This window comes from Periplaneta americana, chromosome 1 (assembly GCF_040183065.1).
Source record: "Periplaneta americana isolate PAMFEO1 chromosome 1, P.americana_PAMFEO1_priV1, whole genome shotgun sequence".
NCBI lineage: Eukaryota > Metazoa > Arthropoda > Insecta > Blattodea > Blattidae > Periplaneta > Periplaneta americana.
The window spans coordinates 84,314,596-84,458,774 of NC_091117.1; the positions used below are offsets into that span (position 1 = coordinate 84,314,596).

The 144,179-nt window shown below is 35.5% G+C and overlaps 5 protein-coding genes and 1 non-coding gene across 7 annotated transcripts in view; all 6 read left to right on the forward strand.

The window, feature by feature from the left end:
- Positions 1-5,261: 5,261 nt before the first annotated feature.
- On the forward strand, positions 5,262-19,931 carry LOC138697604 (aldo-keto reductase family 1 member B1-like). The gene is made up of 7 exons (XM_069822995.1): positions 5,262-5,420; positions 11,054-11,224; positions 12,640-12,756; positions 15,398-15,592; positions 17,836-18,039; positions 18,562-18,710; positions 19,788-19,931. The coding sequence occupies exons 1-7, from the start codon at positions 5,358-5,360 to the stop codon at positions 19,828-19,830; spliced, it is 942 nt and encodes a 313-aa protein (XP_069679096.1). The 5' UTR covers positions 5,262-5,357; the 3' UTR covers positions 19,831-19,931.
- Positions 19,932-27,163: 7,232 nt separating this feature from the next.
- Positions 27,164-74,157, forward strand: LOC138697637 (aldo-keto reductase family 1 member B1-like). Of its 2 annotated transcripts, none has more exons than XM_069823069.1 (7): positions 27,164-27,202; positions 49,129-49,299; positions 58,488-58,604; positions 62,003-62,197; positions 66,591-66,794; positions 67,445-67,593; positions 69,084-74,157. In XM_069823069.1, the coding sequence occupies exons 1-7, from the start codon at positions 27,179-27,181 to the stop codon at positions 69,124-69,126; spliced, it is 903 nt and encodes a 300-aa protein (XP_069679170.1). In that variant the 5' UTR covers positions 27,164-27,178; the 3' UTR covers positions 69,127-74,157. The 2 variants fall into 2 exon arrangements, with proteins under 2 accessions (XP_069679170.1, XP_069679161.1); XM_069823060.1 differs by lacking the exon at positions 27,164-27,202 and adding an exon at positions 35,635-35,782.
- Positions 74,158-93,800: 19,643 nt separating this feature from the next.
- Positions 93,801-96,424, forward strand: LOC138697587 (zinc finger MYM-type protein 1-like). The gene is made up of 2 exons (XM_069822959.1): positions 93,801-96,029; positions 96,119-96,424. Exon 1 carries the CDS (start codon positions 93,917-93,919, stop codon positions 96,026-96,028), a length of 2,112 nt encoding a protein of 703 aa, XP_069679060.1. The 5' UTR covers positions 93,801-93,916; the 3' UTR covers position 96,029; positions 96,119-96,424.
- A 154-nt stretch (positions 96,425-96,578) lies between these two features.
- On the forward strand, positions 96,579-121,357 carry LOC138697608 (aldo-keto reductase family 1 member B1-like). The gene is made up of 7 exons (XM_069823008.1): positions 96,579-96,735; positions 106,446-106,616; positions 107,479-107,595; positions 111,004-111,198; positions 115,187-115,390; positions 115,812-115,960; positions 121,216-121,357. Exons 1-7 carry the CDS (start codon positions 96,673-96,675, stop codon positions 121,256-121,258), a joined length of 942 nt encoding a protein of 313 aa, XP_069679109.1. The 5' UTR covers positions 96,579-96,672; the 3' UTR covers positions 121,259-121,357.
- Positions 113,495-113,571, forward strand: TRNAC-GCA (transfer RNA cysteine (anticodon GCA)). Its single transcript has one exon. It is a non-coding gene; the product is annotated as a tRNA-Cys (tRNA).
- A 9,510-nt stretch (positions 121,358-130,867) lies between the features above and the next one.
- The window catches only part of LOC138697630 (aldo-keto reductase family 1 member B1-like), an 18,946-nt gene continuing 5,634 nt past the window's right edge, over positions 130,868-144,179 (forward strand). Inside the window, exons 1-4 of the mRNA XM_069823046.1 lie at positions 130,868-131,044; positions 133,768-133,938; positions 134,848-134,964; positions 140,872-141,066. Of these exons, the coding sequence (XP_069679147.1) occupies positions 130,982-131,044; positions 133,768-133,938; positions 134,848-134,964; positions 140,872-141,066 (546 nt within the window). The 5' untranslated portion in view covers positions 130,868-130,981. The remainder of the gene's footprint in view (positions 131,045-133,767; positions 133,939-134,847; positions 134,965-140,871; positions 141,067-144,179) is intronic.

Genomic DNA, 144,179 nt, shown 5'->3' on the forward strand with positions numbered 1-144,179 from the left:
TCGATTTTATGTCCCATATTTTAGTTTCAGGAATCAGGATTGAAGAATAAAAAGAAAAAAAACTAAATAACAGAAAAATTAAATAAAATTTAAGATTTTCACAATAAGGTGTTAGAGGACCTTTCCCTGGACGGAAGTCCACTTTTACAACACTTTACCGACGACCCTCTAATACACTGCGTGTCATAAATGAATTTATTACGTTGGATATTTTGAGAATAGTAAGTAGAGAGGAAATATAGAGGGTTCAAGGAAATTGCCGACAAATAATTTACGTCAAAAGCATCCTCTTTCAGGAAGGTTGTAAATTCTCTTCCTTTTCTAGTACTAGTAGCAATTTAGATTCTTCTAAAATTGGAATCATCGTTAAACTGAGTTTGCTGTGCGTGAATATCGTAAGTTGTTAATGTGCTTGTTTATTTTGTTTGCGCGTGTTAATGTGGTTCTAATATGTTTCCAATTTAAAGATTTCAAAAGTGTACTCTTTGCACAGTGGATTACTGTAAAGGAAAATATTTTGTTAGATCAGATGAGGATGTCGTATTTTGCGACTGTTGGAGTAAAGAGTTAAGCAATGCTGTTCTGTTTCCGAATATTTTATTGTTCTTTGTAAAAAAATTACAAAACTTGTTAAAAATAATTATTAAATTACGATGTCCTTTTTTAAATCGTATCTAGGTAACCGTAAGGTCTATTATAATTTCAGATTAAATGTACTAAAAAATTTCAAGTCGACCAGCATGTCGCATCTGTTTCACATATTGTAAGAATGGAACAAAAAAAAGAATCTGCAAAGAATGTCATAGACCCCCTCACTTATGCCCATGGGAAAGTGGATGTAGCGGCGAAAAACAAATTGGACAGGGTCATAAATGCTAACCCGGACTGCGGATTCTTTTGTTCAGTGAAGAAGGTTATTTGTGGCGAAAACTTGAATGAAGAATTTGACCTGACACTGTCACAAATATGTTCATTCAAGTTTAAACCCGGAACTTCTTGCAATATAGAGAGGTCATTCTCTGCCTACAAAAACATATTGACTGACAAATGCAGGCCTCACAGAAACCAATTTAAAAATGTTGTTAGGTTTTTAACTGTGTAAAAAAAGTGAAGTGAAATAAGACATTTGAAACAAAAATAAAAGTGCATATTTTAATGTATTTTTCGCTTGATCATGCATATTTCATTGTTTGATAGTGCATGAATGCATCCATATTTTGGGATTTTATAGTGCATGAAATTCTCGTCTCTAATAATAATAATAATAATAATAATAATAATAATAATAATAATAATAATAATCACTCACCAAAATTTATACAACTGGAGCACTTGAGCACTTTTGTTGACCAGGTTAATATGCGCGATAGATAAAACCCATTCGCCGATTCTTCTGACTTGAAAATAAATCCATCATTTTTTGTTTTTTTTTTTAGTAAGTTATTTTACTACGCTTTATCAGCAGCTTAGGTTATTTAGCGTCTGAATGAGATGAAGGTGATAATGCCGGTGAAATGAGTCCGGGGTCCAACACCGAAAGTTACCCAGCATTTGCTCATATTGGGTTGAGGGAAAACCCCAGAAAAAACCTCAACCAGGTAACTTGTCCCGATCGGGAATCGAACCCGGGCCACCTGGTTTCACGGCCAGACTTGCTAACCGTTACTCCACAGATGTGGACATCATCTTTTTTGTTGAAGTTGTCTATTTTGCAAACAAAACTCCTCAGATTCATCGTGCCCTGTTAGTGCTAAATCTAGTGCCCCACAAAATCGTATGCAATGTATTATTAAATTTAACACATATCTGTTTTTATCAACTTGCTCATTGTGTTTTGCAATCGCGAGTCTGTAGTGTGAATTTAACTGATTTTCAATGGTCACGTTACCCAGCATAGACAAACTGAAGACGTTATTCATATTAACCTTTGACTTATGGTGTGTTTTTATTTTACCCCATAAGTGTACTAAATCTGTCACACCCACTTTTGACCAGCTAAGTTCACCTCGGAACAGAACACACGGGAAACAGAAGAACGCATTTTTCACATCACATCCACACAACCAGTTGTTTTTTAAATAAATATCTGGGTTGAATTTGCGAGTTTTGTTAACTTTAGCACTTTGCTGCTGTTGATGAATATTTAAGTGCGGTATAGGTCTGCCTAATTCTTTAACACGAAGTTTGTTTTCATATGTTAATGTTGAAAACGGAGATTTCAATAAAGCGCCAACCGAGTTCATTTTTTCACAGTACACAACACGATAACACGACCACTATTACGATGACAACCTCACGACTTAACACGTTCACACTACAATTGGTACTGTTGTAGAAATAATAAAGTGAAAACTTTCTCAAGCAAGTTTTCAAGAAACCGGAAGAGATTTTATTTTCTTATTGTTGCAGTCTTCGCTCTACGAAACTTGTTCCGACAAAGTGGAAGGGCAGACAGAGCGAGAGGTAGTAAGGGATCGGCGTAGAAAATGGGGATGTATACAGTTTTACAAGCATTGCAAAACCTAGCGGCAATTTGTGCCTGGCACATTTTAGATCACGCTTTAGATGCTGAAAAGGACGAGCGAACATGAAGATTGCGCGCGCATCCCATTATATTTCTTATGGGATGTAGTGCCTGGCACAGATCCATCCTCAACAAACACTGGTTACAACGTGTTTCGCTGCAAAGATCATATTGACGGTAGAGATTGTATAAGCGTAACTTGTTTCTCTCAGGTTTTGAGCGGAAAATATGAATTCTCCTTTTGCTTCTGTATTCTGGTAGTGCCATGGCACAACGGCATTACCTCTAAAACCGCCCCTTTAACACATTGAAATCAAAGTTCTGTCCGCAGTCAGGTGGTAAAGCAAGCTTTAGGACTGTGAAACAGCTGTCCATGTCCGTGTCTGAGAGTGTCCGTAAACGAGAGTTAAATTTATCATTATTTCTATATTATTTCAGTTGTGACATAAAAATCTGTCCGTATATGAGGAGTGTCCGTATCTTGGGGGTGTCCGTAAGGTGAGGTTTCACTGTATATTATTATGTATCACTGGTGGATTTTAGGCGACCCGAGAGCCGAAAGTTCGTAAAAGCTACGATGCCCGCCTGATACAATCCGTCATTGACCTTCCTGTTTGCTCATACCGCATCGAAATATTACTTTCTCAGCTTCAGAAGGGGTAGTGAACAGTTAAGGAGTGGGCTGTAGTAATTCAATTGAGTTATTAGCGCCCAGACATGCATCAGAACAACTTCCACAGTCTCTTCAAGACTAATCACGCTATTATTATATACAACTATTGAGATTTTTTTATACAATTTTCTTGTTTTTTTTTCTTCCCAGGCCTCTCTCTTTTCTCTCTCTCTCTCTCCCTCCCTCTCTCTCTCTCACTCACTCTCTCAAGCATCTACTTTTTGGTGCTACCGGTATCTGGATCATCTTAACACTAACTAAGCTCTTTGAGTTCATGAGCTGCAGTTATAATCCAAGTATCGTAAGGTGAACACACTATTTATTAATGTTATGTTAAATCTTAATATAGAATTCAATCCCCCTAACTTTAATTTTCTCTTTGTTGTTAATTAAAATTGTAAAATATATTCTTCTATTAATTACGTAAATACGTCTGTGTAGAAAAATCAGGATAACAGATCTAGGTAACGTAATCATGGGTGAAAAGTGTAAGATTATAGATGTAGGTACAAGAAAAAACACCTATATTGAAAGTTTAGTAAAGAAATTCGGGTGACGGAAACGGGTATCAGGAATGAGGGAACGAATACTACAAGACCATTTAAAACTTTTATAACTCAGAAACTAAATAAAAGTTTTATGATATTGAAACCTGTATGTAAAAGGCGAGAAAATAAAGATCTATAAGATGGTAGCCTAAATTATATTTATTTATAGTTAGAATATTTTAACAATTAGTAGAAGAGTTTATTATTTTTTAGAGAAAAATGTGATTTAGATCTAAGTTCCCATAAGAAAGCCTAGCTCCTATAATATTAAAGATGGATTAGACATCCTATTTAAGAAATGTGTAAAAAAAAAGTTCAAGCTTTTTAAATGCGATTTCAGACAAACTATGATCAATGATTTTGCAAGTTGAAGCATCTAATTATAATAAGAAAGGCCAGTGACAAGTTATACGGCATTACAATAACTACTATAGGACTATTTTAAGTAGTGCATACAATTTATATTCCACGCTCGCATATGGACAGCTGCCACTGTGTACTGCCGCTTCAGGTCTACTCCCGCCAGTGTGGAAAGATAAAATGTATGGACTGTATAACTATCCGCAATAAAGTAACAGTTTTAATAAAATTGCAAATGGTTATGCTATAAATTATAATTAAAATAAATGGTCTGAATGAAAGGCAACATAAAGGGTAATTTATAAAATTATAAATTATTTCATTTCCTAAAAAGTAATTTAATGCAAGGAGTATGGATTTACCTGAAACTCTTCGGAACCAATTTTCAACTATTTTCTTATCTTATTTCTGTCAAGTTTTCAGTTAATGTATTATGTATTACTCAAACTGCATTCTGAACTCAAATGAGGCAATAAGAAGCAAAGGGGTGTAAGTAACATTTCTAAAAAAATTATTTTAGTGCATCCAGAGTAAACTAAAGCATTTAAAGAGATATATCTTTTAACTACAGCACACATTAACATTTTAAAATTAAAACTTCACGTAATTTACAAATTCTTAGTAACTTTTAATCTCATTTTATGGAAAATAACGTAAGTGCACTTACACCCCTTTGCTTCTGAACCCCTCAAATGTAATTTATTTCAATTCTCTTGGTTTAAAAATACTTAAAATAATAAAATCCTTGCAAAATTCTATCCATTTACGCAAACATCTGAAATGAGCATCAGAAAAAAATACAAACATTGTTTCTGTAACCTCAGTTTTATTTCATATTACTGAGAGAACTAGGCAAGTTTTGGAATGTATGTGAGTAGAAAATATTCTTGATTTCTATCAAGGAATCGTATGATGGGTGCGTCGCCGTTACTTTCTTTCGCCATACATAAATGAATTAAAATATGAAGGCAAATAATATATTGCAAGATATTGCACAACGAAGTTACAGATTCGAGTACCTGCAGGCAGTGACGAGGCAAATTTTTGTTGATGCAACAGAATTTGTAAGTGCATACTCCACCATTCTGCCTGCTATGATACTTATGTACGATATAGCACAGATGCGAGTTAAACTGATAATTGTTCCATATAAAAGCTGCGCGCTAAGTGCGTTTAGTCACTTATCGACCGTGTTCTGCCAGTGTTGGTTGTACCTGTGCGTCAGTCCGTGAAGGTCACACTTATTCCAACTATGAAGACAGTGAAACTCAACAACAACCGTGATTTCCCGGTTCTCGGCGTGGGGACGTTATTTGTAAGTGATAGTTATTTGTAATTTAGAATTACATTTTTCAAAAATACATTAACAATTTTGACATACGTAAGTAGCAATTAAGTCAATTCATTAACAATCAACAGTAAAAGGCGTCTAAAGAATCACCATATATGTCTGATTTCATATTCGGATGCATATCTAAACCACGTGAATAATTTATGTTGAGATATGTCTGTATGATCATCAGACATGAGAACGGACAATTTAATTGAAGTAGATAAAAGAGCAAAATATCGCTCAGAAATTATTTTGTTAAAACTTATTAGAAGTACACGAGAAGTTATGGAAAAATTCAGTATTTCAGCCACTTTTACTGAAACGCGCGGACCCGGGTTCAAACCCTGGTTGGGACGAGTTACCTGGTTAAGGTTTTTTCCAGAGTTTCCTCTCAATCCATTAACATCAAGTTCTGAGTAACTTTAAGCGCTGGGCCCTGGAGTCATTTCGTTGGCATTATCACTTTCATCTTATTCAGACGCTAGACAATCAAAGCAGTTGATAAAACGTCATAAACTAAAAAACGTTAAGTTAAACAAATTTGACCTTGCCATTGAATTCACAGGTACTGAAACATGGCGATCCAACAGTATCTCAAATTTGAAAATTTTGTAGATATTAAGTTTTGTGAGAGTGTTAGTTGGGAGGCCGGAGGGAAAAAGACCTTTGGAGAGGCCGAGACGTAGATGGGAGGATAATATTAAAATGGATTTGAGGGAGATGGGATATGATGATAGAGACTGAATTAATCTTGCACAGGATAGGGACCGATGGCGGGCTTTTGTGAGGGGGGCAATGAACCTGCGGGTTCCTTAAAAGCCATTTGTAACTAAGTAAATATTAAGCTTTGTGAAAATATTTCTGATATACTTCGCTTGAAATCCATTGAAAATATAGCATATTACCTCTACTTTCGTCTACTTTTGCAGTAGTTGAGAAAGTAAATTTGTTTCAGTTTTAGTGTATAGCCCATGTCTTAAATTTAGATAATACATTTACAACTAAACTAATATATGGATGCGAAACAAACGTTTGAAAGTGAGATACTTAGGAGAATATCTGGGTCCATTAAAGATCATAATACCTTGAGAACCATATAACAAAGAATCATATCAACAATATAAAGAACCAGAAATATCCACGATTGTTATATTTAGAAGATTACAATGGGCGGGGCAGTTCAACGAATGGAAGATTCCAGCATTCCTAAGATGACCATGAAAGGTAAGATGTTTGGAAAGAGACATGTTGGGAAATCCCAGAAAGAAAGAATCGATGAAGTAAAAGAGAATAATCGCCTTCTACTTCACTATAGGAACTGGGAAGAGATAGCAATGGATAGTAGTGAATGGAGGTCTAGAATTGTGAAGTATTGGGCTGTAGAGCCGATGGTGAGGGTGATGACTTACAACAAAACCAGGAGACTTGTATATTAAACAAAGAATAGTGGTAAATGGAAAACTATAGAATTTGTGAACAAAACTTCTTCCTTCAGAGTCGCAGACTGCTAATACACATAATTTGATAATGGTTAACTGACAAAACGCTTGAAGCTTTTAAGTTGTGTTTTTAGTGTTTGAGTCCAGATTGTGTCAGCTATAGTAAATGTACACTTTATTCTAATTCGACGGTCTAGAGCAGCCTGAGACAGTTTGTAACGTTGCAAAGAAAAGGTATATGAAAACATACGATCGTATTACTTTAATTGTATAGCATAATGAAAAGTATATGTAATGTAAAACAGCTTTTCACGTTAAATTAAATGGAACTTAATAAGATGACAAGTCGAATGCATAAAAATACATCTGTATGCACATATTGTACCTGCATAATATTACATTGTCTAAGAGTAGTTTCCATACTCTTATTGTGTGAATTTATACATGCTTCCTCAAGCACGCCATTGCATACTGCATGAAAAAAAAAAAAAAAAACTTTATTCTTATACCCTTGACAGCTTTGTCTTGTGAATCATTTCCTATTAGTCATTAAGCAGCGGTTTTGTACTTAAGTAGAAGCTCTGTTATGTAACAGTCAATGCCAACAAGATAAGTAGAAGGCAGAACCGAAGCGACTGTGAGCCAATGGTTCCGTGATACTAGACGGAATTGCCCACTTACAGTACTTCGAGAAACAAGTCAACGCTCAAGTATATAATTGAAGAGCGTGACCCCAAAACGCGTGAAGTCCATTTTCTTGAAAGAACTGGGCTAGCGTTTTCAGTGGCGGTTCCTCGGGGGAGGGAAGGGAGGAACGTCCTCCTCACATTTTTCTTCTTTTGAAAGTAAATACCAAATGCAATATATGCCTTGAAATTCGAGGAAGATTCGATAATTTTTAAGTTCACAGGTACCTATAAGAAAACCTCGGTTGATCGAGTTTTAAACCACGCGCACTCATGTGCTGTTAGAAAACTGTGAGAAGGATGCGAGATTGTTTGTGTAGAGGAAAGCCAATCCATTCCTCCTTTACTGCAGTTAACACACATAGACAACAGCGCGCTAGCGGCCAGAGAAAGAAGCGGAGTTTTAAAGCAAGTAAATGAACGGATAGGGAGGAGATCCTCCTCTGAATCAGCGCATGGGCGGGAAATAGAAACCGACTGGTCTTGCAGCAAGCTCGTTACCGCTGCCATCTAACGATGCTGCATTCAACCAGACTAGTCATCTAGGAGGAGAAACAATAAAAACAGTTTTAACGCAAAGCTATGAAAGACACCATATAAACTTTTTTTTTTTAAATTATAAGTCAAAATATATTATTCATTGCACTTTATATAAGATATATTCATGATTTGAAACTTACGAGGATATCTGAAAGTTGAAGTTGGATTTATATAAAACAAAGAGGAAGTAGTTCTAAGTTAGTATCGCATATCTTTTTGGCCTCTGAAATTCATTTCCATTCATTGTCTACTAGACAGGACAACTGCCAAGTTGTCAGTTATATACAAATATATTTGAAATTGAAGGTACTGCAAACTACAATATTTTAACATAAAAAAATTAATCGGCCACCGACAGCTTTGAACAATAATGGTATTATGACTTTACAAGAACTGATATTCTTCAAAAGCATGTGATACTGAACTTGTAAAATGTACATATGGCAACACAGACCACGTGGGTGGGTGCAGTGTTCTCGCTTTCCTAACAGATTGTTTCCCATTCCCATTTCCGTAAAACGGTTCCGATTACGTGTTCGTAGCTGGTATCTTCCAACACGTGTGATGCTGTAGTGTGCATAAAAATGCTGCGAGGTTGTGAATTTCCTTGTAATTGTTAATTTGCGCAATTATTCAACAATGAATGGAAGTGAAAACATATTATATTTTGGACAATTTAGGAAACTCAGTTTACAAAAACAGATTATTGCTATACAAAAGGGAAGGCCGCCAACCCTAACACTACCTGGTCTTACATGTATGCATGTAGGCTAATTTGTAGCATGTTTCATTCAAGAAGGTGTCATTTTGCGCTGTTAACTTCTTTCCTCCTCTTAAGAAATATGCAGGAGCCGCCACTGAGCGTTTTCATTCACCGGTCTATGGAATTAGCGAATTTTCAAGTGACATGCACAACAACACAAATTTTTAGGCAAGAATTGGTGTTGTTTTGGAAGGAAACAAGCTTAAATATAATGATAGAAGTCTCATTACATAATCATATGTATGTATAAATCTTTAAAAAGGACAAAAATGGACTAAGCGTGGTTTAGGATCACACTCTTCAATCACATTTCGCTTCTCTCCGCTCTTTCCTCTTCAGTACTACCAACATTCTCCTATCTTCTCCTTTCAACATCTATTAGATGTCACTAATCTTGTCGTCTTGTTTCTTAATATCGCCTCACCAATACTTTCCTATTTCATATTCTTTCATTTCCTATTCTTTTATTACCCTTCCTTCTCTATTATTCTCTAATCTACCCTTCCGCACCAATATTATCCTCCACTCTCTTTATTTATTTTTCTATATTCTTCCCTTACTTCCTTTCCTTCCATTTACTCCCGTTCCATTTTCTTTCCTTTTCTCACATTCTTTATACTTCCTTGTCTTCCCTCATGAATCCTGTTCTATTTTCTCTTTTTTTTCTTTCATCTCCTTTATTCTACACTCAACTATATTATCTATTGCATTTCTTGTCCTGTTATTTGCTTTCCTTTCCCTGTCCTCTTATCTTCGTTCTCTTACCAATATTCTCATTCTCTGATATCTTTATAGTTTCTTTTCTCTCCTAACCTTTTCTTTCTTATCCTCTAATCATCAATCTGTTCTTACAAACCTTCTCATCATATGTTACTTCTTTTCCTTCCCTATTCTCATTTATTGTTTCTCACAAATCTTCTCATAACCTACTACGTATTTCCAATTTCTCTTCTCATCTATCTTTTGTCAGAAAATTTCTCATTACTGATATTGTTTTTGCCTTTCCACAACTCTCACAAATATTATCATACCCTGTTACTTTCTTTCTATTCCTCATCTACATTTTCTCACAAACTTCCTCACCTCTTGTTACTTCCTTTCATCCCTCTCCTCGATTTATCTTTTCTGACAAATCTTCTCGTCTCCTATTATGTTCTTTCCTCTCCACTTCTCACATACCTCTCACAAATCGTATCTCATGTTACTTTCCTTTTTTCTTTTTTTATTTCCGCCCCTCATCTATGCTTCCTCACAGATCTTCCCATCTTCTGCTTCTTCATTTTCGTTTCCTGAACTATCTTTTCTCTAAAATCTTTCCAACCCCTGTTACTTCCTTTCTTTTTCTCTCATCTATCCTCTCACAAATCCACGTCTTATATCTTGTTATTTTCCTCCCTTTCCTCTCCTATTCTCTTATATAGCTTATGTCATCAATCATATTCTCTTCTCTACACCTCTTTTCCTCTTGTATCCTCTTCAGTCTGCATCTCTTTCCACTTCCTTCTATTTATTTTTCTTCTCTTGCCTTTCTTCTCCTCCTCCCTTTCATCATTCCTTTATTGTGCTTTCCTGATCTCTCTTTTCTTACGAATCGTCTTCAGTGATCAATTTTCTTTCTCTTTATTTCTCAGGTAACTAATAGTGATTTTACATTAATCCGACTCCAATATTTTCATGGAAATACGTTTTTTTAACATTACAGATAAAAAATGCATATTTTTTGCATTTCGTTTGCCTGTTGTTTTGTACAGTAATTTCTTCTAAATTTCCGTACGGATTTCTTATATTTAATACATTTCACCCTGGTAACATAATATACTAGATCATACGGGCTGTCCAACTGTCCAAGGGAAAGTCTATTCTACAGATTATAAGTTCCTTCATAATACACTTTATACTAAGCAATAGTAAAGAATTTATTGTAAGGAATGATTCATCTCTTGCGTTTCTTTGGCTTTCTAGAGTTCGAGAAATCAGTCGTATGAAGATTCTTAAACAGAGCACCAATTTCCATATAAGCCTATACCGTGGTCCCAACCTCCCAAATCTAGAATACAGTAATAATGTTAAATCAGTAATGAGTGTATGCACGTATAAACAGTGGTTTCATGTATCAATATCTTGTAACTGTTAAATTGCTTTCTTGAAAATTCGTTGTTTTGATCTAATTTCTGTTCATTTTTCCAGGCGACAAAAGCAGGTGAAGCAGAACAACTAGTCAAGGATGCAATTGACATCGGTTACCGCCATATTGATACCGCTATGATTTACCAAAACGAGAAAGAAGTGGGAGCTGGCATAAGGGCGAAGATAGCTGAAGGAGTCGTCAAACGAGAAGACATATTCCTCACGAGCAAGGTACAGTACGACATGCCAGTCAGAGGCTGGATTGCAGCAAAGAAGAAACTGCCACTATCACTGGAGTTATGTTCATCCCCTTTCCTTTTTCTTCCTCCTTTCCTCTGGTGTCTTCATTTCTCCTTGCCTTATCCCTCTTCCTTGCTGCCTTTTCTATTCATATCCCTCCTCCTTTCCTCTTGTTCCTTCAGTCCTTCATCCTCTTCTTCCTCATTTCTACTTCCCCTCTTCAAATGTTAATTTCACCTGCTTGTCTTGTTTGGATTCAAATTGAAATTTTTATTTTGTCGGTTCTTCCGACCAATATTCTCTTCATGGAATTACTCCACTTCTTGTTTAATCAAATTGAAACATCTGCGCGGCATGTAAATATCCTCACGAAGCCGCAAATTTCGATTTATCTAGTATCTTGCATTAGTTCATGGCCCATTCTTAATGTGATGTTACAGTATTATAAAGTTCAAAATTAAATGTTGCAACGTTTATCGAAGAGTCTAAACACACCATAAGTTTCCATTAATATCGCTAGAAAGATCAATAATGTAACATTTTTCTAATCATTTTCATAACACATTTTAACACATATATCACTGATGAATTATCAAGGTACTAAAGTAAAAAAAAAAAATAACTTCACTATGTTAATATATAAATTGTGGTGGTATTTTACCAGAGTGACTAATTTCGATGTAATTTTCACCATCCTTTGAATTCTAATGAGTTCCCGCGCTATCATCTGCCTTCATGTTATGATGAGAGGGGGGGGGGTTGATGATTAGTATTATTGTATCGAAATCTCCAATCACAACTACAGCAACATAGAAACTGACATGCAAATACCATAAAAAAAATTCATACTCTAGAACAATAAGAAATTTATAGACACAAAGACAGAACACACATTCCTTTCGATACAACACTACTTGTCATGAAAACACACCACCCAACATAACAGGAGGGCAGAAGATAGCGCGGAAACTCAACAGAATCCAGAAGATGACAGAAATTACATCGAAAATGGTATATTAACACAGCCAAGTTGTTATTTATTCCATTTAAATAACTTAATTTATCAGTGACAATTTATTTCTAATTATTAATTTACACAGCTCTTTCAATAATATCGTGATCATCAGCTTCAAATTTAGACCATGTTGATCTGTTCCGACTCCATTAAAAAACTGACCTTTTAATAGCTAAGGTAATACATGTGAATTATATATCTGAAAATTGTCACTAGCAATTATGTTAGTACCCCCAGGGAATTTGGAAAACTCGGCGTCTATGCTTAATTGAATATTCATGTTCCGTATAATATCAACACGGGCGTGAATTGTATTACAAAATTGCTTAATGGCTTTTATCTCGCATGTACCGTAAATGCTTCTCGGTTGAATTATTTTCTTACATTTCAGCTATGGTGCACTTATCACAAGCCTGAGCACGTGGTGCCTGCGTGCAAGAAGTCCCTGTCAGACCTAGGACTAGACTACCTGGACTTGTATCTCATTCACTGGCCTGTCGCTTTCAAGGTAAACTTCTACTACATACTTTTCTTGAGTATAGATATATAAGCCTGTTGCTCTCGATTTCAGCAGAACAATCGCTAAATCATATCAAACCAGTACTCAACGAGATTAGATATGGTTACATAATACGACTGCAGAATACATACTCCAGATGTGATTTGTAAAAATATTGTAACTGTAATCTACATTATATAACTTGTTCCTGCCATACGAGGATATTCCTACTCTCTTGTTTCCGTACTCCGAGTCTTATTCTACATTGTACCAATGTTCTTAGTGTTGCCAAGTTACAGCTAGATCTAGAGTTTTTGGACAATGATTTCCTATAGATTTTGGGTGTCAGCGAATAGCTAGAAATCTAGTATTTTTGCTGAAAAAATTTCAAATGGTAAAGGGTAAACTGTTTTTCGTATTAATTTCTATGCTCCAGTAATTAATTAGCTATTAAGTTTTATGGCTATCAAAATTGAAAATTAAAATTTGAAAACAACAATGCTCATTTCTCCACTCCTTACTGGCTCTTTCTCTGCCCAGTCAGCGCTGATGTTACTCAATATCTTTCCTGAAATCGGAAGCACCTAGTATAATAAACTCATGGCATTCATAAGTAATGAAATAAGAACGTGGAATAATATTCCTATATTACTAAAATTATGGATTTTGTTAATTCTAATTGCGATATAGAGTGAATACATTTTATCTTTCCATGCTTGCAGAGCTTAGCGAAGCAATACTGCACATAACAGCTGTCCACATGAGACCGTGGAAAGATATATTATCGCAATATATATATATATATATATATATATATATATATATATATATATGCGCAAAGTAACAATTAATATGTCCTTAGTGCTAACCACTGACTATTAATAATTTAAATAAATTGAATATTAATTGCTACTTTGCTCTGTATTTTACAGAATATTTACTTTAACCCCCTTTACCCATTTTTGACTTACACCACTTTTGCTCTGAACGGCTCATATGTAGAAATGCTTGCGTTAACATATAAACATATACATTAATTTAGATAAATGACACATAAATTTAGCATGATAATTACGGAATTTTGATTTAAACGACAATGATTGCAATGCGTTGTAGTACTATAAACATTAAGCCGATTGTAATTTAATGTCAAATCGTTATCTATTGCGTACGAAAAGTTATTTTAAATTGTACTACCGCTGAAAAAAAAATATTAATATTGGCAACATGTTCTCTGTTAGTACCTTTTAATATAAATTAGATACCATGAATTTAAAATCTGGCTATTTTCCGATTCGATTTAGTTACTTATGTAGCCTACAAGGTAACAGCGACTTTTAAAATTGTAATATATTTTGAATGTCACAGGTATGAGTTCTAAGACCGCCTTACAAGAGGTATTCTTCTGTTTTATTATAGTGTCCTATGTTGTCTATTGTAATATAATTTACTACAAGATATTTGAATTAATATAGCCTCAAATAGGATTAGTGATTTCATTTCTTATTGTTTTAATATGTTAACATGCTTTATTCATTCTTAGCATATGAGAAAACATAACTTACAATACAATGGGTTCGAATCCCTTGGATTGATTGTCTATTTTCCCTAACTTTATTTAACACAGATGTAAGATATTCTTAGGTGAATCATAGCTCGTTAATTTTACTCAAAATAATAATGTTCGTGATGGTACTGCGTCGTTAAAATATTAAAAAGTTATACAAGCTGTTAATTGTAATGCTTTATTATTTAACTGTCTTGCAACTAGTCATCCTGAAAATGGTTCAATAATTTAATTTTCTTGGGTGTTTAATGCTTAATAACGTATTCGTACAACTCGCATGCGAAAATGTTTGAAAAGAAAAGTTTCATTTCCAACACAAGAAATACAATTGAAAGATTAGATATTATTCTAACTTTAGCAATAGCCTAATATAAGTAAAAACACCAGCTAAATAGCCTTATGAATTAATGTAAATGCAGAACTTTGTAACATAATAATGCATAATACACTGATAAATTTGCAGAAGAGCATTTTAAAATTTCAAACAATTCCTCAGTTTAAAATTTTCTCCTGTCATCTTTAACATACACACTTAAAAAGTTTACCTTGACTCTCGCATAAATATATGAAAATGTGGGGTTCATGAGTTTATAACCCACCACTTAAGCAGTCAAAATCAAAAAGCTTAAAAGGAAAACATTGAAAGGATAAGTTTACCGTAGAAGGGAATTGTTTTCAAAAACAACAGTATAGTATTTTCATTACTTTATTTTATGTTTTATTATTGTTGATAGCAATTTTATATGCGTTTCTAAGCAACAGATGATGGTCAGAAGTGGGGAAAAAAGCGAAATGTTGTCTCGATAAGTACCAGTGTATACAGAGACATAAACACCACAGGTTTTTTCACAGAGAGATGTTATATGAGTAATTTTATTTTCAGAGTCTTATATATTTATTATTATTATTATTATTATTATTATTATCATTATTATTATTATTATTACTATACTACTACTCCTACTACTACTGCTACTACTACTACTACTACGAGTACTATTAATATCATCATCATCATCTCAACATCATAATTGTTATTTTATTATTATAGACAATAAATAATTTTTACTCAATCGCATATAGGAAGGAGGTGATCTCTGGCCGAAGGACGCTAATGGGAAAGTTATATGTACCGATGTGGACTACGTTGAGACTTGGAAAGCTATGGAACAGTGTTTGAAGCTGGGACTAGCAAAGAGCATCGGAATTTCAAACTTCAACACGCAGCAAATTAAACGTGTTTTGGAAGTCGCAACCATCACACCTGCCGTTAACCAGGTAAAAAATATTGTTTATTTCTCTAATATTAAGATAGAACGAAAATGTACATGACGTTGATTTCCCGTATTGTAATTGAATATTTATCGCAGATGTTAATACAATTAGAACATTTCCCTTACATTGTTTAAAAAGAGCATAAATAGGGTATGGCAAGTATGTATTGAAGAAATGATTTTATTATATATTACAGTCCATATTCAAATGCTTTTAGTAGTCTCTCTTCACTTCGTCGTAATGTCCATGTTTCAGCCCCGTTCAATGTTACACTCCACACAAAACTCTTCACTAGTCTCTTCCTTAGTTATTTTTCCAGAGGTCGGCAGAAAAATCTTCCTTTGCCGTTGCTATCCTCTTTTGACTTCCTGGCAGCAGCTCAAGTTACTGCTTATAGTACACCCCAAGTATCTGAAGCTGTTCACTTGCTCTGCTACCTCATTCAGAATTCGCACGTATGCCTTCTTTGTTTTTCTTTCAATAAACGCGGTCTTCGCCTCGTTTGCATTTACCTCCATTCCATACAGCTCACAGTTGTCATGTAGCTTCAGTAGCATATCCCTTAGTACTGTCCCCTCTTCTGCTAACAACGTCATATCTTCACCAAATCTACTATCACCCCTGCCATGTTCTGAAAATAGTTTTTCACTAAATCCTCCAAGTAGTTGTTGAACAGGCAGGTGATAAAGGACCATCTTTGTCGTACTCCTCTCCCCTCCTACCACATTTCTTCTTCTATCCTGACTTTGACTCGTTGTTTCGTACAGCCTAAAGGTTAATACAAAATTACTGAACTGTTTACATTGTTATTAATGACTGAGGAATTCACAAGGTTTCAAAAACTGGTTTTATGCATAAAATGAACAAGTTTTGTAATTATTCTCTCCATGAACACAGGATGTAAAAGGTATTCACGGAAATACTTTGATGAATTACAATTCACAACAAAGGGATTATTTTTTGTTAAGGTATAGTACATACGCTCAATGACACATCCTTAATGAGTTATATTTCCGAAAAGTCAGAGTTATGTTTTTTTCACAAATTATCATTGCAGGTTTTAACAATTTACAATTAGCTGTTCAAATTGCATGTCGTGCACTTCATTACAATGTTTGGCATCTTCGCGACATTGATCATCCAAACTCTGTAGAGTATGGCACGATTGTACTAGATTTGTTGGAAGATAATACGAACTGAAGCCGCATTACACAGAAAACAGGGATGATACAACAGGTTGGAAATTCACCACACGGACTAATACAACATAGTAGTACAGATGAAAGGGACTTAAGGCGCACCCTTATGCAACATGCAGGATTAAAGGATTTGCCACCTAGCACATTTTCCTTAACAAAAAATGATCCTCTGTGTGTGACCTATCATTCCTGAAAGTTTGTCCGTGAGGCCATGTTACATCCTACACAATTAACACTAATAAAACAATCCCTGTTAGGGGACATTATTTTAAGACTGTAGATATGTGCTGTTGTGAACTATAAATACTTTTGAACAGATCTCACTGGACGAACATTTTCAAAAGAAAAAATAATTCTTCTAATAGAAACAACTTTCTAGGTACAATCCGATTCTATCACTTTATTAAACTTGTTAAAAGAGTTCTTTACAGAAAATATCTGTGAGAACGTTGTAAAATGTGAGGGATTAAGTCGTTGCGCTGCAAACAGAAAGATAGCGATAATAGATTCCCTTTCATCAAATCCTTGTAGACGTTCTATGACCATGGGGTTTACTAAACCTTCAACAGAAATTAATATCAGGGGGATTTCCTTGGGTTAAAAGTGGCAAGCACGTAGGAGTCACATCCCTACTGCCACTAATGCCGATTTTCTACAAAAAGTTCCGCTATCCTGTGAGCCTTCATAACTTAAACTTTAAGGGCCATGTTCATAGACATTCTTAGCGCGGGCTTCCGGTGGATGATCAGCGAACTAACGTTTTTCGCATCCATAAACCAGTGTTAGCGATATGATATGATATGATATGAATCCTGTCCAAGTAATCAGTCGATAGCCGGGACTAGTTTAGCACGCTCGTAGAGCGGGCTAGCGAAATGTCTATGAATAGCACCCTAATTGTTCTAAGCTGTGATGTTAGACTAACTATAATGAAATATGCAACTCTATGAAATAATGAAATCATTACAAATATCTACATTGATATCAATGCAATGAAGTCAAAGCAAGGGAGTATAGATTAATATCCAAATAATATGTCTGTTACAGGTGGAGTGTCATCCTTACTTTAACCAGTCAAAACTGATAGCTTTCTGCAAGGAACGAAAGATAACCATCACAGCGTACAGTCCTCTGGGAAGCCCCAACAGCATTGCTAAAGAAGACGCTCCTGCACCTCTGAAAGATCCTAAACTGCAGGAAATTGCGAAGAAATACAATAAGAGTGTGGCTCAAGTCATCCTGCGATACCTGGTGAGTTGAAGATTAGGGAAATTTCTTATACATAATAATGCGCAAAGAGTCTTCACGCTCGTCAGAAAACAAGATAGACACAATCATACCATATTTTAACATTAATTAATAATTTTTAAAATAAATGTTTCTGCCTATTGTTCTGAATTCATGAAATCATAGATCTCAGTAAAATTAATACAGGGTATAATATGACTTAAGAAAAAAAGTTCTGTTCACAATAAGAAAACAACTTCACTATTATACTGTCAATGGAGACGTGAATAATTTTAAATCTTGAATGCAGTATTAAAGTATTTGACATCACAAAAATCTGAATGTAATTTTTAATGTACAAAATAATAGTGAAATGTATAATTTTTGTTATATACTGGGGATTGAATTTTAATTTTTCTCATGTGGCTTAAAATTATGACATTTTTATTGAGAAAATTATCATCAATTACATATGTTAATTATTTATTAATTGAGTAATGTAATTTCCCATTCAATTCTGATTGTTCTTTACACTTATATTTGTAGATTCAACACGATACAGTACCAATTCCAAAGTCGTCCAACAAGAAGCGTCTTCAAGAAAATTTTGATATTTTCGATTTCGAATTGAGCTCTGCTGATGTTGCTGCAATCGATGCTTTGGACAAGAATTTCAGAGTCTGTGCATTCTCTGAGTAAGTAACAATATTTGAAGATGCTATAACAAAAACAGAACACACATGCAACAATAATATTTAACATTATTTACATTTCTTGAGAAATACCTACTTGATGCAAAATAAACGAATTCACTGATACCTATTTAAATGTTCAGTATAAACTACATATTGTAAAACTACGAGTATATGACACACATTTTATTGTTAAGCATTTGATATGCCATACTAAAATAAGCCCTACTTCTTCTTTATTCAGTCTGGTGTTCGACATCAATGGTCTATGTCTATGACATCACAATTCATCTCCATGCTGCTCGTCCCATATTTCTTTGGCTAGAAGTAACATATTTCAACATTATCTTTGGTATTCTCATGTCGTTCATGGTAGATCATGTTATTTCTAGGATTTCCTATTCTGATATGCATAATCTATTGCAGATTCTACTAAGTTACCTTAAACATAGAAAGTTTAAATAGCAATAGGATGAACTTAAGTAATGTCTTTCATTTCAGGGGATTATTCTTTGAGATATTTCAAACAAAGAAGTTAAATACAATATTGCTTAATTTTAGACATAAAAATTGTTAGCTATGAAACATTTTATAGCGTGTTTTATGATAGCCATTGATTTAATTCTCAATATGCTCAGTCAATTTAAGAGAGCAGTGTATTATGATAATAAATGAAAGAAAGAATTTTAGTTCTGTCCTTCAATTGTGCAGAAAATTGTTCCGAACAAATATAACATTGTAACGTTCCTTTCTATGTGTTCGTGCCGGTAAGCGAACTACTTTCGAATCGATAGGTTTAAAAGAGTCATTGTAGTAGAAACAACAGTTGGAATTTGCATGACATTCAGATATATTCTTGCACTTCAATACAGACAGTACTTTTGCATCAAGTTAGCCCTATATTCTTTCTGTATATCCGCACATCTTTTCAAATTTTCTATATTCATTTCATATTGGAGTTGCATACGAAACAGGAAGGTAATATTGAATATTCCTACTTTGTGTAATAACTATATTAATGCTATTTTAAAGATGATATCAAAGGAATGCATTTTAATATTTTTCCTTCATCTCTTCCAGTGCAATTGGTGATAAGAACTACCCATTCAGCATTGAATATTAACACAAGAGAACGGAAGGATTCATTGTATGACCACAACGCTTCATGTCATAAAATACAGCATGTATATATTTTGTAAATAAAAGTCAACAGAAATTCCTAAATTCATTTGTTTATTTCATTACCTGTAAATGAGGAGAGAGAGGGGGGGGGGGCAAAGAAGAATATATCCAAACTGAAAGGTATCTCCGGGAAATTGGCCCGTCGCTTATCCGACAAGTTCCCACGAGTCTCCCACTAGGAAAGGATGCACGCATTCATCAGTGACTCTGTTAGTTTGGCTGTGATTGAGTGCTGGTCTTTCGTTCTGGCAATTGTGCGGCAATGGATGGATTAAAGCCGCGTTTCCACTTGCAACTGCGCAGGAATAATGAGAGGCAAACAACAGTTGCCAGTTAAAACGTCGTATCCACTTTTGCAACTGCGCAGGAATAACGAGAGGCAAACAACAGTTGCCAGTTTGCGCAAGGCGAGATGCAGGAATAAACTGTGTGCGCCCGATCCTTGGGCAAGTATGCGCGAGTCTCCCGCTCTGGGACCGGGAGACATTGGCAACTATCTGCTTCTTCACCAGCTGATTTCAGGTCTTCCGTAGCAGCTGCTGTTTTTATTCCAAACATTTGTATAGGTTCGGTGCATTCGACTAGTTTGTCGAGTATTTTTTCATAGGTTATCTGTATGTGAGAGTGTGATGAACTGGTCTAATGGGAAAAGCGTAGAGTTTACTGAAGAATATAGGAATTATCCGTTCACTGAAAGCAGACAGGTTTACTACTCCCATGTTTACTGCAAGCTGAAAAGTTAATTGAATGTTGATAAAGATAAGTTTTAAAAAATGTTTCTTAAAATGTTTTCACCCAGAATGCTGCACTGAAGTTAAATCGCTCGGTTGAACTCGGTCGAATGTCGTACCCTCGAGTGAGGTAAGATCGGTCGTGATACGCTCGTAATAAATAGAAGCGCAGTACAAGATCATCTCACCGACATGTCTTATCTTGTATGGAAGGCGACAGATAAAATACACCTATGTTTTGCTCACACGGTAAAAGTAAGGCTTTATTTTCTGCGTTTATGACAAACGTTTAGTGGAACAGTCTAATGGAACGTACCAAAACAGTAACATGAAGTTATAAATAAAATAGTATGAAAAACTTCGATATAAAATTATTATTGATAATTAATAATTATTTAATATTTGATTTACCACATATATAATATGATAGGTCCATATAATTATAGTGTTCCGCCTATATACTGCGACAACATAGAAACGTTTTCCAAAATATTATTGATATAGCAGTAGATTAATAACAATATTAGTATACAGAGATAACGTCACAGAAAATATAACAAAACGAATAATCATGCTGCACAACTGTTACAGACGTAAAAATTGATACACTATTTTTGGAGATTATTATTATTATTATTATTATTATTATTATTATTACTAGAAAACTTGATACGGTTCTTGCATTATCGTGATTGTGTTCTCCGTTTATAATAATTACATTTACATCCAATACGATCTATCAGATGTGAAAAAACAAAATAACTCCGGTGTGGGGGGGGACATTTACCTATTACATTTATATTACATTTTAAAGCAAGTTTTGTAGTTGTACTATGGAGAGGTTAGTTAAGCACTGCAAAGTTTTGAAATTATAAACATCTATGATGTTACTACACAGGTCATCACTGTAACAAGAACGAATGTCTAACGCTCGGCTTACACCGTTCGAGGATTTATCGCTCGCGACAATTTTACATGTGCATGTGCATGTGCGCTACCTATCGGATTATGCTATGAACTACTTGGCGCTCGAGCGAAAACGTCCGATGCAGACCTCTGTTTTCACATCAACCCACCAAAACCCGGTGGTACGCGATCAATAGTTTGAGAATCGCTGTTCTAGACGAATTAAAATTTACAATGGAAGCTAAGATGCAAGTTACTAACCAGACACTGCTGCAGGGTCAGATGTCATCGATAACACACACACTATTTTATCTACTGAAAGTACTGTCACTACTACACTAAATACACACTACTACACTAAATACAGGGTGATTCACGAGGAAAGGTAAAAAAATTAGGATACGATATCTTAGGCCATTTTGAGTGAAAAAGTTCATATGAACATAGGTCCGTTTTCGAACGATGTCGGAGCTAGATGCATTTTTTTTTTTGGTAAAACGTCTCGCCCCAATGTGAATCAGACGTTACCATATGCTGCTGACTTGAGATAAGACGTGAAACAAGGTCGAGGTCGCAATGAATGACGTAATATTGGAATCTGCATTGTGAACGATGTAGATAAGAGGAAGAAACCGGATGGTGGGGCATTAAATGTCCCATCGCCTGCCCTTGTCTGATGTAATGACACAGAACTTGCAGATAACACAAATAGCCTACACTATCATCAATCCACAGCAGTCCTGTCAGCTACCTACAGTACAGTAGTTATACAGGTATAGTTATCGGAAGTGTTAAGTTGTGTTTTTCAAGATGCCTTATAAATTTTCGACTACAGAATACGCCGGTATTGTATATGTTTATGGTTTATGTGATGGAAGTTCCTTGCGTGCCGTCGCTGAATATGAACGACGCTTTCCGAACAGAAGGGTACCATATCGAAGAGTACTTACTGTCTATGGGGTTGGATGAAAGACTTGGTATAGCAAAGGAAGGGGGAAACGAGAGCGATGCTAATCGACCTTATTTTGGATGCGGCATAGAGAACAGTTACGTGCAACTCTCCCGAGCGATGAGCGCGATTCACGCCCGAGGGCAACAGTGCATTGAAGCAGAAGGAGGCACCTTTGAAAATGTGCGAAAACATCGACCCCGACATCTAGGATATTAGGTATGTATGCATACATGAATATAAACTTTAAATTTGTCCGTTATCTGTTTCTAAATGCGAGTTAGTAAAATGGAATCTTAGAAGTTTTTGTGAAATCAAAGAGTCATATTTCCGTAACCGATAGAAAACGGACCTATATTCATATGAACTTTTTGACTCAGAATGACTTCAGAATTCACATCCTAATTTTTTTTTACCTTTCCTCGTGAATCACCCTGTATAATGCAGGCATTGTTCATTTTTTAAATCCAACACTATGAGATACCGGTTTTAAATTATATTTAAAAGCAATTTCACTCCGCTTTTACAGTATGTTGATCCACGGACAAAGTACACTCGTTACCAAATATAATAGTGACAATCTTTTACTGTTTCAATGCCAAGGAAAGTCTATCATTATGCAACGAAATCAATGGCGTCGCGTGACATTTTGACATAGGGATGCGATCTTTTAAATGATTAAAATACAGTTGTTTGCTTTCGTAATATGTGGGAGTTGCGTTCCTGGAAATAGTCGCTTATTGATGGACGTTTGAGTTGAATTTTCAAATGTTCTTTATAATTTCCTTGTAGCATAAATTATAAGGATATTTACCGAGCTGAAGCCTGGCCGTGTTTACATAAAATAGAAAGACGAAAGTGCATAGAACGAGACAGACTACACTGTTGATAATACAGTAAATCAAAATAAGCTTCATAGTTTTCTTTTAGATTTAACATTATTTCTTCAGGGACCGAATTTGCAAAGGTGGTAAATTGTGTGTAATCAAGCACACTCAAAAGTTTCAATTTGGAATATTCAGAAACCTTTTGAATAATATCAATTCTGATAACGTGCAGGATTTCATTAAACAATCGCCTATAATCAATTCTCTTGTCCTCTCCAGGGATTGAATCCAGCCGTGATCTTTCAGATTGAGAATAATTTTCAGCAGCAAAATCATCAATGTGTTCCCAAAATTCCTGAATCTTCATTATCCATTATTGATTCAAATAATAATTCCAACTTTGATGATTTAGAGAAAAAACTCGAAAATCCATCAAGATTAGTTAACTTTACTTTTACGTGTTTCATAAAATTGGCAGACTGAGTTAAGACGAGGTTTAATAAATTTGTGCGCGTAGCGAACACAAGAATCGCAGACTTACAGTAGTTGCGAAATTTTGCATATAAATCATATGTTCTCCCGCCATCACATCCGCTCCAGCATAGGTTTGAGCAATCATTGCAATCAAAATCGTTAATGACTTCGAGAGCATGTTCAAGCAGAGCATTTGCAGACTGTCTATGCTGACGTCTGTTCCTTTTTGAATTCCTTCAATGTCGCCATCTTCTGTTATACAGAGTGTTTAAAAAATACGGGGCATAATTTCAGGTATGTATTTCCCACATGTAGACAATCAAAATAGTTCATTACAATATGTGTCTGGAAATGCTTTATTTCCGAGTTATGGCCTTCACAGCATTGAAATTCACCGGAACGTTTTTCTTTCCGCAGGTCGTTGCCGTCAAAGGAGACATTAAGAGGGCACTCTGACAGTTCATTCCGAGGCGAAGGTTACATTCAGTGTTGTGTACAGTAGGCGTTAGACTGTGCGACATGTATTCACATGTACACTTCATGTACGGTAAGGCGGACGGCAATGCTGCGCTGGCTCGTCGTTTGTACCAGGAGAGGTACCCACAGCGACAATGTCCAGATCGGAAGACATTTGTACGTCTCCATTACCGTCTGTGCGAGTATGGAAAATTTAACTCTCCTGGTTTGGGAAGGGGACGACCAAGATCTACAACTCCAGAGGTACAGGAGGGGATTCTGGAGGCTGTGAACATGACTCCTTCTATCAGCACACGAAGGGTAGCGTTGCAAGTCAATGTTCCTCATACGACTGTCTGGAGACTGTTGAAAGAGTATCAATTGTATCCTTATCATTTGCAACGTGTACAGGCCCTGTCACCAGCAGATTACCCTGCACGAGTTGGGTTCTGTCAGTGGTTCTTGCAGCAGTGTGAACTTTCCTGCCTTAGTATTATTTACAGATGAAGCACAGTTCACACGAGATGGCATAACAAATTTCCACAATCAGCATGTATGGGCGTATGAAAACCCACGTGTAACTGTTCCATCTCATCACCAGGTGCGGTTCTCCCTCAACATGTGGGCCGGTATCATTGGTGATCGATTAGTTGGACCCCCATGTAGGCTACTTGTAAACAGACTTACGGGGCAGGCGTACACAAACTTCCTGGAAAACACCATACCTCATGTTTTAGAAGACACTCCACTGATCAATCGTCAACACATTCACTTCTTGCATGATGGCGCTCCTGCACACTTCAGTCGTACGGCTCGCCGGTACTTGGATCGAAGGTTTCCTGATCGATGGATAGGTAGAGGTGGCTCAATTGCTTGGCCTCCACGCTCATCTGATCTGAACCCTCTCGATTTCTACTTGTGGGGCCATTTAAAATCATTGGTTTATTCGTCTTCGGTGCCTGATTTGGAATCCCTTCGGAATCGAATTGTGGTATGTTCTGAGGACATACGCAATACTCCTGGAGTTTGGGATCGTGTTCGCAGGTCAATGAGACATCGATGTGAGGTCTGTATTCAAGCAGGAGGTGGACATTTTGAACATTTTCTGTAATGACAACGACCTGCGGAAAGAAAAACGTTCCGGTGAATTTCAATGTTGTGAAGGCCAAAACTCGGAAATGAAGCATTTCCGGACACATGTTGTAATGAACTATTTTGATTGTCTACATGTGGGAAATACCAGTGGTGTAGCGTCAATGTAAGCTAAAAAGCTTAGCTTCCCTAGTTAATAATGATTTCATAATAAACCTGCAGTTTATGGAGAAAATTATTTATCAATTTTAATAGAATTTATATTTACGCTTTAAATGTTGTGATGCGGCAGCTCAGGATGATTTGAGATGCAGCAGTAAACAAGAAGCCTGCACACACCAGCTTCCAAGCAGACCGGTTTCTTCTGTTAATCCACCCCGCAGATTTTCCATCCCTTTCTAACTAAACTACCGGTACCCTAGTCGCAAGGCTTCCAAGAAGCTAGCTTTGACATTTAAAATAAGTAGTTTCCGAGTTATCCCTTTTCGTCAGTTTTGTTCAGTTGAAGTGTTAGTGTGCATTGTGGCTGATATAATAAATAATGAGCGAAATAACAGTTCCTGACACTAATTTACTTGAATTTTTTAGGACAATTGTATTATCAAGACTGACTTACGAACAAAAGTGTGATTTAAAAAACAAATGACCGACTCCCTTGCTGTCAATGAAGGATACAACCTAAAGACAGACGCATACTTACGTAATGATACTAATATTGTGATTTCTCTAAGTATGACAGGGAGTGAGCTAATGTTATACGTATACGTGTCTATTTGTTAAGAGATATGTGTAAACCGTGAAATCATATTTTACTACTTACCATTTGAGATCATGCCTTATTGGTGTTACTTACGATGTTCCAACCAATCTTCGACTGCTGACTTGAAATTGACTACTATTTATTTAAGACTGTATTTTTGTGATACGTTTTCTCATATTGCATGAAAGACAACTTGAGTTAGCTTCCCCTGCTCAAAATTTCATGCTACGCCACTGGGAAATATATACCTGAAATTATGCCCCGTATTTTTTAAACACCCTGTATATCGCAGAATATTGGTAATAACAAAATATGTCATGCAGCAAAGTTATAAAACACACAGAAAAATTGAATATAAGCACACGCGCGGCGCCAAATGTAGAACCTACCTAGTAAGATTCCCTACCTAGTATACCTACCTAGTATATCACATCCGTTGCTCACGGTATACGTGACGTTCTTCCGCTCAGAATTTGCCTGTTTTCATATAGTTCTCACTTTCAACTGATGTGACGGATAGTGTCACACTTTTGTCACGCAGGCGCAGGACGGTTATGCGTAATTTACATTGCATCTCTGCAGCAGTGTTGCCAACTGGACGGGAATTCCGTCAAAATTGACGGAATTTCAACGTAGCGGACGGAAAAAAAATGGCTTTGACGGGTGACGGATTTCCTGGCGGAAATTACGATTTACATCGGCGGCTTTTGACTTTTCTAGCTGCTGTCATTTTCAATAATTATTTAATTTTTTTGGGAATCTTACTTTTTCTTTGAATAACCCTGTCCGTACCGTACCATGTTAAGGAATCTTCCGTTTCAAATTCCTCGTAATCAAGTCAGAGGTTGACGGTTACGCCGAATATGAACGTTGCAACTTTCCTGCGACTTGAAGACACGATTACTACCGTGTATTGGAATGTGAGGTGGAAGGTCGGCATAACAAAAGTGAATCCCAGATAAGACCTCGCTCCCAACAGAAGCTGTCTTTATAAGGCCTACAGCAAGTGGACACATAGCTTGGCATTGTTAAAAAAATTAAACAAACATATTCTAATAAAACGAATCGGTGACTCACGTGTCCAGAATCTTGAGATGGAGCTGATTGCATCACAAAGTGTAAGTCATTATTCTGTGTGCGTTCTGTGTAGTGGAATGTAGTGTGCCCCGTAAGTGTACGTTTGTTTCTATATCGCGTTGCCTACATTGTATTTTTTTAAGGTGAAACGATTATTAGTGTCTGTACTGCTTTGTGAATGTGTATTTTTTTTAAGGTGAAACGATTATTAGTGTCTGTACTGCTTTGTGAATGTTTTATTGACAGATTTAACATGTCAGAAAAGAAAGATAAGAGCTATACTAGAAAAGTTAGAAAAGAGTGGTTAAGTGATGAAAGAGTGAAGGATTGGCTGTTGGAGGTGCCTGGAGACCCTAGTATTGCGCGGTGCAAGTATTGTCAGTGCAGTCTGAATGTGCGATTGTCAGATTTACTCGATCATGGAAGAACTAAGAAACATTTAAAAGCATCAGAACCATTTTCAACTTCGCGTCAGTCAAAATTGCAATTTATACCAGTCAAACATACGTACGAATGTGCAGCTGCTGAGGCTGCTCTTTCACTTTTTGTAATTAACCATTGCTCAGTAAGGTCTGTTGATCATCTTTCCGATCTTACCAAGAGATTTTTCAAACGTGCTGACTAAGCTTCTCTTTTACGACTTCACCGCACAAAGTGTAGTGGTTTGATTAGGAATATTCTTTTCCAACATTTTAAATCAGAACTACAGAGCGATATTGATAGTGGCCATTGTAGTCTTCTTATTGACGAATCGACAGATATTTCTGTCATAAAACTACTGGCTGTGTGCGTTGTATATTATTCGAAACAACAACATACAACTGTATCCACTTTTCTTGGAATTGTTGAACTAGAACAGGGAAATGCAGATTGTATTGTGAGTGCAATAAAGTCATTACTTTCAGACTACGGGTTAGACATTAAACATATGAGAGGCGTGGGGACCGACAATGCGTCAGTAATGGTAGGCATTAACAATGGGGTCTGTCAGAAAATGAAGCAGGAAGTCAGTAATCTTGTATTGATTCCATGTGTTTGTCACTCAGTTCAGTTAGCTGTGTCTTCTGCTGCAGAAATGTTTGCCAAGAAATATTGAATTTTTAATATCTGATACTTATTCTTGGTTTTCAAAATCATCTTCTCGACAGATCACATGTAGGTTTTTATTCCAAGCAATAAATGATGGAACCGATCCCCTTAAAATTGTACAGCAGTCAAATACAAGGTGGCTATCGATTGAAGTTGCTGTCAATCGCATACTAAATCAGTGGCTTGAATTACAGACACATTTTGAGACATCTACAGTAGACTTCAGAATAAGTGCTACGCAGCTGAAGTCTTATATGGTATGTACTATGACGTCATCAATAAACTCTATCCTGTGTTTCTTAAACCGTGCCTGGTTATAGGGGAGATCTGCTAACCGTGGAAGTTAGAAAATACAAGTCCACTAATATTTATCTTGGCCATGAAGTAGAAATTTTATTAACTGATTTGAAAAAGGACAATAAAATCAGCCCTGATAATGAAAAAGTGTTTCGCAATAGGTGCGAAAATTTTCTGTTTTGCTTAGCAGACGAACTCCAACGGCGACTGCCGTGGAATGTACAGGCTTTGCAAAAAGTGTCTTTAATTGCACCAGAACAGTGTTTGAGAGTAGTTAAAGAGAGTATAATCCCATTAGCCAAAGAATTAGGGTTAACTGGAAATGTAATAACAAAAATTGATTTTCAATGGTCTAAATTAACCACTGTTCAATGGTAAAATGTTACCAACACAATTGAATTTTGGCATGAGATCGCGTCATATAAGGATGCAAGTTCTCAAAATCCATTTCAAGAACTCTCAGACTTTGCCATGATGATTTTGGTTTTACCGTAGTTGAATGCTGACGTGGAGAGAGCATTTAGTATGCTCAACAATGTGAAAACTTCCCTTAGAAATAGACTTAAAACCAATATGGTGAATTCGATTCTAACTGTGCGTGCTGGACTTAAGCGTGTAAAAAAATGCTGTCATGACTGTACCCTACCAGACGATGTTCTCAACCAAATTGGCACAATGGCAGCGTACCGCAGCGTAGACCAACCAACCCAGCACATCAACTGCAGAACTAGAGGCAGATGATGTGGATGAATTATTACTTTAATCAAGATTGGTAAGTTGTGTTAAAATTTGCTTTTTTATTTATATATAAGTAGGTATATTGTGTCGGTACTTTTTTTTAATTTTGACGGATTCTGACGGATTTCCAGGTGTTTTACTGACGGGAATATAATTTATGTGTTGGCAACACTGCTCTGCAGTCTGCACACTGAGCAGTTGAACGTTGCCTCGCTCTGACACACTCCTACTGATGCGACTTACACAGTCACATTTCTTGGGAGTAAGAATTCGCCGTTAATAAATTGGCACGGGCGCTCGCCTTTGTCACTTCGTGTAATATATTTCCATTGCTGTAACAGTGACATTTAAAATTTGAAAGTAATCTTAAAATAATAATTATTATATGTAACAAGTATGACAAGATACACACAAAATAAAGTACCGACAAATAACAATAAATATATTTTTGTTCAGAAAAATTCAGGGGATGCGACACATCACCCGCATCCATGCACGCTAAGCCCCTGAACGAAGTATATGTAAAAGGCGAATGGCCTGAAGGTTTTACGGAGACAATGTTGCTTCCAATACCGAAGAAAAATAATGCCAAGAAATGTAACGAGTTCAGAACTATCAGCCTCGCACTCGGCGAAGATTCTCTTGCGAATACTGAATCGACGTTTATATTCTGAGAAGAAAGAACAGTTGGAAGAAAAGCAGTTTGACTTCAGGAAAGGAAAAGGTACGAGAGATGCAATTGAACTGCTACGAACAATTTGGCCTAGAGACCTAGAGAAGAATAAAAAAGTGTATGTAGTATTTCTGGACCTAGAAAAGGATTTTGACAGAGTGGATTGGAATAAACTGATGGGGGTCCTAAAGAAAATCGGTGTGGATTGGAAAGAGGAAATACTGTTCAATAGTCATGAAACAACGAGTCAAAGTCAGAATAGGAGAAGAAATGGCAGAAGGAAATGAAATTGGGAGAAGAATATGTCAAGGATGTCCTTTATCACCTATATTGTTCAACATCAACTTGGAGAATTTAGTAAAGAATTATCTTCAGAACATGAGACGGGTGATAGTAGGAGGAAGAGCATAAGATTTGCTGCTGATATGGCGTTATTAGCAGAAGAGGAGATAATACTAAGGGATATGCTACTAGAATTAAATGACAGCTGTGAGCAGTATGGGATGAAATGCAAATAAGACGAAGACCATGGTCATAGGAAGAAAAATAAAGACGGTAAACATGCAAATACTAAATGAGGCTGTATAGCAAGTGGACAACTTCAAATACTTGAGGTATACTATGAGCAGTAACATGAGCTGCTGCCAGGAAGTCAAAAGGAGGATAGCAATGGCAAAGGAAGCTTTTAATGGAAAAATAACCATCTGCGGACCTCTGGAAAAAGAACGAAGGAAGAGACTAGTGAAGTCTTTGTATGGAGTGTGGCATTATACAGGGCAGAAACACGGAAATTACGACGAAATGAAGAGAAGCGAATAGAAGCATTTGAAATGTGGATATGGAGAAAAATGGAACATGTGAAGTGGACAGACAGAATAAGAAATGAAGTTGTGTTGAAAGGGTGGGTGAAGAAAGAATGTTGCTGAATCTGATAAGGAAGAGGAAAAAGGAATATTGGTTGAATCACTGTTTGAGAAGAAACTGCCTACTGAAGGAATCACTAGAAGGAGTGGTGAACGGGAGAAGAGTTCGGGACAGAAGAATATTTCAGATAATAGACGACATTACGATATATGGATCATATGAGGAGATAAAAAAGGAAGGCAGAAAATAGGAAAGATTGGAGAAAGTTGAGTTTGCAGTGAAAGACCTGCACTTGGGCAGAATACTGAATGAATGAATGAACGAATAATATCACATATTTTACAAACTCAAAACCTATTCGTCTTCCATTTTTTCTACACCTGAATTGTCTTCGCCTTCATTTGACAGTGGATCATTTTCGTCGCTGCTTTTCATCCCATTGTCTTCAATTACAATTCTCTCTATTCTTTCTTCCCCATGCCATTTTTCTCACAATACTCTGGTTCAATTTCTTTCACTACGACATATTCTTTCCCATTCCGTTTGGTCGATTCTTTTTTAATCTTTGCCGACATAACACTTCGATTTCTTTTATTTTAAAACTTGTATTTTTATACTACCAACCAATTTACTTAACGTCGTCCCAAATTAATTTAGTGAGACAGAAGTCGGGATGGTAAGATAGGTGTCTTAAGTCTGTATGGTTGTTTTCGACTAATATTTGGTCAAAAGATTTAACTTCGCCTTGGTACTTCTTTCATCAAATTGGATGCTATGTTTCACCAACCAGGCTTGCATATATTTTCGTAAGGATTTTGAGGTAGAGGGTTTATCCAGTTGTGTATTATGATAAGAAGCATAGCCTTCTTACATTATTGGTCGTCGTTCTTCAGCTCTCTATTTTCGAAAAAAAGTTAGTTATGTCTCTTGAAGGAAACGAATAATATGTCTTTCAATAATACTTGGTTGTTTGTTCCCCCTCACCCAATGACTTGGTCATTTTTCTAAGACTTGTGTATTTACCTTAAAAATTAATAGCTTTTCTCATTTTCTTACAGCAGTTTTCTTATTGTTGGTGCACACTTTTCTTCTACATATAAATTGTCTATAGTGCGACGGATTACACATTTATCGAAATCATCGATGTCAGTAATTATTTTTGGGACTTTGTGTTTCTTTCCAGGAGTCCCAAAAGACGTTCCTTCCTCCTCATGCTTTTTCTGTCTCGTAACAATCTGTAAACAGAACTGTGCGACACTCCAGTGGCTGCAGCAACTCTTTCTTGGACTTCAGTAATTTATTGTAAAAAGCTCGGATCAAAATCGGTCTTTTCTTTCACCTCCTCCTTCATGTAATTGTAAACGATACCGGTAACAATAATCTTCCAACTTTGAGTGTGCAGTGTTATTTCTTTCAATTTCGAAACTATAGGAGGCATAATGAAATTGATAATTCAACCAAATTTAGCTGTACTGTCTAGAATCTTCTGCTTCTCAATGACTGATGCAACATACCAAGTCAAAACCATTACTCCCTAAGGCTTAGGGTACAACAATTTGTCACACACAATAATGCGTAAGTCGAACGATTGACTTACACAAGAATCAGTTGGCAATGACATAATATGATACGTTCCCCAACTTGAAAGACTGTAATTCTGCTAGCTGCAGAAATTTGTATTATTCCCAATTCGCAGATGCGCTTTCCTTTTTCTTGTTTCTCTACCAACGTCGCGAAGGTCTCGGAGGGATTTCTTCACTCTCTGATTTCGAGGTAAGTGAAAGTATATTACTTTCGAGATGTTACTTGCATCTTGGTATTTCCACTTTGATTTTGTACACCAATGATACTTACGTCCTTACTTACTTACTTATGGCGTTTAAGGATTTAAAGAGAATAATATTAAAAGTGGATTTGAAGAAGGTGGGATATAATGGGAGGGACTGGATTTATTTTGCTCGGGACTGGGACTGACGGTGAGCTTATGTGACAGCGACAATAACCTACGGGTTCTCTACAAGTCATTTGTATGAGAGTAATCTAAGTTTAAAGACTTCTAAGTCAAGGAAATCAACCTTCAACTTCTCAGGATCCATAAAAACAATTTACCTTATCCAGGAGAAGTCTTTTGATGTGAATTATAAGAAGCTGATTGTGAGAGATAACATTTGATACTATACTTACAGATTCAATGTTCGTCACTTTTGTTATAAATACACATTTCAATACAACAACCCTGCGCACATTAGGGGAAGTGAAAGGAAAGGAGAAACCCCAGTCCATCTCCTTTTAACTTACACCGCATTATAAAAATGCAGAGTCAAGTCCCATTCACAATGAAAATTAAACATAATCGTAACATAAACACGTTTACATGAAAGTTTGCGAACTCCAAACTTTCATGCTTATGCTTACGTGATTTGGAAACAGGACACAATTGTGGAGCGCTGAAGTAGTCTATACGACAGAATATGAGGAACATGGCGTCGTTGTTATGTTCCCATGGTTATCAAATATCTTTGCGTTATGTTTATGTTCACATCGTGAATGATGGTATGACTTCTTGATTTGACCGTAGCGTTTACATTTTTAAGTTAACGCTTAAGTTATGTTTAATTTTCATTGTGAATGAGCCTTAAGGCTCTATGTATCAGTGATGGATTTTAGGCGAACAGTGAGAGCTGAAAGTTCGTAAAGGATATAATGCCCGTCTGATACAATCCGTCACTGACCTGATCGTAATGCACCAAAACATTACAGTCTCAGCGGGGAAAGGTGTAGTGGAGGTGATACAATTGAGTTATTAGCGTCCAGGCCAGCATTACAACTTCCACACTTTCTCTTCAAGACCAATCACGCTAATATTATCTACAACCATCGGGATTTTATATAGGATTTTCTTATTCTTTATTTTTAGGCCTCCCTCTCTATCTCTCTCTCTCTCTCTCTCTCTCTCTCGTTCCCGCTCTCCCCCACTATTAAGGCTGGTTCACAATAAACCTGGAACGGAAACGACAACAAGAAAGAGAACCTCTCCCCTACTATTAGTCTTCCCCCCTGTCATCCTCTCTCTCTCCCAGTCTCTCTCTCTCTCGCTCTCTCTCTCTCTCTCTCTCTCTCAAGCATCTACTTTTTGGTGCTACCGGCATCTGGATCATCTGAACACAAAGTACTATTGAGTTAATGAGCTGCAGCCACAAGATCAATAAAATAACCATCAACACGTTATTTATTAATGTTAAGTTAAAACATAATCTAGAATTCAATTCCCTAACTTTAATTTTCTCCTTGTCGTTAATTAAAATTATAAGATATATTTTTCCATTAATTACGTAAATACATCTATGTCAATGAGACACTAGAGAAATCCGAGTGATAGAACCAGGTTACGTGAAAAGTGTAAGACTATAGACAGTAAATATATTGAAAGTTCACTAAAGAGATTCGGGTGATGGAAAGAGTAACAGGAAGGAACGAAAATTAAAAGAATATTTAAAACTTTTATAACTCAGAAACTAAATAAAGTCTTGTGATATTGAAACCTAACTTATATGTAAAACGACCAGAAAATAAAATCAAAAGATGGTAAATCATATTTATATTTTACAGTTGCAATATTTTAACAATTAATAACGTCAGTAGAGTGCTGGTCTTCTGTGCCCGAAGTTGCGGGTTTAATTTTGGCCTAGGTCGATTGCATTTAATTGTGCTTAAAACCGACATGCTCATATTAGTAGATTTAATGGCATATAAAAGAACAGCTGCGGGACAAAATTCCTGCACACCGGCGACGTTGATATAACCTCTGCAGTTGCGAGTGTCGTAAAATAAAACATAATGTAGAATTTTTTCAACAATTAGTAATGGTGGTTATTACTTCTTAGAGCAATATGTAATCTAGATCTAAGATCGTATAATATTAAAGATCGATTAGACATTCTGTTTAAGAAGGACTATTTAAAGTGGTGCATACATTTTATCTTTCCACGTTGCATGTGGCCACCTGCTATTGTGTACTGCCGCTTCTGATCTTCTTCTGGGTGCGTGGAAAGATATAATATAACCTATGCACTGTATAACTATTCATACTAAAATAACAATTTTCATGAAATTACAAAAGGTTATGCCATTAAATAATTATAATTGAAAATAAATGGTCTGAATAAAAGGCAACATAAAGGGTAATTTATAAACTTATAAATTATTTCATTTCCTAAAGATTAAGGCGTAGGCCTATAGATTTACCTGAAACTCTTCGGAACCAACTTTCAAATTGTTTCATTATCTTCTTTCTCTAAAGTTTTGAGTTAATATATTACGTATTACTTATACTGCATGCTAAACTCATTTCACTTCTCTTGGTTTAACATTACTCAACATAACACTAATAAAATCCTTGAAAAATTCCATCCATTTACGTAACTTCTGAAATGAGCATCACTAAAGAATACATACATTGCTACAGTAACCTACACTTTATTTCAGATTTCTAAGAGTAAGTTTTTTAATTTATGAGAGTAGAAAATATTCTTGATTTTTATCAAGGAATCGTATGATGGATGCCACGCCGCTACGTTTCCTTCGCCATACATAAATGAATTAAAAATATGAAGGCAAATAATATATTGCAAGATATTGCACAACGAAGTTACAGATACAAGTACCTGCAGGCAGTGACAAGGCAAATTTTTGTTGATGCAACAGAATTTGTAAGTGCATTCTTCACCAATCTGTCTATGTTGGTACTTATGTACCATATTGCACAGATGGGAGTTAAACTGACAATTGTTCTATATAAAAGCTCCGCCCTAAGTGCATTTAGTCACTTATCGACCATCTTCTGCCAGTGTTGGTCGTACCTGTGCGTCAGTCCGTGAAGGTCACACTTATTCCAACTATGAAGACAGTGAAACTCAACAACAATCGATTGTTCCCGGTTCTTGGCGTGGGGACGTTATTTGTAAGTGATAGTTATTCGTTATTTAGACTTATATTTTTCAGAGTACCTATACTAATATTTGACTTACATAAGTAGTAATTAAATCAATTCATGAACAATCAACAGTAAAACATATCTTTAAATATAACTTACAATAAATCTTCTCATATGATATTAAAATATGTACTAAAGAATCACCATATACGTCTGACTTCACTTTCTGATGCTTGTCTATTTGTTTGTAAGTTCATCAGACATGAGAACGGACAATTTCATTGAAACAAATAAGAGAGTAAAATATCGCTCAGAAATTGTTTTGTTAAAACTTACTAGAAGAACATGAAAAAGTTATGAAAAATTCAGTATTTCAGCTACTTTTACTGAAAACCGCGGACCCGGGTTCAAATCCTGGTTGGGACAAATTACCTAGTTCACGCTTTTTCCGGAGTATTTTCTCAACCCATTAACAGCAAATTCTGGGTAACTTTCAGCACTGGACCCTGCACTCATTTCGTTGGCATTATCACCTTCATCTTAGTTTGCCGCTAGAAACCATAGAAGTTGATACAACATCGTAAAATAAAAAACTTTAATTAAACAAATTTGACCTTGCCAGTGAATTCAGGGGGTTCTAAAACATGAAGATTCAACAATATATCAAATTTGAATATTTTGAAGATATTAAGTTTTGTGAAAATGTCTCTCATGTACTTCGCTTGAAATCTATTGAAAATATGGCAGTATTGAGAAAGTAAATTTTAGTTTCAGGTTTAGTGTATAGCCCATGTCTTAAATTTAGATAATACATTTACAACCTGTCGATGGCACAGCTCGTCTGTCCTGAACCTTGGGGAAGTTAGGGGTGGTGAGGGATGTGAGGCTAACTTTGGAGCAAGCGTCTGGCTAACGGTACTTTTGGTGTGAATACACTCTGCTTAATCCCCTTTCTACTTTCTTCAAAAAAACATTTCTCTCTCTCCATTTGTACTTGGAAGACGGAGGTGAACGTTTGCTTAATAGAATTGCTGGTGTAAATATATATTGAAAGTTAAGACGTAGCAATATAACTTGCGTGTGTAGTGCTTGCGTAGCTATATATATACAGGCTTACTAATAAACCGTGTATAGTTTTTATACGAGACTTATGCAGAGTTGACACAGAAAACGTTACTAATAAACCGTGAATAAGCTATGGACGTATAAACAGGCTGTAACTATACAATGGGAATTGCTTTGCAGTAGTTATATACACGAAATCCCTTGTTTAAGCGTTGTATATAGGGAAAAAAGGCCGCCCCTTTAACAGCTGTTCGTGTCGACTGTCATTTTATGATGATGTTTACCTTGTAACCACAGAAGAACAAACCAAAGATCATAGAATTATTAGAATAATATTGCTGTAGCTTGTATTCTTTGACCAAAATGTAGTGTGGTAATCGATTAGAGCCAGTTGTGCTATCGATATTTAACACGCCACACTAGAGCGCTCTACCGGATGCAGCAGAGAACCTCTGATATTCTATTACATTTCGTAACGAAGTAATGACGAAACTATGACGTAGCTGTGTAACAGTTATACTGTTATACACGACGTATGTAGTGATTATTAGTAAGGAATTTACACACGACTTATAAACGAGCTACTCATTGTATAAGTATAAGACAGTTAAACGTCTGTATATAGAGTTTTTATTAGTAAGACCGATAGACTAACAGTCTTACTAATAAAAACTCTATATACAGACGTTTAACTGTCTTATACTTATACAATGAGTAGCTCGTTTACATGTCGTGTGTAAATTCCTTACTAATAATCACTACATACGTCGTGTATAACAGTATAACTGTTACACAGCTACGTCATAGTTTCGTCATGACTTCGTTACGAAAGATAATAGAATATCTGAGGTTCCTTATTCCATCCGGTAGAGCGCTCTAGTGTGGCGTGTTAAGTATCGATAGTACAACTGGCTCTAATAGATTACCGTACTATATTTTGGTCAAAGAGTACAAGTTACAGCAGTATTATTCTAATTATTCTGTGCTCTTTGGTTTGTTCTTCTTTGGTTACTAGGCAACCATCATCATAAAATGACAGTCGATACGAACAGCTGTTAGAAGAGCGGCCATTTTTTCTCTATATACAACGCTTAAACAAGGGGTTTCGTGTATAAACTACTGCAAAGCAATTCCCATTGTACAGTTACAGGCTGTTTATACGTCCATCGCTTCTGCATGGTTTATTAGTAAAGTTTTCTGTCTCAACTCTGCATAAGTCTAGTATAAAAACTATACACGGTTTATTAGTAAGACCGTAAGTGTATATAGTAACTCTTATAGAATAATTTCGTGCGTTTGTATATATATATATATATATATATATATATATATATATATATATATAGACTAACGGTCTTACTAATAAAAACTCTATATACAGACGTTTAACTGTCTTATACAATGAGTAGCTCGTTTATAAGTTGTGTGTAAATTCCTTACTAATAATCACTACATACGTCGTGTATAACAGTATAACTGTTACACAGCTACGTCATAGTTTCGTCATTACTTCGTTACGAAAGGTAATAGAATATCAGAGGTTCTCTACTGGATCCGGTAGAGCGCTCTAGTGTGGCGTGTTGAAATATCGATAGTACAACTAGCTCTAATCGATTACCACACTACATTTTGGTCAAAGAGTACAAGCTACAGCAATATTATTCTAATAATTCTATAATCTTTGGTTTATTCTTCTGTGGTTACAAGGTAAACATCATCATAAAATGACAGTCGATACGAACAGCTGTTAAAGGGGCGGCCATTTTTTCACTATATACAACGCTTAAACAAGGGGTTTCGTGTATATAACTACCGCAAAGCAATTCCCATTATATAGTTACAGCCTGTTTATACGTCCATAGCTTATTCACGGTTTATTAGTAACGTTTTCTGTCTCAACTCTGCATAAGTCTCGTATAAAAACTATACACGGTTTATTAGTAAGACTGTAAGTGTATATAACAACTCTTATGGAATAATTCCGTGCGTAGTGTTTGTGTATATATAGACTAAGTATATATAGTAATTCTTACAGAATAATTTCGTGTGTTTGTGTGTGTGTGTGTGTGTGTGTGTGTGTATCAGTGGCGGCTCCTGCATATCATATTTCTTAAGAGGAGGAAAGAAATTAACAGCACTAAATGACACCTTCTTGAATGAAACATGCTGCAAATTAGCCTACATGCATACATGTAAGACCAGGTAGTGTTGGGGTTGGCCTTCCCTTCTGTATAGCAATAATCTGTTCTTGTAAACCGAGTTTCCTAAATTATACAAAATATATTATGATTTCACTTCCATTCATTGTTGAATAATTGCACAAATTAACAATTACAAGGAAATTCACAACCTCGTAGCATTTTTCGAGCACACTACAGCATCACACGTGTTGGAAGAGACTAGCTACTAACTCGTAACCGGAACCGTTTTACGGAAATGGAAATGGGAATGGGAAATAATCTGAGGAAAGCGAGAACACTGCACCCACGCACGTGGTCTGTGTTGCCACATGTACATTTTACAAGTTCAGTATCACATGCTTTTGAAGAATGTCAGTTCTTGTAAAGTCATACTATCATTATTGTTCAAAGCTGCCGGTGGCCGATTAATTTTTTTATGTTAAAAATGATGTAGTTTGGAGTACCTACTTTCAGTTTCAAATATATTTATACAAAACTGACAACTTGGCTGTTGCCCTGTCTAGTAAACAATGAATAGAAGTGAATTTCAGGGGCCAACTACGTAGAACTACTTCCTCTTTGTTTCACATAAACCCGACTTTAACTTTCAAATATCAACGAAAGTTTCAAACCATGAATAGTAGCCTATATAAAGTGCAATGAATAATATTTTTAATTTATAATTAAAAAAAGTTTACATGGTGTCTTTCATAGCGTTGCGTTAAAACTGTTTTTGTTGTCTCTCCTCCTAGATGTGTTATAGACCGGTTGAATACAACATCGTTAGGTGGCAGCCAGTGGCGTGCGGTGGCATTCATCGATACCCCAGCAAATTAAAAAAAAAAAACAAAAAACATAAATTTGTTTGACATAATAGTGAATAAGTGCAATATTAATCATCTTAAATATATTAATATAAATATTTAAAATACTTACATAATGTAGGTATGTTATGGGATAACCGTACGCCAGGAATGAAAGTGCTGTTTTGTTACTTAATGGTGAACTCCATTCTCCTGTCCTGCACAGCAAAGAAACCTACAGTCCTTTCGAAGAATGTGTCCTTTTGCCTGATTTCTTCAAGAAGATCTGCTTCAATTGACAGTAACGCCAGATTTGATAGTCTTTTTTCGCCCGTCCTGTTTCTTGAATATGTTTTAATTCGTTTTAATGCTGAGAAAGACCTCTCGACTGAAGCTGTAGATACTGGTATTGTACATATTAGTGAAATTAACTTTGAAAGCTGTGGAAAACATGTCGAAATGGATTTGTCTGACATTATATGTAATAACTCAAATGAGTTTTTTTCTTTAAAATCATCAGCAGCATAGAACACAGTTAGCTCATTTCGCAACCTGACTTCCTCAAAATGGTTACCACAGGCACTAAGTAAGTTAGAGAATTCAATCTGTGGGAACTGTTTTTGATAAATGTCATATTTTCCATTCTCACTTGATATTACTCCTAAAAAGCCTAAGCTACCATAGTCTTGCAATCGACTTTCTAGATGGCTGTCAACATTGTCAAATATTTCATAATATATTTGTTTGTAATTCACATTTCTTTTGCATGGTTCTCCGACTTCATCTGCTGTTTCTGCAAAAACAGTTTCAAATTCATTTCTCATGGCTGATATGTTTCTGCGAGTTTCATCTACTTTCTTCCTACAGAAGGCAATGTCAAAAGATTTGCTTTGAAGAATGCTATATAGAACACTAGTAAATGCAAATATTTTGTCAAAAGTTCTCAGCAGAAAACAGAAAGTGAAGTCTCTCAAATTTAGAAGGTAACCCTTTACAGGTGCCAAAATATCTTTCTCAATTTCACTTGAATTGTTTAGCATTGCATCAAACACCTTATATAAGTCATTTCTATGGACATAGACTGTATTTACCAATCTCTTTGTATAATTCCATCGAGTTGGTGCAACACTAGGTAGCCTCCTCTGTAGAAATGCATCTAGGAACTTGGTTCTCTTGGGTGACCGGGAGAAGAAGGCAGCAATGCCACTCAGAGTACTAAAAAAAAAAATTTGCATTCTTTTATGTTATTGACTGTGTTTGATAGTACCAAATTTAGACAGTGCGCATAACAATGTACAAATAACGCCTGTGAATGTGTCTGTTTAATACGTGCCTGTACCCCGTTTATACGACCTGCCATTGAGGCCGCTCCATCATAAGACTGTGCGATTAGTTTATCATTGCTGTCAAATTCCGTCAAGTATTGTCTTATTAACTCAGCAATCTCTGGAGCTGTGCGATTTTCACTTACATCTTGAAAGCCAATAAACCTTTCTTTTGTTTGGCCATTATGTACGTATCGGAGTACAATGGAAAATTGTGCAGTATTAGAGACATCTGTTGTTTCGTCAACTAAAACTGCAACATAATTGGCTAATTTTATTTCTAATTTTATTTCTTCTAATAAAGATTTGGCTACTGCTTCTATTAGATCATTCTGTATTCTATTAGACACGCCTTTGAATACTGTAGAGGTTTCTAAGTGTGCTTTCAAGAGGGGATCGTATTCTGCAGTATATTTCAGAAGTTCAACATAGTTACCCCTATTAATGGAAGTACTGGATTCATCATGGCCTCTGAATGCAAGTTCTTGCTTGCTTAGAAAACACACAGCTTGAATAAATCTCTTAAGGAGTTCCCTGTTTTGCTCAACTTTCTTATTATGAAAAGTTATTTCATTTTTAAGCTGGTCACTTAGTTGCATGTCAACCCGAACTCTTCCAAAAGAGGCAATTAAATAGGATGCTTTAATGTGCCCAACAGATTGCTCATGAGAAACTGCTGCTTTTGTGAAGCTCCCTAAGTTAATGTAACCTGATTTTGTCCAGCTGGTATTTCTATCTTGGCCAAATAACAGACAATTCCAACAAAATAGAGAGTTATATTTTCTGCTTCCAGCTAGCCATAAATATTTCTCATAAGAAGAAACTGTAAAATGTCTGGTACAATTTTTAGATTTATGTACCAAATCTGGCAACTCAGGGGTTGGCCTACCTTCCTGTATAATGCTCTTCTTTTCTTGAAAAGGCCTCGTTGAAAACGGTCGCTCATGTAGCTTCTCAATTATGCACTCCAATATACTCATTTTTCATATAAATTACAAATGTTCTTAATAAAATTAATATAACAACTAGAATATTTCAATGACAATGCCACAAAGCGAACTGCATTAACTACCTTTAACTACTTCGCGACATGTGTAAATTCTAAGCGTAAACACAATTCAAATTGTAGTTGGCCACGCTTACCAAGTTAGCAAACTGAATGCAATAAAAGTCAGTTCAGAAATAACTACATTATAAAACATATTAAATAAATTAACTATGTAGGCCTACTGTTAATAAACAAGTTTACATTCCAGCTAAAAGGTAACTTCCAACTTGATACGAGTAAAATATGTTCAATAATATTATCATCAGTATTTTTAAAACCTTCCGGCTACACTATTGGCTATCCTGATCTGATCAATTCACCATTTATACCTCTATGGCTCCACGCCAACGAGCTAGAGAAACTCTAGCTCGTTGCTCCACGCTCTAAGAACAGTGAGCTCTCACTGGCTAAGAATTCTGACGTCACCTAACGCCAGCTTGCAGGATTTCTTACATTATACACGACTAACCCCCTCTCACTCTCTTACCCGCAAATACACCCGAAATATAGAGAGCGCATGCGCTAACTCAGCAAATTCAGTATTGCTGGGTCTGGCGAGCTCTCATCTGACAGCACATCATAGTGGATTCGCGCGTGGGAAATTCAAACTAGATTTATGCAACAATGAATATAGTATAGTAAAACAACGGTGTATAGAAATTACTTACCCCAGCAGTGCTGGGGTTGACTGCACGCCACTGGTGGCAGCGGTAGCGAGCTTGCTGCACGACCAGTCGGTTTCTATTTCCCGCCCATGACTGATTCAGAGGAGGATCTCCTCTCTCGCCGTTCATTTACTTGCTTTAAAACTCTGCTTCTTTCTCTGGACGCTAGTGCGCTGTTGTCTGTGTGTGTTAACTGCAGTAGAGGAGGAATGGAGTGCCTTTCCTCCACACAGACAATCTCGCATCTTTCTCACAGTTTTCTACAGCACATGAGCGCGCGTCGTTTAAAACTAGATCAACCAAGTTTTTCTTATAGCTGTGAACTTAAAAATTATCGAATCTTCTTCGAATTTCAAGGCAAATATTTTATATGGTATTTATTTCAAAAGAAGAAAATTTGAGGAGGACGTTCCTACCTTCCCTCCCCCGAGGAACCGCCACTGACTAAATTTATTAACTTAAACTTAAGTGTTCCTAATCGTGCCGCCTACTAAGAAAAAGAAAGTAATTCATTCTCAAGGACGTGAAATAATAGCGAAAGTGATAGGAACGTGTGATAATAAAGCCAAGAACAAGTGTCTCTAGCATTTAGTTACTCAGGCCACTAAACGCGAGGCATATAACACTGGTGTGTCTCAATTTACGGCAAAACAAAGAAATGGGTTGGTGAGAAATTAATTCCCAATCTTCCGTCAAGGTCAGTCGTGGTCATGGACAATGCCCCCTATCACTCCGTTCAGGTTGATAAGGCTCCAAATAAGTACGCGCCAAACAGAGACATGATAGAGTGGCTGAGAAGAAAAGGAGTTGAAGTCAGTGAAAAACTTCACAAAGTCGACCTTTTCTCCTTAATCGAGAAACACAGGCCTCAAGAAAAGACTTTTAGGGTTGACCGAAGGCTGGTGGAGTTCGGACACCCCGTATTGAGACTTCCTCCTTATAAGTGTGACTTATCTCCGATCGAATTAGCATGGAAAAAGATGAAACTCAACGTGAGAGAAAATAACGTGACAGGAGATTTATCTTTGCAAAGATTAAAGGAACTTACAGAAATGGCTTTATCGTCAATAACTAAAGGGGACTGGGAGGATTATTGTCAACATACATTAAAAGTGGAAAGCCAATACAGATTTCGACATAATACATTACCTGCAGTAGTGCAGTAGTGACAGTGATAGTGATGATAGCAGCAGTAATGATGATGATGGTGATGATGAAAGTGATTCAGAATTAGCTACTCCATTGTAACGCGGCGCAGAATTGGTAAGTCAGTGTTTTTATAATGCATGCTACATTGTATTTCTAACTTTCTCTTCATGCACTCCATCCACTACTATATAGTGCTAAACTGCTACCCCAACTCCGCATTCCTTCTAGGGCAGATGAACTGTGTCACTGACAGTAACATATGGAAGCGAAACATGGGTAATGCCAAGGAGAAGTGAAAATCTGATAAATACGTTTGAAAAAAAGATACTTAGAAGAATATTTGAGTCCATTAAAGATCAATTTTACCTTGAGAATCATATATAACAAAGAATCATATCAACAATACAAAGAACCAGAAATATCCAATATTGTTAAATTTAGAAGATTACAATGGGTGGGACAGTTAAAAAAAATGGAAGAATCCAGCATTCCTAAGATGACCATGAAAGGTAAGATGTTTGGAAAGAGAATGTTGGGAAACCCCAGAAAAGAAGAATCGATGCAGCAGAGGAGGATAGTCATTGCTACTTCACTGTAGGAAATGAAAAGAGATGGCAATGGGTAGTAGTAAATGGAGGTCTAGAATTGTGAAGGCCAAGGCTCGTATTGGGCTGTTGATGATGATGTTGATAATGATGATTTATAACTAAAACAGGTGGCTTGTTATTCGAGAAAGGCATACTGAATAACATTCATGCCAATAAGGTAGAAAAATGAATGGATATTTCTTGAGGAAAAATGCATAGCCATTTTTTATCATTATCCGCTGCATTGTACTTCTAGAATTCTACAGTAATACACTATTTTTGTGTGAATATAGTAACGACTTTCAAGAAAATAACACGTACTTTCTCACAATGTATTTTACGCATTACGATAACATCCTATTTATCATTTTACAAATGGTCATAACGTTTACAGAGTTGATTAAACACACAGTAGTGCTAAATAAAAGAAAAAAACTATACAATTTGTAAATAAACATTTTTGCTTCAGAGTCACAGACTGCTAACACACATCATTTGGTAACACTTAGCTGCCAAGACTCCCCAACCTTTTAAGTTCTGTTATTAATCTTTGAGTGTTTGAGTGCAGATTCTAAGTATCAACTGTTGTAATTGATACACTTTTTGTAATTTGACGGTCTGGAGCAGGCTGAGACAGTTTTTAACTTTGCAAAGAAAAGGTATATGAAAACATACGATCATATTACTTAAATTGTACAGCATAATGAAAAGCATACAGAATGTAAAATAGCTTTTCACAGTAAATTAAATGGAATTCAAGGAGACGACAAGTGAAATGCATAAAAAATACATTCGTATACATATATTGGACCCTCATAATATAACCACAGTCTAGTATATACAGTCACGAAGCTCAATACGTAGTAAATATGCATCCATAGACAGTTGCTAACCACTAGGGTCGCTACTATCGCCTCATTGCAGACAATGCGAAATAGTACGTGCACAGTCTATTGTTCCTAGTACCCTCATAAAATCAAGCTTCGTGACTGTATGTATATACCAGACTGTGATATTACACTGTCTAAGAGTAGGTTAATTTCCGTGAATTTATAAGTGATTCTTGAAGCACGCCATTACATAGCCTACTGAATGGAACAGAAGCTTGTCTTATTAATCATTTCCTATTATTGACCTAGAAACGGTTTTGTAAGCCTACTTCAGTAGAAGTTCCTTTATGTAACAGTCAATGCCAACGAGCAGTGTTGCCAACTGGCTATCACTGAATCCCGTTAGACGGAACTTAAATATAAACTATTTTCGAGCGAAAAAACTAGATTTTCATAAAATACTTCAAAATTAAGTAATTCAAAATTTCATTTATAGATATTGTTAATTATATATCACATGTTTTAATATGGAATAATTGAAACTGATTACTTGATTTAAGTAGAGATTTCCTCAGGATCATCAGGGTCAGTGTCTTGATCCTTAATGTTCAGTAACAATGAAGAAGTATACTTGCAGTGGCGGCAATATCTATTCTCTGCTATTATATGTATGTGATATATTCGGTGAGTGGTCACTTGATCCCTTCCTGTATCCAGCCAGAGTCCCTACTTCAAGTATCATATCTATTGGCAATATGTAACCTTACAACTGCCCAACTTTCTTGATGAAGAAAATGTATTGGATGATGTAATTTGTTTTGGGTTTTCAATGTTTCCATATAATATGGATTTCCGTGAGTCACTGCACTTCAGCAAGAAAAAGAAAGAGTTGGGAGGGAAGAATGATGAGCAGATCCATGATGAAACATGTTTCAACTCGTCTCTGCATTACAATATATTATTACGTAGGCTACTTACCATGAATAGTTTGAGATTAATATTTAGTCTATACAGTATTAAATAAATTTACCTAAAATTTCATTAAATCAACGAAGCTTCCCGCATGCTAAGCGAAGGAAATAAGCTAGATTCCCCGTTAACGGGATGAAATTTTTTGTCCATAAGTTAAACTTAAAAAAGTTAGATTTAGCTTGAAAAAAGCTAAATTGGCAACACTGCCAACGAGATACTGTATTAAATAGAAGGAAGAACCGAAGCGATTGTGAGCCAACGGTTCCCTGTTACGGTTACTTGCTACTTTGAGAAACAAGTCAACGTTTAAGCATGTAACTGAAGAGTGTAAACCCAAACGCGTTCAGTCCATTTTTAAGAAAGAACTGGGCTAGTTTTTTTATCCACTGGTCTACGGACTGAGGGAGTTTTCAAGTGACAAGCACAATAACACAAAATTTTAGGCAAGAATTGACGTTGTTTTGGAAGAAAATAAGCTTAAATATGATAGAAGTCTCAAACACAATCATAAGACTATATGAAGGATTCAGAACCATAGTGGGCCAAGCGCTATTTACTAAAACCGTAGAAAACAAGGGTTAAAATTAAGTTATTACCATAATTCAATGGAAACATATAGCAAGTAATATAAAGTACATACATTCAAACTAAATGATATGTCAATCTTCATTAAACTATGGTATTCACTTAACTTTAACCCTTGCTATCTCAGTTTTTAAAAAATGGCGCTTGGCCCACTACGGCTCTGAACCCTTCATATGATGTATAAATCATTAAAATAGCCAAATGGACTGAGTGAGTTTTGGGATCACAGTATTCAATTATAATTTGCTTCTTCGCTCTTTCTTCTTCAGTACTACCAACTCTCTCCTCTCCTCTCCTCTCCTCTCCTCTCCTCTCAACATTTCAACATCCATTAAATGTCACTAATCTCGTCGTCTTGTATTTAATATCGCCTTACCAATCCTTTCCTATTTCATTTTCTTTCATTTCCTAATCTTTTATTACTCTTTCTTCTCTATTCTTCTCCCTGATCTACTCTTCCGCACCAATCTTATCCTCTACTCTCTTTATTTATTTTGCGATCATCTTGTCTCACTTCCTTTCCTTCCACTTATTCTTGTCTCATTATCCTCAGTTTTCCCATCTCTTTTCTTCTCCTTTCTCTATCCTTCCCCATCAATTCTGTTCTATTTTCTGATTTCTATTGTTTTATTTCCATTCTTCTATACTCAGCTACATTATTTACTAAATCCTCTTACTCCTGTTATTAGCTTTCCTTTTCCTGTTCTCTCATCTTCATCCTCTCACTAATGTTCTCATCCCCCTTATATCTTTATATTTTCTTTTCTCTCCTATCCTATTCTTTCTTATCCTCTAATCGACAATCTGTTCTTACAACCTTATCATCTGTTACTTCTTTTCCTTCCCTATCCTCATTTATTGCTTATCACAAATCTTCTCATACCGTATTGCTTATTTTCCTTTTCGCTCCTCATCTAATATATCTCACAAAATTTCTCAACACTGCTACTTTATTTTTTCTCTTCATACATCTCACAAATATTCTCATAGCTTGTTGATTTCGTTCCTTTTCTCGTCTACCTTTACTGACAAACTTTCTCATCTCCTGTTACTTCCTTTCATCCCTCTCCTCATTTTATTTTTTCTGACAAATCTTCTCACATCCTGTTACGTTCTTTCCTCTCCACTTCTCATGTATCTTCCTCACAAATCTTATCTCCTGTTAATTCCTTTCTTTTTTTCTTTTTCTTTCTTTCTTTCCTCTCCTCATATATCTTTTTCACAAATCTTCACAAACTCTGCTTCTCCCTTCGTTTCCTGAACTATCTTTTCTCTAAACTCTTTTCAACCCCTGTTGCTACCTCTCTTTTCCTCCCATCATCTATCCTTTCTTTTCCTTTCCTCTATCTTCTCACAAATTCTCTTATATCTTGTTATTTTCCTCTCTTTCCTCTCCTACTCACTCATTTATTCTATGTCACCAATCCTATTCTCTTCGCTACACCTCTTCTCCTCTTGTGTCCTCTTCAGTCAATTCCTCATTGCAATACCTTTTATTTTCTTTCCTTTCTTCCCCTCTTCCCTTTTATCATTCCTTTCTTATTCTTTCCTGATCTCTCTGTTTTCGCGAATCATATTCAGTGATCAATTTTCTTTCCAATTATTTAAAGTACAAGTAGTTAATTGTGATTTTACATTAATCCGAACCTAATATTTTCAAGGAAATACGTTTTCTTTAATATTACAGATAGCAAAAAGCATATTTTTTTGCATTTCGTCTGTCTGTTCTCTTGTACCGTAAAGTAATTCCTTCTGTATTACCGTACGGATTTCTTATATTTAATATTTTCACCCTGGTAAAATAATATATTAGACCATATGGGGTGTCCAATTTTCCAAGCGAGAGTTTATTGCACAGACTGCAAGTACCCTCAATATATATTTTAAGAAGAGTGAAGAATGTATTGATTCATTCCTTGCGTGTCTTTGGCTTTGCAGATTTCGAGAAATCAGTCGTAGGAAGTCATAAACAGAGCACCAATTTCCATATAGGCCTATACCGTGGTCCCAACCCCACCAAATCTAGAATACAGTAATAATGTTAAATCAGTAATGAGTGCATGCACGTATAAACAGTGATTTCATTTACCAATTTCTTGTAAATGTTAAAAATTGCTTTCTTGAAAATTCGTTGTTTTTATCTAATATATGTTCATTTTCCCAGGCAACAAAAGCAGGTGAAGCAGAACAACTAGTCAAGGATGCAATTGACATCGGTTACCGCCATATTGATACCGCTATGATTTACCAAAACGAGAAAGAAGTGGGAGCTGGCATTAGGGCGAAGATAGCTGAAGGAGTCGTTAAACGAGAAGACATATTCCTCACAAGCAAGGTACAGTACGACATGCCAGTCAGAGGCTGGACTGCATCAAAGCAGAAACTGCCACCATCACTTTTGGTATCAACATCCCCTTTGCTTTCTTTTCCTCTTTTCACTGATTACTTCATTTCTCTTTGTCTTATCCCTCTTCCTTGCTGCCTTTTCTATTCATATTCCTCCTCCTGCCCTCTTGTTCCTTCAGCCCTTCATCCTCTTCTTCCTCGTTTCTACTTCCCCTCTTCAATTATTAATTTCACCTGCTTGTCTTGTTTGGATTCAAACTGAAATTTTTATTTTGTCGGTTGTTCCGACCAATATTCTCTTCATAGAATGGGATTCGTAGGGTGGAAAGAACCCATGTTCTAGAATGTTAGCGTACGAAAGTAGTCGAACTCTTAAGAAAGTTTTAGCTAAGAAAAGCAAGTGGTGGAATTGTAACTTAACGTCGCCGGAAAACCGTGTGAAAAACCAGTATCTTGTCCTGAACCGAAACCTGGTCCCAGTAGAGGAACGTACTACAAAATTGTTTGAGAAGACCTGCAAGAAATCTAAGAGAGGAAAATTGGAGGTATTATTAGCAAATAAAGCTACAAGCAAACTAACTTACGTTGGTCAGATTAGTTTACGATCGGTTTAACGTTAAAATAGAGTCTTAGAGAACAGTTTTTGTTCCCTTATGTTTTTCTTGTTTTCATAATTCTGTTTAACTTGGTTTTGTTTGAGAAATACAAACTGTCCTCACTTAATAAATTAGTTTTTATTTTTCGTTTTAATTTTTGGACCAGTTGAAACCCAATAATGTCTGATATGAGGTTATTCCACTTTTTGTTTAAACAAACTGAAACATTTTAATAATAATAATAATAATAATAATAATAATAATAATAATAATATTTATTATTATTATTATTATTATTATTATCATTATTATTATTTATTTATTTATACTGGCAGAGTTAAGGGCCATAGGGCCTTCTCTTACACTTTACCAGGTCACAAAGTATACAAGCAGTTAAACATTGGTCCCAAGATTCTGTAGACTACATTTTTAACACTATTCAGAAAATAAAAAAAAAAAATCACTGGAATGAGGCTAGAACCCGCTACCCTCCACATGGCACGGAAATGCCTGAGCCGTCTGATCTACTGAGAGGAGACTGAAGGCTTCACTTCTGCGCGACATGTCCGTATCCTCACGAAGATACAAATTTCGAAGGTATATAGAAATACTATATTCTACTGTATATATAAAGTTACTTAGAACCATGGATACTCCAGCTATTTTCATATTTAGTTCAAGGAAAGATAAAAATATGACATACAAAAAAGGAAGATTGAAATAAAACAAATTTACGTGTCCAAATTGTGATAATATATATATATATACATTTCCCTTCCATCATTTTCAAGTGCTTGCAATATTACAAGATCTCCCGCAAGTTATAGACTAAAACAAAGAGTATTCGAAACATTAGTTAATGGAATAAGTCAACTTAAACTATAAAGAAACATATTTCTTCAACAAAAATATTTCCACGTTAATTTAAAAAAATTCACATCCATATGACATTTTCATGGAATCGTTCTATACATTTAAAAAAAAAAAAAAAAAAAAAAAAAAAAAAAAAAAAAAAAAAAAAAAAAAAACTCCATACTCTCGAACAATAAGAAAATTATAGACACAAAAACACACCTGCAACACATCCTTAACACTCAATTGAATTCCAGAACACACACTCTTTTCGATACAACACTACAAATCATGAAAACACACCATCCATCATAACAGGAGGGCAGAGATAGCGCGGGAACTCACCAGAATTCAGAGGATGATGGAAATTACGTCATAAGTAGTCAACCAGGTAAAAATAACACCATAACTTAAATATTAACACAGCCAAGTTGTTATTTATTTCAATTAAATAATTGAATAATTTTTCAGTGATAATTTATTTACAATTATTAATTTACACAGGTTTTTTTTAATAGCATCATGATCAGCTTCAAGGATTTGGACCATGTTGGTCAGTTCCGACTCCATTCAAAAACTGACCTTTTAATAGCGTTAATACTAATTTGATGACGGCTAAGGAATTAAAACTGAATTATCTGTCTGAAATTTGGCACTAGCCATTGTGTAAAGGTGCGTACACACTTAGCGAACGAACAACGAACGAACGACAAAGATTGCATTCGTTGATTGAAATCGGTACGTGTGTACTCGTACGTCGCAGCAAAGGCAAACCGATCGTTTGGTTTGCCTTCGGAAGTGATCCGTCGCTTGTCGGTACATCAAAGGAAGTTGGTATTCGTTGTGGACGGGATTTGCCACTAGCTTGTAGTTCGTAGCAGAACGCAGCGCTTAGTTCAATTTCACTAACAGGATGTCGAAACTGGAGTGGACGAAAGACGCTGTTATAAATCTTATTAATGCATATAGGGAGCAGGAAACTTCATGGAATCCCAAGTATCCTACTTACCACAATAAAGTAAGAAAACATGATGTTTGGAAACCTATTGGAAAGATGTTCAGCTGCAAGATAGGCGAGTCAAACACGTGCAAAATTTGAAAATTATTTTTGTTTATTTATTTTCAGTGGATACATGATTTTGTTTATTGTAGGGAGCAGAAGTCAAAAAAAAAATTGAAAATTGAATCCCTACTGACATCATTCCGGAGGGAAAGACAGAAGTCCACAAAAAGATCTGGAATGGGGAGTGATGAAGTGTACGAATCAACTTTGTTAGCGTATAAACATATTATGTCGTTCCTTTTGGACAAATTCACGCCCAGAAAAAACAAAGTTCCAACCTTGTGCACACAAAATAAATTATTGGCACTGAAAAGTGTCTTTTCGTAAGCATGATGCGCATACGACAAACACAGACAAATCTCTCTTTTTTAGTATTTTAAGATAATTATTGTCAGTGAGGTATCCGTATACTGAAACTTTCCCCTGGGGCCTATTTCATAAAAGTAATAATTTAATACCATTACTGAAAAGGTAATAACATTAAGTACTGTAATATTATTACTGTTCTGTTTCATAAAAGTAATAGTTAATATTATTTATTACTGTAAACGCTCATATTATTACTAAAATAAATAACAATATTACTAAAGTGTTTCATAAACCAGCAAAGATAATTAAATTTATTAATAATATTAACGTTAGTTCCATGACTATTTTAAGTAATAGTTTAATAATTTGTAAAAAGTAAATGCCAATGTAGGGTTAGATTTTGAAGATAAAACCGTGAAAACATTTGAAATGGATAATTCTGACTCAAATAGTGATGAAGAGGGAGTGTTTGTCCGACGTCCAAGAAATTTTAGACAACGAATATCCTACAACCATATGCAAGAAAGTTACGAATATAATGAAATAGTTGACCTTTCAATTCGAGAACTTTTCGCAAAAAACTCTGTTCCCCATTTTAAAAAGCATCAGAGACAAAATGAATGACTAACAAAGTCCCTCTCCATACTTACAAATACTTACAAACTGTCATAGGCGCCAATGTAGATGGACCAGGCTGAAAATGAAAACTATCTTATCTAATTGTAAAAGAGGAATAATTGGAAAGGGTGAAACCTAAATTAAATTCAATTACAGTATAGAACTGTTAGAAAGTAATTACTGTATATGTTACATTATTTTATCTTATTTGAATGATTGAACTTAACGTTTTTTTCCTCCTTTCTCGTCATTTTTAAAATTACAATTGTTCAGAAATATATGCTTATGGGACATTTACATAACAAAATAAAGTAATATTAATATTTTCTGTACCTATTGAAATGTTTTTTTCAATGTATACTTGTGACAACCTGAATCTATATGAGGTGTATAGTTCCAAAACCCGACATTTGCTTTCTAAGTGGTTTAGAGAAAAAGCCGAAAAACTATCTGTAGTGTTTCCAGTGTTGAGATGTGCAGGAAATGTTTATAATAGTCTAATAGTAAAGCTGAGGATAAAATTACATGTTTGAACTAAAAGTATGTATTTTTGCAATAGTTATTAGATTATTAAATTTGGACATGTCGTGTTTTGGAACTAGCTATTGCATATGTCGGATTTTGGAACTAACAATAAAATATATGTCGGATTTTGGAACGAACAATAAAATTTATGTCGGATTTTGGAAATTCTAATAACATTAGTTTCATTAAATAATCCACATTTTATACTAAAAAGCTATTAATTTTATTGAATCCATGGAATATAATAAACAATTGTCATTTATTTATATATATATCATCAGAATATTATATTTCCCGTCTTCCTGTGGTTCACAGATAGTCAATCTTCTTCACACTCATCCTCGTTATAAATACCGTCTGTGTTATTCTTGCAATATTCCAAAATTTCCATGTCTCTCCAGTTATCTTAAAAATTTCTTTAAGTAATTTGTTAACATTACTTAGTTCTTCCTTATAGATTATGCATGTGTTTTTGTGCAAATGTAATTTTTGCATCCAGAGCACGTTTTCCTCTTTTTCAAAATACTTTGTACAAATTTACAATTCTTCTATAGTTTTGTTCACCCCTTATCACAACTCCATTTTTTATTCCTTTATCTTGATTCTTTTACAGAATTTTAGTTTGAAATGCCAGCCATTTGGTGGCTTCAAAACAGTTTGTATATTCGTTTTCCAGTCATAAACTGGAAAGTCTATACTTAACTTGTTTATGGTGTCATTGTTGTTGAAGATATTGCAGTAATCTTCGGATTTCATAATGTTCATCTTCTTTACCTCCTTCTCAATTCCATAAAAAATTCTATCCGTTGGTATGGAGGAAATGGAGTGACTCATTTTACCTAATTTTTCGATGAAGTCTTTCATACCATATCACTTTATTTCACATTTCTTGCTACATGTATCCTCTTGTCTTCTTTTTTTTTTTACTGGCGGAAGTCCAATTTTTAAATGCCATTTAAATACAAGTCACACCCAATTCTTTGACACTTGCAAGATTTTTAAGAAAGTTTGTCGGTAAACTGGCAGAACACGACCTGCTCCCATCCCCTGATGTCTCATTGTTCTGTGAACAAAATATGTTTTAGGATAATCAGCTGTTGTGTATTCAGTATGAATTCATCTTGAACCAACTTATTAGGGACGCTGTAAAACACTTTGTAAAAGTGGCTGATATCATGCTGAGTTAGGAAACTTCATTGGTTTATGGGTAAAATTTTGAGTTCTGAGAGAGTAGCTACCAATAATCAATACAAAAAAATTATCAAATACAGGCATGCATCGCACAATCACTGTAAAGACAAACATTACAGTTAGCATAAAACTTAACTTCCTATCCCTTTTCTGTGTTTTGACTAATTCTTTGTATCACCGACTCACTTTCTTCCACTCCCAGGCTCTGAAGGCGAAGTTTGTATGTGAGATTCTATGAAAATTTTACTTCTATAAGAAGCTCACACAACACGTCAACATGTTGTAAAAATCTGCACAGCTCTGAAGTACCAATATAATGAAGCTTATTCTTATTCAGCTAAAGTTCCATTGTCGATTTTCCCAGTAAGTTCCGTGCACTGAAGAATTATGATATTCTAAAAGAAAACACTAGTGGCATAAAGAAATCACACACTTTCTTAGTCTTGAGCAAAGATGTCGACTTCTGGAACGTTACTGGCCTTCATAGTTCACACAATGGAAGTGTAAATGTCGGACTTTGGAATGAACTGCATATGTCGAGTTTTGGAACAATACCTTAACAAAATAAGTCGGGTTTTTGAAAAAATTCCATATTTTAATGCTTGATTTATGTTAGAAATATCGAGTTTTGGAGGATTAAATAGTGTTTTTCCAATGTATTTCAACCCAAAAATATAAGAAATGATCGTAACTCATTTTTCATAAAAATGGCAGATGTCGACTTTTGGAACTATACACCTCATATACTCTTCACTAATTAACATTGTGAAGATCTTGGTGAGCCAAAATCTTTTGCAGACATATATCAACAAGTAGATCTATTACAAAATATATGGACTACTTTACACCATCCCTATAGAGGGCATAAACTAAAATTAACTTACGAGATTTATAGGTACCGTATCTACAATTCCACATCACAATCTCTAATTAGAACATATTTGCATTTTGTATAGCCAGGTAACTTCTTGAACATACTACTTACAACATAATCAGCAATAAAAACCCATTAGAACAATTTCAGTATTTTTATTAATTTCGTCATAACATTAATCTTCTACAACATCCACACCTTCAAACTCAAACACGATATTTTCTAGGAACGACTTCACCGCGTAAGTACTTATGTCGTTATTGCATTACTTATTTATTTTTGGTAAAAGAGTAATTTTTATGTGTATTTATTTACGCTTGCACCAATAATTTTTAAGCCTTTTTATATAAGTACTTGCTCAGTATTCTGAATTATAACGGAACTTGAAAATATCTTACATAAGACGCTTTGTAGGGTCCACTAACCCTGTCGTTAACACTGTCCTTAAGGCTGGTACAATATTGTCATCAAAAGTTTTCACTGCTTAACATTTTCATATGGTACTTCTTTAGATAACGAGGTCCAAGTTTTACACACGCGCGCGCACACACACGCTTCTGTCACTGATACACTGTTTTTGTAATTGCAAACGTTACAACAGCAGAGACGTGAACAATTAGGAATGATAAAATATCTGTTCACAATATTTTAGATTTATCATATTGTTTCTTTTACTCGTAAATCAACTGACTCAAATAACAGAAACAATAACTTCGAGTTGCAGTGATTTACAATCTTATCTGAAATAAATTGTCTCCCAAACCTTCACACATATTACGACTTACTCTGTTGTTGTTATTAAAGATAGTAAGCTTACTTCAAAACTTATTTCATTCAACAACTGTTAACAGAGAGAATAATATAAATAGCTCTAGAGTGCAGACCAACTTGGTCATGTTTGTCAGCCTTAACCTCAAATCATCTGGTTACTGTACGTATTTTATGACTCGTGCAAAACGTTTATGAAACAGAATTTAGTCGGTTAATAAAATTGTTTTCATGACTGTAATACTATTACTTAATATTAATACTGTGTTTATGAAACAGGCCTGCACTTGCTATAATTATATTTTCGTCTGCCTTTATAGCGGACAATCAGCGAATGTGAAGTTTTCTGACAATTTGCTGTTGATTTGTACGTCGCTTCAAACAGCGAACGAACAACGAAGTTTTGCTTCATCATTCGTTCGTTGTTCGTTCGCTAAGGCTGGTATTCATAGTCGACACTTTCGATTAAAGTGTTCTTTGGAAGACGCAAAGTATCACTTTTCCGTTGCACAGTCGACACTTTGGTGCAAAGGAACACTTTGGATGAAAGTGTAGTTCCGACCACACTTTGAGCCGAAAGTGGCACTTTGTATAAAAATGGCGGACGTCTTGGAAGTTTTCGATTATTAGAACGTGCGGAAGAGATGGCACAATTAGTGGACAATGTACAAATTAGAGATAGGCCTAAAGACAATCCCGTGGAATTTTATAATGATATAGAATTAAAAAAAAACGGTTCCGATTTAATAAAGAAACTTATTGAGATTGCTTATATTTTCGATGACTGGTTGACAAAAACGAATAATAGACGTTTGTCAGTGCCTCCAATAATACAGTTATTGACTGCATTAAAATTCTATGCTACAGATATGTACCATACATTAATATATATAATATTATAGTTCAGGTATTTCTGTAGTAACATTCGTATATTTATAACCTCAATTCGATGAAGTGATATGTAGGTAGATATGCCTATATAACCTATTTTTTATTACTGAAACGAATTTTTTAACTTAAACAATATTAAACTTCAATCTAAATTAGCATTGAGAGACCTCACGTGCCTGCCTTCTAAGCAGATTCCATAATTATATTGGGTTTAAAATGATTTTGATTTTTGTTGACTACCTGTATTTTGAGATAAGATTTATCATGATGTTGATATAATCATTACTGTTTTGATACCGGTAATATATATTTTCACGCCAGTAAGCAATACATCTATGTCTCTAGTTCATGTGCAGTCATAACCTCACCATGAAAAGAGATCTCATACTATTAGGCCTATTTTGTTTTGCATTGTAGAAACATTTGGCATTCAAAATATTCCTGAACAGTAGGCAATAATGGAAACGAGAGAGAGAAAGTAGTAGTAGTAGTAGTAGTAGTAGTAGTAGTAGTAGTAGTAGTAGTAGTAGTAGTAATGTGTTTATCTCATTCTTTTTTTACTTCTATTCACTATTCACGAAAAAGACAAAAATGAAAATAACGATATATCAATGAAGCAGATACGTATAAAACCTAACCTAACGATATAAATTTAATGATTATATATACACAAAACTTAACCTACACAGTCCAACTTAACCTAACTATATAAATTAATAGAAGATATGTAGGCATGTAGGCTACAAAAATCTAACCAAACTGTATAAATCAGTGGAACGGATGCATACAAAATCTAACTTAGCGACATAAATCAATGAAAAAGATATGTACAGAACCTAATCTAACAATATAAATTAATGGATCAGTTATGTACTGTACAAAACCTAACCTAATTTCACCAGCAGTATCACTAACTATTTAATAAAATGTTATATATCTGAACTGACTGAAATAATCTAAACTATCGGCAACAAAAACTAGAAACTGAAATAAAACAACTTTAAATATATATTTTCTTCCTCGAGCAATCAATAGGCTCCCAATTCAAATCACAAGCATTGTAATTTGTAGTTTATACGTCATTAATTTGTTATTGTTTGTTCACTTGTTTTGAAAGGCATTGTGGGACTTCTATTACCAACCAAATTGTAACTCTACACTTTGCTGGCGTAAAGTGACACTTTGTGAAGTGCACTTCTTCAATCGTCTATGAATACCACTAATATGAAAGAGCCACTTTCGTCAAAAGTGTCACTTTGCAAAGTGGTGATATAAAGTGTCGACTATGAATACCAGCCTAAGTGTGTATGCACCTTAATACAATTCACGTCCATGTTGATAGTATACGCCGAGGCGTCTATCCTTAATGGAATGTTCATGTTCCGTATACTATCAACATGGACGTGAATTGTATTACAAAATTGTTTAATGGCACTAAACTCGCATGTACCATAAATGCCTCTCGGTTGAATTATTTTCATATATTTCAGCTATGGTGCACTTATCACAAGCCTGAGCACGTGGTGCCTGCGTGCAAGAAGTCTCTGTCAGACCTAGGACTAGACTACCTGGACTTGTATCTCATTCACTGGCCTGTCGCCTTCAAGGTAAACTTCTACTATATTATAACAACCTGTTGCCATCGAGCTCAGCAGAATACCAGTACCCAACGAGATTAGATATCGTTGTCGTTAGATAATACGACTACAGAATGCATACTCCAGATGTGGCTTGTACATATCACAATCTACATTATGTACCGTAACTTGTTACTGCCATATTACGAGATTGCTACTCTCTTGTTTTCGTACACCAAGTGTTATTATACGTGGTATAAATGTTCCAAGTGTTGCCAAGTTATGGATTTTACACCTAGATCTGGAGCTTTTTTGTCACCGATTTCCTGTAAAGTTTGGCTGTCAGTGAATAGCTAGAAATCAGGCATTTTTACTTAAAATGCAATATTATATATATATATATATATATATATATATATATATATATATATATATATAAAATTGTAAACGCTAAACTGATTTGCGTCTTAATTTCTATACTACAGTAATTAACTGTTAAGTTATATGACCATTGATATTGAAACTTAAAATTTGAAAGCAATGTTCATTTCTCCTCTCCTTATTGGTTCCTCCTGGACCTAACCAGCGCTACTCTCACTCATTACCTTGACAATATCTTTCCTGAAATCGGAACCAGCTGGTATAAACTCATGAGTGATGACATAAAAATTTGGAATAACATTCCTATATTATACTAAAATTATGAATTTTGTTAATTCTAATCGTGATATATACTGTAGTGCATACATTTTATCTTTTCACGCTTGCAGAGCTAAAGCGAATCAGCAGTGGACAGCGCAGCTTTCCGTAGAAATGCTTGAGTTAACATAATCATATAAATGTATTTAAATAACTGACACAAAAACTTAGCACACTAATTACATAATTATTACTTTAAAAACAATGATTGCACTGCATTGTAGAACTATACGCATTAAGGGAAGTAGGTAGTGACACCTGTGCGATTAAAAAATTTCAGTACAAAAGTTTAGGTCAATATTTCTAGGCGTTTTGTGTTCAGAGTGGAATAAAAATTTCCTTAGTTAGGTATACAATAAATATTTCTAAATTCAGTGTTATAAAAGACAGGTAATTACTTAGTTACTTTCTTATCCAAGTGCAAAAGAAAGGCCCTAACTGACAACCTGTTTTCCCACTTTGCTAAATGTACCTCGAATTTCAAGTGCACATGACTTGCTACAATCTTCACTCATATACTTTGTCTTTTTTAAGTTATCAACCAATGTATATTGTAAACCCTAAAGCAAAATATAGTTAATATTTCACATTTAGTGAAACAGAAGAAATATTGAATTTTGAATAACAATTTTTCCCATTCTTTCAATGAATAAATATTTTTTTCCTTGCATTATGTTTGAGATATTCATCAATCCCGTAGGTATACTTTGTAGAGCACAGGCTGCAGAACACACTGTAAAAATGTAATATAGGCTACATAGATTCAACAATTTAAGAGAAAATTCACTTCAGTTTGAAAAATATAAATCTACGGGAAAATTGCATAGAAAGTAGAGTGTGTCAATTATATGCGCCGACAAATTTAAAGACACCTTTTAAAGGGTTTATCTGCAGAGATACCCCCATAATATATATTGTTTCAAATAACAAGTTTTGTACTTTTTAAACACAAAATAAAAAATCGGATTTATGATCCCTAATTACTACCCAGTCCCCTTAACGGATTGTAAATTATTATTGTCAAACCGTTATCTATACTGTAAATTATTGTCAAATCATTATCTATTGTGTACGAAAAATTATTTTGAATTGTACTATCACTAAAAAAATTTTATTAACATTGATAACATGTGCTTTGTTAGTATCGGTATAATATAAATGAGATATAGTATGAATTCAAAATCATGCGATTTAGTTACTTTTGTACCAGACAACGGTGACTTTTAAAGCTCCGAGTTGCCACCACCGTAACATTATGTGGATGTCACAGTCATTAATTCTAAGACGGCCTTTCTAGAAGTATTCTTCTGTTTTTAATAAAGTATTCTATGTTGTCTATTGTAATATAACTTATTATGATATATATTTGAACTAATTACAGCTTGAAATAGGATCAGTGATTTCATTTCTTCGTGTTTTAATATTTTAACATGTAATATTAATTTGAATATATAAGGAAACATAATTTAGAAGACTTTCTGTACTGATGTGAATGGGTTCGACTCCCCTGGACTGATTGTTATTTTTCTAACTTTAAGAAAGATGTCAGAGTTTCTTATGACAAATCATAGCTCTCATCAAAATATTTTTCTCTGTTAATAATTTTACTGAGAGTAGATAATGTTCTAGTTGGTAGAGCGCCGTTAAAAGATTAAAAAGTTCTACACTCTGTTAATTGTAATGTTTTATTATTTCTTTAACTGTATTGCAACTACATTCATCCTGAAAATGGATCAATAATTTCATTTCCTTGGGTGTTTTATGCTTAATAGTTTATTCATTTATCTCGCAAGAGAAAATATTTAAACCGGCAAATTTTATTTCCAACACAAGAAATACAATTAAATGATTAGACATATCAGCTTTAATAATAGCTTATTAGAAGTAAATGTAGATGCGAGCCAAATAGCTTCATGAATTAAGACATTTGCAGAATTCTGTAACATAATGATACATTACATCCTGACAACATTAGAGAAGAACAGTTTAAAATTTAAAAAAATTCCACAGATTAATTTTTTTTTGTTATGCGTAACAAACATATTTAAAAAGTTTACCATGTCCTTCGTATAAATATATCAAAGTAAGGGGTTCGTGGATGAAATAGCCAAATCTAAAAGCTTAAAGGAAAGTATTGAAAAGATAAGTTTACCATAGAAGGGGATTGATTTCAAAAAGAGCAGTACAGTACTTTCACTATACTTCATTTTATATTTTACTGCTGTTGCAGGAATTTTATGTGCGTTCCTAAGCAATGGATGCTGGTGAGCGGGGGGGGGGGGGAAGCGAAATGTTGTTTCAATATGAAGAGTCCAGGGGAAGAACCTGCTAAGTCACATTTTACTGTTTTTACAGGAGAGCAAGTTTAATGTTTCAAGGTCCATTACATTCTATTGTATCTGAGTTATCATTCTTCAAATATATCTGGCTTAATCAAGTTTTTACTCTGTACAATTAAACCACTGAAATCTCTACTGCCTGAGGTATTTCATGGCATCCAAAACAAAAAATTGATAATTTTGGACTTAACAGGTTTTTCCCCTGGACCCTTCATATGTTCCTGTGTTTTCAGAGCGATGAAACGCCACTGGTTTTCTTCCCAGCGAGTAATTTTTATCTTCAGCGCCGTGTATATTACTCTCATTATTATTATTATTATTATTATTATTATTATTATTATTATTATTATTATTATAAGTCCTAAATAATTTTTCCCCACTCGCATACAGGAAGGAGATGATCTCTGGCCGAAGGACACTAATGGCAAAGTCATATGTACAGATGTGGACTACGTTGAGACTTGGAAAGCCATGGAACAGTGTGTGAAGCTGGGACTAGCAAAGAGCATCGGCATTTCAAACTTCAACACGCAGCAAATTAAACGTGTTTTGGAAGTGGCTACCATCACACCTGCCGTTAACCAGGTAAAATGTAATATTATTTATTTCTCTAATATTAAAGTAGAACGAAAATGTGCATGATGTTGATCCCTGTATTGTAATTGAATATTTATTTTATTTAGAACATTTACCTTACGACCATTAAAAACAGCATTATACGACTAACAAATAAGGTAAGAATGTATTGAAGAAATTATTTTATTAAATAACAGTACATTTTCAATTGCTTCTAGTCGTCTCTCTTCATGTCGTCGTAATGTTCATGTTTAAGCCTCGTATAATGCTACACTCCACACAAAGCTCTTCACTAGTCTCTCAGTTCTCATTCCAGAGATCCACAGAAAATGCTCCTTTTTCTATTAAAAGCTCCCTTTACCATTGCTATCCTTTTTTTGACTTCCTGGCAGCAGCTCATGTTATTGCTTATAGTTAGGGCAGACTAGTTACGGTAGCGGCTGCTTCTACAGTCCGCTCCGTATGAATGAACTCATAATATAATTTACATTTACAGGATTACTTAATATGTTTCAAATTAATTAACTCGGAACAAATATTACATTTACTAAAAATATCATTATTATCAATGAAGTAAAACACATTTTCCCCATGTTCTGAATTCAGTCGTCTTATTATCTGTTTTGTTTCGGTCGTTCTGATACAACCTCACGTCACTCAAGCAGATCTACTATTGAGGAGAGTCGGATGTTCACTCTATCTGCTCCTTACAGACAGTAGAGACACCCTGCAACGAGAAACATTTTGTAAACAATGTATACAGAAATTATTTACTATCCTGATACCAATACTTTTCTTCAGCCCTGCTTACTGTATAGTACATCCCAAGTATTTGAACCTGTCCACTTGCTCTACTGCCTCATTCAGAATTCGCACGTTTGCCTTCTTTGTTTTTCTTCCAATAAACGTGGTCTCTCGCCTTCTTTGCATTTACCTCCGTCCCATACTGCTCACAACTGGCATGTAGCTTCAGTATGGTCTCCTCTTCTCCTAACAATGCCATATCATCAGCAAATCTACTATCAGTTGTTATATGAAGAATTTTAGATAAGGGCGCAAATAGCCATAGTAGTTGAAGCGCCCTTTTTAAACCCCACATACTATCAGCCCTGAAAACAGTTCTTCACTAAATCCTCCAAGTAGTGTAGGTGATAAACGGCCAACCTTGTTGTACTCCTCTTCCTTCCTTCTGACATTTCTTTTCCTATCCTGACTTTGACTCTTTTCATATAAAGATTAATACAAAATTACTGAACTGTTTACATTGCTATTAATGATTGAGGAATTCACAAGGTTCCAAAGACTGATTCTGTGCATAAAATGAACAAGTTTTGCAATTATTCTATCAATTAACCACACGATGTAACAGGACCTCACCGACAAACTCTTAGGAATAATAATTCACAACAGAGGGGTCGTATTTTCTTAAGGTACCTACGCTCGATGAAGTCCTTAAGGAGTTATACATCCGAAAAGTCAGAGTTATGGTTCTTTTTTCACAAATTTTCATTGCAGGTTTTAAAAATTTATAATTACCTATTCAAATTGCATGCCATGTACTTCATTACAAATTTTTGGCACCTTCGCGGCATTCATAATCCAGACACTGTCAAGTATGGCAGGGTTGTGCTGTATTTGTTGGAAGATAATACGAACTGAAGGCGCACTACACAGAAAAGAGGAATGATAAGACAGGCTGGAAGTTCACCGTACGGACTAATACAATGTAGAAGCACAGATGATAAGGACTTAAGGAGCACATTTACGCAACATGCACGAATAAAAGAACGCGTAACTCATGAAGGACTTGCCATCGAGCGTATATTCCTTAACAAAAATGATCCTCTGTGTGTGACCTACTAATCCTGAAAGTTTTCTGTGAGGCCATGTTGCATCCTACATAATTAACACTCATAAAACAATCCCTGTTAGGGGAATTTATTTAAAGACTCTACGAGTACATATGTGCTGTTGTGAACTATAGGCCTAGATACTTTTGAACAGATCTCACTGGACGAACATTTTCAAAAGATAAAATAATTCTTCGAATAGAAACAATTTCCTAGGTAGAATCCGATTCTATTACTTTATTAAACTTGTTTAATACTTGACAATTTTCAATTACATATGTCACGACATCAGCTTTTCTATCTTTGGTTCTAGCACTATAATTACTAATTTACGGTCTTATGTATATTAGTCACTTGTTTCTTTTTATCTGCCAAAACAACTTTTATTTACAATATTGCATATTTTGAGATACATTTGAGGGGTTCACGACCAGAGTGGACCAAGTCCATCTGGAATAGTTCTGAGATATTGAGTCTTAAAGTTCCTGGCTCACACTTAGCAACCTTCATCTTCCATAGGAAATGCTGCCCTCTGTGGAGTAACAAATGAATTATGGACTTTGTTATGGCAGTGAATAAATCTAAGTTTTCTTCATCCCAGATTTTATTAATCCACAAACTGATCACTGGTGGACTTGGTCCACTCTGGTTGTGAGCCCCTCATTTATAAGTTAGGAAAGTTTAATTTTCATTTTTCACATTTTCAAACTTTGTCAAATATATAAGTTTCAGTTATACAAGTATCACTATTTCAGCGATCCTACGCACTCATTGCTAACTTATTTTATTTAATAATCTGTTGCACGTTATTCAATTTCACCCTCTTCCCTTACTATATATTTTACCAGTTTTGTGAAAAAAAAGTGTCATATTTTTTTTATTTTCGTAAAGAGGTCATTTAATATTGCAGAATCACTGTACATCACTAATTTTCTTACATACTTAAAAAATCACTATGAAATAGACAATGGGACTCAAACGAGTTAGCTCGGGTTAATAAATTTTGACACATGTTAGCAACCCGAGTTAACTCGGGATAATAAGGGAAGTGGTTAATACATTATTTCCATGATTTTAGTTATATTTTTCCGTCATTGGCTTTCTAAATATGTAATCACAGACTTTTTTTTGCAGACGTTTTGTACATTTTGTAAAAAGTATGCATATTTAATTCTTTTCCACATCACTAAATAACAAGATAAACAAGTGATTACCTACAGGTTGTTCTACATTCATATAATCACTGCGCAAAGTACGTACTCAACAATCCACCCATAACAAACATAGTGAAGACAGAAAAGTATGCATATCGTAAAATCTTACTATCTCATAGACAATTTCAGTATGTTAATATTAAATATGCATATTTTCAATTTTATATATGTAATCCTTGCTAATTATTTTTAATTTTTATTGTTTTTCAATTTGAGGGTCTTTTTTTTAATTTTTAGACTTTTGCAATATGTAATATGGATTTGTTACCATACACTGTTCTCCAACCAGGAGATCAACCGTGAAAGGAATGTGCTTACTATTGCGACATGTATTGGAGCGAAGTAGATATATAATATTATCGTTATAACGTCTGTTTAAAAACCATGCGCTCTCCTGCATTTGTTATTTCCTGTATGGAGAGATTAAAAAACCAGGAGATTAACAGTGATCTAATTTTGTAACTAGGGTAGTATAAACATGTGTGTATTAATGTTATTGTTTATGCTGTGACAGCGAGCCAATAGAGATATGAGTACCCACGTGTGTGACCTTATGACATCTTATGACATCAACATTCATTCACAGCATTACTCCCTTTCGTCTCATCCGGCAGAGACTTTCTCGTGGTTGGAGCACAGTATATAGATATACATACATTAGTCTGATGATGCCCATAATAAGGGACGAAAACGTTAACTAAGATGTATTAGCAAAAAATATGTTTGTGCATATATGTTTGCTATAATAAATAAGTCAAAGACTGAAATATGTTTATATTATCGTAATAGGACTTACTGGAACAAATACAAAAATGAATTCAAAATTCAAATTTGTTAAAAAAAGTTCTTTACAGAAAATAAGTGAGAATGTTGTAAAATGTGAAAAGTGAAAGAAGAAAGACGGACAGCGATCATTAGTTCTTTCATCTGTTCTAAGAGGGATAAAGTCATTGCGCTGCAAGCCGGAAGATAGCGGTTCAGATTCCCTTTCATCAAATCCTTCTAGACGTTCTATGACCCTGGGGTTTACTCACCCTTTGACAGAAACTAATATCAGGGGGATTTCCTTGGGTTAAAGGCGGCAAGCACGTAGAACTCACATCCCTACTGCTACTAATGCCGATTTATTGGAAAACATGAGAGCCCTAACCTCCCACTATCCTGCGAGCCTTCATAACTTAATCTTTAATTGTTCTAAGATGTGGCGGTAGTTTAACCATAATGAATATGCAATTCTATAAAATAATGAAAACATTACAAATATCTACATTGATATCAGTGCAATGAAGTCAAAGCAAGAGGGTATGGATTAATATCCAAATAATATGTCTGTTACAGATAGAGTGTCATCCTTACTTTAACCAGTCAAAACTGATAGCTTTCTGCAAGGAACAAAAGATAACCATTACAGCCTACAGTCCTCTGGGAAGCCCCAACAGCATTGCTAAAGATGACGCTCCTGCACCTCTGAGAGATCCTAAACTACACAAAATCGCAAAGAAATACAAAAAGAGTATGGCTCAAGTCATCCTGCGATATCTGGTGAGTTGAAGATTAGAAGTGTGTGTTAGAAAATGACGTTCGTCAGAAAACAATATATACACCCATGTTGAATCTTGCGTACACTACTTTTAACACTTAAATACAAATTACTGATAAAATGGCAAACTTACTAGTGTTAATTAAGCCACACGTGCTTATATAATTAACACTAGTAAGTTTGCCATTTTATCAATCATTAATATATACATAATCGTACAACATTTTTAACATTTATTAATAATTTGAAAATAAATGTTTCTGCCTATTGTTCCGAATTCATGAAATCATAGATTAAGAGTAAGATTAATACAGGGTATAATATGACTTAAGAAAAAAAAAGTTCTTTTCACAATAAGAAAACAACTTCACTATTATACTGTCGATAGAGACATGATTATTTTTAAATCTTGAATGCTGTATTAAAGTATTTGACATCACGAAAATCTGAATGTAATTTTTAATGTACTAAAGAATAGTGAATTGTATAATTTTTGTTATACATTGGGGATTGAATTTTAATTTTTCTCATGTAGCTTAAAGTGATGACATTATTATTGAGAAAATTATCATCAATTACATACGTTAATTTATTAATTGAGTAATGTAATTTCATATTAAATTCTGATTGTTCTTTACATTTTTCTTTGTAGATTCAACACGGTACGGTGCCAATTCCAAAGTCGTCCAATAAGAAACGTCTTCAAGAAAATTTTGATATTTTCGATTTCGAATTGAGTTCTGCTGATGTTGCCACAATCGATGGTTTGGACAGGAATTTCAGAGTCTGTGCATTCTCTGAGTAAGTAAAGATGTATTTTGAAGATGCTCAAACAAAACCTAACACACATGTAACAATAATATTTAACATTATTTATATTTTTTGAGAGATACTTGATGCAAAATAAACGAAATCACTGGTTTATATGTAAACGTTTAGTATAAGCTACATATTGTAAAACTATACGACACACATTGTATGGTTAGAATTTGATGTGCCATACTAAAGTAAGCCCTACTTCTTCATCCAGTCCGGTATTTGAACTCACTGGTCTGTAACGTAGAATTCATGCCATGCTGGTCGTCCCATAATTCTGTGGCTAGAAGAAACATATTTGAACATCAGCTTTGGTATTCTCATATTGTTCATTGGTAGATCATGTTCGTCCCAGGATTTCCTATACTGGTATGCATAATCTATTGCAGATTCAATAAACACTTTAAACATAGACTTCGTGAAAGTTTAAATACGAACCGGAAGTAATATCTTTAATTTCAGGGGATTATTCTTTGAGATATTTCAAACACAAAATGTTAAATACAGTTTTGCTTGTTTTTGCTTTTTTTTTTTAGAAATAAAAGTTGTTTTCTATGAAAGATTTCGTAGCGCGTTTAGTGAAAGCCATTGATTTAATTCCCGATAAGCTCAGTCAATTTAACAGAGCTGTGTATTATGATAATAAATTATTTAAAGAATTTTAGTTTTCACCTTCAACTGTGCAGAATGCCAACAGAAAGATGGCCAAAGGCAGTGCTAGATTACCGCCCTTCTGGACAACGATCTGTTGAAAGACCATTAAAAAAATGGAATGAGACCATTGAGACAGCAACAGACCACTAGGTCTAGTGTTTGAATTGGATGATGATGATGATGATGATGATGATGATGAAATGTGCAGAAATTTGATTCGGACAAATGTAACATTGCAAAATTCCTTTCTAGGTGTTTGCGCCGGTAAGGAGCATACTTGTGAACCTATAGATTTAAAAAAAGTCATTGCAGTAGAACCAACAGTAGGAATTTGCTTAACGTTTAGATATCGTCTACTGAACGTATGTACAAAGCCTATATGTCTGGTAACAAAGCCAGTTTCAATACTTTTGTATCAAATTAGCCCTATATTCTTTCTCTACAACCGCATATCTTACAAGATTTTCTACGAGTAGCTATATTAATTTCATAATGAAGTAGCATAGGAAACAGAAAGGTGTATTGAATAATCCTACTTTGTGTAGTAACTATATCAGTGGCGTATACTGGTTAAAGGGTTTGGGCTACCGCTGACCCTATTATTACACAAAATATATCTAACAATTACTTTAATTTTAATTACTGTGGTAAAACTAATAATACAAAATTATTACATTATGTTATATTATAAACTTTTTCTTTTGTAATTTCCTTGGGCTACCGCCGGTAGCCCGCAAAATACGCCCCTGAACTATATTAATACTATTTTTAAGATGATGTAAAAGAAATGCATTTTAATATTTATCTTTCCTTTCTTGCAGGGGAATTGGAGACAAAAATTACCCATTCAGCATTGAATACTAACGCAAGAGAACAGAAGAATTCATTGTATGACCACATCGCTTCATGTTATAAAATAGGCCTACTTACTTACTTACTTACTTACAAATGGCTTTTAAGGAACCCGAAGGTTCATTGCCGCCCTCACATAAGACCGCCATCGGTCCCTATCCTGTGCAAGATTAATCCAGTCTCTATCATCATATCCCACCTCCCTCAAATCCATTTTAATATTATCCTCCCATTTACGTCTCAGCCTCCCCAAAGGTCTTTTTCCCTCTGGTCTCCCAACTAACACTCTATATGCATTTCTGGATTCGTCCATACGTGCTATATGCCCTGCCCATCTCAAACGTCTGGATTAAATGTTCCTAATTATGTCAGTGAAGAAAACAATATGTGCAGTTCTGCATTGTGTAACTTTCTCCATTCTCCTGTAACTTAATCCCTCTCAGCCCCAAATATTTTCCTAAGCACCTTATTCTCAAACACCCTTAATCTCTGTTCCTCTCTCAAAGTCAGAGTCCAAGTTTCACAACCATACAGAACAACCGGTAATATAACTGTTTTATAAATTGAGGCTATCAAATGCAAAACTCGCCTTATCCAAGTAAAGTGATTTGTCAGAAAACAGGGGAAACTCCTGCAAAACGAAACGTATAGATTTTGAAATTTTTTCAGGACTGTCATTTTCTTACAGGACGCAATATCTCACATGCATTGTGTGAAAAATCAGATTCAAATAATATGGTGTTGAATCACAATTTAATTTTGGATAAGGCAAGTTTTGCACGGTACGGTTGTGGATAAGACGAGTTTTGGTGGTTACATCATACTCATTTATAATAAATTGCAACAATTTTCACATTTGCTGTTAATTATTTTTGTTCTGTGTCATTAATGGATGGCTTCTTAAAATTTTGTGTAGGCCTAATTATACGGAACTATTTTTCTATTTTAGCACTTATTTAGAGTAAAAAATTTAAAGGATTTTGTCTTGTCAGTTTTGTCTTGGATTATTCTTTAACAATGATGAAGTTATACTTATATGTAAAACTGCTTGCTGCAGTATTTTACTTCATCCTGCACCATGTGCTTCTGTCAGTTCAAAGAAATCGTCTCTACTGCATCATCCTCATCTTTCAGGAGATCTAAAAAATAAGCCCTATCTCTAACCTTACGAATTTGTTTTGCTACCAACAACTCCGAATATTTACCTTTATAAGTTTCTATCTTCATTTTCTCATCATGTGGTGGCTAGACTGAGCATGCCTAAGAAACACGACCTGTAAACCCGAAATATTATGTTAACGAAAGAATCTTTTAGATACTCTCAATGAACTTGGAGCCTGGTCGTTATACGTGTATGGCAATTTATTTAGCTTATGCTTAATTGGCCAGGTAGGTACTGACATGTCGATATTGTGTTCCGACAAATTCTCAAGCACTTCAAACGTTTAAATTTAACGACAGATTCTCTCTTACTGTTACTTTTTTGTGACATTAAGCAAAATGTTTATAAATAGTTTCTGACATATTCGAACAACTGAATCATGCACATTGCTTTGAATGAACGTTCACGTTCAAGGTTTATCAGTTGAGCAATATGCCAATATCATGCAGTCTTGTTTAATTTTAGAACTGCAACTAAGAAAACTTGATGGAATATACTTATATCCTTCTGTGTCAAATTATAATACCAGTATGTTTTTCCATTGCGATTTGATGATGATGATGATGATGATGATGATGATGATGATGATGATGTTGATGATGATGATGATGATGAATAGAGGTGCATCTCTCTAAATACCTGTAAATATTTCAAATGTGAGTTTATTTGACCACAGTTAGGCCTAATATGATATCTTGTTAATAAAAGACTTTAACTTATATTCGAATGAATATGTACGATTATTATGACGTGTTTTAGCACCTTTCACAAAGTAAAATTAAATAGGACGTAGATAATGCAACTTGTGAATTCATTCCAATTCCTGCGAAAATTTGTTTCATAAAATTATTACAATTCTTTTAAATTCAACCCTTATGGAAGGGTGGTTTATCTTCTCCAAACGTAATCTGAGTTTACTGATAAACGAAAGATGCTATTTGTAACCTTTATACAAAATTTTATAAAAATCTGTTAGAAACGAAAAGAGTTATTAATTTTGTCCTGCTAGATTTGTACTTGGAACCACTGTACGGCGTTGTAACATACTGGGTGTTCAGTTCAAAGTGTGTCATGGCTCGCTGTATGCCGTCATGTGGCTAGCCGATGAGCCTAGAGAATTCAATCTTCCTACACTTCCGCAGAGGTGTATAACCTATGAGGCAGAGAAGTTGCCTAGCAAGTACGGCGTTCATTCTGAAGAGTACGTACCGATACGTACGGTAACGCCGGTAGTGGCAGGAATGAGAACTGTTCGGAAATACATACTGTCGGGATATGGAGAGAGGGTTAAGACGATTACTTACGTATTTGTTGACATTAACTTCGACGGTCAACATGGACACGGAGCATTTGATTTGTGTTGTGGAATGTTGCCGTACCGATGATAACAAATACCCTGCAAACAACTTGCCGGCGCAAAACACAGTTCGAAAGAGGTTGTGGTAGCACACAGACCGTACAGACTGCCATCTGTTGCTACGACGTTCAAGTTATATCGTACACGTTCTCAGTTCAGATTGAAGAACGCCTTGAATAATAGGCAACTTCTCTGACATATAAGCTGAAACTCGCTTCAAATCGGTGACTCAACAACAGTGACGTCATGACACACTTTGAAATGAACACCCAGTAGATGGCTTGTGCGAGAGAGTGACGTCTCATGTGTGAGAGAGAGAGAGACAGACAGAGACAGAGATACCGGAGCCAGAGGGTGGGAAATATTACGATACAATGAACAGAGCGAGTTCTTGAATTTCCGAGATTTTGTAATGCACTTTACAAATGTGTATTGTACAGTATTTTTTGCACGATAGTATATTTTGAAAATAATATTTTTTTTAAATCTTAATATACAGTACATACATTACGCCGCGGTTATTTAGTAAGTCTATGACATTACACTATGAACAGCTGACTGAAGATTAGCAGTCTGGCCAACGTACAAACTTCACCATCAACTTCAATGTGGAGGAGTAAAAACGATTTTGGTAGGCCTACTTGTAATATTTTGTATTCAATTGGAATAATTTTGATTTACTTTCGTTAAGTGAAGATTTTTGTTTAAATAAAGTACAGTACATTTCAAATGCAATGATTTGCTTCGTATAATGTATATTAATTATTAACACTGTGTTTTGCGTATGAATTTTTACATGTATTGTAGGATTGTAGCATACTTAAAAGGCAGTGATTTTCATTACAACTCTAGTGCAGTTATTTGTATTATTTCAACATACTTATCTAGGTTGGCAACTCCGAGTTTAGTGAAAACTACTTTCAATCGTGACGGCCGCTTGCTGCAACGATCAGAAAACACACTATCGTGCAAAAAATCAGTTTCTCGCCGAGTTAAATATTTATCACGTTGTAGCTCCTAAAACAGTCAATCAATCGCGCTGTAATTTTTATGATTTATAGGTGAATGTCAGGGGAAAGCATAGAAAAAAATTCGAAATCAAAATATTTTTTTGGAAACACAGAGAAAAAAATAGTAACCTCGAAGTGATCTGTTCAAAATATACATTTACACTTTCAAAAGTTGGTAAGCAGCAAACATTTTTGTTTTTCACGATAGATGGGGGGAGGGTAAAAGTGGGAGAAATGTTGAAAAAAGATGGAAATTACTTTTAAAAGCTATTGCTATTCAAAATCTTAATTGCTTTCCGAGTTACGGCGAGTTAAATGATCGTCTTCGCTTCGTCGAAGGGCTCAAGATTCAGCTTTCTTTCTGTTAAAAGAGGAAGAACGCTGTAATGTTAAAAAAATAGCGCGTAAACTGTAAATATCAATTATTCGTGGTCTGCGTAAAACACAACCTTTTGTCTCTCTTTTACCACTACCACTTGATTTACTGAACGACAAGGTGTGACAGAAATATTCTTTCACATGAATAAGAAATGACCTGCTTTCTGTGCAAACATAAATACTTAAGATCGAAAACTGCGCTATAATCCACATCCTCGTAATAATTATTGTACAGAGGGAAAGGTTTGATCTAAAATTACTTTTTTTTTTTTTCGGACGTACTTATAAATGCATTATCTTTATATCTGGCAAGCTACTGAATTTCAGAATTAAATAAATACCCGATCGTCAAAGTCCCCTTTGATAGCGATATTCAGGGGCGGTTTTCGAAGAGGGGCTGCGGAGCTGCAGCACCCCCAAGTATTTGTAGCTCATTGTCTCGTTTTATGTTGCGAAATACATTTATTATACAGTCTATTTTACTGCTCGAATTTTTTTAAATTTCGCTCTCATCGACATGCACGCAATCGTTAGTGAAGTCACTTCCTCCCCTGGTGCTGCCAGATCGAAGCCAGAGACGAGGACTGTGAGTGAAGCCACTTGCTCCCCTGGAGCTGCCAGTCCGAAATCTCGGGAAGCTTTGCGCGTTAGTTTCACCCCTCCCCCTGCTTCCACTTGCCATGAATTCAGTCCAGTGTTGCCAAGTCAGCGGTTTTGTAGCTAAATCTGGTGTTTTCAGGACTATGGTCAGCTACAGAATTTTTCCGTCAGCGGCTAGCTATTTACTTGGTGTTTTTTTTATGATTACGGCAGAGGGAGATGATATTTTTAATTTTTTTTTTCTGTAAAGATGTTAAATTTTTTTATATGTACTTGCGCACAACAATGTTAGTAAATCATAAACCGGAGTTTAGTATGGTATTATCACACGTTTTCATTGTGCGAGTATAAAATATCAACGTTTTATGTTAACTCGATTTGGTGCAGCCACATTCATTTCCTGCCTCATCCATTGTTGCACAAATAAGGTATGCAGCATTATCTAATGTATGCATTATTTCTGTAAACGAACTGATGTATTTAATCATAAAAAATAGATAATAAACTGAATTATTATTTTCATTTATGATATGATATATTTAATTTATTATTTCGCATTATAGTAAGTAACACAGGCATACTTTAAACTTCAATGTTGGCAGAAACTTCTCCACCTCAGTATGATATCAGATTTCGAACTGACTGGTGTGACTGTGAATGTTATTATTTCCGAAGTGTACAGTATATTCTTGAGCTACTTCATTCGATTTTGAAGAAATATGCCGCGTGAATATAGAATATTAGAATTTTTATTTTAAATCTCATTATGGTTCATTCCATATTTCAGGTTGCGATTTTCAGTGCTCCAAACTGGCATTTTCTTTCCTTACCCTACCACTGACAAATGCAGAGGTTGAGAGGCATAATAGCCAAATGAATTTTGTGAAAGATGAACACAGAAACAGGGTGGAAATTCGCATAATAAATGCAATTTTGACCATTCGAGCAGGACTGAGAAGACTTGAAAAATATTGTTGCACTTATGTATTGCCCCAAGATGTACTTGAAAAATTAGGCTAATAATAATAATAATAATAATAATAATAATAATAATAATAATAATAATAATAATAATTTAAAACAGTATGTTATCACAAAAATATGTTCATAATAAACATGACACGAGTATGATTTCTTCTGTTCAGGTACAATGGCTTCAATACAAGTCGGGTAATGAAGGAGAATCATCTCGTGAGTTGCAGGGCTGTACATCATCCCTCCTGTACAAGGATTAAGACAATTTTGCGTAGAACTTAGAGCCTACAAAGTGAAACCCCAGATCTAGGGTGAAACACACTTTTCATAATTTAGTCTATATATCAGTGGCGGCTCGTGAGATTTGATGTTGGTGGTTCACATATTGAATATCGGTACTCATAAATAAGTTACGACATTAATTTTTAGCATTACTGTTTTCGTGTACACGAATTCGTTCTCAGAAAAAAATAAACATAAAATCAAACTGTAAGAATCAAATACTCACCTAACCCAGTAATTAGGAAGAGGATGGTGTTGCTGTTGAATGTTTGTAGTGAAAATTCATCCTTCTCCCCTTTTTTGTTGAAAATATGTTGATCACTCTCTCGTTGAAATCCACACATTCCGTAACCATAGATTTTTCAATGGATAGCATTGCTAAGGCCGTTAGACGTTCTTCCTCCGTCGTACTTTGAAGAAACGTTTTCACCCGCTTTAATGTAGAAAAACATCTTTCTGCTTCCGAGGTAGACATAGGTACTGTTGCCAGTAGCGGCTGGTGGTCAAAATAATGAGTGTGCTACAATCTCTATATCGGCCTACTGTACACACTTATATGTATTTATCTTAATTTGAGACTCGCCTAGTGACGAAATATGAAGTTAATATGACGTTTCTTCCTACTGCAGAACTTTTCATTTACCCTGGTCTTAAACCCCTCCATCTTCGACATCATACTATTTTCTCTTGACAGTATTGCAAGAGCAGTGAGGCGATCCTGGGACATAGTGTTCCTTAAAAAGGTTTTTATGCGTTTTAAGCAAGAAAAACTCCTTTCTGGCTCAGCAGTGATCATTGGTGTTGTAACCAAAATATTTAACAACTTCGTTACTTCACAGAATGGATCCTGTGAATTGTTGGAGGCTATGTATTGTAACAATTGAACAGCTCCATCTATATTCCGGAAGTCTGGTCTTCCGTATAGAATTCAAAGTTGTGTCTTTAACACTCTTTTGTTCAGTACAGTATAGCTGTTGACAGAAACTTCAAGCTCGCGTTCAGGAAAATTATGCGAAACATTGTCAAAAAATTTGCTGTTTAACAATTTTGTTGCGTCTAGGTAGCTTAAAAACTGGAAACGATAAGTAGATTCCTGAATTATACGACTTCATTGGCATTCTGGGATTCCATTTTCCGTGGCTTGCTGACTGATTCAGGAGGAACCTCAAAAAACAGGCAGATGGCAGCAGCAGTCGGACACTTGAATTACCAAATACATTGTACATAGTTCCGAGTTCTTCCACAAACAAGCATTCTTTCGTTACGCTTTACTTTTGCAATCTCCAAGCTGTGTTGTGCTGAAGCTGACTACAGCACTTCCCCGCGTAAAAATAGCCAATCAGAGCAGTGATTTCAGCTTCGCACATGCGCATTAATTGTCTACATTCTCATGTAGTTTTGAGTAGCACAACGTACCCCCTGAGGCACTAAAGAGCGAAAAGCGAAGACTAAACACTCTACAACGCGTCATAAACATAACCACGGGAATTTGTCAAATGGCAGATCAAATGCTATGGTAGTATTGCAAATACATTATTTGAGCAAAAATTATCATTGTGCTGTAGCACTGTAGCACTTAAGGACGGGCCGCCCCTGACTGTTGCTCTTATTTTCAGGAGCTTCGACACTTCACTGAATGACTCTACCACGTTATTTTCGATGAGGAATTGCAAAAGATCGACGACACCGGACACATTTCTGAAGTCATTTCTCATGTAGATCACTTTCAACTCAGATTTCAGTTGTTTCTATTACAGATTTCAGATTTTTCTCAGGGAATATTTTGTTATAATTTGGAAAGTGTTTCGAGTCGAAAAGATTTGCTGCCAACATATGATTTGTAAATGAAAATCTCAATCGTTCCTGATTTAGAATTACGTCACAAACTTCTTTCGCTGCCACGTTGCGAGAGATGTGGGTGTTTTCACGACGTCTCTTTGCCTTATTGTCCTCTTCATATTCAGCTGCAATGTTATCGATCCTATTTCGAATTTTCATTACTTCTATTTCAAATGAAGAAATTGAATTCTTGATTTTCAACGAATCAGCTGTGCTTTTTTTGTATTTGGTTGTAGAGTAGGCCTATATCTACATGAGGCATAATCCTATAGAAAATTTCCAACCAAAAATTAAAAGAAGAAAGTTCCATTTTCAACCGCAAACCTTGAGCTTGGTTTATGGTTAAATTTTGTTTACTTGTATTTTCAATTTTCTCCAGGCATTCCAGAATAGCGTCTTTATTTTCATATACCACTTGAACAGTTCTCGAGTTAAAATTTCATCTGGTATTAGAACCATGCGGAACTCTTTTCCCAACAATTTCATCAAGGATGGTGACCCTATGAGGTAAGCCGGCAAAGAACGAGGGTATTTCTCCAATGTTGGCGAAAAACACGCGGACCTGAGTGTTCTGACTAGCAGCTTTAGCCATGATCAAGTTTAATTGGTGGGCGTAGCAGTGAATGAAGTAAGCGTAAGGGAAATCCTGTTGTATTAGGGTTTGAACTCCAGCATTACATCCATTCATGACATTTGCACTATTATAGCTTTGGGAGATTAGTTTCTCTTTATCAGTTTTGAGAATCTCTGCAAGAAGTCCTTGATGCAGTTCGCCAAGGAAAGAGCGTCATGACCAGATGGATTCGAGAAAGTCCAAAATCTTTCCACTGGTTTCCCGTTCAGCAACACCATCATCAGTTGATACTTTGATGACACATCTGACGTTTCGTCTGCTATTACATAAACAAAATCAGCATTAGCTACTTCGGCCAATATTTGCTAACGACACACTTGAAGCATGCAACTCAACAGATCATTCTGTATCGATTTTGATGTTCCCTTGAAAACAGTTTCTGTAGTGAGGTGGTCTTTTAAGACACCGTCTAACGCAGATGCGAAATTGATTAAAAGATTCCCGGGTTTGATGATGATGTTTTTTCATCATGTCCTCGCAGTGCTCATTCAAATTCACCACAAAACTTGACACAATCGATAATTTTCGATAACACATAAGGTAAAGTACCCAAATAAGAGACTTTTCTTTTAACTGCTTATAAATGAGGATGGGAATAGACATTTTAAATCTGAATGAGTGGAATACATACAGCATTTCGTCTATTTTTAGAATTGACAATACAAATTTTAGTCAGTTTTTATTATTACTTTAAATTATAAAAAAAATAAAACTGGGAAATAATGATGTTTTTGAAAGGGGTTCCAAATAAGGGATACGTGTGTTATTTAAGTTTATTTTTGAACATGGACAAAAATTATTATCATTTGGCTGAAAATTGAAGCAATATATAACTTTGTGAAGTCATGTAGATACTTTAATAAATTCAGGAACATTTATAAATTGAAGGGGTCAGTGCAACAGTGGTCTAACTCCTCTCACCAGAAATTCTGTTGTTTATTTGACATTTTTCCAAGTGAAATTAAGATAGTTTACGAAAAGAACACAAAGTCGGTCAAATCGGACATGAATGTACTAATCTTACTTCGTCTACTATTTCTAACGTTATTATTTTGCTAGAAAAAGAAAAATGATAGAATATTAAATTTCTATCTCCATATTTTAATTTTAAGTTGACTGCACTCATTTTGCCGACCCCTTTAATTGACACATTTCTTATTTCGGTGTACTGAGCAAGTTGGAGAAATGAAAGGTTCTCCAACAGTGCTGCAGTCTTCGTGTGCCCAACGATGACATTTTGAACACTGAATCTATTTCTCCTCCCTGGGCCCTGGTGCCCTCTGAAAAAAATTCAATGCAAAACAAGCACTCTCCATCATCATCATTTTCTCCATATTCCGAGTCACTGGAGTTAATTAATTCCATTTCCACATCGGATTCTTCATCACTGGACGAACTCAAGCAATGCTTCTTGGACTGAATTTTTCTGTGGTTTTTGTTGTTTTTCGAACAACTTCTTGCGAGCTCCATTTTTTCTTTGTTTTTTCTTATCTAAACTCTCTCTCATTTGTTTCTGATAAGAGTTGATATTATGATAGCTCATTTTCCTGCCCCGGAAAACTTTACATGCGACTACCCACCATTGGTTGAAGCTTGCGGCTCTTGAGGTGGTGGTTTTTGCTGCTGCTGCTTCTGTAGGCATAACTGTGGTATAACCAAAGTCACCGTTTCTGGCGCGTGTAATAAGTAATGGGAACGTTGAGAGTGAATAACTTATCTTTGCCACAGCCTGTGGGCATTAAAGTTGACAACTGTGATTGGCAGATTGCTTACGTCACATCTGTTTAGGACAGCCATCGTCAACTGACCTGCCTACTAGTTCGGAGCGCCGAGACGCTGGCTGAGGAGGTAGTAGTGTGCAGTGTGTCGAGCCAAGCCAACGCATCCCATCACAGAAGCCAACTTTCTGATCATAATTTACAATGCCTTCTTCGACTGTGTTCTACACGAGCATTGACACCTAACATAAACCAGTTAGTGAGGGAAAAACGAATTTAAAAATCCAGGAAAACCAATGCTAATGATCGGCGAAAATAATTTTTATCATTTGTTATTTACATTGTAATAAAACAAATTAGGCCCACTTCAGTCTTGTAACAGAAACGACAATATGTTTCATATGTTATACAAAATAACAAATAATTGGTTTTGTGATATATAGTGTCAAATAAAAAATGGATAATTAATTTTATTTTATTGACGACACTTAAACAAAGAAATAGGATGATAGGATTTAAATATTAGTAATGGGTTCGATTTGTTTAATATTTTGTAACATTGAAAATGCATTATAGGTCTGTAAGTTCTCAATTACTTTAATATGAAAAAAAAGAACTATTTGTTTTCAAAACCGCTGCAATAGCCTACATAACAAAAAAGTACAACTTGCTTGTTGTCTTAAACTAAAAAGTGATTTAAAAATCCAAGAAAACCAATGCTAACGAACAGCGAAAATAAATTTTATAATTTGTTATTTACATTGTAATAAAATAATTTAAGCCTACTTTAGCCTTGTAACAGGAACGATAATTTGTTTCATATGTTATACGTAATCTATACTAATAATAAATCTGTAGCCGAAAATTTTCTGGTAATTTTCGATTTTCCAAAAATAATTGGTCCTAACATATATAATTAACCACCCTGAAACCGAAAATCCCTTTTTTGAAATTTTTGTTTGTATGTCTGTCTGTCTGTATGTTTGTTACCTTTTCACGCGATAATGGCTGAACGGATTTCGATGAAAATTGGAATATAAATTAATTTCGTTATAACTTAGATTTTAGGCAATATAGCATTCAAAATACATTATTTAAAAGGGGGGTTATAAGGGGGCCTGAATTAAATAAATCGAAATATGTCGCTTATTATTGATTTTTGTGAAAAATGTTACATAACAAACGTTTCTTTAAAAATAATTTGCGATAAGTTTCATTCCTCGAAAAATTTTGATAGGACTGATATTTAATGAGATAAATGAGTTTTAAAATTAAAATAACTGCCAAGGCCGTATAATGAAATAAAAAGCAAATGACTTCGTCTATAAGGGGCCTTGGAGAGCAACAATCGAAAGCTATGAAAGATAGCCTACAGAGAATGTTTCTGTGTTTGTATGAAGTAATATCGGAAGCTAAATTAACCGATTTGTATAATTAATTATTATTTCACCATTGGAAAGTGTAGTTTCTCTAGATGGACATAATGCTATAATGTTATTACAGTAACTTCTGATATAATATAATGTAATATAATATAATATAATATAATATAATATAATATAATATAATATAATATATGTAATGTAATATTATATAATATAATTTAAGTTATTTGAAGGGTTCAGAACCATAGTGGGCCAAACGCCATTTACTGAATACGTAGAAAACAAGGGTTAAAAGTAAGTTATTACCATAATTCAATGGAAACATATAACAAGTAAAATAAAGTATACACATTAAATCTAAATGATGTCAATGTTCATTAAACTATGGTTGCATGTAATAAAAATTAGAAAGATGTTAAAGGAATTGTCATTGCACCAATGAGTGGTCTCTGGACCAAAATGATCGCATTTTAATTATTTGGATGCAATTTAAATTAAGTAACATATTACACGATTTATTCTTCTATCAAACACGAATGTTCCCTGGATCAAATGTCCTATTTTAATTATGTAATTACTTTATATTTATTTCTAACGGGTGCAGCGGAGCGTACGGGTACGGCTAGTAACAAATAATTGCTTTTGTGATATATAGTGTCATATAAAAAATGGATAATTATTTTTTTTTATTGACGACACTTGAACAAAGGAATAGGATGACATGATTTAAATATTACTAATGAATTCGATTTGTTTAATATTTCGTAACAGTGAAAATGCGTTAGGCCTATAGGTCTGTGAGTTCTCAATTACTTTAATATATAAAAAAACTATTTACTTTCAAAACCGATACAATACATAACGGAAAAATACATATTGTTTCTTGTCTTAAACTGAAAAGTGGTTTACTTATTACACAATTCCTCTTAAAATAAATTAAGTACATGCTTCTTCCGTGTTTATTATAATTATTAAAGACAGATTAAAAGGGTTGAACAAGTGAACGGACGCCATTGCCACCACCTGATTCCTTCCCCCCACCTCCTGCTGCACAGTTGATGTCCAAGGGATAGTACTGAGCAGCGAGCAAACTGTGCTTGCTCCATAGTGCACTGAGATGACGACTCCTGGTTTAGGAGGTGGTATAGCCGAAGTGACAACAGATGCCACTGACTGGTCAGTGTACTCAAGGACACATCCCAGAAACGCAAAGTGCGAGTGTCTTGCCTTTGACGCAGTGGGCAATAAGACTGACAGCTGTGATTGGCAGATTACTTACGTGACGTGTTGGGTGTTACCGTTCTCAGCTACACTGGCAACAAGTGCTCACTGACTAGCTTTTTACTCAATAACATGCGCCACAAACGCTGGCACTGGCTGTAGTGGCGACATTTACACAGGTCCAACGAAATTTTCGAAACCAGGAATCACCATTTAATAGTTTTAATATAGGTTAATTATACAAGATTTTGATTAGAAATGTATAGAGAATATTTTATGAATTAAGCACTTATGTTTTGAACTATAAGTAAGTAAATATTGTCGGACTGGCCAATTTTAATTGACTTTAGCTATTGATATTATTGTCATCTCAACGAATAATTAATTTTAGTCATTAATAATAATAATAACTTAATCATTTCAATTAGTAATTTTTGTAATGAATAATTGAGGACAATGGATATAATTAATAATTGACCTAATCCGTAATTAATTTTAATTAATAGTTCAATTAATCTTTCATTGGTTCTTATGTAATTACTGGCAGACAAACTGACACGACTAGAAGCATTAACGCTTTTCGTAAACTTTCAAAGGTGAGCACCATAATAATACCAAACAAGGGTTCTAAATAAGAGACACTATCTCTTAATAGGACCCCTAGGTATCTCTTATTAGGGAACGGAATAAATAAAAATGAAATAGCTACCCAAGGTCATAAATTATTATCTTTCTTATCAGCAATCTACCTTATTATATGCAACATTTTGCCAGCAATTTTATAAAATTAATAATAAATTTGTTGTAGCTTACATTAACTGCTGTTCTCTTCCTCAACAAAAACCAATAAAAAGTTCAAAGTATGAAAAATTACTTTGCTTGCTCTCAGCTTCGTTGCTTGCCTTCAACTGAGGTTAGACAAAGAACACGATGCCTTAGAAGCACGAACATTGATTTACCATCGTTGTCGAGAGATGACAAATTATACCGGAGAAGTTAACAATGTATCTCTTATTAGGGCCCTGTCTCTTATTTTGGTACTTTACCTCACCGATTTTTTCTCACCACGCCAGTATGTCTTTCAGTATTTCTCTTGAACGCATTATCGAGTTGTTCGTTCCCTGATATCTGTTTTCCCAACCATGACAGATCCAATGTTGCATTCTTATGAACCACAGATTCTTTGTGTTTTTTTTTTTTTTTTGAGTCAGATGACTTAAATCACACACTCCTGTTTTAACCCAACTAGTATCACTTTCTTTAGCAAAGAGCACGCGCGGGAAACAGAACAATTTGTTTGTGACATCACATCCACAGATCCAGTTATTTCTTTAATAAATTTAAGGCCTGAACACTCTACAGAATGATTTACCCTTACATGATCGACCCTGAGAAATTGATAAAAGTGGAAGTGGTCTTCCCAGCGGTATGGCATAGTTGCGCCCCGCGGTCAATTGGAAGGCCTAGCCATGGCATAGTTAGGCCCTGAAGAAATCAGGTAGCGGAAAGGACATGGCATAGTTGCGCCCCGAAGACGTCAAGTAGCAGGATGGACATGGCATAGTTGCGCTCCGATGGGCATAGTACACACGAAAGTGATTGTCATAAAATAAACAAATTAGGCCTACTTACAAATATTATAGTGGTAGCTGCACTGAAATCAGATAGCATATGATCAATTTTGCTATTTAACATAACACATTTTGGTGAAACGAGCGTTGAGCGACTTCCGCCGATTTTAGCAAGACTTCTGACTTATGTTGTATTCAAATAATTATCAAATACGATAATTTGGTCCAGGGAGCATCCGTTTTTGGTGCAAAGATAATTCGTTTGCCGTGTTTCTTAATTGAAATTAACCTACGTGGGTCGGTGTCTATTCCAAAATCGGCGGAAGTCGCTCAACGCTCGTTTAAGCCACTTTTTTATCGATCACACACAATAAATGAACTGCATTTTTTGTTTGCACACAGATATCTTGACCCTACGGTACAGGGTTTCGCAAATTGAAACTTAAAACCATTGTGAATTAGTGGCTCTTTACCCTTTTCACTGAACTTAACATTCATTTTAAATTAACCTCACTATACGCCACAGACGGTGTGAAAATCAAGATTGCTAAGGCCCCATATTCCAACGGGGCGCAACTATGCCCACGAAACAGGAACCCTTTTTTATCTGCTGCATCTTACCTGATCGCGGGACGCAACTGTCGCGTCCTGCAGATGTGATGTTGTTCTCCGCAGGAAGCAATCCAACGTCTCTTCGGAAAGGGTGTGGAGATCGGCAGAAAACTAAGTCTCTCAGATTGACTCAGACACACTTTATTCAACGATTTCGTACCAAATAAGCGACGCTTTGAGCGTTACAGTAATATTTATAGATGTCAGCAAGTTAGGGGTGAGGGGACAGGTGATATGACGGCTTGGGGTAGCGTCATCTTTAATTAGGGGCCGCGATGCCTTCTAGATGTTTCCCCAGCTAATTAGAAGTCTTAGTCATATACAGCTGGCTAGAGCTCGGCTGAAGGGTCGCAATAATAAACATGTGGTCACTTCCGGAGGGATGTATTAAGGAACGATTTATACCTGCTTGCTGATATCTTTACAGTTTCTTTGCTTATACTACATTTAATTTATTGTCGTGTACATAAGATTTTAAACTTGTAATGATAATGTACACACAGCGTGGTGCCTCTGACACGGGCTCGTGACACCTGCTCGTGACACCTCCCCTCTTTTAGAGCAAACATATAGTCTTACCTGACTGTAGGTTTGAGGGTTGAATTTAGCACATTATTAAATTATCAAAAGTTCACTATAACCTTCATGTCTTAGTCATACTTTTTCTTTTACACAATCTGCTATAATAAAACATATATAGAGAATCTAGACATGAACAGTGCAAGATACATGATTATATGTATGAAGGCTGAAAAATGAAAAAATATAGAACACATAAGTCGAAGATAAACAGTACAATACACGCTATATGTTGACATTGAGTAATGCAACACCTGCGGCTGAAAACAAGACAAATGAAATGAAATATTCTACACCCAAAAGAAGATACAATTAAAGAATAACACATAAAATAGGTTCTCTCGATGGTAAAATGAGAACAATAAAAACTTTTAGAACTGACACTCCATAAAATTCCTTCTCCCTTCTTTTTCACTGATACTGTTCTTTTAGTCCTCAATGTCCAAACTCATTAAGTTTAATTTATTTATTTGTTCTTTTAGTTCTCAATACTCAAATTCATTAAGTTTAATTTATTCATTACCTTGTTATCTTCCCTACTCATTTACTTAGTCGAAGCACTGGCACTTAACACTTTATTTCTCTTTCTCTTTCACTTGGCACTTTAATATAAAACACTAGGACTTGACCTCACAAAATTTAACACTTTTCTTTTCTTACACTCGCTTTATCGCCACGTGGGTTTAGTGTTCTTGGTCCGATGCGACCGCGTCCGCTGAGCCACAGCGTCGACTTCTCCCACATTCTGATTATCAGACGTTGCCAATGAAGTGCCGGAATTCGAAGCGCTGACTCCGTCGTTCACGATGGGTAGTGACACCGTGCTTCCATGATGGTAATGCACATTACCAGTATGAATGGTCTGTCGCAGGAAACACTGTCTCGTTGAGTCTATGCAGTCGGTGTGTTGACATATTTTCCACAGCCAGGATCCAATCCTTCTACAACATTTACAGCAACAGCAGCTGCAGCATATAGAGGTGAGTAATGCGAAGATGATGACGGCAAGGGTAGTCATCCAGGACGTGTACTGCAATTTATGTGAGTGCTCGAGTCGCCATCTTTCGTCGTCGATTAATTTGTTAATTTCTTCCATCTTGTGTGCAGTCACTCGCAACTCATTGGAATGTGACAGGACATTACTAACGGGAAGGTTCAGCTTAATCTTCTCAAGGTAAGTTTGCTGGCTGATGGTTAGGCAGCAATCAAGGTCGATAGGGGTGTTAGGAATTATATCAGGAAGGGTGACATTGGATGTAATAGTTGCATAGGCAAAGAGCGTGCTGTGCGTAGAGTACCCTTTGCAGCCAGGTCGCATCTGTAGGCGACCTCTGCCCTTCAAGGTGAGTGACTTAGGCGTCTGATTTGCGCCACATAAAATGGTGAAGATCTCGGGTCTCGGAGTTACATGAAGCCATTCATTTGCATACAGCTTCACCCACAGTGTATCCCGGATCTCGATCATGCGGTGCGAGCACGTACTCGGCGTTTCCGTCGTCGAAGGATGCAGCAGTGTAGCTTCACAGTCTTCTCCTGCCTTGTAGGAGGTGATTGGGAAGGACTCCTTACATATGAACTTCATCTCGTTCAGTTGGTAGCACTTCTCCACCTGGTACCTCGTCATCTTCGCGAATCGTTGATGTAGGCTGTCAGTTATAATAAATTCTCTCGTCGACTCAATGTAGAGGTGCTTCGTCGATGACTTGTTAAACAAATTAGCTGGTGCCGGGAAGGGAACAATTTGGTATAACTGGAATTGTTGCGGAATCAAAAGGGGAATTTTCAAAGCATAAACAAGGAATTTACGTTGTAGGTAAATTTGTGGAGTGATTATTCTCATCAGTTCTTGGGACGGGAGGTTTACAGGATAATCTAGGCCCGCTATCGATTGCTCATCCTTCAGTAGGTTTCTGATTTGTATGGCTGTAATGATTTGCGGCTGTATGGCTCCATCTTGTGCATGGATCAACGCATCAATTATGAGTTCAAACATTCCCTTGCATTCGTCCGTAACCCTTTCGATCTGAACCACGTGTTCTGACAACATCGCGAGCGCTTGCGTCTCGTCATCCAAAGAGCTAGTAGCTTGGTTAACATGTGATACTAATTCTGCGAGTCCCTCTTTTAGAATTCGTTCATTCTTTTCGACGTCGCGAATAGTTGAATTAAATGAGCTTACTGCAGATTTAATTACTGTCATTTGATCCTTCGCTATGCGCAAAAAGTCTTTCTGATCATGTTCTAATTCCGAAATTTTGTCCGTATAGTACGCAGCATCGTCCTCATCCAATGTACCGAACAATACTTTACTTAACTGACCTATAAAGTTCAGCGAGCCTCGCTTACGTCTGATCGAGCGTGCTTCTTCTATGGTGTAGTCGGCAATCACATCTTTCAAGCGTTCTACATACTTAATACGGTTACTAATATATGAACGAAACGAAAGACAGTCCGTGTAACCATACCAGGTTCGATTTTTAATTCCATCACAAAACTGAAATACTGATTGGACATGTCTTTTAACTAGTCTTAAGGATTCTCTGGGGGGTTCCATGTTCACGTAGGTTACTAACTTATGGTGGGAGGCGTACAGTTGTACATAGCCCCACGCATCAAAATATACCCCATTATTACTGGTTAGAACTGAGTGGTTATAATCGGAACAATTGCTAAAATGGAACAATACAAGGATGCATCCAGCGTATATAATCTCAATTCTCATCCTGAAAATTAGAGAAATAGAGTTTTACTCTATTGGCGTAAACAATCTGATCCTGTTTTCCACCCTTACATGAATCATAATCTCAATTAACATCTTGTAATTTAGAGAAATAGGGTTTCACTCTATTGGCGTGGACAGTCTGATTCTGTTTTCCGCGCTTACCTAAATTATGCAGTGTGAGCGTGCCGTTCTTATTCACCTTAACTATCTCGAATGGTCCTATCCAAGGTGACGTTAGCTTTCTAGACGTCCCTACTTTAATTGATTCATTACTCAATAACACTTTCATTCCTTCACTGAATTCAACTGGGCGTGCCCTATTCTTATCGAATTTTTCCTTCTGTTCTAACTTTGCCTTAATTAAATTCTCCTTCGCGATTTCATGACTCACTCTAAGCTTGTGCTTCGTATTCAAAACTAAATCATCATAATTGTACAGTGGTGATATCGGACCCTTCTGTAGCTCACCCGGCAGGTTTGCCACTCTGCCATACATTAATTCAAAAGGCGTGAACTTTGTCACTGAATGTGGTGTAGTATTGTAAACAAAGGTTGCGAACGGAATCCATTTTTCCCATTCGTCTTGTTTGTTAGAGCAAAAACATCTCAAATACTCTACAAGGACTTTGTGTGATCTCTCAAGCGAACCGTTCGCTTCCGGATGGTAAGCCGACGTCGTAATCTTTTCAATTTTGAATATCTTACATGCATGTTTGAATAATTGACTTACGAAATTAGCACCACAGTCGGTAAGGACAATCTGTGGAATGCCGTGTACTAGGCATAATTTCGTCACAAACATCTCCGCTACCGTACTTGCCTCCTGATTTGCAATAGGTATAGCAATCAAATACTTAGTGAGATTATCTTGACAAGTGAGAAGGTACTTATTACCTTGCTCGTTCATAGCAAATGGTCCAACAATGTCTAACGCTATTTTAATCCATGGTTCGTCTTGTGTATCGGTTATTTTCAATTCTTGTTTGGTTTGAGGTCTCGTAGCTTTGTTTCTTTGACACGTATCGCAGTTTCTAATGAAATTCTCAATATCTTGTTTCATCGATGGCCACTGGGTATACAATTTTATTCTTTCTGTTGTCCTACCAATTCCTTGATGTCCACCTACTGGCGACGCATGCATCTCTTTAATAATGGCTTCCTTTCTTTCTTCTGTTAACTCGTCAGGCGAAATTAACGCACATAATTGGGGGTCTCTACTTAACGCATCCGCATTCGTGTTTTTACTTCCTGCTTTATAGCAAACCTCGTATTGATACTCTTCTAATAGAAGTCGCCACCTTAATAATCTCGAACTCGGGTCCTTAACGCTGAATATCCATGTTAACGGCCTGTGATCAGTTACAATAGAAAACTTGTGACCTAACAAATAGGGACGAAAATGTTTACAACCCCATACAATTGCGAGTAATTCGCGTTCTACTGTCGAATAATTTCTCTCAGCTCTATTTAACGTTCGACTTGCATAGGCTATTGGCAAATCTTGCCCAATCTTTCCTTGGCTTAGTATGCAACCAATCGCATTCTGACTAGCATCTGTCGTTAAAATGAATGGTCTTGTAAAATCTGGATACTGTAAGACTGGCGGGTTTACCAAATGTAATTTCAAAGTTTCAAATGCCCTTTCATGTTCTTCATTCCACGTGAATGTGTTTTCCTTCTTTAACAAATCTGTTAGTGGTCTAGCCTTAGCGCTGAAATTTGGTATGAATCTCCTATAGTATCCACACAAGCCTAAATACGACTTTACCTCTGTGGGATTGGTGGGTGCAGGGAATCGAACCACCGCCTCGATCTTGCCTGGGTCGGGCCTTACACCTTCTCCTGACACTATGTGTCCTAAGTAAGTTAGTTCTTCCCTTAGAAATTCGCATTTATCTGGCTGCAATTTGAGGTTATATTTTCTCAATCTTTCAAAGACTTCCCTTAACTTGTCATTATGATCGCTAATTGTTTCCGAGAACAAAACGAGATCATCCAAATAAATTAACGCCTTAATCCCAACTAAACCAGCAAAAACATTGTTCATTAATCGTTGGAAAGTTGCTGGGGCACTTTTTAAACCGAATGGCATACGGGTATACTCGTAATGACCCTGCGATGTACTGAATGCTGTTTTAATACGATCTGACTCGGAGATAGGTATTTGTAAATAACCGCTAGCGCAGTCGAGAGCAGTGAAATACCTAGATCTACCTAGTTTATCAAGAATATCCTGAATGTTCGGGAGCGGATACGAATCACTTATAGTGACATCGTTGAGCTTACGAAAGTCAACACAGATTCTCCACTTTCGCTTTCCTGACGCGTCCATTTTCTTAGGTACCACCAAGATGGGAAAGTTCCAGGGCGATGAACTCGGAACTATAACTCCATCGTCTAACATTTTCTCAACTTGCCTATTTACCTCTTCGTGGTGCACCTGTGGTATCCGATAACTTTTCACGTGTATGGCGCGCTCTGGTAAAACCTCGGGTGTTGGAATTGTGTGAGTCGCACCCGTCGTAGCAGTTAATTTATCACCCGGAAGATGGAAAACGTCTATGAATTGATGACAAATAGAGCGTATACTAGCCTGTCCGTCTTTAATATGATCTAACCTTAGTAGGTTGTCTAGTGACTTATGCCTACGTTCTACATCGTCTCCTTTCTGCACAGATAGACAACAGCTGTACCTCGTAGGAGGTCGCTCATACTTTAAATCAATATTGTCTAACCTCACCTCCTCGTCCGTTGTGTTTAAAACACAGACTACGACCTTGCCCTCTTTAACAGACGTCATTGTATCACCTATAAACACACCTGGGGCTACCTGCTGTTTTACTACTAACACGTCACCCGTCCCCTTTAAAGGAATCTCTATTACTGATTCACACCTAGCTGGAATCTTAACAACACTACCACTGGCATTAAAATTTAACTGTACATTATATTTACGAAGGAAATCCTGACCAATTATTACATCTAAGTGTGGCGGCAACTCATCCACAACAAGAAACTCATGCTCACACTGAAATAGTTCACGGCACACTCGCATTGCAATTTTACCCTTAACAGTTAGTAAATCTCCTGTCACACCTTGCAGGGAGACTTCACTATGCTTAATTTTTGAGGGATTGGTTAGAGACCTTTCTCGCACCAATGACACTTCCGACCCTGTGTCTATCAAGGTTTTTCCACAGCTCAAATCTACACTACTCAGTTCGATTACTGAGTTCGCGAACACCAGGCTTGGCTGACATGTTACACGGGTAGCAACCTGTGTATAGCGGTTACTTTCCTTACGATCATCATTGTTTCCCTTATTACTGTCCCCACATCTACTTATGCGACTAATCCCTTGATTATCGCTGCCAGCTCTCTGGCTACTAAACTTGCAATCTTGGACGGTCCCTTGACCTCCGAACTTTAAACCTTGAGGAGTCTTTGGATTACCCCGACCAGCGTTACCGCTACCGAAACCGTTGTCTCTACTGAGATCGTCGTCTCGGGTATCCCTCGGGCACCTCCGGGTAACCTCTTGACTGCTCCGGATAGCGCTATCCCTATTTAACCCATTACTACTTGCGTGCACGTTACTAACTTTGCGCTCCTTGGCGTCTTCTACACTTACGCGGCGACTCGTTTCGCTCGCACTGCGCTCCTTGGCGTCTTCTACACTTACGCGGCGACTCGTTTCGCCCGCGACCATACAGTTAACCCCTTGGCTACTGTCTTGACATTGGCTATCTACTTCACATACATCACTCTTACTACTACTGCCATCATTGAGGTTCGTAGGGAAATCGGGCAGCTCAATTTCCCTTACGACCTGTTTCCCGAACTCTGACCGACTCTGCAATCACGAGTTCTGTGACCAAGCCTCGAGCACTTGTCACACTTAGGAGCGCCCCTGCACTCCTTAGCCATATGTCCTTCCTTCTGACAATTAAAACAAATTACATTCACTTGTGGGACGTTCCTATTCCGCTTAAAATTACCTTGATACCCCTTATACAACCCTTTATACGCATTACTGTTCACTTGACTAACTTGAGGTCTCGGGTTCGAACTCAGATTCCGCACTTGAGGGAGGGACTGTTTCTTAAATCTGCCTGATAGAATCACGCTCTCTTCTTCTAATGCTATCTCGACAGCGTTAGGAAGAAGCATCTTTTCGTCTCTTGCGCGCACTACAGTCTGTACTCTTTCGTCTTGCAAGCCCTGAATAAAACAAGCCTTGGAAATGTATTTTAGAAAAGCGATTGCACCTTCGTGGTGACGCGTAGGTAACAATCTTACCATAGCTTCAGTGAGTTCGGACGACATCGCGTCGATCCGACTACCCCAGCTTGCAACACCTTCACTTCCACCCTGCTTACTATTAAATAACTTACACGCGAAAAAATCAATTGTGCGCCGGGTAGCATAATTTTCTTCTAGGATCGCTTTAATCTGTCCCCAATCATCTCGCCCTGATCTGGATAGTAACTTGATCTTCGCGTCCCCAGTTATTTTCGACTCTATAAATTTCACAAACAGTTGCCTTTGACTTGGCGCTACAATGTCAATCGCGGTTTCTACACTTGATATAAATTCTCTTAATTCTGATTTATTTCCACTAAACACTTTTGGAATTAATTTGATAGCTTGCGTTACTGGAAGATAACTAACACTCCCTTCATCCACATCATTTACAATTTCATCCCCAATATCGAAACTGTTCGAACCACTACCATCTAACGGTTGAGCCATATCACTTAAATCTGGGTACAAATTACCCTGAGCCACAATGAAAATTTAGAATTTAACCTGAGCCAAACACAGAAAGATGAACAATGATTATCCCGGGCTTACCTGGTAAGGAAGGTTGAACCAAGGACCTCGGCCAAAGATGTGTCGTGTTGCCAATCTGTAGCCGTCGCACAGGCCCGCAGCAGCACTGCGGAAGAGGCGCCTTCTTCTCGCAGAAGATCTCCAGGGAGCTCGTTCCGCTAACGAACCCGCGACCTGTCGCTAGCTGATCCCACCGGTAGCTGCCACCAGTTAAATTATGTCGCGTCCTGCAGATGTGATGTTGTTCTCCGCAGGAAGCAATCCAACGTCTCTTCGGAAAGGGTGTGGAGATCGGCAGAAAACTAAGTCTCTCAGATTGACTCAGACACACTTTATTCAACGATTTCGTACCAAATAAGCGACGCTTTGAGCGTTACAGTAATATTTATAGATGTCAGCAAGTTAGGGGTGAGGGGACAGGTGATATGACGGCTTGGGGTAGCGTCATCTTTAATTAGGGGCCGCGATGCCTTCTAGATGTTTCCCCAGCTAATTAGAAGTCTTAGTCATATACAGCTGGCTAGAGCTCGGCTGAAGGGTCGCAATAATAAACATGTGGTCACTTCCGGAGGGATGTATTAAGGAACGATCTATACCTGCTTGCTGATATCTTTACAGTTTCTTTGCTTATACTACATTTAATTTATTGTCGTGTACATAAGATTTTAAACTTGTAATGATAATGTACACACAGCGTGGTGCCTCTGACACGGGCTCGTGACACCTGCTCGTGACACAACCATGCCCTGCACCTTCCCAGAGCCTTTATTTCAAGTTTTTTTTTTTCTAATGGAAGAGTTGAAAAGTTGGTTGTCTGAAGAACATTAACGCTATTTTCCGCCATTACAAATCACAAGTTTAATTACAGGCCTAGTTAAAAACGCACAACGTCCTTACGTAAAACGTATAAAGCTATTTTCCACCATTACAAATCACACGTTTTATTATTGCTAGAAACACACTTTCTTACGTAAAACGTATTTACAATAACATTGGTTTCACTATTAGTATCGGTAGGTACTTATACAGAAGTTGTAACTGCTTCAGTGCTTCGCTAAAAACATTTCTTACAAATGCATGGGCAAGTCCCCTCCCCACACTCATCCCCTCTGAAGTGTTAACAAAAGAGAAACCTGTTCTATATTTCGGCAGCTTTGAAGCAAGCTGGATAGCCCTCTCGCTTTAGAGAGAGAGATGAATGACAGACGATTGTAGTGTGAGTGATAGAGAAGGACAGTGTTGGAGCCACAGTTTCCGTTGGCGACAACAGCGTTTTTTTTTAACACACTTTTCATCTACTTCTTAGCGTGTTCCCACTGCCGCAGGCTGTTTTAAAAGGTCTAGTATTTACTTAGCTGGTCTACGTCTGAGAATGAACCCCCAGATGCAACTATTTCGCCAGACTTTATTGGCTATAACTCACTTATGCTCTAACCAAAAGAAGCCGAACATCCAGCAGTTTCTTTCTATAGTTACTCCAAAGTTACTCTTAATTATGAAAAGAATGAGAAGAAACAGGGGGTTCAGTGAACCAGTGAACCTAAAGACGAGCCGCGCCTGCTCTCTCTCTCTCTCTCTCTCTCTCTCTATATATATATATATATATATATAATATATAATATATAATTATCCAGTTCCTAAAACTATACAGTTTGTCTTAAAACTTTGCAAGTGATGTGTTAAGAGTTTTTTAACTACAGTCTAGCGGTTTTTTAAGCTAGTGCAGCGGTAAATGGAATTCTGCGTTGGCAACACTGATTCAGTCACAAGCGCTGCAAAATTTGCAGCGTCAGTTTGTCAGTAGCGTGTATATGCTTGTCGGAGACGTGTGAATATCGAGAGTGTTTCTATTTAGTTTTCACTTTTAATTGCGCGCAGTTTTAAATACATTTTCTTTAATGTTGTGAGTATAACAAGTGCAACAATGTTTAATTCTGTACAATATTTACAGTCTGTTCAGTTCAGTACCTTAACAATTCAGGAGAAATGTGAAATTAAGTGCCGTGGAAGATGTACACCTATGCTAGATATAAAACAGTGTTCGACAAGCCGACAAAAAGAATATACGAGGAAGTTTAATTGTGATGTGTATAAGAAGTTTGTGTGGTTGACAGGCTGCGATGTTAAAAATGCGCTATTCTGTTTTCCATGTCTTTTGTTTGGTGGCGATTCTAGCTGGACTCAGAAAGGCATAACCGATCTTAGAAAACTAAATGAAAAGATTAATAAACATGAAAATTCGGCGATACATATAAATAACACCTTGAACTTGGCTGTGTTGGGAAAAGAGAATATTCAGGAGAGTTTAAGTTCAGCTCATACACAAGCTGTTGAACATCATAACAACGGCGTGAGAAAAAACAGAGAAGTTTTGTCTAGAATTATTGACTGTATCAAGTTTTGTGGAACTAACGAGTTAGCATTACGAGGGCATAATAAAAAGATAGGGTCTGACAATCAAGGAATATTCCTCAATTTGGTGAAATATACAAGTGAAATAGATTCGATGTTCAAGTCCCATTTGGAGAGCTCTTCGCCATTTAAAGGCCTATCAAAAAGTATTCAAAATGAACTACTGGAATGTATATTGGACGTATTCAGAGAGGAAATTTTAGCAGAGATTGAGGAAGCCGAATTTGTCTCTATTCTTGCTGATGAGACCACAGATGTATCTGAAAATTTTCAGCTTGCGATTGCAGTCCGGTATTGTAACAGAGAAGGGAAAGCCGTGGAGAGGTTCTGGGGTTTCTTTAACCCAACCGGACAAAATGCAAATGCAATATCACAGTGCGTACTTTCACAGCTAGAAATAATCTTAAAACAAAATAAAGATAAGCTTATTGGACAGAGCTACGATGGAGCAGCTGTGATGAGTGGTGTATTAGGTGGGGTACAAGCAAAAGTTAGAGATTGTTACAAATATGCATATTTTGTGCATTGCTATGCCCATCAGTTGAACCTCATAATGGAAAGGGCCGCTAAACAAAATACAAAGGCTCGCATATTTTTTGCTAATTTATCCAGTATCCCTGCTTTCTTCTCTCGATCTCCACATAGGCAGTCTGTATTAGATACATGTGTTTCAAAGATAATTCCGTCAGCTGGGGCAACAAGATGGAATTTTAAAATAAGAACAGTAAATGTTGTTCATGAGAAGAAGGAGCCATTGCTGGAATGCTTTGAAACCATGATGGAATCTGAAACATCTAACAACATCACAATAAATGAGGCAAGCGCCCTGGTGCGTACTCTTGAAGATCCTGAATTCAATTTCTGGCTCAGTTTTTTTCATTTATTGATGCCTCATGTAGATATATTATACAATCAACTACAACATCATCAGTTAAATCTTTCTAAGGTCCAACTCTGCATATCAAGCTTTGTGAATGCCATACAGACAATACGGAACAGTGCACAGTTGAGCATCGAGAACTGTGAAAATGAAAACCCTAGCAAGCGTCGTAAGGTCGAAGGGAATCAGACAAGGGTTGCGGCAGCCAAGGAAGTGTGTGACCTCATTATCACACAAGCTAAAACCCGATTCCAGTTCATAGATCATCATCTGATAATATCTTCTCTTCTATGTCAAGAAAAATTTGAATGCTACAAAAGCTCATTTCCTGAAAATGACCTAAATGTATGTGTGAAGCATTTTCCAATGCTCGATAATGACAAACTAAAAACGGAACTCACTGTGTTGTATCAGAGACAAGAATTCAGAAATATCAGTGGCGCAGTCAAGCTCTTGCAGTTTTTTCTTTCTGAGAACTTGCAGGCCTCATTTTCAGAAGTTGTGAAACTACTGCGCATAGCCATCACCATACCAATGACAACTTCCGAACCAGAACGTTGCTTTTCGTATTTGGAAAGAGTAAAATCCTATCTTAAAAATACGATGAGTGAAGAGAGACTGACTGCATTAGCTATGTTGTCCATTGAAAAGGCTATGTTAAACGACATATCGGACTTTAATAAGAAGGTGATTCAAAAGTTTGCAACCTACAAGACAAGGCGCATGGAACTAATCTTTAAATAAGGTAAGTTGCATGGTTTATAATATATTTTTGTATGCACCCCCTCTGGATTCAATATCCACGAGCTGCCACTGTCTTTATTTCTTTCTTAGACAACGCTGCACACCAGTGATTCGCGGGAGCTGTGAAGCCGCTGAAGGTCATACGCAGGAGGTTTGCCGCAAAGAATAGTCGATGATTTATGCAACCGGAGGAAGAAAGGAACTGGCCACCCAACTCCATTATTTCCTGGTCTAGTTGTTTCATAAGGGGTGCCTTATTGGTATCACTTGTGAGGTTCAGACCTGTCTTCGGACTAAACAGCAAACAATTTTTGTTTTTGACCAAGCGCCATCGTGCATGCTCACACACAGTGTTGATGAAATGGTGATCTGTTTGAATGTTAAATGTCATTGTGGATATGAACTGTCGTATACATAGACCTACACGGTTTTTTGTGTGTTATGTGAAATATGTTGTACGAACTATCTATAAAAACAAAATTGTAAGATGATAAAAGTACGACAATTTTACGCTGAAGTACGTCATTTTTCATAAGTTGGTACGACGGTTGCATTTCCTATATCTGGCAACCCTGGCCCTAACGCTAAGTGCATATAGTCACTTTATCGACCGTCTTCCGTCCGTGAAGGTTACATATTCAACGATGAAGACCGTGAAACTCAACGACAACCGAGATTTCCCGGTTCTCGGCGTGGGGACGTTATTTGTAAGTGATAGTTATTCGTTATTTAGCGTAACATTTTTCAAAGTATATTAAAAATTCTGACATACGTAAGTAGCAATTTAATCAATTCATGAGCAATTATCAATAAAGCATATTATCTTTAAATATAACTTATACTAAAACGGAAGAGAATGCGACTCTAGTGTCGCCTTTGTAAACTAAGCCCTCAATTCCATAGATAAAACCGTAAGCCTTGTTGTATTTCCGTAATACTTTTGAGTCACGTAGTATTTGCCTGTCAAGGAGTGTAGGGCGCGCTTCCATACAGGGGCAGTGAGTGGCATTTCCTCTAGGTGTGTGTCGAAAATTAGGGGGTAAAATATTGGAAATAGGACGCATGTTTATATGACATTTTTTTCGATTAATATACACACACCTAAACTGGGCTCTAACCTTAGAGAAATGCCACTGCCCCTGTACGGAAGCGCGCCCGAAATCAACCTTGGTAGGAATGTGGAGTAATGCCAATCCTACATACATGCAATAGCCAGCGTAACGCCACTCTTGCTCGCAGAAAACGACATAATGACACATTACTAACATACATTACAGTAACTAGCCAATGTGAAAACATTCGATCAACTTTTAAAATATAAAGTAATAGTTTCAACTTATACAACACACCCACACAGAGCTTGTCTCAAACTACGGTATCTGATATTTTTAGCCACAGTTTAATTAAACATCATGTGCTGACAGTTCATTCATTCATTCATTCATTTATTTTATTCCATAGATCTTACATGAGCAATGAAGCTTTAAGATGTGGAACATGTCAACATTTTACAATATTACAATTACAGTTTTTACAAATTTTTATAGTTTTACAATTTAGTAATTTTCTACAATTTTTTTACATTTTTTTTTTACATTTTGGCGAGATGTAGTGAGATGAGATGAGGTCATCATAAAAGTCATACTCATAACAACTTATCTCCGGTCAATTCCATTCATCAATATGTCTCCTCACCGCAATTAATAAAATACACCTCGCAGAGACTTTCTCGTAAGCTTTAACGTTCGGAAAAATATCTAAACCATGTTAACAGTTAATGTTGGGATCTGCCTGTACAGCCATCAGGCATGAAAAATTAATTCAAACTAATAAACAGTAAAATATTGCTCAGAAATTATGTTCAATTAAAACTCAGAAGTACATACGCTTTGTGAAAAATTTAGCATTTTACCCAAATTTTATACCAGAAAATATCAAGTTTAGTTAAACGTGCATGCGAATAAAATAGAAAAATGGACTGGAATTTCTTGAAGATAAAATGCATAGCCAGAGCCTTCTTCAGTTACAACCCGGAGCCATACGGCGGCAACACTGTAATTAACTGTCAAACAAAGGCCTACTATCCAGAATATGTGTTGATGCTAATGCCGATTTTCAATGTAGACCTAAATTAATGTTACAATATATGTGTGTGTCGATGGAATTATGTTTGCGGTCGTACCAAACGTTAATTGTTGATGTATTATAAACTAAGTGCGTGTTGGCGATAAAATCAAGACAATGAATGAAAATATGGCAGCTGTCTTTAGCAATTTTTACGGTTAATAACTTATTATTAATGACAAAGTGATTGACAATTCTTCTAAATATTAAATATTGTATAAACTACATTTTTATAGTCTTGTGGTGTATCACAATTCTAGACAAATTGTTGGGTCTCGCCTGCTATATCAATAAAGTTACGCCGTTGATTTTCAAATTCATTGGGTTTTTTTTAGTTGGTTATTTAACGACGCTGTATCAACTACTAGATTATTTAGCGTCGATGAGATTGGTGATAGCGAGATGAGGCTGATGATTTGCCATAGATTACCTGGCATTTACCTTACTGTTGGGGAAAACCTCGGAAAAAACCCAACCAGATAATCAGCTCAAGCGGGGATCGAACCCGCGCCCGAACGCAACTTCAGACCGGCAGGCAAGCGCCTTAACCGACTGAGCCACGCCGGTGGCTCAAGTTCATTGTAGACAGGTGTTTTGTGATCCCATAAATGTTGCAGTTTTGTTAAGATTCGGAATGCCTGCTATACGTCAGAAGTACCTATAAATGGTAGATGCATACACTCACTTTGTTGGTTTTCAAGGTCTATTTATTAATATTATTTCTTTTGTAATAAATTATTTATAAACATGTGTCTTTTCACTTCGTATTTACAGGAATTAAAGTTCACTGAGTTTATGCTAATTGGCACATACTTAATAGATAATTATGTGTTTTGTTACGTATTATGTTGAAGGTATGTTTCTTCATTTTTTCAGAGATCTTATACTTGGCCTTGGTCTATTTAAAATTATATTTGAGAAAATGTATAACAAATGATTTAGGATAACAGTATTGTTATGGTAACTGGCTTCCTGGGCGTCTGAAATATTTATAGAAAAGCACGACAGATAATCACATGAAAATGTATATGATATCCTAGACCTTTCACCTCAGAGGTGAAAACAACATAAAGCGGCAAAACATTGTCAATTTACTAGCCACATAATGGTTAATTGATTGGAATAGGGTATTGCGAAAGAACATCGTTATTTTATTTATTTTTGGTACATGTAACATTTCTTTAAATAGGCTATTTATTTATTTTCCCTTGTACCATCAATAAAAACACGTATGCTTTTAATTTTTTAAAGTTATATGTGGCTGTATGCAAGTGCTTACGCGGTATTCTGAAACTCAAACAAAATACCATTTCGGATTCCGTAATAAATTACACACATCAGTACACTGAATCTTGATCATATGCACTTAGTTTTGTATCAATTAATGTCGAAACTGTACATATGACAACGAAATCAAAGCACTAAAACTTCAAACGTCATGCCTTTATTTCTCCTCCGCCCGTCTCCACTCAGTGTTGCTGAACCTACCCATGCCCCGACTTGTAACTGAAGCCCTTCTTTTTTTTCCCTCATTATTTGTAGCATAAAAATATTGAAAACTTGGAAACTGTACTTCTAGAATTCTACAATATTACATGATTTCTGCATTTAAGCATTGTAGAAACGAGTTTGACGAAATTAACGTCATTTGCAAAATTTTAAACCGAACTGTCACAGAAAGGCGTAAAACGCAAAACGAGAAAGTATGTGTCAGACGTCAGCAAATTCAACGGCTGTTAAAACATAAAGATCCATCAATAACTCAAATTAAACAAACATTTTGTAGATTGTGAAACAACTCTCACAAAATATATTTTTCTTGAAACCTACTATTTACATGCATGTCCTAGATTTGCGGTAGATGAGAAAGACAATTTCAGTTTTGGTGTAGAGCCTATTTCTTAAATTTAGATAATACATTTTCAACAAAAGCAGTGGGTTTGTTATTCAAGAATGACATATTGTATCACGCTGAGTAACATTCATGCAAATTAAGTAGAAAAATGAACTGGAATTTCTTGCAGATAAAATGAATATCGGTAGCCCTTTATTTCTTATTATTGGCAGTATAAGAATATTGAAAACTTGGAAATTTTACATTTAGAATTTCACTATTATGCATGATTTCTGCATAATTACGCAGTATAGGAATGAGTTTCACGAAAATGACATTAGGCCTACTTATTATGCGCTTTACGTCTTGCACAACAATTCGGTTTATCATTTTGAAAATGACATTAACGTTGTCTATTATTCAACACCTATACATAAATGGGATTAACTTTAGTTTTCTGGTTTATTACATATCACAGAATATGTTATGATTCCGTAAGCAAGTAAGTAAAAATTGTATGTATAATATGTACCATGTTCAAAAACCCTCGCTTATAATAAACACTCTTTTGCAACATCATCAGTAAAGCCCGGATTTTATGTAGTATGAAAGTGAGAAATATGTCTTACATAAATATTTAGCCAAAATTGGCAAAGTACGTAGATAAATAAGCAGTAAATTATATATATATATATATATATATATATATATTTAATTTAAACATCTAAGCTTTAAATAGATTTATTTTATGCTAATTCTGATATAAGAAAATAAAGCTTAAAACACTTGATTTTGTGAGACCTATTGATTGTCACATTTCCTTACATTTCTGGATTGTCACATTCATGTTATTCTAATATTTTTTGTATTGTTCCTATCTGTCCTTATATTAGTGACAAATCTATATGTATGCAAGAAAAAGGAAACAAAATTCTATGGCCACTAAACGGAACAAAAACAAAATAAAATGATCAAGACAGGAATGAACAAATAATATTCACCTCCATGCTCATTTTATTGCATCAATATTTTGTTGGTTGATTGTTTGGAGGCACAATTAATAATTACATGCATTTAAGTAGCAGTAGCCTACAGTAACTATACAAAAAACTCTGTTTGCTTTGGGACTTGTTCTTTACATTCTTCTCTAAGGCAGGGATGCAGAACTGGGCGTCAATTGTAGCATACGTCACAGGCCGGAATACATCACTCATACCTTCCTTTCACCCCACGCATCATTTTCATTGGTAGGGTAGAGGGGATATGTCAGTCAATAATCCAATATGCCCTAATTTTCTGGGGAAATGGAACCAAAATTTGGAAATGTCTTGATTTTTCAAAAGAAAGCCGTTAGAATATTATGTAAATCAAACTTTCTGGAATATTGTCGGCCACTTTTCAGACAATCACGGATTTTAACAATAATAAATTTGTGTATATACGATCTAGTACTTTACACTCGACAAAATATCGACAATTACTCATTAGTGGCCAATATACATGACCATGCAATTAGAAACAGTGAACAAATTAATATTCGATATTGTAGATTACACAAGAGCAACACAAATTTTTCAATTATGGGGATGAAATTATATAATAAGCTTCCCAGTCAATATTATAAATTACCAATCAATAGCTTCAAAACTAGATTTTACAATTGGTTATTAAATAATCCTTTTTATTCTGTTGCTGAGTTTTTGAACACAAACTTGTATGAAATTGTTTTTTAATAAATAGGCCTACGTTTAATTGTAATTAGTTACAATTAATACATTAAGAGTGAACTGTTTTCTTTAATTTAAAAGTTTCAAATTATTTCATGTTTTCATTGTATTATTTAAATTTTACTGTTTCTTGTATTAGTGTTTTTTAAAATGTATTATATGTTTTTCAATGTATTCTGACGAAGCCTAAAACTGTATGTCTAATGACCAAAATAAATTGAATTGAATTGAATTGAATTGAATGTACTCAGTATGTGTGCTTGCGGAATGCCACAGTGACCTCATTCAAAGCCGGTGGACTGTGAATGAGGAACCATCGCTTTACCCATGCCTCCACCCTCTCTTCCCCAGTTCTGCTTCCTGCTCTAAAGTATATATACTGTAAACTATCAATGTGGCAAAAGGATGTCTCCATTCTTCAATTGAGGGGCTTAGAACAAAAAGCAGGTGACGGAAACCTAGTTCTGAGGAAATTACAGTTAAAGTTCTACTGTACATGCAATGAAATATTATACACTAGCTTGGTCAAATGATGCCCATATAGCAGCACTGCACAGTGTGATCACTTACCTGCTTTTATCCCAAAGAAACATCCTTTTGGGATATCACAACACCCACTTACCTCATTTTTTTAAATAATGTCACTTACCTGCTTTTTGTTCTAAGCCCCTCAATTGTCAAAATCTGAATCTACTCTAGCCCCAAAAATAATGTTTGATTTGTGCATACATGAGACATAAACAGACATGATATAAACAATAAATTCTAAACGCATATTGATTCAGTATACTGAGGTTGAAATGGTACAAAAATTTACATCTTAAAGAAGCACTATATATTTCAAAATATTTAATATGCATCAAAATTTAACTTAAAATATCAGACAGAATAAGAATTTTTTATTGTGATTCGCCGACATTTTTGTTTTTCTCTTAGCAACATAAGAATAGAATAACTTAATATATGTAATTACACTACTTACATAAAATTCGGTCTCCAGACATGACCCTGTAATGTAGACACCTTTATCAAGAATATTATAAGAACTGTGTGGCTATGCGTCAATGGTTCCCTGATACCAGGACAGGAAATGCCCACATACTTTGAGGATCAAATCATCGGTTAAGTGTATAATTGAAGAGTGTGATCCCAAAACGCGTTAAGTCCATTTTTATGAAAGGACTGGGCTTGCTCTTTCTTCCACTGGTCTATGGATTGAGCACAATAACAGAAACTTTTAGAAAAGGATTGAAGTTGTTTTGGAAGAAAAGAATCTTAAAATGTAATGAATAATGATAATACCTGAAACATTTCAATTACATTACACAGAAGGTTAATAAAAATTTGTCTGACCAAAAATATGGATTACCCAACAAATTTAATTTATACAGATTTTAATGTATTAACTATTGAAGAAATTTATAAATATAGTTTACTAACTTACTACCACAGAAATCAAATAAAACATAAATCTAATTGACATGAATATTGTACTCGAAGACAAAAGTCTACTTTCCTATTAATTGAGCCCAAATGTCATACAAGTGCAGCTCTTAAACATGGTGCTAGTTTCGGTCCAAGATTTTATAATCAAATTACAAACCATTTTCCAAATTTGAAATATTTTAAAATTGAAGCTTTTAAAAGAGAAATTTGTAAAATTATTCATGATATATAATATTAAAAAATGTATTTTTTTACCTTTTATTTCTGTCGACTATATTCATGCTTTTATTGAATGTCACTGGCTTCTTTCGGATTGTCAATTTATATTAAATGTGTATTTTTCTCTCCTTTTCTCTTTCTTCTTTATTCTTGCTCTTGTGTTGTGTTTATCAGTTTGAATTAAGTTACTTACTGTATTTAGTAAATTGTCCTTGTAAATTTTATGTTATATTATTGACAAAGACCACACCATACACGAGCCTGGCTCTTACGGTAGTGGCTAGAAACATTTTTGTTTTATAAATTTAATTTGTACTCACTAGCTAGCTAGTTAAATAAATAAAAAAAAATAAATAAACATTCCTCTCCTCTCCTCTCCACACCATTATACATCTATTAGATGCCACTAATCTTCTCGTCTTGTCTTTTAATATCTCCCCACCAATCCTTTTCTATTTCATTTCCTATTCTCTTATTACCCTTCTTTCTCTATTATTCTCACTGATCTACCCTTCCACACCAATCTTATCCTCCACTCCCTTGATTTATATGTTTAATCTTCTTCTCTCAATTCGTTTCCTTCCACTTACTCCTGCCTTAATCTCTTTCTTTTTCTCATCCATTTTCTTTTTCCTTGTCCTTTTCTCATCTATTTACTTTTTCCTTGTCTATCTTTCCTCATTAATCCTTTTCTACTTTCTCGTTTTTTCTTTCATCTCCTTTCTTCTATACTCAACTACATCATCTCTCATGAATCCTCTCACCCCCCGTTATTTGCTTTCCTACCTCTATTCTCTCTTCTGTATTCTCTCACCAATGTTCTCATCCCCTGTTACAATTTACCTCTTCTATTCTCTTCTTTCTTATCCTCTACCCGTCAATGTGTTTTCACAAACCTACTTATCATCTGTTACTTCTTTTCCTTCCTACCCTCATCTAATATACCCTATTACTTCTTTCCTTTCCTCTCCTCATCTACCTTTTCTCACAAAAAGTTCTCATAGTCTGTTAATTTCTCGTCTTTCTTTTCCTCATCTACATTTCCTCACAATCATCTCACTTCCTGTTACGATCTTTCTTTTCCCTTCCCATTTATCATTCCTTACAAATCTTATCGTCACCTGTTACTTTCTTCCTTCCTTCCCCCTCCTCATCTGTGTTTTTTTACAAATCTTTTCATCCTTCATTACTTCCGTTTCGTCTCCTCACCTGTAAAATATTTTCAACCTGTCTTTTACTCCCATCAGCTATCATTTATTTTCCTCTTATCTATCCTCTCTCACTAATCCTCTTATCTCTTGTTATTTTCCTCTCCTAATCTCTTTTCTACTCTGCATAGGTGGAGAAAGAATCGTTTCCTTGGGGGGCCAAAGCAAAACTATAGAATCCCCATATAACGGGGTTATGAGGGACATCATTTACCTCCTTCCCACCATTATAGCTTGACCGTGGTACAGTATATCAGAATATAATTATTTAATAAAGGTATTCTCGAGGGCGTGTTTCTTACAGTATTAATCTGCATCTGCAATGTTTCGGACCGAGTTGTATAAGGCTTGAACTGTAGGTCTGCTACAAATTATAATTGGGCATAACTTAAAACAATCTCTCTCCTTTTCTCTCTCGTACAGAAATACATGCATACATCAATAAAACTACGTAACAGCGCTAACAGAAACTTTTTATATGAAGTTTACCTTCCTGAAGATATCATATTAAATGTGAACTCTAATTATTCTATTTAATCTCGTCTTTAAGTTTACACATTATAGGCTACAGGAATCACTTTTCTTTTTTCAGCATTGTTGTGCAGTATGTTATTCATATTTCTCAAAGTGGCGGCCTGAACACCTGCAGACTTATGCAGGCTGTTACAAAAGAAACATTATAGTGCTTCCATTTCTCAAATGAGATATAGGAATTTTTATACATTCAGAAATTTAAAATAAATATTATAACCCAGACACATGATCTGAAGACATTAATTCATCAATTTAAGAACAGAAACTTAATCATAAACAAAAGCAAAAAAGATCTTTCGAATTCAATATTTTCTAACGTTAGTAGAAAAAAATTCATTCCCCCCCCCCCATAACTCCGCCTATGCTACTCTGTCATCAATCCTATTACCACAGTCTAGTAGATCTATATACAATCACGAAGCTCAATAAATAATAAATATGTATCCATAGATAGTTGCTAACCACTAGGATTGCTACTATCGCCTCATTACAGACAATGGGAACTAGTACCTGCACAGTCTATTGTTCCTAGCAACCTCAACAACTCAAGCTTCGTGACTGTATATACTAGACTGTGCTATTACCTCATCTCCTCTTCAGTAAACTCCTCGTTCCATTTCCTTCTACTTTTCTATTTCTTGTCCTTTTATTTCCTTTTCTCTCCTTTCTTTTCCTGATGTTTTCTCTTCTGATCTGTCTCTCTTCCTACGAATCATCTCCTGTGATCAATTTTCTTTCTCATTATATAAAGTACAGGTAGTTAATTATCATTTTACACTAATCCGAATCTAATATTTTCACAGAAATACTTTTTTTTGGCATCATAAGACAATGTCAATTTCGTCTCTCTGTTGTTCTATACAGTAATATCTCTTGTACTGCCATACGATTTTTATATTAAATATTTACGAGGTAAGCAACCTAAAAAATTATGAAAATTCACTTTCATAATTTTTTTCTTGATTTTCTGCATCAAATAAAATAATATAGACCACCAAAAGGAGGTGTCCACCACTTTCAAGCGAAAGTTTATTCCACAGACAGAGCAAGAGTGAAGAATGTTTATAAGGAATGATTTATCTCTGCATGTCTTTGGCTTTCCCGAGTTCGAGAAATCAGTCATAGGAAGATCCATAAACAGAGCTCCAATTCCCAAATATACCATGATTCAACCTCCCAAATTTAGAATCGAGTAATGATGTTAAATTAGTAATGAGTGTATGAACATACATACAGTGGTTTCATTTATCAACTTATTGTAACTGTTTTGAATTATTTTTCTCGAAAATTCGTTTTTTTTTACTAATTTCTGTTCATTTTTCCAGGCGACAAAAGCAGGCGAAGCAGAACAACTAGTCAAGGATGCAATTGACATCGGTTACCGCCATATTGATACCGCTATGATTTACCAAAACGAGAAAGAAGTGGGAGCTGGTATAAGGGCGAAGATAGCTGAAGGAGTCGTTAAACGAGAAGACATATTCCTCACAAGCAAGGTACAGTACGATATGCCAGTCAGAGGCTGGACTGCAATTAAGCAGAAACAACAATCATCACTGTCATCATCAATATTCCCTTTTCTTTCTCTTACTTCTTAATATCCTTTTCTCTCTTATACCTCTTCCTTTCCTATTCCACATGTTCCTCTTCCTGCCTTCTTCTTCCTCAATTCTACTTTCCCTTTTGAAATATTACTTTTCCATGTCCGTGTTGCCTGTATAAATTTATGTTAATTTATAATTTTAGAATGAAACGTGTTTTTACGAATTTTTACTGAAACTTGCTTATTTAAGTATGGTGAGTATCTTGTGCTTTCAAAAAGCTTTGTCACTTTGCCAGTTTTTACTTCTTATTATTAATATTTAATGCAAGAAATCGAAGAAACTTTACAGTTTAGGATCTTGCAATTGTTTCATGGCCCATTCTCAAAGTGATGTTACAGTACCATAAAGTTTAAATTAAATGTTGCAATGTTTCTCAACAGAAATCTTGCAGCAATTCATCGAAGATTCTAAACACATCACAGGCTATTAGGGTGCATAATATAAGGTTTTGTTTTTAATTACTAATTTACACTGTCTTTTTAATACCTTTAATACTAATTTGATGACGTCTAAGGTTTTAAGTCAATTTTTTATTGTGAATAATTTATCTGAAAATTGGGATTAGCCATTATGTTAGAGCTCCAGAGAGAATTTGGAAAACTCGGCAACTATTTTTGATGGAATATTCATATTTCGTATAAAATTAACGTGAATTGTATTTTTTTTTCTTTACAAAATTGTTTAATGGCTCTTATCTCGCATGTAGCCTACAGTAAAAAATGCTTCTCGGTTGAAATATTTCCTTACATTTCAGCTGTGGTGTACTTATCACAAGCCTGAGCACGTGGTGCCTGCGTGCAAGAAGACCCTGTCAGACCTAGGACTAGACTACCTGGACTTGTATCTTATCCACTGGCCTGTCGCTTTCAAGGTAAACTTCTACTACATCCTTTTCTTGCGTATAGATATCTCAACCTGTGGCAATCGGGCTAAGCAGAACAAACGAATCATATCAAACCAATACCCAACAACATTAGATAATGTTATCGTTACAATAATACGACTGCAGAATGCTTACTCCAAATGTGGTTTTTTTATATCATAACTCTGTGATCAACATCATATTAGAACTTGTTATTGTCATACTAGTAGAGTGTTACTTCTTGTTTTCATACTCCAAGTCTTACTGTATGTTGCACAAATGTTCATAGTGTTGCCAGGTTAGGGATTTTGCAGCTAGATCTAGAGTTTTTGAACAAGAGTTTGCTATAAATTGTGGGCATGGATGAATATAATAGGATACGAAACTTACTGACATTCCCATTTCAAATGCTGAAGGAGCTAATGTTAAAATTGATCTTCCTGCCTTCTGCACACAAAGTGCTTTTTTTTTAATGGAATCCATATTGATTTTTGTTAAAATAATTTGAACCATCCAAATAATTTAATAATCGTTTCTTAATAATAGTTTCCATTACTCATTACTTGTGGCTTTTAAGGAACCTGGAGGTTCATTGCCGCCCTCACAAAAGCCTGCCATCGGTCCCTATCCTGAGCAAGATTAATCCAGCCCCTACCATTATATCCCACATTCCTCAAATCCATTTTAATATTATCCTCCCATCTGTGTCTTGGCCTTCCTAAAGGTCTTATTCCCTCCGGCCTCCCAACCAACACTCTAGGCTACATGCATTTCTGCATTCACCCATGCGTGCTACATGCCCTGCCCATCTCAAATATCCGGATTTAATGTTCCTAAGTATGTCCAGTGAAGAATACAATGCGTGCAGTTCTGCGTTGTGTAACTTTCTCCATTCTCCTGTAACTTCATCACTCTTAGCCCCAAATATTTTCCTAAGAACCTTATTCTCAAACACCCTTAACCTCTGTCCCTCAAAGTGAGGGTCCAAGTTTCACAAACATAGTTGCCATTATTGTATCTAAAATGAGATTTTTTTGTTAATGGCCTATAATTTGTTGCACTTTTATGGCTGTCTCCTTTAAATAACAGTTCAATGTTACTGATTTTCACTTGCTCGGGTATTTCTCCATTAGAAATTGACACATTTACTATATCTGGTATGTAGTACGAAATATTTTTGGAACAAGAATCTAGAATATTGTGACTCAAGTGTTCAAATGTTCTGTTTCTTTTCAATCTCAATCGTTTAATGGTTATTTCAACTTCATATTTATCAGCAGAACTAAGAAATAAAGACCCATAGTTATTTATTTTTTGTTATATTCATCCATGATTTGCCTGTCAGCAAATAACTAGAAATCTGACATTTTTACTTGACATACAAAAAAATATAAATTAGTAAACGGTAAAATGTTTTACATATTAATGTCTACAATCCAGTAATTTATTAACTATTAAGTTTTAGAGCTATCAACATTAAAACACTAAAATGTGAAAACAACAATGCTGATTCCTCCTCTCCTTATTGGTATCTTCTCGGCCCAGTCATTGCTGCTCTCCTTCATTACCTTGACAACAACTTTCCTCAGAAGGAAGCAGCTAGTACAAACTCACGACATTCATGAGTGATGACATAAAAATATGGAGTAACATTCCTATATTACTAGAATTATTAATTTTTGAAATTATAATCGCAATATACAGTGCATACATTTTATCTTTCCACACTTGCAGAGCTGGAGCAAAGCAGCAGTGCACAGCACAGCTGTCCATATTAGACCGTAGAAAGATAAATTGTATGCACTCTGTGTAGAAATGCTTGTGTTAACACAGTGTGTCATAATCTTATAAATTAATTTACATAAATAACACATAAACTTAGCACACTAAAATTACGGAATTATTACTTAAATAACACTGATTGTAATGCGTTTATGACTATAAAGTATTAAGCGGATTGTAATTTATTGTCAAATCGTTGTCTATTGTGTACGAAAACTTATTTAGAATTGTACTATCACTGAAAGAATTTTATTAATATTAGCAACATGTGCTTTGTTAGTACTGGTATAATATAAATTAGGTACAGTATCAATTTAAAATCTGACGATTTTCCATTTAGATCTAGTTACTTTTGTACAAGATAACAGTGACTTAAAATTCCGATTTGCCATGACTGTAATATGTGGATGTCACTGGTATGAGATCTAAGATCTCATTTCAAAAGATATATTATATTCTTCTGATTTAACATAATAACCTATGCTATTGCAATATAACTCATTATGACGTAGAGTACGTATATTTGAACTAATTATAGCCTGAAATAGGATCAGTAACTTCATTTGTTGATGTTTTCATATTGTATTTAATATTCATTTTAACGTATCAGGCAACATAACTTAGTATATTGTTCTGTGTTGATGTAGGTGGGTTCGAATCCCTTGGACTGATTACCTATTTTCCCTAAATGTAAGACAGATGTCTGATATTCTCATGGCGAATCCTTGGTCTTGTCAAAATATTTTCTCACTGTTACCAATTTTACCAAAACTAGATAATGTTTTAGTTGGTACAGTGCCCTTAAAAGACTAAAAAGTTCTGCATGCTGTTGATTGTCGCCTAATGATTTATTATATGTTTAACTGTATTGTAATTACAAACAGCCTGAAAATGGTTCAATGATTTCATTTGCTGGGATATTCTATACTTATCTCGCATGATAAAATAATTAAACCGACAAATTTTATTTCCAACATAAGAAATACAATTGAATGATTATAAATTCTAGCTCTGATAATATTAGAAGTAGATGTACGAGCCAAATAGTCCTATGAATTAACATATTTCCAGAATTTTGTAACATAATGATAAATTACATACTGATAACTTTAGAGAAGGAGAATTCAAAATTTAAAAAGAAAAATTCCACAGATTAAAATTCTCTCCTGTCATTTTTAACATACACACTTAAATGTTTACCTTGGCCTTCCTGTATGTGAATACGGGGTTGATGAGTTTATAACCCATCGCTTAAATAGTCAAATCTAAAAGCTTGAAAGAGAAGCATTGAAAGGATAAGTTTACTGTAGAAGGGAATTGATTTCATAAACTACGTTATTTTCACTGCTTTATTTTATCTTTCAGTATTGTTGACAAAACTTTTTTATGCTCTCCTAAGCGATGAATGCTGATCAGAAGTAGGGAAAAAAGGTGAAACGCTTTACTATGTTTGGTATGTCCCTGTGTTTACAGAGAACCACCACAGCTTTTTCAAAGTGAAATGTTGTACGAGTAACTTGTATCTTCAGCTTCGTCTGTAGTATTATTATCATCATCATCATCATCATCACCATTATAATCATCATAATTACTGTTATTACAAGCTTTAAATAATTTTTCCCCACTCACATGCAGGAAGGAGATGATCTCTGGCCGAAGGATGCTAATGGGAAAATTATATGTACTGATGTGGACTATGTTGAGACTTGGAAAGCTATGGAACAGTGTGTCAAACTGGGTCTCGCAAAGAGCATTGGCATTTCAAACTTCAACACGCAGCAAATTAAACGAGTGTTGGAAGTGGCTACCATCACACCTGCCGTTAACCAGGTAAACAATATTGTTTGTTTCTGTAATATTAAGGTAGAACGAAAATGTACATGACGTTGATTTTCCGTATTGTAATTGAATATTTATTGCAGATGTTAATACAATTAGAACATTTCTCTTACAATAATTAAAAGCAACATTATACGACTAAAAATATGGTAAGTATGTATTGAAAAAAATTTTTTATTATATTACAGTATATAATATTATGTCCTTAATAATAATTATAAAATTGATTCTTCTTTGCTTTTTAACTTCGCTCTAGAATATGCCATTAGGGAAGTTCAGGATAACAGAGAGGGTTTGGAATTGAAGGGGTTACATCAGCTTCTTGTCTATGTGGATGACATGAATATGTTAGGAGAAAATCCACAAACGATTAGGGAAAACACAGAAATTCTACTTGAAGCAAGTAAAGTGATAGGTTTAGAAGTAAATCCCGAAAAGACTAAGTGTATGATTATGTCTTGTGACCAGAATATTGTACGAAATTGAACTATAAAAATTGGAGACATCCTTTGAAGAGGTGGAAAAATTCAAATATCATGGAGCAACAGTAACAAATATAAATGACACTTGGGAGGAAATTAAACGCAGAATAAATATGGGAAATATCTGCTATTATTCAGTTGAGAAGCTTTTGTCATCTAGTCTGCTGTCAAAAAATCTCAAAGTTAGAATTTATAAAACAATTATACTACTGGTTATTCTGTATGGTTGTGAAACTTGGACTCTCACTTTGAGAGAGGAAGAGAGATTAAGGGTGTTTGAGAATAAGGTTCTTAGGAAATTATTTGGGGCTAAGAGGGATGAAGTTACAGGAGAATGGAGAAAGTTACACAACGCAGAACTGCACACATTGTATTCTTCACCTGACATAATTAGGAACATTAAATCCAGACGTTTGAGATGGGCAGGGCATTTCCACGTATGGGCATATCCAGAAATGCATGTAGAGTGTTAATTGGGAGGCCGGAGGGAATAAGACCTCTGGGGAGGCCGAGGCGTAGATGGGAGGATAATATTAAAATGGATTTGAGGGAGGTGGGATATATGATAGAGACTGGATTAATCTTGCTCAGGATAGGGACTGATGGTGGGCTTATGTGAGGGCGGCAATGAACCTCCTGGTTCCTTAAAAGCCATAAGTAAGTAAGTAAGTCGTAATAATTATAACTCTTGCTTGAAAATTATTTCTCATTTCCTAGCCACTTAAATTTCTAGAAGGATGTTACAATACATAACTTGATGAGGATATTGTTATTTAATGGAAAAAGAAAACGGTAAAAAAGAATTTACTGTTAATCTATACTAATAATAAAACTATAACCAAATTTTTTCTTGTAATTTTCGCTTTTTCAAAAATAATTGGTGTTAACATGTATAATTAGCTATCCTGAGACCAAAAATCGCATTTTTTACATTTTTATATGTCTATCTATTACGTTTCTACTGAGCCGGTATCTATGAAAATTGTTATATAAATTAAGTTTGAACCACTTAGAATAGACTATATGGCATGTCAAATACTTTCTTTAAAAGGGGAGGGTTGTAAGGGGTCTGAATTCAATACATCGAAATATCTCACTTCGGGCTATCATTGATTTTTTAAGAAAAGTATTGTATTACAGAAGTTGTTTTGAAAATGTTTCCGACAAGTTTTATTCTATACACAATTTCCATAGAACCAATATTTAACGAGTTATATGAATTTTAAAATAACAATACGTTTTATATCAGTGCCACCTCAATCAGACTAATACAATGAAGTGAAAAGAAATGACTGCATTTATTTAAGGCAGCCTTGCACAACAAATGGAAGATATTCAATTAACACTATTTTTATATGAATATCACTGTAATCTATTATATGCATATAATTGTTTATCAATATCAATATGTAAAGAAAGAGTGTTGTGTGTTTGTATGAAGTATTCTCAGATGAAACTTGACCTATTTTGATAATTCTTTCACCATACCACGATTAATATGGTGTGTGAAGTGAAATTTCATACAAAATTAATAAAAATGCTGATATTTAATTAATATCAATATATATTTTTTTGATTTCACCAAAAAAAATGCATGACTCTCTTGTTTGTAATATTTTGGTATTTACTGTTTGTTTGCTGTTATAAAATTATGGACAAGATTAATGTTTCACATATTCATTATATATGAGGTCTCGCCTACCTTATTGGATATTACATGACTACTATGAAGTAGCCAATGTGTATTATCATCATTTAATTCGAGAAAACATTACGAAGGAGTTCGGCTGGCACTGTGGATCTTGTCCCGGCATAGCTCAGTTGGAAAGAGCACTCAGCGCGCAGAGCTGAGAGGTCCCGGGTTCGATTCCCGGTGCCGGAACGAATTTTCTCGAATTAAATGATAAGATTAATGTTACCAACAGACTAATATCTCACAATTTTTCTAATCAGTTCTAGAATTAATTAAGAAGGATATTCTTAAATGTGTTATTTGAAACTCTTATTTTTGGTCAGTAGCATAACATACAGGCAAATACAGAAAATAATCTATAGTAAATCAATATTATTGTAATGAATTTTGATTATGTGATTCATTTTATGTAATTCAGGATATTGTTGTAATTTTTTGGTTATTTTCAATAATTTAAGTAAGTTTTTCTTACCATGCTTGGTTTGAGAGCATATCGAAATTTTACCAAAAATTAAAATGTAATAACAATAAAATTAGTATTATCAAGTGGACCACGTAAAGTATAAGTACTCATTGTGTGTGTTTCCATTGCCTACCCACTTTCACTTGCATGATTCGGGTTCCGCATACTGCGGATATTCATTATTGTGGCTCACTCGGAAACGTTATTAAGTAATGGAAATGTGTACTTCATAAAGTATGTAGTTAATTTGTCGCGTGTATATTTGTAAAATTATTCTATCTCTTACTTTCATTTGAGCATGAAAAAAACAATGCAACCAGTCTCGTGGGAAGATATCATTTTTTTTTTTCCATGAAACATACTGTAGTATTTTTAAGTGTGTTTTCGTAAAATACTAATATTTCTATTTCTTTTGGACCAAAAATAAAATACGAATGGAGTAAAAATTAGTAAATTTTACCATGGAGTTCAGTAAAGGTTTTCATTTCCATTGTCTAAGTTATCAGAGTCATTTTACAAAGTAGAAAGTATAAGAAATGGATTTCCCTTATCGTTTGTCCAAATTTGTTCTGTGTTTCTTAAATAATATTTATGTACAATGTTAATTTTCAGTTGTTTTATTTACGTAATCAATGGTTCACAACGGGGCTAACACAAAAAGTAATCTTTGTACACAATTATTCATGCTATATTGACATTTGTTTGAACTGATTTATTAAAGAATGTATAGAAGACTAATTTAAAAACCTGTTAAATGAATTATCCTTGCACCAAAACGGATGCTCTCTGAACTATATGATAATATTTAAATTATTTTGATACAATAGTAATTAATAAATATGTTAAAGGAATTATCTTTGCAGCATATGTATGCTCCCGGACCACAATGATTATATTTTAATTACTGAAATATAATTTCAAATAAGAAACATGTTAAAAGTTTTTCTTTATACCAAAAATGGATGCTCCATGCACAAAAGATTGTAATTCAATTATTTATTTTTTAATTATTATTTAATTATGTAATTACATGACTATCATTTGTCATTGTATGAGGTTGTTTTGATTGAGTTACCTGCTTTTATTTATAATATTAGGCCATAAATGACCGAGTAAATGAGTTGTGCTCAGAAGGGTGGAGGTTGGAGTTTTGGATGATGGCCCACAAGCTACAAGTCGTGTTTAAAATGTTACTTTGTTAATTATCTAATATGGAGTGTTGCACTCGATAGTAGAGAAACTGTAATGAAGCCATTCTAAATATCTAGATTTATATTAATGTGTGGAAGAAGTTAAGACACGCGTGTGTGTATTAAAATGCAAATAATATGTCTCTTACAGGTGGAGTGTCATCCTTATTTGAACCAGTCAGAACTGATAGCTTTCTGCAAGGAAAGAAACATAGTGATCACAGCGTACAGTCCTCTGGGAAGCCCCAACAGCATTGCTAAAGATGACGCTCCTGCACCTCTGAAAGATCCTAAACTGCAGGAAATCGCAAACAAATACAAAAAGAGTGTGGCTCAAGTCATCTTGAGATACCTGGTGAGTTGAAGTTTAGAAGTTTGTGTTAGACAATAAAGCTCAGAGATTCTTCACGCTCGTCAGAAAACAAAATATACATAATAATAGTACATTTTTTACATTTTAAAATAATTTTCAAAATAAATAATTGTGCCTATTCTTCAGAATTCATATAATCATAGATCTGAGTAAGATTAATATAGGATACAATATGAATTTAATATAAGAAAAGTTTTATTCACATTAAGAAAACAATTTCACTATTTGGAGACAGTATATTTTTTAATTTTGCATGTAATGTTTGCATTTGAAAATTTCAGTGTGGCTTAAAATGATGACAATGTTATTGAAAAAATTTTTATCATTTATATATCCTAATTTATGAATTCCATAATGTAATTTCATACTTAATTCTGATTGTTCTTGACATTTTTCATTGTAGATTCAACATGGCACAGTGCCGATTCCAAAGTCTTCCAACAAGAAACGTCTTCAAGAAAATTTTGATATTTTCGATTTCGAATTGAGCTCTGCTGAAGTTGCCGCAATCGATGGTTTGGACAAGAATTTCAGAATCTGTGCATTCTCTGAGTAAGTAACAATATTTGAAGATGCTCAAACAAAATTTAACACGCATATGCAACAATAATATTTAACATCATTTATATTTTTTGAGAGATACTTGTTGCAAAAAAACGAAATCACTGCTTTATATTTAAATGTTTAGTATAAACTACATATTGTAAAACTGTATGACACACAGTGTATTGATCAGCATTTGATGTGCCGTACTAAAATATTCTTTACTTCTTCTTCATCCAGTCCGGTATTTTGGTATTTTATTTGACGTTACTAGTCTGTTATGTCACAAGTCATCGTCATGCTGGTCGTCCCGTAATTCTTTAGTTAGAAGAAATATATTTCAACATTATCTTTAGTATTCTCATGTTGTTCATTGGTAGATCATGTTCTTTCCAGGGTTTACTGTACTGATATGCATAATCTATTACAGATTCTACATAGTACCTTAAACACAGAGTTTCTGAAAGTTTAAATATATATAGAATGGACTGAAAGTAATGTCATCAATTTCAGGTGGTTATTATTTAAGATAATTCAAATAAAATGTTAAACACAATTTTGCTTGTTTTTGCTTCCTTTTTGAGTTAAAAATAGTTTCAAATGAAACATTTCATAGATCATATTCTTTCTATGGTTTACTACACTGATATGCATAATCTATTGCAGATTTACAAAGTACCTTAAACATACAGTTTCTGAAAGTTTAAATATATACAGCGTGGACCGGAAGTAATGTCATTAATTTCAGGGGGTTATTCTTTAAGATAATTCAAATAAAAAGTTAAACACAATTTTGCTTCCTTTTCGAGTTAAAAATTGTTTCATTTGAAACATTTCATAGCGTTTTTTTAAAGCCATTCATTTTATTCCCAACATGGTCAGTCGACTTAAAATAGCAGTGCTTTATGATAATGAAGGATTGAAAGAATTTTAGTTTTTTCCTGTAAATGTGCAGAAATTTGATCCCAACAAATGCAAAATTGTACAATTCCTTTCATTTCATCTATCACTGCAATAGTTCAAAATAGGCTGTGGTAAAGTCTTGGGGATAGTATGGGTTGATGATTCTGATAAGTCTATAGACTGTAATAAGGGATGAGCATTTTGGCGTGACTCCACATGATTCTGCTGGAATCTCCATCTGCAAACTCATGGTGCCATGACTCTTCACTGGCCTTCCCCTATATTCTTCTGCGTAAAATTACAGTTTATTACACATTAAAAAATTTATTTATTAATCATTGCAGTACTCACCTTTCTCTCAGAAGGTACTGGAAGTATTACTTATTTTGTGTGATGTAGAATATACATCTTCTCAAACTATGAGTTATATGTGTCTATTCTCTGCCCTAACGGAGCTCATTTTGAATTAAGGTTAAATCCAGAGAAATCGCAGGCAATCATATGGGGACATAATCGTCTACTCTTGATATTAGTACTATACCACATATAAAATTGAATGGGATTATTGTTAAATAGAGTGAAGCAGTTAAAAATCTTGGCATTTTTATGGATAGCGATCTAAATTGGAACACTCAAGTAACACACACTTGCAAAAAAAAAATATTTTCTCAACTTCACTCCTTGTTTCATATGAAAGAATTTCCACCATTTAGTCTAAAAAAGAATCTTATTCAGATGCTTGTAATGCCCCATTTTGATTATTGCGATTCCTTGCTAACTAATGTAAGCTCACTCTTAGCTGAGAGACTACAACGTGTTCATAATGTGTGCATACGATTCATCTGCAGTACTCATAAACTTGATCATGTAACATCTTCCCTCCAGTTACTTTCATTGGTGCATCTGAAGGAACGAATAACAATACATTCACTGTCTCTTCTATTTAGAATCATGCATACTTCTACTGCGAATTATCTGTTATCGTGCTTTCAATTTCTTACAACTCTTCAAAACTGGCATCAAGCACTTCTTTCTATCCCTCATCATAGTACGTCTTTATACTCCTCCTTCTATACTGTAGAAATACCTCGCCTCTGGAATTCGTTACCTAATGACGTCAGGGACTGCCGGACTTTATTACAATTCAAAATTAAATTGGAAAATTTTGTCTTACTTAATGGTTTTTAGGTATTGCTAGAAGAGTTGATTTGTGTTTTTTTTTTTTTTTACTCTAGATTAAAATTGCAAGTTTCTTGTTTATGTTAGTTAATTAGTTAAAATACAATTAATTACGATACTTGATCACTCATTTAAAGATTGTGTGACTGCAGCCTGTGTATATTTTTGTGTGGCTTGATTTGTTTATAGTATGATTTTTTTTCTTTCTCTTTCTATTGCAGTGGAACCTCGATTTATTGTTCCCGGATGTATCATTTTCCCGGATCCATCATTCAAATTCGTTGATCCCTGAAATATTCTATTTAAACTACGACTACAAAGCCCGCATCTATCGTTCCTCGATTTATCGTTTTCCTGCATCTATTGGCCAGATTTTTTAACTCTGAAGTGTGTAAATCCCGGATTGATCAGTTTTAAGAAATAGCAACAAGCTTACAAATGCTTGTAGCAGTTGATGTCTTCAGAATGTTGTGCTGCAAGCTCCAATTGTGAAGTTTTATGGTTATTGGCCTGCTTACGCACCGACCTTCCTCACAGCTTGCCTGGCAAGACAATGTAGAAGGATCCATGTGTCCTATCAATCGTTTTCTATTGTAAAACATTCCAGTCCGCGCTTCCACCAAGTTGTGTACGCAGTCTATCACGCGTGTTCGATTCTCGACAGTTCGTATTTTTAACTTTGCAGTTTCTAATCTGATTTTTTCAGATATGGCATTTCCGTGTAAAAAAGTTCGGACTTTAGAAGAACGACTTCGTATTATAGAAGAGGTGGAGAAAAATCTAACGGAGAAGAGGATTGACATAGCTAAGCGTCTTGGCCACCTTCAACTCTAAATTGCATAATGGCAAAGAAAATAGAAATCAGACAGCAGGCTGATAAGTGTGGTACAGCAGCCAAAAAGAGGAAGACAGGCAAGGAGTCAACTTACAGTGAGCTCGAAAATGTCCTCTTTTCCTGGTATCAGCAGGCATGAGCATCAGGCATTCCCATTGATGGGACCATCTTGAAGGAGAAATCTCTGAAAATAGCTGAAACAATGGGGATTGAGAACTTTTCTGCATCGAACGGCTGGATCTCTCGTTTCAAACAACGCCATGGCTTGGTGTTTAAGAAACTGGCTGGGGAAAATGCTGCTGTGGACACCAATGCCACGGATCTCGGTTCCAAAGACTCCTGGAGCTGCTGGAAGAGTACGAGCCTCGGGACATCTATAATGCAGATGAAACAGGCCTCTTCTTCAACTGTCTTCCAGACCGTATGCTGGCACTTAAAGGAGAATCCTGCCACGGAGGCAAAAGTGCGAAGGAGCAACTGACTGTACTGCTGTGCACAAACTCCGATGGCTCAGACAAACAAGTTCCCATCATTATTGGCAAGTCTGCAAAACCACGGTGTTTCAAAAACGTGAAGAAACTACCTGTGAAGTACTATGTAATTCCAAAGCATGGATGACATCGGAGATTTTCAGAGACATTCTTCACGCTCTTGATAAATTCTTTGGTGCAAAAGGCAGGAAAATCCTCCTTTTTATTGATAATTGTGCTGCACATTCTCCAGACACATCCTCGTTGAAGAATGTGAAGGTGATATTTTATCCCTCAAACTGCACCAGTGTTGTACAGCCACTTGATTTAGGAGTTATAAAGAACTTCAAGCAGGCGTATAGGAAGCAGCTAGTACAGAGGGATGAAAGGAAAGAGGTAAAAATGAAGATAGACATACTACAGGTCATTCACTTTATTGTTTCGGGATGGCAACAAGTGACTCAGTTCACAATTCAGAACTGTTTCGTAAAATGTGGTTATGGGGACAGAAATGAAGAGTCAGACATGTCGGAAGTCAACAGAAATGATGAAGACGAAGACTGGACTCAGCTAGAGACAGGAACCGCTGGCATTGATTTCGACGCTTATGTGTCTGTGGACCAGGAACTCGCGACATGTGGTGTGCTGTCTGTGGAAGAAATGTGTGAGGAAGTGGTGAATGGAAGTTCCATGGAGGAGGGACAAGTCGACAGTGACTATAATGATAAAGTTGATCCCAAACCAGTGCCGAGTTTTCAAGGAGCACTAAGTGCGTTCGAGACCATGAGAGCGTTCATATATGCTCACGAGATCGCCGACAGAGACCAAGTGAACATTATTAATATTGAGAAGCTACTGTTTAGTTTAAAAAGTAAAGGTGCAAGTAAGGAAATGAAAATTAGTGACTTTTTCAGCAAGAAATGAAGTGAGTTAATCAAAAAATCATTCATGTACCACACATTCTTTAGTATATGAATACATGTGTGTACTATAAGTAAATTTGACTGCATATATTCATTTTAGACAGGTTCCCTTATCAATTGTTTTCCCGTTTCCACCGTTTTTTTTTTTTTTTCAGAAGTCCAGAACAAAACGATGAATCGAGGTTTCACTGTATTGTATTTGTATTTCTGGTGGTGTGGAAGAGAAGACCTGATGGCCTTAACTACACCAGAATAAATAAATAAATAAAATAGAGTGTGTTAGTTGCATATACTTTATTATATTTTACTTTGTCCATGATAAGACATTTACATTTAAATTTTTGCTTTGTTGTATTGCACGATTTCTGGCACTTAATGTACATCTTCAAAATGTATTTACGATGACACAATGAATATCTAACAATTGCACAACACAACAAAACACATTACTGCACTGCACCGAATAATAGGCGTTTCTCAACTCATCTGCCTATAGTTCGATACAGCTGGCAACTATGCCGCAACTTTATGGAGAGGAATGTAGGAATGTGGTTGAAATGTTTTGACACCGATATTTCCCGGAAGGATATGCCAGTGATTTCAAGCAGGTCGCGCGGGTAAGCGGCTTACTTGCGAATCAATAGTTTTAAAAGAGTCTCACAGTAGTTGAACCAAGCGAAGGAATTTATTGAAACTTTAGATATCGTCTAATGTATTTGTGTGCTGAATGGCTAGATGTTTGGAAAATCTTCTTGCACTCCAATACTTCTGGCCAAGGTATATTTTTCTGCACATTTTTCAAGATCTTCCATATTCATTTCATCATTGGTATTGCATATGATACAGGAAGGTGTATTGAATATTCCTACTTTGTGTAGTAACTATTAATACAGTATTATTTTTAAGTTGATATCAAAGGAATGTATTTTAATATTTCTTTTTCATCTCTTTCAGTGCAATTGGAGATAAAAACTACCCATTCAGCATTGAATACTAATGCAAGAGACTAGACTGATTCACTGTATGACCACAACGCTTCATGCCATAAAATATAGCATGTATATTTTTGTAAATAAAAGTCGACAGCAATTTCTAACTTCATTCTATTATTTCAATACCTGTAAATGAGTACAGAGAGGAACCTACAAAATATCAGTGATTCACGCTTCTTTGTTTAATGTTAATGGGACTACATGAAGAATTAACGATAACTCGAAAATGATTGTTTACTGGTCTGACTCTTAGATTCATCATCCAACTGAAGAATTGATTAGATACTACAGGGTGAACCAGCCAGGGCCAGATTTCTAACTGCAGTCACGGTGATTGATTCATATATAACGACGCTACCATATGCAGAGGATTTGTTCTGCGCTTCTGCAGTTAGTATTGTGTAATGATGTATTTACCGAATTCACAATTCAGGTTTAAAATGACGTCCTTGTGATATCTGACAGGCTGCACATCTCCTGAAGACATGTCCAGCAACTTGCCACAATTCGTTTTCTGAAATTTCTCAAATTTATATCATGTAGCAGTGAAAACGGTGTGGATTTTCACTGTCCTAGTAACGATTGTTTTGATTGTTCACATAAACAATGAGGTGGAACCATGCTTTGTCACTATAAAAATTAAAATGGGGTCAAATAGTCCATCATACACTGACTGTTGGAGCCACATGCAAAACCCAAGTCTGCTCTGATGGCCCTGAACTACACGAATTTTGTAAGGTTTTAATTTTAATTATTTTGTACCTCTTATCACTGAAGACTGTGACACCCCTACCTGCTGAGCTACACAGAGGGATGATGTCATAGGACTTCTCTCTAGTCGGTGGCCAATTTCATCTAACATCTCCTCATTGAGAATACGCTTCACACATGTTCGTTTCTTATCCATTACTGATCCAGTTGTACGAAATTTCTTCATTAAATTGTAAATCATTGCTTTAGAAAGCTCTGGCGGATCAGGGAATGACTGACGGAAGTTTGTTACAACTGTTCTCCAAGATTCGTATTTCACAAAGTTGTTATAAATAAACACTCGTTGTTCAAGGCTATATTTCATAATGGACCCACTACTGCACTCTAAATGTATGGTATACAGCTGCACCCTCACTGTGTGAACGTGTTTACATAACTAAACACGAAACATACGTGAGCAAGAAGTGTGATCACTGCGACGGCGGCGGCGTAGCAGTTACAGAACATAACGACTTTCAGCTGACGCCGATCTAGCTCTGGCTGACTCACTCTGTATTTAACTTCAGTGGCTAATGAGAGGATCTAGTGGAAGAAGTACATAATAACTGAAAACAAAGTTTCCGGAAAAATTATAAGAACTTCCTACATTAATTTTAACTTCCGTACAGTGTGTCTGAGCCACCTAGATTAGAAAATTGGTCCAACACTTATCCGACAAGCCCACAAGTCTACTGTAGGAAAGTATGTGTGCATTGGACAGCGACTATGTTTATTTGGCTGTGATGGAGGGCTGGTCAGTGGCGTAACTTTTTATAGCTGGGCCATTTTTTTTTCATATTGTCATAATTTTATTTTCACATCTAATTTGAATAAAACAATTTTATTTAACCCAGCAAAATACTCCATTTTTAAACAAAATTAAGTGAACAAAACTGAAAAAAATTTAAATGATATAACTACTATTTTACAATAATAGGCCTATCTAGTTCAACAAGCGGTTTTTCCTTGTGGCTTTTTGAGAAGCATATGACTCAATCAAATTATGTAGATCAAGTCTTTGGGCCTTTTCACATTCAATACTTAATACATTGAGAGCACTAAGTCTTTCTTGAGTCATGGTACTGAAACAGGTAGTTTGTGTTTGACTACTTGGTCGAAATACTGAGTCTATTTTAGTCAATTTCAAAACATATTTTTCAAGTTATTTCCTTTTGCGTGTTTCTGCACCATTTGAATGTTCATAATTACTTTTAAAAGGTTTCATTATCACAAAACACGAGAAAAATTATGAATTAAATCTAGTAACAAGCAGACGTGTTGCTATACAAACCTTCTTTATTTAAATGTGTTACTGTTTATATGCTGCGACTTTGGCTGGCAACCTGATGACATGAAAATACACCACGAGAAACAATGTCTCCATCCATAAAAATCACTGTCACATTTTCAACATTGGCGTCACTGCAGTATGGTTGTGGGTGAGTCTACTGAGGTAATTGACAGGGGTTATGATGCGAAGTACTGCCAGTTGGATCACTGTATGCACATCCTCGGGTCCAGTGATGATGGTCGTTACCACAGATTTCCATATGCCAGAGAGAAAAAAAAGTGGCTATGCATTATGGAAAATACATAATGTGGGCCTTGAACTGTAATTCAAACTCATTTCAAAATATGCGTCAGTAACTACTGAACGTTTTCGCCCCCCCCCCCCCTAGCCTCGGAGGGGAGCACCCTCCCACAACGTGGGGTCTGCAGGGGTGCAAATCACGCCACTGCTGCTGGTCTTCATTCTGTCATCTGTGTAGCAATGGATGGAAACAGATATTCATTAAGGGTAAGTATATATATTATACAAGACCTAAATGAAGAATAGGAGATCAACCAAGGAAAATTTCAGATGTAGGTAAATTTCCTGACAGGCGAGTGCTCTGTAAATGTACAATATTAAAATTACAGAAAGAGAAGACAAGAACACCTTTTTCTTGGAGAGGAAAATATGCATGAAATTGGAGCGGATTTGGAGCGTAGTCCTTGGAAGTCTCCGAGATGTTTAGGAGAGACGACAGGAAGCATTTGCAAGAATGACAACAAAATAATTGAAATTTAAACCGTAGGTTCAGAATTACATTCATTCATTCACTCACAGATACTTTTCTGCCCAAGGGCAGGACTTTCATTGCAAACCCAGCATTGCAAATATTTCCTATTTTCTGCCTTCCTATTAGTTTCCGCAGATGATTTATATATTTTAATGTTGTCTATCACCTGATAAATTCTTCTGTCCCAAACTCTTCTCCCGTTCACCATTCCATCCAGTGCATCCTTCAGAAGATAGTTTCTTCTCAGCCAGTGGCCCAACCAATTCCTTTTGGTCTTCGTGACCAGTTTCAGCATCATTCTTTCACCCACTCTTTCCAACACAGCCTCATTTCTTATTCTCTCTATCAGTTTCACATGCTCCATTATTCTCCATACCCATGTGTCGATTGCTTTTAGTTGTTTCCATTCACTTCGTCTTAATGTCCATGTGTCTGCTCCACACAAAGCCACACTCCACACTTGACTAGTCTACATCGGAAGTATTGGAAGCTGTCCACTTGTTCTACTGCCTCATTTAGAATATGTACATTTACCTTATTCTTTTCATCCCATACTGCTCATAGTTGTCATTTAGCTCCAGTAGCATGTCCCTTAGCATACTTTCCTCTTCTCCTAACAACTCCATATCGGTAAATATTATGCACTTTATTCTTCTTCCTCCTACTATCACGCCTCGTATCTTCTGTAAACAGTTTTTCACTAAATTTCGAAACAGGGTAGGTGATAAAGGACATCCTTGACGTACTCCTTTCCCTATTTCACTTCCTTCTGACATTTCTTCTCCTACCCTGACTTTCACTCGTTGTTTCATAATATTATTGAACAGACTTCTCACTTATTGCAGCCCCAATATTACAATCATAGCAGGGTTGTGGGGTCTATGTTGCTGGTGTTGCCACCGGCAACATTAAAAAAATAGAAATTAAGTATATTCCTTATCATACCATTTCTTAATTTGTATCTCCTATCAACAGTCTAAATTCACCAGTTTTCCGTAACACGTTAGATAAGATATTGTTGCCATCTAGCACCAAAGAATTGTATTCATACATACACAACACTTCAGTGTTTCCAATTTACGCCACATGTTGCCTGCAGCGCTTCAACGACAAGCTCGCCAAGGCTGGGTGTCAGTGACCTTCAGTGCCATGGTGAGACTGTGACGCGATTATTTGCCAGTTAGACATACAGGCAAGTGTGTGTTATGCTTCCTTCCCCTCCTCTCCCCAAGTATGGCTCCTAAATTTACTGGTGAAGTATTCTTCTATGATTGTGTTATAGAGAGTCTTTTAAATTGTTCTTTAGGATCACGCACATTTAGTGACAAAAGTTATTATTTTGAATGGCCTATACGCACTCTGCTGAATGTTTCACTGAGATACATTTTAATTATTGGAATTAACTTCTTGGGAATCCAAATTCAATAAGAATATTATATAAAACTTATCTCTTAACCGAGTCATTTGCCTTTTTGAAAGCTATAAATAACTGTTAGTGTGCCCTTATACTCCCATTTTTCTCCAATATCTGTCGAATATAAACAAATTTGATCAATAGTATATCTATTACGCCTAAAACCACATTGATGATCCCCATTAATTTCATCTACATACGGAGTTAGGCCTAATCTTCTCAAGAGAATATTGGATAAAAGTTTTTATGATGTCAGTAAAAGTGATATTCCTCGAAAGTTATTACATTTAGTCTTTTCCTCCCTTCTTAAAGATAGGAACAATTATGGACTCCTTCCATTTAAATTTTTGATAGTAACTCAGATACTAAATAAAAGTCTTGTGATATTGAACCCTAACTTGTATGTAAAACGGCCAGAAAATTTATTTATTTATTTTCCAGTAACAGGTACTAAGATTTACATCTTTGACCTAAACACAATTTAATATAAAAAAAAAAATAAATAAAAAAATAAGACATGCAATGCAAAAGGAGAAGAAAATGTCCTTCATTGTCTCATTAAATTCCTCGCTTCCCAGTATCAGTCACACCCTTTCACTTTGATTAAGATTGGACAGCGAAGTAGGTGGTCCCTGTTCATACCTTCTTGTAGATCACACAAGGTACATTTTGGGTCTGCTAGTAAGCCAAAACGATGGAAGTGTTGAGCTAGGCAGTCATGGCCAATCCATAAGCGGAACTTTGCGACTGCTTCATTTCTTGGTCTAGTTGGTATTTCTAAGATGTCCCTTTGCCAGTGTTTCTCTTGTGTTCTGCTCTTAATATCTTGCGAGTAAGCTTCTTGGATAACATTCTTGATGTTTAACTTAGCTGTAAAGTAAGATACAGTCAATGGGGGCTACTTGGACCCTTAAGGTGTTACTTGAACCCAGAAGAAAAAAATGTTTACTTACCATAGGAGTAACTTAGGTGAAAATGTTTGTACAGATGAAAGTTTGCAGAGAAAAAAAACCACAACTTTCGACACCAAACTGTTATTTTACATCGACGAAAACATTTTTTTCTTCTGGGTTCAAGTAACACCTTAAGGATCCAAGTAGCCCGCTTTGACGGTATTTGTTTCGTTGTTTGGTTATCTGGGCACCTTTTTTAGCCAATATCTCAGCCTGGTCATTTCCATATATATTGCAATGGCCAGGAATCCACTGCAGTTTTAATTGTTTATTTCTTTCTGTTAAGAGACATAGAGTATTTTGCCAGTTCTGGATTAATAAGGAATGAGTATCAATGAAGTTTATAGACTCTATCACTGTTCTGGAATCACATCTATCTTCCTAAACTTTCCTGGTGACACATTAACTGATTTAGAGCAATGCTGATGGCTGAAACTTCTTTGCCGTAAGTTGATTATGTTCCTACTGGAGCATAGAATGCAAAGATGTTGCTATATATGCTTACTCCGGCATTTGCATGATATCATCTTAGAGCCGTCAGTATATACATGCAACAGTCTTCTTTCGGATACCTATTATGCAATGCTTCTAGAGCGAGTGTTCTCAAATTCATCTATTGTTGTTTCCTTCTTGATGATAGCTTCTTCCAGGTCTAGTGAGTATCCTATGTCTTTTTTTTGAGAAGTGGATTCTGCTATTTTAGTAATGGTTCTGATGTATTGCTGATTTGGTACTTTGTCTTCAGCTCTGCAACTTTCTGTACAAAGCCGTGTTGTGTTAAAGAGATTCCACATTACACTACACAAACACACCCCCAGGAAACAAAACAAAAGGCGCCAAGACCAACAACAACCAGTTCTGAAGATGGCCAATAGCAGGCAGAAACATGTAACAAGGTAGGCTAATATAAAATTTAACACATGGAAAACACTAATACGTTTTCCGAAGTGATATAGTGTTAAAAGTTGTGTAATCAAGATGTATAAAGGAATTGGTTGTAACCCTATTAGGAGGAGCATAGAGTCAATTGAAGTTGTTTTGACTCCTCCGGTAATGAGTCGCAATTCTTGGTTTTGTGCTTGATTAAGTTTGTTAAGTAGATTTCCTGAGGCTGATATTAGTGGTTCACAACAATACAATATTTGGGGGATGATGTACATCTTGTATACTGTGCTTAATGTAAGACGGTCACAAGCCGACTTAGTTCCTGCAATGTGCTTCATACCATTTATGCATTTAGTTACTGGTGATTAGTTGCAGAAAATGGGACCTAAAGTCGGATTTTTCTTTTTTTTTTTTTTTTTGTTTTTTTTTTTTGTTTTGTTTTGTTTTTTTTTTTTTTTGTGGTTTCAAAAAGAGGATGAAATACTGAGCATTTAAAAAAAAATTCATGGTTCTAAGTGCTATAGTTTTAATATATTACTCATTGAATGTTGATATTACATTAAGTATGTACTTTTCGAGAAAATGCAATTAAAATTTTCACCTGTTTTCTTAGTAACTATAAGAAAGATTTAGGTATTTAAGAAGCACTGTGTAAACTACGTCCTAGTTTAGTATGCAAAAAAAGCCTACAGGTAGCACAAGATTTCAAAACATAGAAATACAGTTTTTACACAGCAAATTCGTTATTTTGTTCTCCTGTAAAACTTCCTTTCACAACTTCAGGTCCCTTTTTGCGCAACGGGTCACAATTATATAGTTCGTTCTACTTGATGAGACCATTTTAGTTTGCTATCTAAAGTAACTCCTAGATAGTTCTGTGACCGGGAGGAAAAAGGTCTTAAGTCAATGTTTTGTGAAAATGAGATTTTTATATATTCTGAAAGCGGAAACAATTCTCTACAATCTGGTAAAACGGCTAAAGTCAAATAAGACTCCTGATTGGATTTATAGACCGTTACCAAATGTCCTAAGTACTTTTTGAATCGAACACACACAGGATGAAGGGCTTAAGAATATTTTATACTTTATTCCTTACAAACCATCACATGTCTACTTTCCATGCTTCCCTATCAAAAAGGTCTAACTTGTATTTTAGCCATTTTATCACATACTGATGGCCTTTCCTTTTAAAACTTTAAGCACCAGGGTAAACAGTCCTATATTTGTTTAAGACCCATTTTGCATTCCTAATAATTTACACATCTAATTTATTTTGACATGAAAAAGGTCTTATGTTTAATAGTCCCTTCTACTCAGTTTGGCTTCTAGTCTTAAAAGGGCTTAAGTGCGGCTATTTTTGGAAATAATCAAGAAAATTGTTAAATGAGCAGCATTATCTATTTTAGATGAAATGTAAACAAATAATATCCAGGAAAAACCTCTTATTTAATAAAACTCTATAATTGACACCAATTTCAATCTTTCTACTGCTTTCCTGAAAAGTATACAATTTTTACTTAAGACCTTTTTCCTCCCGGGCACAGAGTTAAATTCATTCGTTTGTTGTAGTGACTCGATTTTGTACTGTAGATTAGGATGGATTCCTAGGTGACTTAAGGAGAAACTTTGGAACTTAATCTTTGATGTGTTGATGCTCATGTTATTTTTTGTGCTCTAGTAACGGAAACGGGTTACAATAAATGTGTTCACTAAAGAAATTCGGGTGATGGAAAAGGTAACAGGAATGAGGAAACAAGCTGTATAAGACTATTTAAATTTTTGATAATTCAGAAACTAAATACAAGGCTTGTGATATTGAACCCTAACTTATATGTAAAACGACCAGAAAATAAAATCATAAGATGGTACATTATATTTATTTACAGTTGCAATATTTTAACAATTAATAGTGTTGGTAGTGTGTCCGAGGATGCGGATTTGATCCCGGCCCAAGTCGATGGCATTTAAGTGTGCTAAAATGCGACAGGCTCATGTCAGTAAATTTACTGGCATGTAAAAGAACACTTGCGGGACAAAATTCCGGCACACCGGCGACGCTGATATAAGCTCTGCAGTTGCGAGCGTCGTAAAATAAAACATAATTTAATTTTGACAACATTTAAAAACAGTATTTATTACTTCTTAAAGCAATATATAATTTAAGTTTAAGTTCCGTAACAGCGTGTAGCTCCTACAATATTAAAGATGGATTAGACACCCTGTTTAAGAAATACGTAAAAAAAAAAATCAAACTTTCTAAATATGAATTCACATTTCAAGTATGATCAATGATTTGTAAGTTGAAGTACCTAATTACAATAATAAAGGCGAGCGACAGTTGTATAGCAATGTAATATCTATTATAGGGCTATTTTAAGTAGTGCATACATCTTATCTTTAAACACTCGCATGTGGACACCTGTCACTGTATACTGCCGCTTCCAATCTACTCCCGCAAGTGTGGAAAGATGAAATGTATGAGTATCCACTGTACGGTATATGTATGCACACTAAAGAAACAGTTTTAATGTAATTGAAAATGGTTATACCATAAATTATAATTGAAAATAAATGGTCGGAATAAAAGGCAACATAAAGGTTTAATTTTATAAACTTATAAAATATTTAATTTCCAGAAAAATAATTTTAATTTAAGACGTATAGATTTACCTGAAATTCTTTTGAACCAACGTTCAACTTTCTTATTATTTTCTCTCTGTAAAGTTTTGAGTTAATATATTATGAATTACTTAAAATTATGGAGCATTAGGAACTCAAATGAAATTTATTTCACTCCTCTAGCTTTAAAATGACTTAAAGACCACCTCTGTGATGTAGAGGTCAGCATGCTAGTCTCTTACGCAGAAGGCCAGGGTTCGATTCCCGGTCGGGTTGAATTTCCTGGTTGAAGTTTTTCAGGGTTTTCCTCAACTGTCAAATGCCAGGAATTTCGGGCCACAACATCCCTGAATATCACCGGCCTCATTCATCACCGAAATCATATTCATAATAAATCAGTAATACATATACAGTCGCCATCTAATTCACAACAACAGAACCAGTCTCAACAATGGTACACAGGCCTTCGGATTTCACACAGAAGATAAACTCGCGACATGACCAGAGATGTTAAAGCAAGTATAAATAACAGCGAGAAAAAAAATGACTTAAAATAACAATAATAAAATAGTTGTAAAATTCTACCCATTTACTCAAACTTTTGAAATTAGCATCAGTGAAGAATACATACATTGCTACTGTGACCACAACTTTATTTCATCTTTCTGAAAGAAATAGGCAAGTTTTGAAATTTAGAAAAGATTCTTGATTTGTATCAAAGAATCGAATTATGGGTGAGTCACCGCTACTTTACCTTCACCATATATAGATGAATTTAAAATATAAAGGCAAATAATATATTGCAAGATAATACACAATGAAGTTCAGATTCGAGTACCTGCAGGCAGTGACGAGGCAAATATTTGTTCATACAACAGAACTTGTAACTTGCCTAATATGGCACTTTTGTAGGGTATAGCATAGGTGTGAGTTAACTTGATTTTGTTTTATATAAAGGCTGCGCCCTAAGTGCATTTAGTCACTTATCGATCGTCTTCCGCCAGTGCTGGTCGTATCTCTGTGAAGGTCACACTTATTTCAATCATGAAGACAGTGAAACTGAACAACAACCGGGATTTCCCGGTTCTCGGCTTGGGGACGTTTATTGTAAGTAACAGTTACTCGTTAATCAGACTTCTAAGTACATTAAAATTTTGACGACCGTAAGTAATAATAACTTACAATCAATTAATGAGCAATCATCAGTAAAGCATATTATCTTTAAATATGACTTATACTAAATCTACTCATATGATATTAAGGCTATGGATCGGTGAAAATAACGAAAAAAAAAAAAGACATTAAAAAATGAAAATTTCGTTTTCAACTCTAAAAAAGAAAATAATGTTTCAGGTTTGTAAATCTATGCATATTTTGGTCCTATGACAATTTAAAGCCCGTCAGGACGAATTTAAAGATACCAGAGTGTGCGTGGAACTCCATCCCTTTAAACTAATACTCATCTATCATTCTGACAGACTTTGTTTTTTATTCTAACTAATTTTACTTTTCATTCAGTTCATATTTCGCGCTGTTATGTAGAAGAAAAAATTGTGTGGTACACCTGTATAGGAAGGAAGGATATAGATATATACGTGTTTTTTTGAAAGATGGGACATGATCAACGAGCTAGAAGTTCTAGCTCGTTGAACGTAATAGTAGCGCTGCGAGTCATATAGCATGGGAAGCTTGTTGCCATGGTAACCACACCAGAGTTGCCAAAGTTATAGTTCCCACGTGGTGAGTGCTTCAGAGCTCTCTTGGCAACATTTTTTGTGCACACAATGTTAGCATTAATACGTTTCATGTTTCATTTTCTGTCGATTTTTGTACTGTTTTTTTGTCTCCTCTCCTCTCCTCTCCTCTCCTCTCCTCTCCTCTCAACATCTACTAGATGCAACTAATTTCCGAATCTTGTCTCTTTTCTATTTCATTTTCTTTAATTTCCTATTCTTTTATTACCCTTCATTCTCTATTATTCTTCCCGACCTACTCTTCCACGCCAATCTTATCCTCCACTCTCTTGAATTATTTTTCTATCTTCTTCTCTCACTTCCTTTCCTTCCACTTACTCCTGCCTTATTCTCTTTCCTTTTCTCATCTATTTTCTTCTTCCTTGTCTATCTTGCCACAATAATCCTGTACTACTTTCTCATTTCTTTTCTCTCATCTCCTTTCTTCTATACTGAACTATATTATCTAATGAATCCTGCCACCTCCTGTTATTTGCTTTTCTTTCCCTATTCTTTCATCTGTATTCACTCACCAATGTTCATCCGCTGTTACATTTTAACGTTTTATATTATCTTCTATTCTCTTCTTTCTTATCTTCTACTCGTCAATGTGTTATCACAAACCTTCTCATCCTATGTTACTTCTTTTCCTTTCCTACTCTCATCTATTATACCCTATTACTTCCTTTCCTTCCCTCTCCTCATCTACCTTTCCTCACAAATATTCTCATAACCAGTTAATTTCTTTTCTCTCCCCAGCTATGTTTTATCCTAAATCTTCTCATCCTTCGTTACTTCCTTTGCGTCTCTTCGCCTATCTTATCTGTAAAATCTTTTGAACCTGCATTTTTCTCCCATCACCTATCCTTTTCTTTCCTATCACCTATCCTCTCTCATTAACCCTCTTATATCTCGTTATTTCCCTCCCTTTTTTCTCCTATTCACTTATCTACCCTATGTTATCAATCTTATTCCCTTCTCTACACCTCCTCTCCTCTTATATCTTCTTCAGCAAATTCCTCGAACCATTTCCTTCTACTTTTTTTATTTTCTGTCCTTTCTCTCTTTTTTTTTTCCTTTTTTTAGTCCCTCCTGATCTCTCTCTCTCTCTCTCTCCCTTTACGAATCATCTTCTGTGACCAATTTTCTTTCTCATTGCAGTTAATTGTAATTTTAACTAATCCGACTCTAATATTTTCACAAAAATACGTTTTTTTGACATCATAAAATAATAAAATGTCCCGCGCCGTGGCGTCGTGGTCTAAGAAGGCATCCTGTCTAGGACTCGCGTTATGGAATGCGCGCTGGTTTGAGTCCTCATGGGGGAAGAAATTTTCTCATGAAATTTTGGTCAGTGTATGGGACCGGTGCCCACCCAGTATCGTGATGTACTTTGGGAGCTACAATAGGTAGCGAAATCCGGTTACGCAAACCAGCTATAACGGCTGGGGGGGATCATCGTGATAACCACACAATACCTCCATTTTGGTTGGATTGTCGTCCACCTCTGCTTCGGCATGTGGCCGTGAGGCCAGCAGACGGCTCGTCGGTCTTGGCCCTTCGCGGGCTGTAGCGTCACGGATTATTAAATAATTAAATGTATTTTTTTTTTCCATTTCTCCTCTTTCTTCTTCTGTATAGTAATTTTTCTTGTACTACCATATGAGTTTTTGTATTACATATTTACGAGGTAAACAAACTAAAAAGAATTCCCTTTAATAATTTTATTATTGATTTTCTGCATCAAATAAGATAATATAGACCACCAAATTGTAGTGTCCACCACTTTCAAGCGACAGTTTATTCCACAGACAAAGCAAGAGTGAAGAATGTATTATAAGGAATGATTTATCTCTGCATGTCTTTGGCTTTCCCGAGTTCGAGAAATCAGTCATAGGAAGAACCATAACAGAGCTCCAATTTCCAAATATACCATGATTTCAACCTCCCAAATCTAGGATACAAGAACAATGTTAAATCAGGAATGAATGTATGAACAGATATCCAGTAGTTTCATTTATCAACTTACTGTAACTGTTTTGAATGGTTTTTCATGGAAATTCGTTGTCTTTATTTAATATCTGTTCATTTCCCCAGCCAACAAAAGCAGGCGAAGTAGAACAACAAGTCAAGGATGCAATTGACATCGGTTACCGCCATATTGATACCGCTATGATTTACCAAAACGAGAAAGAAGTGGGAGCTGGCATAAGGGCGAAGATAGCTGAAGGAGTCGTCAAACGAGAAGATATATTCCTCACAAGCAAGGTACAGTACGACATGCCAGTCAGAGGCTGGACTGCAACGAAGCAAAAACAACAATCATCACTGTGGCCATCAACAGTCCCTCTTCTTTATCTTCCTTCGTTTCTCTGGTTTCTTCATTTCACTTTCTTTCTTATTCTTCTTCTCTTCCTATTCATCATGTTCCTCTTCTTCCTTCAACCAATCATCATCCTCTTCTTCCTCACTTCTACTTTCCATTTTAAAATATTACTTTTCCGTGTACCAGAGGCATTAATTGTTGCATGTGTAACTTTATGTCAATTTATAATTTTATAATGGAACATGTTTTTACTAATTTTTAGTGAAACTTGGTTATTTAAGTATGTATCTTGCGCTTTCAAAAAGTTTTGTCCCTTTGTCAATTTTTACTTCTTATTTTAATATTTAACGCAAGAAATCGAAGAAACGTTACAGTTTACGATATTGCAATACTGTAGTTCATGGCCCATTCTTATGTGATGTTACAGTACCATAAAGCTTAAATTAAACGTTTCTCAGCAGAAAACTTGCAGCGGTTTATCGAAGATTCTAAACACACCATAGGCTTGGGTTTCCATTAATAACAATATTAAGGTCAACAATATAAGGTTTTGTTTCTAATAATTAATTTACACTGTTCTTTTAGTACCTTTAATACTAATTTGATGACGTCTAAGTTTTTCAAGTCAATTCTTTATTCTGAATAATCTATCTGAAAATTGACATTATGTTAGTGCCCCCCAGAGACTTTGGAAAAATCGATGTCTGTGCTTGATGGAATATTCATGTTTCGTATAAAATCACCATGGACATGAAATGCATTTCTTTTTGCATTAAAATTGTATAATGGCCCTTATCTCGCGTGTACCGTAAAAATATGTTTCTCGGTTGAATTATTTCTTTACATTTCAGCTATGGTGTACTTATCACAAGCCTGAGCACGTGGTGCCTGCGTGCAAGAAGACCCTGTCAGACCTAGGACTACACTACGTGGACCTGTACCTCATCCACTGGCCTGTCGCCTTCAAAGTAAACTTCAATTACATTCTTTTCTATAAATATATCAACCTGTTGCTATCGGGCTCAGCAGATCAAACGGTGAATCATATCAAACCAACACGCAAGGAGAGTAGATATCGTTATCGTTAGATAATAAGATTACTGAATACAAACTCCAGATGTGGTTTGTTCATATCGTAACTCTGTAATCTACATTATATAACTTGTTATTGCCATACTAGGAAATTACTACTCTCTTTTCTTCGTACTTCGGGTCTTACTGTATGTTGTACAATATTGCCAAGTTAGGAATTTTATAGCTAGAACTGGAGTTTTTGGAGAAAGATTTGCTATAGATTTTGGCCAAGGATGAATATAATAGGTTGCGAAACTTATTGACTTTCCTATTTCAAACGATAGAAGCGATATTGTAGAAAATGATCTTGCTGCCTTCTGTATTTCTAAGGATGATTCATTAACCTATGCATCTAGCAGCGAAACCAAGTGGCGAAAATAATAACTAATTCCTCCATACATCCAGCAGATCACCAGATGGCGAAAAGTTTAAGTATGTGCATAAAGTATTTCCTCCCCCCATTCTGAAACCACCTAATATAACAATTAAACATTTAAATATTTATTCCTCACATCTTTCACCGAAAATTCGAATTGAAGCCTACTGGAAGGTGAAAGAGAAACTCTATTTTACACTACTTTCTAATACAACTATAGTCCGACCATCGGATCTGTGCCCCCGTAAGATATGCGAACTGAACCTTAATTCCTTTTCAGTCTCGGCAATTCCTTTCTCTCCCTGTATTCCTATTTCTCTCTTTTCTATCCCTCTCTCTTTCTCTCCCCCACTACTCACAATTTTGAGCCTTCTTGCGGGACAATTTATTTGCATTTGCAGTCCAGTGTTGTCAACTCAACATGAATACTGTAGCACGGAGTGGTGAAAGAAATATTATTATTAAGCAAGTAATAGCATTTTGCATAAGTCAATCAGCGTCATTAGACCCACTTAAATTAAATTATGAATAAGTAATAATTAACCTTACAGTATTATAAGCAACATTCAAGAGACATGACACTGTTTAACGGAAGTTTGGCAACATCCCTATTCGGCAAAGTTCGTGGCCTGCTGTTTGACGTAGTGGGAGAGAAACGGGTGGAATGGGGTGAGTAGAACGACGACAGCGCTGAAGGGGCATAGATCCGTTGTCCGACAATAATTAAAATACAATTAAAACGGGAAAGAAAAGAAAACGAAAGTTAGATAATTGAACTTGTATTCTTTGGGTATTTAGTATACAGTGCATTGGAAAAGTCTGCAACTATAGTCCCGTCGCTCTAATTTCCGGCAGCCAATTCCGTTGCAGGTAGGCTACATTTAAACGTGTGCGTCTTGTGATTCGCTGATTCATTTCTTAAGGCTCGATAAATACTTAATATAATCGCCCGCCATTTTGGCTCTTTCGTTGGCGTTCGCAGAAAGCACACGAAGACGTTATTTGTCGCTCAATTATTTTCTGAATTACATTGCGTTTGATTTATTATCATAGGAGCTACGACATGATAATGTTTAACGGTGTGGCAAATAGATTCCTCGGCAACGTAAGAACAAAAATGGCGAACGATACTACCTACCTAGACTTTATAGAGACTTCACTTTCTAAGACGTAAGCAAAGAGGAGGAGTCACGCGTCGCGACTATAGTTAGAGAATTGGAATTATTATATTACTATATATATTCTAAAAAAACATTTAACAACACTTTTTTTTATAAGTTCCATAAATGTCACTGTTTAACATACAGAACATTTATCTCGACTTCTTTGTAAGTTTCTGGCTTCTATCTTGCCTTATCAACTAACGGTCTCTAACGGATAAGTGGAGAAATCTGGTGTTTCTCTGGGAGACTTCACCATCACGTAGTTATAATAACCACCTACGACAACGGACGCTAGTCTTATTATTTCTTCCGCAAAATGTTAGATGGTGTTAACTGCAGTTTTGCATCGAGTCCGTGGATACGGATTCTGTTTCGCATCCTATTACAGTATATTCATCCATGTTTTGCCTGTCAGCGAATAGCTCGAAATCTGGGATTTCTACTTACAATACAAAAAAAAAAAAAAAAAAATCAAATGGTAAAGGGTAAATTGTTTTGCGTATTAATCTCTATATTCCAGTAATTTATTAACCAGTAAGTTTTATGGCTATCGACATTTAAAAAACTAAAATGTGAAAAAAAGACAATGCTGATTTCCTCTCCTTCATTGGCTCCTTCTCGGCCCGGTAAGTGCTGCTCACACTCGTTAACTTGACAACATCTTTCCTCAGAAGGAACCAGCTAGTATAAACTCACGAGATTCATGAGTGATGACCTGATGACATAAGGATGTGGAGTAACGTTCCTTTATTACTACAATGATTAACTTTTTAAATTCTAATCGCGATATTCAGTGCATACAGTTTATCTTTCCACGCTTGCAGAGCTAGAGCGAAGCAGGAGCAGTAAAATTTCTTGTGTTAAGATATAATCATATAAATTAATTTAGATAAATGACACACTTAGCACACTAATTACAGAATTATTATTTAAAAAATGATTGCAATGTGTTGCATGACTATAAGTATTAAACGGTTTGTAATTTATTGTCAAACCGTTGTCGACTTTGTACGAAAAATTATATTGAATTGTATTAAAGCTGAAAGAATGTTATTAATATTGGCAACATGTGCTTTGTTAGTACCCGTACATAAATTAGACACAGTATGAATTTAAAATCTGGCGATTTTTCGTTTCGATCTACTTAGTTTTTCACAGGATGACAGCGACTTTTAAAGTTCCGAGTCGACACCACTGTAACATTATATGGATGTCACACGTATAAAGCCTAAGACCGCATTTCAAAAGATATAGGATCAGTAATTTCATTTGTTGATGTTTTCATATTATAGTATTTAATATTCATTTTCAACATATCAGGAAACATAACTTAGTGCGCAGTTCTGTGCTGATGTGGGTGGGTTCGAATTCTTTGGGCTCCCTTGCCTGCCGATTCAGAGTTGCGCTCAGGCGCAGGTTCGATTCCCGCTTGGGCTGATTACCTGATTGGGGTTTTTCCGAGGTTTTTCCCAACCGTAAGGCAAATGTCAGGTAATCTATGGCGAATCCTCGGCCTCATTTCGCCAAATATCATTTCGCTATCACCAATTTCATCGACGCTAAATAACCTCGTAGATGATACAGTGTCGTTAAATAACAAAGTAAAAGTCCTTTGGGCTGATTGCCTTTTTCTCTAACTGTAAGACAGATGTGACATATTCTCATGGTCAATCCTTTGTCTTGTCAAAATATTTTCTCGTTCTTACCAATTTTACTAAAACTAGATAATGTTGTAGTTGGTACAGCGTCCTTAAAATGTTAAAAGTTTCTACATGTTGTTAATTGTAATGTTTGATTATATGTGTAACTGTGTTGTATTACAAACAACCTGAAAATGGTTCAATAATTTCATTTGCTGGGATGTTTTGTGCTTAATAATTAAATTTATTCATTCATCTCGCATAAAAATATTTAAACCGACGAAGTTTATTTCCAACACAAGAAATACAATTGAATGAATAGAAATTCTAGCTCTGATAATATTAGAATTAAATGTACGAGCCAAATAGTACTAAGAAGTAACATATTTCCAGAACTTTGTAACATAATGATAAATTACATATTGATAACTTTAGAGAAGAATAGTTCAAAATTTCAAAATATTCCACAGATTAACATTCTCTCCTGTCATTGTTAAAACACACAGTTAAAAATATGTTTACCTTGGCCTTCGTATAAATAAAAATCGGAGTTGATAAGTTTATAACCCACCACTTAAGTAGTCAAGATAAAAAATTTTAAAAGGAAAACATTTAAAGGATAAGTTTACCGTACAAGGAATTGATTTCAGAAACAACAGTACTTTCATTGCTTAATTTTACATTTCAGTATTGTTGATAGAAATTTTATATGCGTTCCTAAGCAATGGATGCCGATCAGAAGTAGAACAAAAAAGCGAAACGTGTTTTTTGAGAGAAATACCACAGCAATTTTCAGTCAAATGTTGTATGAGTAAGTGTTATCTTCGCTTCGTCTATAACATTATTATTATTATTATTATTATTATTATTATGATTATTATGATTATTATTATTATTATTATTATTATTATTATTATTATTATTATTACTACTACTATTAGAGCCCGGATGTTTGGCAAAATGCCTTTTTTTTTTACTGAGTGGCAGTAAATCATTATTTGCATAGATTTTTTAGTAGGTTATTTTACAATGCTCTATCAACATCTTAGGTTTTTATTAGCGTCTGAATGAGATGAAGGTGATAATGCCGGTGAAATGAGTCCGGGGTCCAACACCGAAAGTTACCCAGCATTTGATTATATTGGGTTGAGGGAAAACCACGGAAAAAAAACCTCAACCAGGTAAATTGTCCCAACCGGGAATCGAACCCGGGCCACCTGGTTTCGCGGCCAGACGCGCTAACCGTTACTTCACACGTATGGACTTATTTGCATGGATATAAATGTGATTTGGAGTAAATCAAAGTGACAGAGACAATTTTTATTTTGCCTATTTTGACTTTTTAAGGTGCTTCTTACTATAGTCGCGACGCTGTTATTTCCGGCGTGACTCCTCCTCTTTGCTTACGTCTTAGAAAGTGAAGTCTCTATAAAGTCTAGGTAGGTAGTATCGTTCGCCATTTTTGTTCTTACGTTGCCGAGGAATCTATTTGCCACACCGTTAAACATTATCATGTCGTAGCTCCTATGATAATAAATCAAACGCAATGTTATTCAGAAAATAATAGAGCGGCAAATAACGTCTTCGTGTGCTTTCTGCGAACGCCAACGAAAGAGCCAGAATGGCGGGCGATTATATTAAGTATTTATCGAGCCTTAAGAAATGAATCAGCGAATCACAAGACGCACACGTTTAAATGTAGCCTACCTGCAACGGAATTGGCTGCCGGAAATTAGAGCGACGGGACTATAATAAATGCCTCTTTTGTCATTTTAAAGTAATATTTCTTATTTATTTGCAATTTTCTAATTAATTGTAATGTAATGTGTATGAAATTTAAATATTTGAAACAATGACTAACTTTACTAAGAATAGTAAATAAAAGTAATTTATCTCGGTGCTTAAACTGCTAATAATCGTGCTTTAATACTATTGGTGTAATATGAATAATGATCGACAATCCTCAGTTACAAATATAATATTGTCATGTCTTCAGGATACCAACAATCAGCTTTATAATTTTAAATATTAAGCTCGTTCTCATAGAAGTTGTCACGTAGCAATTGTTTGCTTTCACATTTGAAATCTTGCTCTTACAATTTTGTGCTATACGTGTTTATTACTGTAAGAGAAATAAATTTGAGTGAGGAACAGTCAGTTATTGTCGGGTGACAGAAGGTATAAAAGTTAGGTTAGCTAGAATGCCTATATTCAGTAAACCATTAAAAGTAAACTTCATGCTTATGTTAGTGAATTTGGTGCCCATGTGTTTTCAACCGATGGAACAGTTTTGTTATGTAAGGTTTGTGAAAAGACAGTTAATCACGAAAAAAAAAAGTATTGTGTAAGTCAGCATGTGTCAACTACGAAGTAAATATGTGAGTTATGTTGATATAATTTAAATGTATTGCTAAAATATATTATGTCTTTTTAAAATTTATAATGCCTTTTTCAAAGATTATTGTGCCTTTTTTTTTCTTCGTTTTTATTGCTTTTTTGCCTGCCTATTTTAACTGTTATAAATGTATTATTATTATTATTATTATTATTATTATTATCTACATCATCATCATAATTGTTATTATTATAGACACTAAATAATTTTTACTCAATCGCATATAGGAAGGAAATGAAGACTTGCCGAAGGATGCTAATGGTAAAGTTATATGTAGCGATGTGGACTACGTTGAGACATGGAAAGGTATGGAACAGTGTGTGAAGCTGGGACTAGCAAAGAGCATCGGTATTTCAAACTTCAACACGCAGCAAATTAAACGTGTTTTGGAGGTGGCTACCATCACACCTGCCGTTAACCAGGTAAAAAATATTATCTATTTCTCTAATACTAAGATAGAACGAAAATGTACATGACGTTGATTCTCCGTATTGTAAGTGATTATTTATCGCAGATGTTAATACAATTAGAACGTTTCCCTTACGATAATTAAAAGCAGAATATTATACAACTACAAATTATGGTAAGTATGTATTGAAATTATTTTATTATATTACAGTATATGTTATGTTCTTTATTATTGAATTTCTACTTCACTCATAACATAACTGGTACCTGAAAATTATTTCTCTCTTTCTAGCCACTTAAATTTCTAGTAGACTGTTACGACACATAACTTGATGAGAATATTGTAATTCATTGAAAAAAACTGTAAACTATAACTTACTATTAATAATCGAATAAGTTTACACTACATATAATCAATTTCAGGAACCCTTTGAATGTTGTAAATACACAAAATAATAGCATCGTGAATTCATTATGATCATTTAATACGTAATTATTGAATATTTTACATTGTTATTAATGATTGAGGAATTCACGACGTTCCAAACACTGGTTCTATCTTCGTCTTCAGGTGAAACAAACGGGTGAGAAGTGTACCCTACTCATAGTAATCGTTGCAAAGACCTAATTCTGCTAGACTGACGAACTATTACAAAGAGAGTACGTTGTTATACAGGCAAAGAATTAACATAATTTTGCGGGTTCTAAGACAGAGCTATGAATAAAATGAACATGTTTTGTAATTATTGTCTCAATAAACTACATGATGTAACAGGACCTCATCGACAAACTTTGAGGAATGATGGTTCACAAGAGAGGGATCATATTTTTGTTAAAATAGCTCGATGACACATCGTAACGAATTATGCATCCGAAAAGTAATTAATTCATTCATTCATAGTGTTCTGCCCAAGGACAGGTCTTTCACTGCAACTGCAAACTCAGCATTCTCCAGTCTTTCCTATTTACTGCCTTCCTCTTTGTCTCCTCATATGATCCATATTATCTTAATGTCGTCTATAATCTTCTTCTGCCCCGAAATCTTCTCCCGTTCACCATTCAGATCTACGATAATTTTTCTTCCCACAATTTTTCCATCCAGGTCTCAACAGTTTACAAATAGCTGTTCAATTGCATGTGCGGTACTTCATTGCATTTTTTTGCACCTTCGCAGCATTGATCGTCAAAACTATGTCAAGCCTGCCAAGGTTGTGTTGGATTTGTTGGATGATAAGATGAACTTAAAGCGCACTACATAAAAGACAGGGATGATAAGACGGGCTAGAAGCGCACCACACAACAGTGTAACACAGATGATAAGGACATTAGGCACACACTTGTGCAGCATACGCGATGCGGAATGCATTCCTGAAAAGAGAGTGTAACTCTTGAAGGACTTGCAGTCGAACATATGTTCCTTAACAAAAAAAGATCCTCTGTGTGTGATCTATAGAGCCCGGATGTTAGGCAAAATGTATTTTTTAAACTCTGTGTTTGTATGAAAGACCTATTAGAGATGAAAACGTTTCCATACATTTGGGGACAATAGGCCCAATTTTTATTTTCCCCTTTTTGTCTATTTTAGCTGCCGTTGCCTATTTTAAGCCTTTTACGTCGTTATTGTTCATTTTCTATATTTTTAATGCATTTAAAATAAAAGCACATAAATTATATAAAAAAACAAAAAAAGAACGGTTGTAAAAATTAAAACTATAGTCCCGTCGCTCTAATTTCCGGCAGCCAATCACGTTGCAGGTCGGCTACATTTAAACGTGTGCGTCTTGTGATTCGCTGATGAAGATGTAAAGCATTTCCTAAGGCTGGATAAATACTTAATATATAATCGTCCGCCATTTTGGCTCTTTCGTTGGCTTTCGCAGAAAGCACACGAAGACGTTATTTGCCGCTCAATTATTTGCTGAATTACAGTGCGTTTGATTTATTATCATAGGAGCTACGACATGATAATGTTTAACGGTGTGGCAAATAGATCCCTCGTCTGGTAGCTCGGCAACGAAAGAACAAAAATGGCGAACGATACTACCTACCTAGACTTTATAGAGCCTTTACTTCCTATGACGTCAGCAAAGAGAAGGAGTCACGCCGGGAATAATAGCGTCGCGACTATATATATTCACTTCACACAAATATTTGCTGAGAATCTTATTCTCCAGCAATACATAGCCTATGTTTCCAAGAAGTCGTAAACTTTTCTCCCCTACCTATGTCACTTAACAAAGATGTTTGAACAGTATAACCCTCAGTGCTCAGGTCACTTTGGGGTTTGCCAGTGAAAGAAAGGGGATGAGGGAAATATTAAAAGAAAGTCTCCAGATCCCGTTACTGTTGTCGCTTGTACGCACAAGTCACGCGTACTTTGCAGTCTCTAATCCCTTCTCACACCCATCTTTTTGAGACAATACACAGTCGGTTTTTCCAGATCTCTGAAAGAAAGTAGAGACAGTCCTTCTGAAATAAGTTGTTTTAAGTTTGCTCCAATCACTTCAGTAGAAGCAAAAAGATCTTTTTACACCATGAAAAACGTTCTCTCTGACAGGCGGCTCACTATGACAGTTGACAACTTAAAAACCATCTTGTGACATGTAACCAAGGAAAGTGAGTACCGTACGGGATAGTTTATTAAGTATTTGTCTATTTTTTGTCTGTTTACATGAATAATAAATTACTATTTCACTGTGTATTTTTACTATTTTTAGTGCCTATATGCCTGCCTATTTTAACCAAAATAAATGCCTAAACATTCGGGCTCTAGCGATCTATCATTCCCCAAGGTTTGTCGAGGTTCTGTTACAATCTTTATAATTAAAAAATAATAATAATAATAATAATAATAATACAAAAACTCCTTTTAAAAGATTTTGTTTAAAGAAACGACATTGTAAATTACAGAGAGTCTTGAACTGGACGACTATTTTCAAGAAGAAGAAAACATTATTTGAATATAAATATATGCCTATGTAGAATCCGTTGTTATTTCTTTATTACAGCTATTCAAAAAAGATATTTAAAGATATCATTTCTGCGTACGTTGTAAAATGGGAATGGATCATTAGTCATTACCGGTGTATTACTAGCTGTTTTGAGGAGAGTTAAGACGTTGCGCGAA

What these genes read in the sequence shown, in the direction of transcription:
- LOC138697604 (XM_069822995.1), top strand. Translation starts at nt 5,358, where the DNA reads ATGAAGACAGTGAAACTCAACAACAACCGTGATTTCCCGGTTCTCGGC. An exon ending in TCACACCTGCCGTTAACCAG is followed by an intron (nt 15,593 to 17,835) that starts GTAAAAAATATT and finishes TGTCTGTTACAG; the next exon opens with GTGGAGTGTCATCCTTACTT. An exon ending in AGAGTCTGTGCATTCTCTGA is followed by an intron (nt 18,711 to 19,787) that starts GTAAGTAACAAT and finishes CATCTCTTCCAG; the next exon opens with TGCAATTGGTGATAAGAACT.
- LOC138697637 (XM_069823060.1), top strand. Translation starts at nt 35,720, where the DNA reads ATGAAGACAGTGAAACTCAACAACAATCGATTGTTCCCGGTTCTTGGC. An exon ending in ACATATTCCTCACAAGCAAG is followed by an intron (nt 49,300 to 58,487) that starts GTACAGTACGAC and finishes CATATATTTCAG; the next exon opens with CTATGGTGCACTTATCACAA. An exon ending in TCACACCTGCCGTTAACCAG is followed by an intron (nt 62,198 to 66,590) that starts GTAAAATGTAAT and finishes TGTCTGTTACAG; the next exon opens with ATAGAGTGTCATCCTTACTT.
- LOC138697587 (XM_069822959.1), top strand. Translation starts at nt 93,917, where the DNA reads ATGTTTAATTCTGTACAATATTTACAGTCTGTTCAGTTCAGTACCTTA.
- LOC138697608 (XM_069823008.1), top strand. Translation starts at nt 96,673, where the DNA reads ATGAAGACCGTGAAACTCAACGACAACCGAGATTTCCCGGTTCTCGGC. An exon ending in ACTGGCCTGTCGCTTTCAAG is followed by an intron (nt 107,596 to 111,003) that starts GTAAACTTCTAC and finishes ACTCACATGCAG; the next exon opens with GAAGGAGATGATCTCTGGCC. An exon ending in TCACACCTGCCGTTAACCAG is followed by an intron (nt 111,199 to 115,186) that starts GTAAACAATATT and finishes TGTCTCTTACAG; the next exon opens with GTGGAGTGTCATCCTTATTT.